Raw genomic sequence first — 144,179 nt, 5'->3', positions numbered from 1 at the left:
AAACACTTGTTTACAGTAAACATCATAAGAAGCCTATCTAGGACCAGTAGTAGTAAACTAAAACAGTAAAAGTAGAGTAGGGGAGGTGATTACCATATGTACAGGTACATTGATCTCTCGGGACATACACAGTACAACAGACCACACCACACGATGTAGACAGTACATTACAAACATAATAAATAATAACAGGAACAATAAATATGTTGTGGGACAATAAACATGCAGTAGTGAGCAAATGAATTATGGCAGACGTGCACTGAGTCCGAGGCCCTGCAGGGAGCTGTTGACGATGTGCACTGCAGTGGGTAGAAGCTGTTCTTGAGTCCAGTGGTCTGTGCTTAAACAGTGCGGGTCAGAGTGCAGGGGGCAGACAAGTCTGTGGCCGAGACAGCTGGGATCCTGGATAGTGAATTCTTCTTTTGTCATTTTATTATCTTACATTTTTATTGGAAGGCTGAGAAAAGCAATTCATGTCCCATCGTCATGAAAATCATGATTTTTTATACTTGTTTAATCACTTTCAAATTTGTATCCAAGATAGTGGACATTTTAGAGAAGACCTGAAAAATAAATTTAATAATAACTCACTTTTCCAGTGACTGGATTAGATTTTAGCTTCACTTAGTTACCAAACAAACAAGATGGGGAGAATACCCTTCTTTCATGTGCGTTACTTCTAATGTTTTATTAAGAGAACCAGATTTAAACATCAATGTAACACAATGCTTTCGCAGTGTGAGATTTACTCTGCAGGAACTGTGGGACTTGACATGCGCACTGCTTTATACTGTAATTAAAATTTATAATCACCCGACTCCACCTGCTGACCTTGACACTCATCTTTTATCAGGACTTACAAAAAAATCTGTTTTCCATAAGACAAACTCACCTTATTCCAATTGTTCCAAAAGGTTTTGTTAACTGTAATTTTATGCAGGAGATGGCAAAGAAACTGCAGGTGAGAAGAGGAATTACCCTTCTTAAACACCCTGGGGTTGATAAATAATGCAGAGCTGCCCTCTGAGACGTGCCAGTCCCATTAGAAAACTGTCAGTAGCTCCAGTCAAGGCCAAGATCCACTGTACCATTAGGCTAGATGCCAATGTTAAAGGCATTACAAATACTCCTTTTCTCCTTTCGAAAGACTCATTTTTTTGCTCATCTTTAATAACACCCTTTGGGACAAACATCTCCTTAAAAACTTTTATTTAAGCAGGAGGTGTTTTACTAAAGCTCCATTGAAGAGGAAGGATTTTTGAAAAAAATGTACTGTGTCTGACTTATTACAACTTTGCTTAGAACTCACTACATCAAAATGCCCAAATTAAATTAATCATGACAGAAAGACCACTTTAAAATACAGAAGCTGTATTCTCCAGCCCCCCACCACACACACACACAACTCCAAACTAATGTGTTTTGAAAGTGAAATTAGTAATTGAAAACAGTAGTCCTCTCAGAACCACAATGGACACGATACTTCAATACAGGTTTATTTTATACCTAAACATAGTACAATAATAAAAAAAATCATTATATCACCTATTTGTATACCAGTGATTAAATGTCAATTCTAAAAGATGCTTTCAGTTTTGTCTTGGCAGAACTGACACTTGATACACAGCTACTGTTAGCTGGAAGTTCCTGGCAAGGGAATGAGGAGACATGGAATATTGATTTAGTTTCTTATAACATCCAAGACACAAGGGCAGCCCTAGAGCAGCAGCTGGCGACTGTGCAATTGCCACCCCTCACATCACATTAACAAGTGATCACATTACTCCAGTCCTGGAGTCCTTGGACTGGCTTCCTATCAGGTTTCAACTTTAAAATCCTCATGCTCACCTATAAAAGCTCTACATCATCATCATCATCATTATTATTATGATGAAAAAGTTTATTAAGGTATAAGGTTCTCATCCAGGAAATACAGTACATAACTTAAGGTAACACAACTGAATGAATACTAATAATTAGGGTACAATTGCATACTGTGTAGCATAGGAAACTATAGTCTGTGTATCTTTCATTGAAGAACAGTAGTATTCCTCTTGCCTTCAATGCCAATTTTCCATCACAGTTACACAAAAAACACATACTTTGTATTGAATACATCACAGACACACCAGGTTTTACCTGAGTAACACATTGAATGACAACAAAACCACTTCTGGACGAATGGGTTTACACAGCACATGCAAATTCCATTAGACTGGTAAATTGGGACCTTTCAGTGAGAGGTTTGTGTCTGAGAATTCACAAACAATCAGGGGGAGATGTACTGTAGCCTTTGATGAGCTGCAGCAGCTGTGCTCACTCCTATTACAAAGGCTGAGATGCATTATTCAAAATCAGTCGGTGAGCACTCCGCCCCTTCAGCATCTCCCAGTCTTGGGGCAAAAGGGCGTCAGCATTCAGCTACCCCAGGGAGCTCATTATATTGGATTTTTAGGGAGTTAGTAAAACACCTGTTGTAACCTTTTTTTCCTTTGAAACATCAGAGGACCAAAGAAATCTTTGTACATTTGGCTATTGAACCTAATTCTATAATTCTATGAATCATCTGAAATGCAGAGTGGGCAACAGAAATGAAACAAATAAGATATTCCAGGCACACACTCTATTTATCCCCAGCTTGGTCACCAGTCCCGAGGCCTTGAGGAAAAGGAACAGCAGGTTTTTGAGGTCTCTTTATATAACACAATTTTATAACTGAAGCACAGGGTTTGAATTTTATCTAAATGGCCCCAGAACATTTGAAATCTGAGACAGATTGGATTTTTCCCTTTGGCTCCAAGGTGTTGAAAAAAACACACATGTTGTGCACTGATGGTTTTTTAAATATAAAGTATATGTTATACAGTATTTATCATAAGGTGATTAAAATAGCCCTGAATGAAATCCCATTATGTAATTAATCCATTATCATCTTTTGCCTTTGATATTTTTTTTATTGTTATGATTTTGTAGTTGTGAATATTAGGAATTTGCATTTGGCTTCTATTTCTCTAATTCTCACAGACATTCTGTAAGAAGTAATGCTGATTAGCTGTTTTGAAGTTTTTGTATCCAATAAACAAATTAACCACATGAGTTAAACCCACTCATCAAGGCATTTCAGTTTAGAGGCAACATACCTGTACAAGTCCAGGTCTGTCGCAAGCTGGCAATGTTAGCTGAATCGATTCAGGATCTTTTAAAATTGTATAAATAGCCTGGACATCCCACGTTCTCTACAGCAGTGGTACTCTCTCTTATACTGGAAAGGAGCTATGTGGACACATTATTCATTTTGTCAGAGTTTATTGCTGTCTTAATGCAAATTACCTCTCTTTTCACACGGAGGTAGCTGTGCAGGAGTGAGATCAGGACTGAAGCACTGCTTTGGAAAGATAAGAACAAATTGAGCAACACAGTTTCACAGCTACTCAATTCATAAAATCTGAGCCTGAATAAGATACAAACAACGCCTGTTAAACATTTCACATGCTGGCCTGGGGAAGCTGAGACACAGTATTAATACCTTATGGGTCATTATTAACCATGCCAGTAGTCAAACACTCTCTATTCCCCAGGTGAAAGATCACACAAACTTTCTACTAAATCCAAAGGGGACTATGAGAGCACTGCTCCAGAGAGACAAAATCATTTTTTTCTATTCAATTTTCTATACAATTGTGCGAAACAAATTATAACACATTCTTTTTATGTTTGATACTTTTTTAAGTTTGCACTGTAAACTTACTGTTTTTTAAAATGTGGAAAATTCAACAAAATATGTAATAATTGTCTATTCTCCTTTCCTTAGTACGATTATACAGAATGATTTATAAATACGGTTTTTACTATATAAGGAGGGAAGATATTTTATTCTGAAAGTCTAAATACACCATATCATAGGTTCTTGTGTATTATGCAATATTAATATGCAATTTTAACTTGGACATTGATTTAAAGTCTGTGCTTTCAACTACACGTCCTAACACTGTTCAGCTTTTTTGTTTATCTATACTGTCCATAGGAGAAAAATGGTGAACATAATATGATTAGGAACATAATAAATGCCGACAGTTTTACTTTGTCTTCATCTCAAAATTACATTTCTTCTTCTACGAACTCCCTCCAACCCTCATTTGTGCTTATACATCTATATAGACCTCAGTCATTGGTAGCTAATTAGTTGTTTTACTTATCAAACTGACGAAGGCATTTGTTTTCTCCACTGCAGATGAGTTTTCTTACAATATAGGAGCTGAGCATCACTGAGAACATTAAAGAGATTTTTCTTTACAACACATTGCAGAAATGGCTGGTTGCTAATGACATAATTAATGTATAGATCTAGAGAAATGTATTTGGCCCCTGCTGTCATGTTGCGCTGCATGTAAGACACTGCAATAAACAAGAAATGTATCAAGTCCATTAAGTTGTTGATTGTGCACTAATGATTTTTATGCACAATTGTTACACGCGCAAGCCTTTTTGTGAGATGCTTGTACACAACACATTTGTGAAAGCATATTTTTCCTGAGTTCCTTCAGAGAACTTTTTTCTTGTCAAACTAAAGTTAAGATGAATGAAATAATCTTCCCTTTTTAGTGTCTGCACTGTTTTCCAGATACAGTGATGAAACAGACGCTGTTGGTAAATGTCCAATATGATTGAATGCTTTATGTAGTTGCTTTTGTAGTGAAAGCACTATTGTTGGAGGTAGTATGCAATAATAGTAACTGCTTCAAATGCATTACCAGATGGTTTAAGTTCAAGTCTACAAAGCAGACATGTCTGTGATCTTTCAGCACGGTAGTGTATTAGGAACTGCTGTTCACTCAGGTTCCCAAATCTACATGTTCTTCCTCAAGCACAGTAATGACACAGGAGACCACGCCAGATTAATTCCCCTCTCAGCCATAATTTACTAAAGTGGTCTAATGAATCAATCAACTGGGAAACTATTAATACCTTATTTTGGTCTGAAATTTGTTTGAAAACATTGACTTTAATAGACCTTGAAAAAGATATTGAATGTTTCCAGTTGAGACACAAATTATTCCAGGTAGGTTGAGAGTTTACTCCTTATAGGGAGTGTGATTTTCAAAGCTGGTGCAGAATGGAACTGGAAGGTTTAGGGGAAAACACAGAACAGCAGAGCCTGCACTTACTGAAGCTTGTCTACAAAAGTGAAAGGAAAAGAGGTAAGACCGAGCATCATTAGGCAAAGGGAAGGCAGTGCAGCAAGCCCAAAATAAAACACACTGCAGTGAGAGGGGGTTGGCCTTCTGGAGAAGCTGATCACAGCTACAATGTAACAGCAGAAGCCTTCAGTCTAAAAACTAAAAGGTTTTTCCCAGAGTTAATAAAATTAATTAATAAAACTAACAGAAACATATGACGTGTATGCACATGATCCAAAAAACTGTTTAACCTCTTATGGTACCATGCAAACAAAATATGTTTGTGAACACATCTTGCAATATCAGGTTGAATTGCAATTAGGACACATGATGGAACAGTGTGAGAGTTTCAGGTATTACCATTTCTGTAGCTATATTCATCATTTTCAAAGAATTGAGTAGATTGATTTAGAAAGAAAATTATACTGTTGTTTAATAATGTATGAGCAACAAAAAAAGATTAATCTTACACTTATCTGAAATTTGGCGGATTCTCAAGGCATCTGAAGACTCTTTTCTGTGTTCTGCTCCCAATGTCTGTACAGCTTCCTTTCATGAATTACTTACATGTTCAAGCCTGAACTCTGTGGTCTCCAGCAAAATCAGGTAAACAGATATCAATCACCCATTAGGCACTGCTGCCACATTGATCTGATCTAGCTCCTGCAGCATGCTGTAAATGGTCACAGAGGTGCACAGCACCTCCCTGTCAACTGGCCTTCACTGCAGGCTGCACAAGTCATCTGTAGTACAGTATGTCATCCCTCCTCATTAATGTACTCACTGCTCTTGTCTGCTTGAGTTTCATAGTAGTCCTCTAATCTAGCTCTCTAATAGGGCTGGAGCAGTGGCACTGTGGCTAAGGATCTGCACCTGTGGCTGAAAGGTTGCCGGTTCAAATCCCATGGCTGGCAGAGGAATCCCCTGAGCAAAGCCCTTAACCCCAGGTGCTCCAGGGGTGCTGTACAATGGCTGACCCTGGGCTCTGACCCCAAGCTTCTCTCTCCCTGTCTGTGTACTGGTGTGTCTCACAGAGAGCAAGCTGGGGTATGTGAAAAGATGAATTCCTAATGCAAGAAATTGTATATGGCTAATAAAGTGATCTGATCTTATCTAATCCTATGCAACATTTAATGGAGTTTATAATGACATTTCAGGAGGGATGACAACAGACTAGTTCAATCAACCTCAGGTTTCAGTAATTTGCAATTGCTCCTGAGCTAAGACTCAGCTCATCTATAAACACTATATGTAATCCCCTTCTCTGCCTTGCATGTGTGTGTGTATCCACCTCCACCCCACCTCCCCCTCGGCCACTCCTCGCTCTGCACGGACATCCCAGCTTTCTCATTCCCTGGCCAGGGTCTTGGCCCTCAGCCAAGCAGGTTAAGCCACATTTTGTTACATTTTGTTACTATTCCTACTGAATAGATTTGTTCATATACTGTCATGGTGTGTGACCCTACAGAGTCCTGGTGAAAAAATCTTCCCCAAATTCATCAGCAGTAAATGGAAGCACCTATAAATAAGTTCAGCTACTGAGCTGAATTATTCAGGAATTAGAAAGGCAAATTAAATCCTGAAGTAGCCCTGAAAATCTCTTGTTTTGCCTTGAAATTCCTTTGCAGGATTTACACTTTGCTATTGACCACAACAGAAAAATCCCAGACAGCAGTTTGCATGTTAATGATCACCATTCTGGAGCAAAGCAGCTGTTGCTAGCTTCAGAGTCTAAATGCCCAACAAATGACAGTAACACTGGCAGTCAGTGTTTATCAGTGACTTCTCCACTTACAAATGTGTTAAATGTTTTCACATCTAACAACAAAAATTCATTCATAACCTTATTTTATGTCCTTGTTTCCAAGTGTTTTTTTTTCTAATTTTAAAATGGTTTAGAAATATCACAACACCTGCGTTTCTGTCCATAGTGACAGAGTTCTGAATGGCAGACTTCCAGTCCGTCTTCTAACTTTATATAAACTGCACAAAGAGCTCTAGACAGGCAGGTTCTTTCATAAACACTTACAGTACATAAGAGCTAGATGAGCCGAGTGGCTGCTTCTCATTAATAACATTTCTTACGCTTGTATACATCATTGGAGTTATAAGAACACTGCTCAGTACATATTGGGATACCTTCGTAAAACTGGAGATTGTATTGTTGCACCATAATCACAAAATTCAAATATACCATTAAATACAAAGACTTACAAAAACCAGAACATTGCATGCCCATTGTCCTGTCCTTCATAATCAACACATTTCACTGTTACACAATGGAAAGATATTCACATTCTATTTATATATATGTTCTAAATATTATATCACTAAAGGGTATACAGTATATACTGTACACATTTTTATATTTTTATGAGGATGGTCTTTGCTCATTCCAGGATTTCAATCACAGTACAAGCTCACGGCTCTTCTTCTTCGACTTACATCGCCATTCAGCAAAGTGTGTCTGTGGTGTCCCTGGGGACAAAGCTGTTCATACAGCCAATGCATAATTGTTTTACATCAGGGACAAAACAAAGGGAATTGCTTCCCCTTTTATGTCTTTCTGTTGCAGGCTTCACAAAATCCTTATCAGCAGTTCCTTTCAGGAACAAGTATTTGAGTAACAAAGATTCTTGGGACAATATTTGGGATAATATACATTTTGGCATCAAAAATACTGATTATTAAAAAATACACTTGGGTTTTCTAGTGTATGTGACTGCTCATGTGAAGGACAATATCATGTGAGGCTAGTTCCTTGCCCCCCTTCAAGCACTTTTTACACAAGGTTTGTTTCCAGAGGTGGTTAAGGAAACATCTTCTTTGTCCATTATTGTCAATAAAATTTACTCCCTGCTCTCAGGTGCTACTCTTTTAACATGATGAATCTAAGAAGATGAGCTTCTCTCAGTAGCTAAAAAGTTACAGGTGCTGCATTGGGATTCTCCACTGCTCCCTGACCTGTGCTGATATTTTTATATAGAACTCCTGACTGCTTCGATGCTTGGCTGCTGGTAGAGGATTACAGTGCAGCTGCTGCCACAGTCTTGATCTAGTTGCATGGTGTTCCTGTTATGGTTGTCCAACTTTGTTTAAAGTGTCCATAAAGGAACTTCAATGAATTGAACTAGGGTACCACTGACAGTGAGTGGTGTATACTACATTGTGTGTTTCATGTTATGCAATGTAGATACTTTAAAAACAGCTCAGAATGAGAAAGCAGTGCCTTCTAATTTTGTTTTTGTAACTTTATACTTATTTAGGATTTTGTCATAAAAATAATGAAGGAAAAAGACAATGCAATTCACAATGATGACAAACAGACCTCTCCTCCTATCCCTCCCTGGTACTGACCACAAATGTTCTGGTTTAGAAAGATACCATACTGTCTGCATAGATAGAGTTAGAGCACTCTTGCTTTCCACACTAGACTCTGTGAACTGAGAGATGAGTATCTCTCGACTCAGTAGCTAAAGCAAAAAGGAGAGGTGAGAATGGATAGCCCTGCCTGGTTCCCCTCAACAGTGAAAACTGAGGTGCAATATTTGTACTAACTTGAGCCTCAGGATTATAATCACTGCTCAGATCAATTCACTTTGGCTCTGTGTTCATTCTCCTCAGAGCTTCAAAAAGATCATCCAATAAAGATGTTGAATATTTTTTTGGTCCCTATCAACTAATCTTGAAAGAATGTTTTCAGTTCTTATGGCTGTCAGTGTAGTGAGAATCTTATAGTCTTAATTAAAGAGAGACATTGGCCTGTATAAGTCTAGTGTGTAGACTCTCCCTGGCTTTGGCAAAGATGTGATACCTGCTTTCTCTAAACTTTCCAGTTGTTGAACTGTTTTATAACATGGCTGAATATGTTACAAAAAGGGTCAGGTCATTAATGAAGGAAAGCCTTATAAAATTCAATAGGACAGTCACCACTGCCTCATGAATTCCCCCAGCAAAGCTCATGAACGCAAACTAAGTTTCCTCTTTTGCAATGACCTCATCTAATTTATCTCTCCACTCTTCCGATAAAATTGTATGCCTGATTCCTCTAAAAGCTTTGCATTATTTCTGGTAAATCTCTCTCTGATTGATTAAGGGTTTCACGGAAATCCTTAAAAGTCAGGTTTATACCTTCAGGCCACTCTATACAAGAATCTCATTTGGTAGCCTAATAGCATTTATGGCTCTGCTAGCTTCCTCCTTTCTTATTTGCCAAACCTTAAAGTCTTCCTACTTTTTCTCCTTAATCATAATATTTCTACTTGATCCTTATAAATGCATTCTGCACTCTGTGAGTTGTTAAAGTATTGTATTCAAGTTGCTTACAGTGCAATTTCTGAGAGGTAGACCTGTGAAAAGTTATGCTATGCTCATTTTCAAGGTCCCTCATTTGCCCTCTTATATATGCTTTCAAAGTGTTCCACAGTATTCCTGGAGATCCTGAATTTTCATTGACTGTCAGAAAGACAACAACATATGTATTTACATAATTCACCAAACTGTAGGATGGTTAGTAAGACAGAGAGGGGTGATCTGAAATAGAGCTGGCAAAATATTTGCACACAGAAATTAAATGTAGCTTGTTTGTAGACAGAAGAAAGAGGATTTTTGATTTACTATTACAGGTGCGTGAATAAATATAGTGGTGAGTGTTCAGTTACTAGGTGTTTGTGATGTCTTCATACTGTATATTTATGAGCCCAAATGTTTTCATTTCCATTTGTAATGATTTTGCTGCCTGGTTTAAATGAGCCGGTGTCGAAGGTGGTGTATCGAACTTCAAGTCTAGTACCATCTTAAAATCACCTCCAACAATAATCAAATCAAATGTCAAAATGCAGGCTCATTATGGTTGATCACATACATACTATAGTAATTGGTGCAGAGTAAAATCTACTTTATAACAAATCTTCTCCTATTGATATTGATAAGTGAGATTAATTTAAAAGTCTTTACTTATTATAAAATACATTTTATAATTTTATTTTTTATTAATCATTTTATTAATAAATTGATAAAGGAGGAGTAAAATACCTGACCAACCCATTTCTGCTTAATGTGCTCAGAGTCTTTTAAACGGGTGTTGTCACAATTTGTTCTAGCACAGAAGTCCTGCAGTAGTACACCTACACAACTCCCTCCCCACATGAGGGGGTAGAACAACCCAACCTAACATCCCTTGAAGAATTAAGTGTTAGAACAAATCCACTCAGTTACCTACTTGGTCTCTTCCTAAACACATCAGTGTCGCAAACGAGCAGGAGGAATGTCATCCTCCTCTTGTGCAGCATCGGAGACAGATCCAGAACAATCAGGATTCTAGGTTCCCATACCAAAGGCTCTATTTTTGCACAGGAGGCAGAGAGGATCCAGGCTGCATCTTGGAACCAGAGCAGCTCGACCATGAAGGTCCTCAGCCTAGGTGTGTGGTGGGCTCTCTCAATTTCCAGATGGCCTGTGGATGGTGGTAAGTCAAGAAATATAGTTAGCCTTTCTTGCAGAAAAGCAATAGAATCCTTACCCTCCAGACCTTCTGGGAAGGCCATAAGCCTGAGATTTTTTAACCATTAGCATCATTCAGTTCCTTGTTTTTCTTCTAATTTAGCAATGGCAGTAGCATGTCATCTCTCCTCTAGTCTAGTTCCTAGTGAAGGGTGATTGTTGCTGCTTTGTGCTTAGAATGACCAGCTGGGTCACTCTCTGCATCATGATTTGTTGCTCTTGCAGTAGTTTCTCTATTAGATTGTCAGCTTTGTTCAGTTGTATAGAGATAGTATCTAGGATCCTAAAAATGCTCCAGTTCTGTCAGTCAATGTGGGTGGAGCTTCTGCCAAAATGTGCACTGAGGGGTTTGAATCTGAGTCATTTCTTTTCTTTTCTGGAGCTTTTTTGGGACCCATAATTGAATGTTGAAAGTGTCCACTCAGGTTTGTTGATTAAATGTAATTAGTAAAAAGTGACAGAGAGTTCGTAAGTAGAAAATACTTCTACTGGCCAATGTACAGTATTGCCTTACTTTGACCAGTAAAATAGGGTTAATAAGGAGGTTATTAAAGACTTCAGATTTAAAGTGTTCAAGAATAAGCAGAAAGTGATATGTCATATACTGTATGTTTATTAACTATAACACTTTCAAATGAAAAAAAAAACATTCTTTGTATTGTTGTGAAGCAGTCATGGACAGATAATGTTTTACTACAACAGAAGAATTGAAGAGGTGTAAACAGATTTGTCTCTTGCTCAGTACCTTCACATTCGGACATGATGGTTTACAACATGCACAGAGCAGGGCTGAAGGAAATGGGCCAGATGGATCTTTTTAACTCAAAGAGATCATACGGCTGGTAACAGCTCACGCATTTCATATCTAGAGATGATGGGAAGCTATAATAAAAAATACATATATATGAGAAAATAAAGTACATCTATGAATGCCACATCCATTTTTTTCACTTCTGAAATGCAGCTCATGTTTTTCTTTCAGGTTTCAATGCATTTTAAACAGATGCGACTGTGCCTGAATTAATGCCACATGATGACACAGATGCTCCACAAAATCAAAGTGCTTCTGCTTGCAAAACAATTTATAATTACTAATAATCTGGATGCTCAATACCAGCCACAAAACCTTCAGAATTGTGACTTTTGTCAGCTTTGATTTTTTCTCAGAGTTGGGCTTCCAAATACCTAGTAATAAAATGTATAATAGAATGTACAGATGACAAATAAACCAAACTGACATAGAGTGAATTGTTACCCTTTAAAGTGCTAGATATTCTCTTCCAATTCGTACCTTTACATTCTTTTCATGAACATATCTGGCATTGTATATCAAAAGCTCTGTCCTTTTACCTACTGTAGGACAAAGTCATTAATTTAATAATAATAATAAGGAGAAGAAGAAGAAGAATAACAGCATCATTTAAGTTGCTTCCTCTTAAAAAAACTAAATTGCTAAAGAAAGGATACAAATGGAGACCATTCCGCCGCATTTTGTTCTAGTAGTGAAGTGATTCAAGGATCTAATCCAACCCTTTCTTGAAAGCAGCTAGAGCTGGGTAACTTGTTCCAGACTCCCACGACCCTTTTTCAGTTTGTCATACTAACAACTTTATACCAAGTCTGAGGCTAACTCATGTCTCACACATGAGACTCAAAAGAAAGAGAAAACAGTGAGTAATGTTTCTCCTGAGAGACATCCATCTGTGCTGTGCTCCAGAGAAGACAGTTGTGTGACAAACTCTTTTACTGAATTCAGAGAAAAAACAGTGCTTAACTACCTTAACAGCTCTCAGGCTTGTGTTCAGGCTCACCCTGTCTGAATGAGTGCTCTCGAATCCGTGAATGGCAGCTGGTATGATTAAAAAGATTTGGCTGGCAGGCCTAAACGGAGGGTAGACAAGGTTGTCGAAGATGATAAGCAAACTCTGTGTTTAGAAAACATTTTCCTGGCCTGCAAGGCCTAAAAACGCCTGTCTCCTCTGCCCAGGACGACAAACTGGTGTCAATACTAATTAACCACTCAGCAAAATGTGACGCCGGTCACGAGGAAGAAAACAAATATACCCTAGGACACAATGAATATTTCATTGGATTTTATGTTTTTCTTTCCTTTGGAGTTATCTGACTGCTGAAATTTTACTGGACCTCAGCAGTGGGTTTATGGGGTTCAGGAAATCTGTCAATCACTAGTTATGTTGTAAAACAGGGTCAATCATTTCTCACTTTAATCAATCTCATTTCCCTGTATTAAATGCTTGTATCAAGCAATAGTATTTTGCAATGGTAGAACTCTATTATTTAATGGCAAAGGTTAGTTTAGCAGAGATCTGAAAAGACAGAAAAGAGATCCATGGTTTATGTTAGTTTAAAGATGTAGTTACAAAAACATGTATCGATGTCTTGACAGCAGAAAGCCTGTTTAGCACTGTGGTGCTTAGTATTCAAAACAGTTAAATCTGTTATTCAGCAGGCATCCATCAGCTGAAGAAGGTCTCATTCTATCAGCTCATTAAAACATCAGCGGGGGAGAAGGGGGAATCGTTAATCTTGATTTGTGATGATTATAATGAGTGTTGTAAGAGGTCTAACTCTAACAAATCGAGGGTCTTACTTTCCTGTTGCTCTCCCTCTCTCTCTGTGTCTGTAGTCATTAACACTTGATGACGCTGGAGATCAACCAAGCCTTGATGGGATGACCCCTGGCCAGCAGCATGACTCTGAAAAAACAGTTAAGACTCAGAGGACAGAATTTAAATACATTCAGAGAAAAACAACATGAGAACATAAACCTTTCATACTAAACCACAAACAGCACTCTGGACTGTACAATGACTGAGAGGCTGAGGTTTCAAAATGTTTCAGTAGGACATATTTGACATCCCCCCTCTTATGAACACCTTCACTTCCAGAGGGATGCCATGATTTGGAAGGCAGATACTACTGCTGTCATGCTCTTTAATCTTCTCCCCAGATCATCCGTTTTCAATACCTGCAACACACTTTATATTCTATAAATGCCCGAGCTAGGGTTAGGGTTAGGGCTTCAATAACACCTAGACATTTCTTGATGGCTTTGTTGTGCTTTAGGATGCATCTGAAATGCAGTTAAAGTGTTATTTTGTTGTTTCCTCAAAAAAGAAATTTTGCCTCCTTTTTCAGTTTTTGCTCACCTGTGCGCATACCAATCAAAAATGGTCAAAAATCAAAAGTTTGAAAATGGACATTCTACATGCTAAACTCCATTATTTTGAGCATTTATAAGCCAAACTAAATGACGCATTTAGCGAAACCTTAGTGGTAATAGTAATCCTAACTCTGAGACCACACAAAACAACCTTATTATATACAGTATTTTAGCAGCAGATAACAAACAAAAAACAAAATACTGGAAATGTGAAACAGATTCTCAACAGATAAATTTAAAATACCTTTAAACTGCTACATTAAAATGTTTCTGTTGGATTTGCATTAACGGTTAACTTTTTGAAGTTTTATTAAGCAGAGTTTTGATCTAATGTACAATACAGTATAGTCAGGTGGTACAATTTCATCAGTCCTTTTGGTTTTATTCTGAAGTCTTTTAAATTGGGAACATTATATTCTGTGTACTGCCATGAAGTACTTATTACTTTCAACTTAAAATTATAATGCACTATATTTTATAAAATATTTATTAACTATTCAATAACTGTTATCAGACTCAATGCACCTCTCATCCTCTATATATTATTCATTATACAGTACAGATCTGTGTGGTTGTATCCATTTTCTGTAAGGTGTCAATTAACTGATTAAGTAAAAATCTATTAAAAACTTTTACTTTGTAAATAAAACTGTTATGCCCCAGGTCATTTGTTCACTAGGTTTTACCTAGATTCTGAATAAGCTTGTTCTTTCAAACTAAAAAGTCACACAATTGTAATAGAAGCAGAGCTTGATCACAATCTGAAATCATTTAGTTCTATCATTCCTGTTTACAGTAACACAAAGCAGTTACATTGTTTCCTAAAATGTGAAATTCACTTCTTCTACTACAGGATCGTCAGGTTAGCTTGAGCTCTTCGCACTGGACTTCACACAGTGTAAAGTACACTTTTATCTGTGTCTGTATGATGAAGGATTTAGCTACAGGTTCATCCCCTCCATGCACAGACAGATGACTTGTATTCACCCTATTTTCTGCTTTCATTAGAAAGTGTTAATTAGTCATCCTTGAGGTCCAGGGATGTAGTTGAAAACTTGCTCCTGAATTTGTGTTAAACGCTTTGAAACAGTTTTACACAGGGAGCCCGAGTCCTGGTTGTCACAGACATGAGGCCTCCAGGTTTCGGGGTCTGGTTCCATCACCAGCAGCACAAGACTTGCAGAGATGGATTACACTGGTTGAATGAAGCCTTTATCAGAGCAATTCAACCTGCTGGTAATTTGCAGGGATTTAGGACCCCCTGCCCTCAAAGATATTGCTTTTATTGTTGATGAAAACAACATGTTCTACAAAAGGCCACTACTGTGTAACACACTGCATTTAATTGTTTGCCAACACTGATGTATAAATTGTGCTGTCAATTTTGAAAATAAAAGAGCAAACTGCTGTTTGTTCTTGCTTTTAAACGTGAGTGATATTAAAATTCACTCTATCTTGTATCACAGGAGTAAGTACAACAGCTCTGTCCCTCTTCCCTGCAGCCTTATTACAGAAGAACATTATTCATCCCCGGGTGTCATTATCGTCTGCTCGGCAGATAAAGCCCCAACATGGGGCAGAGAGATAAGACGGCAACATAACCAAAGACCAAGGTGACGCCGTCCTTCCTGCAGAGATGGAGCACGTCCTGCGGCATGGGCCTTGAGCGCAGGTGTTACTCTGTTTTCTTTTGCCAACAGGGTGTTGACGTTGCGGGGGAGCAGTTGTTAGGCCTCTGGACTCTGGAATGGGAAGGTTGTGGGTTTAAATTGCAGGGATTAAACCCACAACAGTTGTACCCTTGAGCAAAATACTTATCTGGAATTGTTAAAAAAAATACCCAGCTCTATAAATAGTTGCAAATATAAATTGCTTTGAATCAAGTGTCAACCAGAAAAACTGCTTTTTGTATTGTTTTAGTTCTTACTAGTTCATTTTGCTTGCATAGCTTTGCTCCTAAGTGCCTTAGTGTTTTATTACCTTACTGTACATGCAGGTTTGTTCCTTGTACTCAGTTAACCTAATCTCATCACAAATACGGTGTTGTGACAGATAAGTATCCTTGTCCATCAAGAGAGACTTACTTCAGAGAGCAGAAAGTGATTCACACATAAAGTGAATCACTTTGTGAATGGAAATGTGTCTCTCTGGAATTGAGTGTTTTTTGTTGTAGATATTATGTTTTCAACAACCTATTCATGTTGATATGCAAATTGTGATTAATTCCACTTGTCAATATTCTGCAGGATATTCTTTTGTAACTTTATGGGCTTTTTAAATGTTTTGGCAGCAGAAGTGATAGTAATGGTTGGCAGCTTTTTGTAGACAGATGTGTAGGGAGAGGATGGCAGAGGAAACATGGCCTCAGATCAGGATGACAGCAGGCTGCACAATATAATCCCAAAGGGACATGGAAATAAGGCTTTAATTATGCAGGCACACCACTGTAACAAGAAATCAGCGAAGACTTTGATGCACATAAAAACAAGAGAAGCTGAAACAATGACACCTGCATTAATAATCCTTGGTAGCAAAGTCTCCTCTGCTTAGATATCTGTGGGTGGATTTTACACAGAAACCTCTCTTAAAGCACGAGGAGTGCCATGTCCTGCCCCCCCAGCAGGCCGCTATCCAAGCTGCAGTTGTGCAGAGGGAGAAGAAGCCCGCCAGAGACCTGGAATTTACCTCCCTGTCCCAGGACCTGAAACTGGCCAAGTGGCAAGAAGGGGCATCTGAAGTTGCTGTCTGATTTGAGCAACTTTTAATCTCCGCAACTCAATGTTTAAAACACCGAGGTGGATCAGCTTGCCACCGCCTCTGAAGAGCTGCAGAGTGCATGGCAGCCCGTCCTGCCGGGGATCGCCATCTGCCCCAGCCACAGGGGAAACTCCACCCAGGCCACACAAACAAGCAGGTTATCATTTTAATAAACGTACTTACCTCTTCATTCCATGGACGAGTCTGCTAGGATTTCTTGAGCTGTTGGCACTTCAAGGAACACAGAACTGGGTACAGCTAATTGTGTACATGCAGGTTTTATTTTCTTTGTTCTTTTTTTATTTACCTGCATGTAAACCTTCCTCTCTCTGGCGCTTTCATCTCTCTGGTACCTGGAAAAGAAAAGCCAGGAAGCTGCAGGGGAGTCAGGACAGAAACAGAAGGAGCAGAACGTGCGGCAGGAAGGCAGGAGGGGGAGCGAATAACGTGGCCCCTCTGGGATCTCACAGGACTGTCACCCCGTCGGGTAATGAGAGAAAATGCTTGAAGGATGACTACTCTGGTGAAATGCAGAACGGCAGAGCTGGGCTTGATTTCAGAGATAGGAAGCGAGTGTAGAGAGATAAGAGGCTGCAGTAAACACTTGACAGGCAGGAAAATTAAAGTCGCTGACGGTTAAGATGTCACGGGAGAAGTGTTACCTGGGAATGCTCTTGCATGTTCACAGCTGCAGCCAGAGAATCATTGTTAATTCAAACCTTTTTTACTATTTCATTAACCCTCGTTCTCTCACAGGGAGTTTTTTTTTACCCAAAAACTACACATATAGTGATGAATGAATATTGCTTTTGAATCTCCTTAGTCTAGGAAATAATGAGAATGACTTTTGAAAAGAATGACTTTTGCAATTCTGAACAAATTGTTTGAACTTAGTGCTGGGCTACATTAAAATGAAAATGATCTGATATTCTTATTTCCTGATTCTGTATGTAAGTGGTTGTTATTAGAAGTGTAAAGATTCTGGCTAAAATGTTCTAGTTTTTTTATTTGTAGTAAAAGAGTATGAGTAACTTTTGGACTAAAGCAAAATAGGCATAAAAAGGAAAGGTTTGGCTGACTTGATGTTTTGTCGAGTTACAAACAAAATGAAATAAGTTACAACTCTGAATCTGATTCTAGGTCTTAGTTTAACAGGTGTGTGGATTTCATAATACAAATATCTTGAGGAAATTAAATTATATGAATCCTGTGAGGATTGAATGTACTGTACACAGGTGGTGACAAGAGAGGAATACGTGTCCCCAGTACAACTGGTATTCTAAGAGGAAAGGTACTCTTGTAGCTAAAACTCATATACAGCATTCTTCATCCAAACAAGAGCTTTTCAAAGGGAGTATAGTGAGCGGACTACTGTGACTTTACAGTTATTTCATGCCCCTCACCTGTTTTGTAGGATCCCTTATTAAGAAAACTCCCTCAAATGTAAACGAAAGATGTCAATGTGCTGGAAGAAAAACAATGACATTTGAAATCAGGGCTGATTCAGCAAAATACAGAAATAGATTTTTTTTTTACAAATAACAGAGCAGTCTCTCGCTCTGCAGAAACTATTAAAGCATCAGATCCCTCAATTCTACTGTCGACATCATTAAAGTAACCCAGCTAAATTTCTCAAGAATCTTTTCAGCTCAAAGTGTATTTTCTCCTGGAATGCTCACGTCGTAGGGCATTGGGGAATAGTCTTTTTATTTCCACAAGAGCAATCTCTCAAATGCGGACCTCCTCACTTCGATTTCACCCTGTTTCTTTCATTATGACCATGTCTAGACATTGTTAGAGTCCTGTACATTTGCAAAGCCTCACACAATGCTGAGGGCCGCTCTGTGAAATCGTTGGTTAATATTTCTGTTCCCGTGCAAAAGAAGGCTGCCTTGCTCAGACTGGTGTGTGCAGTGCAGGACTGGGACAGTACAGAGTGTCAGAAGTGTTTTAACAGGGACAACCTCTTTACTAGCAGGAGGTTTCTAGCAGTTGAATAGGTGATATTACGGAACGTTGTATGTTGTTACTACACATTGTAGTATTCATGCTTTGACACTTACTTGTGACCAGCATAATAGTAATTCATCACTGATATAAGAAGATCTGAACAGGAAACCAGGGGAGATGTGTCAAGACAGGAGTTCATCATTAAAATGATCTGACCTTGAAATCACAGAAGCATTCCTAAATTTTTGTCATATGATAAACTATCATAATAGTTTTGATTTCTGCAAAGTTCCTTAAATAAAGAAGAAATATCTCAAGAAGCGTCTAAAACATATTGCTTAGAGAACAGATCTTGATGACAAATAATACTTAGTTCTCTGATTTTATACTTCCAGTTAACAGCAAAACCAGTTAACAATTGTGTTATTAAAATTGCTGAAATTGTGAAAAGGCGAAAACCGAATCAAATCAAGAATAGGCCTCTGTAGAAAAGACTGAGGTGTTTTCCTCAATATAAAAAAATCTAAAACCTACTGGAGAGAGAACTGAAGCCAGAGCAATACATACATTTGACAACCCAACTTGTTTTTCAAGATTACTAATCAAAATAGAATGGTCAATTGTATTAAATGGTGCGATTAGATGTAATAATAAACAGGAGATGCCTATTACAAGCCGCCCTGCTGTACTCCCTTTCTTTCTAATGTCGTTAATGTATTAAGGAACTTCATATACCACCAATTCACTGCACTTCCGTCTCTTTTCAAGACACCAAAAGCCAGCAAGGTAGGTGGTTCATGGATTAGTTCGTTCTGTAAATGAAAAAAATATATAGTACACAGCAAAATTTAACATTAAAACATTCTTCTTCCTGAAGACAATGCTGTTAGATTTAGATTATGAATCATTATACCCTAGTATAATGATTAACATAATATAACATAATCAAGTTGAGTTCTTACACCATGCACTGTGTTGCTGATCCAACTAGTAGATCAAGCTGCAATCATGCTAAATTTAAATGCATGAAGGGTGTGTGGGGAAATCTACCCTGAAGCAGGGAATGACTTTCTTGGTTTTGACAAGACCACAATATATGTACAATAAATGCTTTTAGGTGAATTGCTTTTTATGGATAACCATATGGATATACAGATATTTATTTATAGATTTAGAACCATAGGATCTAACCCACTTTTTAAGCAGTGACATGATAACAATAACCACTGGTAGTGATGGAAATATTTCCAGATGACCTTGAAACATAGACAATACTTAAAGTAAATCTATTAGTTTTTGAGAACTACAGCCTTGAACAGTTGGAATACGGTTTAGAATACATATAGTACATTGAATCTTCATATTTCTGAAAATGATGCTTCTAAGCTAAGTGTGTTTTGGTATTTTGCCATGTACCCTCTGATGTGCAACAGAGATGTTTAAGACTGCAATTGGTAGTCAATGCATCGAGTCTTTCAGAAGTCATTTTACTAATTACCAACTGCAGTACACTTAGAGTGGCACTGTAATTATCAAACCGTTATTCAACTGAGCCTGAAAGTAAGACAGAGTAAGCTGTTTCTCGGGTCATTTTTCTAGTTGATGAACTATAAGACCATGTCTTATTGTAACAAGCTGGTGCTTAATGGGGCTAGGCAACAATCACTCAGAAAGAACTTTGTAATGATCAGACAAGGTAAGATGACCAGTAAAATAATCTGAATATCTAAAGAATGGGGAATTACTAAATCATGGTAATATACATTCTGTACAGTATATAAGTCCCCATCTAGTAAAATTCTATCCTGTATAACTAATAATTAACACCTGTTATAAGATTGCTATTTTCATATTAAAAAGAGCTTTAGTGATACAACATTAAAACAGGATCCCTGCCCCAGACACTCCTGCTCAACACCTCCTCCTCGGTCTGTTGGATGGGCCCATCTCACAGAGGGCAGGACAAGCACCTGTCAGAGGAGTGCTCAAGTTCTGTCAGTGTTAGAGATATGTTCTTTGTTATCGCCATTTCAATCACCAAACATATAATTTAACTTTTTTTGGCTATTACCCTTCGTTAGCATTAATATCTGTTTGTATTCAAAATAAGACAATGTTGTAACAATCCTCCCTAGTAACTATTGCCCAGGTTGGCTTTCGAAAAATGTTCTCTAGACTGTAGAAGCTGGTTAACAGATAGGCAGGTGTTTCATTAAGTGACCAAGAGACTTATGTACTATTTGACAATATTGGATTCTAACTTCTCCACAAAATAATTGTTCTCACTCTCACACTTACCAGAAAATGATTAGTCCCTAAACAAATTCAGAAGAGCAAGTGTTTCTTCTCTTCTTATGCTTGTAAAAAAGAAAAATAATAATTAAAGAAAGTAATACAGGAGAATAAAAATGTCATTCTTATTCTTCCTGGGCACAAAGGAGTCTTAGATCCTCTGAAACAGGCTTTCCAAATAAGTTAATAGAACCATGACCTCCTTTGTGTTCAATGTCTTGTATCCCAGTGAGTATTTCAAACATATACATCCAAAATTCAGTATTCAGTATTCAGGGAGTAAAAGGTTCCCTCAGTGTAGACATACTTTTCTACCAAAACAGGACTCTTAAAAAAAATCTTTATTGGAAGATGGAAAGAACTGACCTGTCTCAGTTGGTTCCTTCTCTCCAGGATCCAGCCTTTTGTTTAAAGAAACAGGCTGTTACCTGGGCTCAGTTATCACTAATACAAATCAGGTGCAAACAGGGTGACCAAATTACCTTTTTAATTAACTGAAATTTCTTAGTGATATGTGCCCTGGCATTATTATAGGATAATTAAATCCATCAATAAGACACAATTTTTTAATGTTGAAATATTTTTTATTTAGTGGCTGCTGTCATGAACCATGAAAAGTCAGAATCAACCCAAGATCAGTTTGTTGTGATAAAACTATGACACACACAGTGCAATAAATACATTCAGCATCGGCAAGCTGTCCGCCTTGCCAGGCTAGCTATTCCCCATTCTGTCCGGGAATCTTCGGGCCTGTGGAGACAGACTCCCTCTAACGTCCCAGGGCAGCATGCCCCTCCGTTTCCATTCGGAGTCCCGTCTGCTTTCTGATGTCTGCATCTGGGCTGAATTCTCCTTCCAGAATGTGGGAGCTGGCAGAGTGATCAGTCGAAACGCACGTGCAACTTTCATGACCAAGTTGAAAAATTGATAGAACCTCTAACCTCTGTCTGTGGAAGAGGCAATATTTAACCTTAAAATAATGTATGTCCGAGGTAAGAACTACAGTAAATTAAAATGGGGTACAAATGTCTTACAATTAGATCGCAAAGTAAAATCATTGATTATAACAGCTTTATTTGCTAAAGACCTTACATCCCCTGAAGGGAAATGATTGTCTACACTCACAAGACATCAGCTCAGTGATGGTGAAGGTCAAGCTTTGCTTGGCGCATTGACTTATCGTATTTATAATGTTAAAGTTATGTGGTGAATGTGTTAAAAGGTGGCGATTAAATTAAATCACTCTACAACGCATGTAAAAACACAAAAAACAGAGCCTTTTGAGATTTTGGATTAAAATAAACCTAGCATCAGAGAGTTTTATCAAAAGCTTTATCTGTATTTACATTAATCAAAAGTAATAATAATGGAAAGGAATAATAATGCTTCTCGTACAAAGTGTTCATTTTACCGAAGCTGTATGCAGAAGTCTGAATTAGAGCCTTCCGCAGCCTCACAAATACCATCCTACTTCTTTTGCTCCTACTAAAGCAGCCAAGTCTGAAACCTCCAGCAAACTGGACAGAATATTTGTCTTGGTATCAGCTGTTACAGCCCTTTGATCTAAGACACACAGAGCACAAAACCTCAGCCTGATGAAAGGCTTACGCTCTTCATTTCTGTCTCACTCGACACCCATATCTCACCAAACGCCATGGCCATCAGCTTTTGTTTGTTAGAACTTCAATGCCATTGAAGCTGCACATATTTGTACGCCCTGGCAGTGAAAGAGAAGAAGGATCCAGATAAAAGTCAGTGGTTTCAATTATCAGTGACAGCTTAGAACCATTCTGAACTGAGAAACTCTCCTATAGGTCCTCCCTGCTGCCCAGATACAGTAGCTCTGACTGGAAACCCCCTGGAGGAGATCCTTGCACTATAGAACACAGGGGTTCTGTAAGGCTTTACGACAGACCCAGCCTAATTATTCCTAGAAGTGAACATGAAATTCAGAGCCTTCCTTTTCTTTTTTGAATGTCCATGTGACAGGCAGTCAGCATGTGTCACTGCCTAAGAGGAGCCAGCCATTGATCATTCCACTCCCTGACTCCTTCCTTATTCAATGTGCTGCATTTCCTTACCGTGTGTGTGAGGTAGCTGGTGGGAGGCACAGTACTGTGAACACCAGGAGCTCTGAGGGACAGTGCTGAACACCAGGAGCTCTGAGGGACAGTGCTGCACACCAGGAGCTCTGAGGGACAGTACTGTGAACGCCAGGAGCTCTGAGGGACAGTACTGTGAACGCCAGGAGCTCTGAGGGACAGTGCTGAACACCAGGAGCTCTGAGGGACAGTGCTGCACACCAGGAGCTCTGAGGGACAGTACTGTGAACACCAGGAGCTCTGAGGAACAGTACTGTGAACACCAGGAGCTCTGAGGGACAGTACTGAACACCAGGAGCTCTGAGGGACCGTACTGAACACCACGAGCTCTGAGGGACAGTGCTGCACACCAGGAGCTCTGAGGGACAGTGCTGCACACCAGGAGCTCTGAGGGACAGTGCTGCACACCTGGAGCTCTGAGGGACTGTGCTGAACACCAGGAGCTCTGAGGGACTGTGCTGAACACCAGGAGCTCTGAGGGACAGTGCTGAAAACCAGGAGCTCTGAGGGACAGTACTGCACATCAGGAGCTCTGAGGGACAGTACTGAACACCAGGAGCTCTGAGAGACAGTACTGCACACCAGGAGCCCTGCAGAAAGGCTCCAGAGAGCACCAGGATTCCTGAACCTGCTAGAGGTCCAAGCCACTGCGTCAGAATTGCGGGGCTCAGTTATGAGGAGCAGCTGTATGAGTGATCAGACAACTGGCCAAATGGGCTGATAAGAAACAAACCGGGAAGTTTCTGAGGTGCAGAAGAATTAACTCATTTTCTACTATTTAAACATTTTTCCTCTGAACTATTTTGTTTAAAGAATAAAGGGTGCTACAGTAATCTCTTATTGCTCAGCTTGCAACAACCCACAAGCAAAAAAAACAACTTTTTCAAAGGTTTATGTATCCGAAAAAAAAGACTTTGGTACAAAACCAAAATTACAGTCGTGCCAAAAGACTAGTAGAATTGACAACAGTATGCCTGCTTTTATCCAGCCATATCATAAAAATAGGAAAATTCTGAAAGTCGCATTGATGCCACTTTATATTATTTTTCAAAATGACTGATTGTATATTCACAGTGAGGCTAAATAATTGTTTTTTGTCATTGTTTATGATTTATTTCAGCTAAGCCTACGGCATCTCCGAAGTTTAATAAATAGAGGGCTTGGGTTTTCTGCTGAGTTTTCATTAACTCCCAACAAAGCACACTACAGGACTGCAGGATAACAGGCATCCCCAGGTCTAAATGTACATCAGCACCTCATTTAGGCAGATACTATCACTGATGTTTCTTCACTGCCTCATAACACATAAAACAGACAATAAACCATTTTACAACACTTTATTCTCAATAATTAATTTTGGACAATTATACATATTTTCACATAGTGTGGGAAAAAAGGATAAAAATAAAATTGAAAATTGTTTTTGAGAGTTCTCCCCAGATGATCCACTACGTGAAAGGTCCAAGATCACAACCTTGTTTTTGCTTATCCATCCACAAATGCACTAGGTCTGATAATGATGAAAAATGTTTGTAATGTAATGCTATGAGTTGTACAGAAATATCACAACAGCTCACAAAATGTGCATCTTCTACAGTAGAATACAATTGTTGTTAGAAGATGTACAGAAGTACTGGATTCAACTACTGAATATTATCAACTACACTGAGACTGAAAGAAGAACAAAAGCAGTCTCTTACCTCTCTTCACAACCAATTTCACTGGACTACAGGACAAGAAAAGAACTCTTTAATTGCTATACGGTTTAGAAGACTCCTAGCCCAGAGCTGGCTTGAGCTGCTGTATGTGCACCGTGCTGGGGTCCAGGCAGCCTCTCCAGGTCTCACCAGTTCCTCAGCTGAGTGGCTTCACCAAGTAAGGGTCCAAGGCCTGGCAGCTGTAAAGAGCTACACTGTCCAGCACCCACTCTCTTGTCACGACTCTGGCACTGTACTTCCTCTGAAGAGCTGTGGAGAGTCAAAAAACCAGGGGTCTGATTTTCCACTGTGAGAAACTACAGAGCTGCGTGTGTAAAGAGATGCCCACTCTACAACTTCTAAAATCAAGTTAAGCCACTTTTATGTCAATATTTTTGTTTCAACTTAGGAATCAATCATTTCTACCAATATGGTACCACCAAGCTGCCAATCTAGTCACCTCATTGCAAGTGACTCTCATACCAGCACAGGAGGAGTGAGGACAGATCACTGCCATTAAGCCACCTGCCATTTTTTACACTGTGAACCTCACAGCCACACTTCAGATTGAGCACCGATCACGGGAAGCATGCATTTCTTATAGACAGCACTTTACAATCTTTAGAGTGAGCACTGGGTGAAGAGGTGATGCAGCTCCAATAAGCAACACTCCAGGGTCAACATGTGCTGAGAAAGCTGCTCACTCTTGTGGAACGTCAAGGTTACGCTCTACCCCCCAATTACACTGGGCTTGAGAACCCCCATCAGTACCAGCTGCTGACAGAAGCTACACTTGAATGAGTGGTGTCTGCATTGTAGGGTTCAATCTAAGTTCTAGTGCCATTACAGACTGAGCCACTTCAAAGCCACTAAATATACTTGATGCCTCCATAAACAAGAGATTCTTCTTTAGGCAGTTTCCTGTTAAAGCCAGCCCCAGCACTCTTAAGTTATGCATTGGGAAGTGTCCCTTGTATTCAAAGCTCACTGTTGAAAAGTGTGCCAATCTGACCTCTTATCACCTGAGCAGAAGAAAAGGTGACTTGAGATCAGCAAAAATGGAAAGCACAAGCTACCCAATCTATTTCTACAGAGCGTAATCATAGAAGTATAACCCATGAATATGGAACAAAAGACATTGAGGATTGCAGTGCAGAGCTACTAGTTCATTACATATTTATCATGCTACAGGTTAGTGCTCTGGTTTGACAATGAAAATATAAATTATACAGCAGGATAATGCAGAGTGCTCTGACAAAATAAGAGTGAGAGCAAACAAGGTATAAATGTCAATACCCAAAGGGTAGGTGAAATTATGTAAGTGGCATTTGCCCACATGAAGAAAATCTGTGTGTTTTCGTAAATTCATGGAAAGAAATGCACGGCGTAAAAATGTCACCTGCTGTAGACAGACAACAGCACATTCCCCATGGCTGATCCCAGAGGTGAAGTGAATGTGGGCAGAAACTGAAGATTAGTGCCAGGGATACATTCTGCACCTCCCAGCATTGTACTTGTGTTTAAAATGAGATAATTTCCCTTTGTGTCTTTTTCCCAGCTTGTTCTTTGGCCTTTTGGACAAGAGAAGAGACTGAATCCATGTCCATGCAGCCCCTCTGTCATCAAGCCCCGCTGAGTAAGACAGTAAGACAGTGATGCCTGCAGGCCGCCCCCTTGGCTGGGCTGCTGGCTCTGCTGGGGCTTGCTGTGAATGTGCTTGGGGATTCTGGATAGAAAGGTATGCCTTGACACAAGCTGTGTACAAAAGAAAGGATGAAGTTGAATGGTGACTTGTTTTTAATAGACTAGCTGCCCTGAAATGTGTTTTTTGGACATACTAGATGTGTAGCATTGTGTTACTTACTTTTATATGCTAGTAGGCCCTCTTTTGTTGTCAACGTAGTAGCAACATAAATCATAGCAGTCTGTTACCTCTGATGTCACTGTGGTGGATTTTACCAGCTACACCACACAGCAGACTGACACAAATTGATGTTAATCTTATTTTGAGAAGTATGTCATGTAAAATTATAGATGCTCCAGAGGAATAGCAATGGCCTTTTTCTACTTTGTCTCTTTTTGTCAACAAGTCTTAATGGCCAGGTTTCACAGAAACACAAATGAATATAATCTGACTCACTTCTAAATAAGAAATCTTTCAATTGGTTGTTAAGCTTTGAAAAAAGAAGCAGTGCTTCTGAATCCTGTTTGGGAAGCTGTGTTTTTTATAGTCTTATTTTCAACCATTTATTCATCAAACAGCAAAAAGAGTCATGAGACGCATATCAGTGAGCTGACTGGATACTGCTGGGAACAGAATGCAGTGAGCCCTGACAGATCGCACTGCGAGAAAGCTTACATAAGTCAATGGGTCACAAGGAATGCAAGAACCAGCAGATAGCTTTGTACAACAAGGGCCTTAACTTTAGATCAGACCACAAGCAGTCAATTCATTTAACAGTGGTTTGCTGTAATTGCTAAAAAGCTGAGCAATTCCACATGTTGTTTTTGGAATACTTAAACCTGTTAGCTGTGAATATAGTACATGGAAAAACAGAGTACTATCTGTTAGTCTTTGAAGGTCCTATTAAAATTTGTGACATACTGTAAGCTGCACAATTTGCCAACCCTTTGGGAGCAGAATGCTGAAACTAGGAAGAAGGGTGCATGAACTTACTCCTCACCTTTGTAATCTGTCTGTGATTCCTCTGCTTCGGGCTGCACCACAACCACCTGGATGAGCTCCTGGAGTGGACATGGTGAAAAAGGTAAATACACACAAGCCACATGTCAGACCCCCAAGAAAACATAACCAGCTGCAAAGCACACAGTCTCATTGCACACCAAAACCTGTATGGTATACTAAAAGGTTACTGTCCCTTTAACGTAACATTAACAGGTGTACTGTTGTGTCCTATTCTGGGACAGAGTTCAATTTCATTCCAAACGTATGCGGGACTGAGGGAGCCACTGACAGACCCTATCAGGAGTGAAATAACCAGCTGAGTCAGTATCCAATGGCTAAGACCTTCTTCACCTGCAGGCGGCAAGGAGCATTCACTACAGCTCCCTCTTTGCTCGGGGACCCCAACCCTGATGATAACTCAAATAAACTAGTTCAAACATCTCTCCACGTTCAGCCTTTTAAAACTAAAAGTTAACTTTACTTATGACCTCTAGCACAAAACTCAAGACAAAATGACTTAAAATAATGTGTAGTAATTAAATATGACATGCAAGAGGTCACATCAAGAACCCTGTTTACTGCATATGTAACCTCTCTTCCTCCCAATCTAAGAAATGCTGCATGAAAAGCACCATTAGATTTTTTTCTGGTTTTATTTATTTTTTCTTCCCTAAAACAAGTTTAAAAAATCCCTTTTAAGTATCCCTTAAATCCATTTAAATCAATTTCGCCCTAAACTGCAAGCTGTCTTGGATAAAAATGTTTTGGTGTTGCTTTTACTTAGTTATTGCAGTATTTGTAACATAAAACAAATGTATTTACTCATGAATAAGCTGTGCAGCTCAATACATTCAGATTTTTAAAATATTTTAATTTTAAATACAGAAATGTTCTAAACTTATAATTTTGTTCAGCAAACCTTTAGAATATTAACAAAGGTTATTAGCAGTTTTATTAACTTAAGATGATTAAATAGCCAGCTTCTATCCCAGCACATCATTTTGAAAGTGCAGAGAATGGTCCCTTTCTGTGTCATTTAATGTTGTCTTACGCATGATCAGTCCACTGACAAGAGACCTTCTGTAAAGATTCTTATAAAAAATGTTTGCAAAGCAAATGAACAATCCCTAATGTTCTGAATCATTAGAACTAAAACCTGCTCCTTGATTTACAGACCCTACAGTACCTAGCTATTCTCACCTAGTCTCAAAGTATACATAAGGAGCTCATTTCAGTGGAACATCTATCATGGACTAACTAGACACAAACAAGAAGGGGTATTCACAGCAAAGGAGAAATACATATTATATTCTAAATATAATATTTAAGATTTTTTTAAATAAAAAAGCTGTACAATATCTAATAATTATCCCCAGAACATCTAGATGTCCAAACAGAAATGTGTTTTTAAGAGTAAAAGTTAGAGATTTCATATAACTCTATAATAACTCCTTTTAGAATTCCAACTTTCCCCACTCACTTAAATCTATGACTATAATCCCTAATACGTATCCTAACAGAAGTACCAGAAATTGCTATTGAAATAAACAAACAGGAGCTCAGTTCTCCCGGTGACTGGCAGACAGATTTCTTTATAAAGCTGGGCCCCAGCTAAAGGAGGGCTCTGTAGCTGGGAAGGGTCCCTGCTGTGTGGGCTTACCGGTTTATAGGTGAAGAGGAAGGGTTCTTTAGCCACAGTTGCTCCACAGAGCTCCACCATCCACTCCAGCTGCCCTGAAACACACAGAAGCACATGGCTGTGACAAACAAAGGATCGTAAGCAGCTTAGCAAGCAAACAGGAATTCCAAGAGGTAAGCCAGAGGGTCTGTCAACAGGTTTCCAGTTAATGTGCTGGCTCTGCCACTGGTTCAGTGTCACCATAAGTGAGGTACTGGACCCTGCTGTACCACATTCTTCAGCTGAGATCCAGAACAAAGCTCCTGTTTAAAGTGACTTTACTGCAGCACTTGCTACTGAATAGAATATTTCATGCTTTATCATCTGGAAACTCCCTAGGGTTAAAGCACTTGCAAAAAAACAAGTATTATTAATACCAGACAAAAGTCTGACTGGAATACAGAAACTGAGCCCCACAGCCTGGAGAGTTTTAATCAAGACTGTGCGTCCTTTCACCAGTTGGGAGATCCTGTGGGTGCTGACTGGCCGCGTCAAGACAAGAATGTCTCGTGACCAACATTAACTCCTGGCTCCTCCAAAAGAGTAGAATGAGGAACATGTCTATTAACTCGCTAATATAATTGGAGCACATGATGCTGCATAACAGTGTATACTGTAAGTAATTCTGAGCTTCTGAAGTGTCTTCTTCACCCATCTGGAGATTCTCATTAGGTATCGGAATTTCTGGCTGCACCAAGCTAGTGTGTTTTATTGCAGTCTATAGAAAAAAACACTTTCAGTTCAAAACAGCATCAACAAGCATGGAGTTAAGATGCTACTCAAATATATGTGAATGTGAAGTATCAGTATATTGAATTCAAGATACAGAAATGTTCAATTTATTTTTATATAGCACCTTTCACAACAAGGTTGCCCCCAAGGCACTTAACAAAGCTAATATCTCCATCTACTGTGAAGCTGGACTCCCACTTTTACACCTGTTTAGACTACTGAAACTCTGCCGGCCTCTGGTGTGCCCTTTGCCCACTATGAGTGTAAAAGTACAGCTACAGGGAACCCGAAACTATGGCCAGGGGCATCCCCAAAACATTCACCTCTCCCTATTAATAGTTTGTGGGAATAAATAAAGGAACAGAGGAGCTAGTAATGGGCAGTGCTGAAGAAACAAAGCATCAGCATGCTTGAGAGAAGAATTCCATTTATTTTTTAAATATATGAGACTTAACTTTCTATTCCATGGCTATCAGTCAAAATAGTGCCCCTGGGACTTCAATAATCTACAAAACATATAATTAGTTTCAGCTCTTCTTTTCCTTAAGACCAGTGAACAAGAGAATTTTGAAGAAAGCTCATTATACATAAGGATTATTGATCACTGAAAGAGAAATCCATTGGGGGAATTAAAAATTGTATGGCAGTACAGACATGCTCAGCAATTAAAGCTAACAATGCAATTTGTCTCCCCAGATCTACAATCTGTTTGCAGATTCTCTCTGCATTGGCAGCGACACACTCTGACACCTCTGGCAGGAACTGGGGAAGAGCGAATCTTTTATAGATTATTAGCTACATTTATCTCTGTTATAGCTGCTCTATCTGAAAATAAAAAAAAACAATGTCTGTTAAAATCATGTGCCAAGACATTTTCCTTTTCTGGGTACCTATATAGATAGAATCTCAGAGATGTTTTAAGTTCATATTAAAACATGATTTAATTTTAAGTCAGCTTGCATTTCTACTAAAAGCACTTGGGGTAAAAACACTGAAGACTAATAGAAATCTAAATGTTCAAATCCAGTCTTGTAGCAATGCTGAAAGGGAAAGTTATCTAACAATTATCCTAATGATAAAGATCACATGTTCTCTTCCCAGGGGGCCATCTAGACTTGCATCTGCAGATATAGAGCTCCAAATGAGCAGTGTATACTGATCTAAATGTTTTATAAGAGACCAAAAAGCATTCTAACACAATCCTCAGAGAGTGATCAGCAAAGATGGACATCACTGTAAGAAGATATGGAAAACTTATCTGTATCTCTGCATTACATTTGCCACACTGAACAATTAAAGACTACGTCAAGTTGGGTTTAAGGGCAGAGCAGAAAAATAAAACAAGTCATGACTGACTGTGGACAATGTAAAGGCACCAAAAGGCAACCGAATTCTGAAAAAGGTTCTTACGCAAGAATGGTTACAGACATGATGAGGCTCATCTGACGCATTTGGTATCTGGTAGTTAATCGAGCCAAGGACGTCATCGAGCTGTATTTTTAAAGGAGCCAGAGCATCAGCTTCAACAACATCATACTTGATCCATACTCCCACAACTGTTTGTATAAAGAAATATTTCCAATTCCAGTTTAAACCTGTGTTGTCTGGTTTGTGTTTCATTGTTTATTCTGATTAAGGTCCCTGGTCTAGCTTTTGTTTTTAAGACAAAAGCTTCTTAAGAGTTTTTACAGTTTGCTGTGCCGATCCTTTCTATTGATCAGGTTTAATTTTTGTTGCCATGACTGATTGGCCCACAGCTTGGTATTGGATTCTAAAAAACCACCAGAAGGGAAACTTGCCCACATACTTAAAATTAAAAAAAGCCCATGTGACCTGTTTTTCAAAATTGTAAAAAAATTATATAATGAAATTATATAATGAAACATGAATTAATCTTCCCATTTGCACTGCTATGAAGAAAGGAATAAAAACAAAAACTGCACTCAACTGAAATAAGCACTTGAAAAGCTTAGTCTTAGTTCTAGACTGCAGATTCTGGAAGAAAGGAACTGTGCATCTTACTGGTTGAACAATGAACAACAATAAATTCCACTTTTAACTGAATTCTCAGTGGCATTTAAAAACAACAGCTATTTTAGTCCAAACTGGTGTACAGGTATGCTCAGATGAGATCAAAAGCAACATTGAGCTTCTACTGAAAGCAAGTACTTGACAAAGTCATTCCATGTGATGCGCTCTCAACAAAGTTCAGGCTTTCAAGCGATTATGAATAAATGGATAAAGAACTCCAATCGAAGGCCAACATACATTACTAGATAGTTCAGGTGGGGAGCTGCGTCAGCATACGTAGGCTGCAAAGGAACAAGTAATAGGTTTATTCCATGATGAAAAGAGAAGAAAGAAAACACAACATTTTGGCTGTGGAGCCTTCTTCACAGCTGAAACGTTGTTTTCTTTTTTCTATTTTCAGCATGGAATAAACCTATTACTTGTTCCTTTACATTATTAAATGCTATGTGTGCTTGAGAATGTATTAGCTTTCTGCTATAGTGCATAATTTCAAGGACCTTTAAGCTTTTGAAAAAAGTACAACCAATCTGTAATGCAGACACTAAGATGTAGCATTAGATTCCCTAACATTTTCCTTCCAACAAAATCCACTGTCCATTTTAAAAGGCATGCAGCTGCACTTTTCATTCACTTCCCAGCCCCGTGTCCCAGCTGAATTCGCACAGAAAATCAATTTCAAAGGCCTGCAGGATCCTGTCTGGTGGAGACGGGATTAATTTTTGAATAAAATGTTCAATCCACCTGCAAGATGGCTTTTCATAAATTAATGTACCTTGCTTGACATTTTCAATCTGTGCAAACAAATGCATTATCTCTTTACAGCCAGCACATTCCTTGCATTCATTAAAGTGGTGTTAACAGCTTATACTCAACTCTGGACTATTTTCCATGCAAATAACAGGGAAATTAATCCGCAAAAAAGAAATCAGAATGAAAAAAATAAGGAGCCCATTCCAAAAGCAAAACAGATTTCTTTGAAAAGTAACTCCTGCCATGTCTGAAACAGTAGAAAATCCAAGTATGGTTGTCAATGGAGACAGACATGCTGTGAGTCTCTCATGTGCAAAGTGTCTTCCAGTTCCAGATTTTCTTTTTTCTCTGAAGTCTGTCTTGTTTTGCCCTCCTTCAAAATTGCCCCTTACTGCACAGCAAAAAACACAAACCCTGCAGAAAGAGGACACTTTAAAATACATGCAGAGAGGCTACAACCTAATTTGGTTTAGTCTGCATTACCCCCAGTCAAAGAACAAATGAACTTCCATTTGATTTCTTCAGTAATCCCCAGTTGTTGGGAAATAAAATATCAAAGCAATCAAAACCTTGCTGATCTGAGCTCTGAGCTGCAAAGGGGAACAACAGCGGTCAGCAGTGATTTTGCTGTCATGACCATAGGGAATTCTGTAATTCACTGACCTTTCAAAATCATGAGACTTGGACAAAGATAATCCAATAGGCCAGGGGTGGCCAGCCCCTATGAATACATGATAAACGATAAACATTATCTACCAAAGATTCCTACAATTACAAGTACAGTTAGTTTCACTGCAGCAAACACACCTGAATGAAGGAGCTCTAAAACAGAAAATGGTACAGGGTGGATGTCAATTACCAACCATTCAACATTTTTAAGAGATTAAAGCAAATCTAAAAATCCTTATCAAACACAACAGGAAAATTAGTCTGCACTTTAGAACTCAGCTGAAACAATAATCAGAGGAGACAGCCTGTTGACAGACTATTGCAGTAGCCACATTGAAGTCACGATGACCTGAGGACAAAAATGAAAATCAAGGGAATATTAATTCAGGACACAGAACAGGAAGCACTTCTTTATACAAAGCTGCCCAGTCATGTTGTTCAAAACAAGACACTGACATCCCATGAGAATTGTCTGGATGGGATTATTAGTTCAATAATGTTTTGGCCTTCTGCTCATACCTGAAGAAAACTCAACCAAAACATTGTCTTTTCCTTTCTATTTACTTTTCAATGTGACTGGAAAAGCAGGACTTTAAAGGTATGTGAACATACGAACATCCTGTGGGATAACATAAATGTCAAAACTAATTACATAAATGCACAATACTTAAAATATTTTAACTTGTTGAAAATAAATCCTAATGTTTTTATTTAACCTAATGTTTTTATTTAACCAGTACTTTCACAAAGCCTCAGAAAGTAAAACCTTCTGGTAGTCTCTTACATTGTTACTGTGTATTAATATCAGTACCATGTCATCATGGAGAAAATCAGATATTGTCCACAGATCTAAGGTACAGGACTACCGATCTCAACTACTGTAGTGATCCATAAAATCCATAAAAAGGTATGGTTAAAGTGTGGTGAACGACCCACTGGGAAAAGGAAGAAAGAACATCCTACCCAAGAAATGCGGTCTGCAAAGTGGCTTTGGAGGCTAACTCACATGAGGGCCACAGCTGTGACTCTTCCAAGACTCAGACATCACCGGGATACAATCGGCCAAGACAGCTATTTTGAGGCCGAGCTCATGAATCTAGTGAGAGAACACGTGCATTTGCCAGACTGCAACTGATTGACTCCTGCTCCAAACTGAGCTATTGACTGGAACACGGATTGAGTTTTTGGACATGTGGTGTGGTTAGCATAGGAAGGTGAAGCGAATGTTGGCGAGTACAGAGTGTTCTATTTGGGTGCTATTCTGCAACCTCTGGCCACGGGTCCTTGACAGAATTGAGCAATGCGTGGGTTATCAATGTATATCCTAATATCTTATACAAAAGTCTGGTTTAATACTGGTTGCAATGGGACTTTCCAGCAGGCTACAAATCTGTAGGACTAATCCAAATGGTTTCACAATACCCAGACTTGAGAAGTGTATGAACCTATTAAAAGACTGGAGCAAGCACCTCTCATCCTCTCAACAAAGACACATAGATTCAAAGAAATATTGATTTCTGGGGTGTGAATAATGCTGATTTTACATTAATAAAACATCTACAATTATGCTGTTCAGGTTTGCTTTTGTGACATCCAATATAGAGAGTCTTTCAATTTGTCATGTTTCATTTATTAATGCAACACATACTTTTCATTTTTCTTTTGCCAAAACAACTTACAGTTTCATTGCCAAGAGTATAAATGAATTTGGAAGCTACTATACTATGCAATCAATAAGTTCAGACTAGATGAGAGGACAAATACCATTAAGAAACCAGTGAAATTATACAGGCATAATTTGTATCAGCTGCTCCAACAAGACTACCATATTTCAGTCTCCTAGGCAATGTGTTCAATATTTATTGTGTGCATCCGAAAAGAAATGTTTTATACAGTAAGATTTGTGCGTCATTATTAGTCCAGTTCCGGGGACAATACATCAATGAATGCTTTCAGGCCAGTCATAAAAAACATTGCTATGTCTAGTTTAAAAGTTACCGTTTGCGTATTTTAACCACATCCATTCATTTTATTCTACGACTCCCCAGGCCTCGTGATCAATACTGTAGCTCTACCATAAGACACAGTGAAGACAATCTGAGAAAACACACAGGCATGGAGAAGCACTGGCTGAGTGTGTTTGACAGCAGAATTGGGAAGGCCTTCACCCAGGAGTGCAACCCTCTGCTGAAGGTGGAATTAATTTGTCCTCCAGGAACGGGAGTTTTTCACAAAGCCTTCAAACACCACAGCTTTTAGGATCACAAATCAAAAATAAAAAAGCATTGTTATCCCAAACTGAAAGGTTGCTGTGGAATGCAAAAACCTTACATAAAAAAAATCTCTGAATCTTATCACATGACCAGTCTTGCTCTAATTTTTTAAAATCTATTTGGCAGAAAGGCTTGAATTATGAAGTTGATGGTGAACGTTGGAGTAGAACAGATGAGAAAGATAACACCCTCATCTGTAATAAACTTGTTACAAATTAACAGAAACTAACTACATGTTCAAATACAGAACATAACTGATGGCCAATTCTCTCTACAGAATATTCCCTCATAGTTTCTCTTGTGAAATCATTTTTTTTCCCGAAACCTATACACTCAATTACACAATATATTCACATGTTCTCTGTAGCCCCTAGTTCTGTCACTAGTGTTCTATTATCCTGTAAATCCATCCACCCTGATGACCAAGTGGACATGTGAGTGAACTTGTGGGCCCCTGGCCCTGAAGAGCCTCCAGCTGCTCACTGTGAGCCACTGCATGATGAAGCATCTTCAGCCCTTTGTGCAAAACTGCTGATGACTTTTGCACAATCTGCTGGTGATTCTGATGAATCAGTTTATGTCTGCATTCAACCAAGATAATTAAAAACCCAGGTGGAGTTAAAGTCAGAATATCAGGCAGCAATGGAGACTGTGTTCTGCACCCCTTTCCTAATTAATTTAAAGACTCTTGCCACATGGGGTCCAATTCAGGCACTGTGCTGCTCATCTGGGCCCAGTTCTTTCCCTGTATTACTTTCCTCATGGGTAATTCCCAAACTCAAGGTTTTCACATTGAAATAACTTCTGTAAAATTAACAAGAAAATTAACTGTGGCTCCTTTAAAACTCTCAGAGGCTTAGAGTCAGGTATAAAACAATAGTGAGAACTGACTGCAAAGTGTCTGGCTTTGACAGGGCAGGTAACATCCCATCTGTCTTTAAAACTTCACAGTGCACTTTCCCTCCAGTAGCTCTTACCTGTGGTCATATCTGTAAATGATCCATGGCAGCAGATCTCATAGTTGCTCAGAAGAAGCTAAAAACACAAAAAGAGAGAGAGGAGAGAGAACACTACATTAAAACTTTATTTGGAGTGGAAATAAAAGTGGGCAATAAACTAAAATGAGATTTAGACTGTTCCTGATCCATCTGTTCAATAACTCTCCAAAAAGCACTCACTGCTCTGGCTGTATTTCCATTGCAGATAAATTATAGTCTCGTACGTGCCCGTTAAATTGAGCCCAGATCAAGAGTAAAAAGAAACTGAAGCTCATTTGCTTTCTACTGATATTGAGTATCACATATTCTGGGATGCTGTATGGCACTAAAGGAGCTTAAAACTACTCAAATCATCTTGAGGTTTCCCGATCACGTCCCTCGGGATGTGCAGTTTAAAACTTTTCAGGTATTTTTTACTGTGTTCATAAGTCAGATAGCAGCCTCCTAGACGCATATCAATAGGAATGCACGCTGACAAACAGAACAGTAGGTATTTTAACTCATGGTCTGCAAGTTACATAAAGTTCGTCAGGATAGGAAGTCCCTTTCAAACTTCAACTGTGTAACTACTCTCCATGAATCTCCACATAAGAAAATAGATAAAAGAAATACCTCACTTGGCAAATTCTAAGTTACATAGGTGGACAAAATGCAAGAGCAGCTCAGAGATGAGCTTTACTCTGCCTACAGCTTCAGCAGAAAATGGGCAGAGTGCTGGGGACCTCTGTTGTAGAAAAAAAAGTGATTTTTAAAAGAAAATAACTGTAACCTACAGCCAGGGAGTAATTATTTAAGGTGTGTCGGCGGAGGAAGTTAAACAGTCAGGAGCTGTGTGAAAACAATTTAAAGGTCAGAGGGAAAAGACATCTGGTCTCGTTTTGCTTCCAAGTGCTCCTGAACAGACATCTGACTTGGTGACCGGGTGCCCCGATAGAGCAGGGAGGGAGGATAGAGAATAAAGTGCAACAGTCATAAGTGAAGCCTGATCTCAAAGCCACTGAAAGCTCACCATCCTGGATACAGAGATGTGCAGCCCTGGGCACAGCTCGTCACAAATGGTGGCAGAGAGATATCGCCCTCTAGTGGTTTGCATAAGAATAAAAAAGCCACTGATGCTCTGAACTAAAGCAGTGGTTCCCAGTCCTGGTCCTGGAAACCCACACACAAGCTGGTTTTTAGTCCAACTGAGCTCTGAGTTACACAATCATACCGTTCATAGACTTAATAAGAGTCAGGATTAATTACAACTGCTTATTCTCAGCTCTTAAACATCTTCGGAGCTTTAACTGCTGCATTTTATAAGTGAAATTAAACCTCAAACTTGCGACTGGAAACAAAAATATTATAATAAAACATGTACATATTCAATTGAAGCAACTTCCTAGACCAAGCAAGGCTTTAGGTATCTACTGAAGGTGGGCTAGAATGAAAACCAGCAGGTGTGGGGCACCAGGACTGGGAAGCACTGCTCTAAAGCCCACAGAGTGCAACAAGTGCTGCAGCACAATCCATGTAAACACATGAAGAACAGGGAAACTCAAACAACCACCTCAAACTGCAATCGAACCTGAGATACAGGTTTTCCAGCTGGGCAAAGTGGAGGTAAGAGAAGAGCACAGATTTGCTGTACACAGGCACACGGCACGTGCAGAAAGAAACCAAAGCAACGCCAAATGGCATCAGATAACTATTAATGTGCAGACAGTATGAGGAAGCTTAACCTTAAAGTCAGACTTTTAACAGAGTTTGTGCAAATACAGGAGCATGTTTCTGTGTATTGAAAGTCTAACAGTGACAAAATAACAAACCAAAAAAAAACAATTTTTTATTTATTTCATCAGCAGTGTTTAGCTTCATATGCCAGTCACAGACCCAAAATATTGTTTTTTGCTGTAGATTACTTCAAAAAATATTTGAAACACTTTTGAGCAGAGTCATTGCAAAAAGGCATTTGTTTGGGTCTAGTCCATGTACATCACTAATTCCCAAAAATGGGATGTTTTTTTAAACACAGCACACAGCCCAACACAGCTCAGACAAGCTTTTGTGGCATAACAGTGGATTTATAACTGATTCTAAATGTTTCTCCAAAAACAGGCAAAAGTAATAGAATTGAGATTTGTAATTACCAGGACAGAAGATGTTTATATCTTTCGCTGCTTGTGTGCAATATTGGACGGAACAGTCGATTCCCAGGAAAATGGAACTTTTTCCAGCCTGCAACTCCCACGTCCTCCACTAGTGCCTCGTCAGCTCTTGGCAGCTGTTTAATGGCAGGATACCCCCCAGTAACAAACTCAAAGTGCTGGACTTACAGCCCAAGAAATTTTAACTGACTTTGATGTGGGACTTAACCGACTGCTTAGTCTTCGTCTTGGCACACGAGCTTCTCTGCTCCACCCAAGAGTCGCACGCTAACCGTGAAATAAATACAATATTTCTGCCTTCTCTTTCCAGCCCCTTCGCCTGCACTCAACAGAAGACACTAGAGACTCGCCACTCATGCAACGCAGGATCAGTCTGCAAACGCACACAATCCAATCTGTCTTGTTCTGCACGTTGGGTTTTTAATCATCTCCTTCATAGATAGGAGGACCAATTCCAATTTCTAAATTCATTAGCTTTTAGGTATCAAACACAAAAATACCAAATACCAAAATAGTTTTTCATATCAGAATGCCTGATTTAGGCAAGGTACTTAAATAAAGTAAATGCCATTTGTCTTGCCTTTACAGTAACTATAAGAAAAAAAGGCTTTTATCTTAACCTAAGAGCAAACATTGTATTTAAGATCATGGAACTGGCTTGTCAACATAAAAGAACCTTTTATGAGCTGAAAACCCAACTGATATTTTGATTTGTTTTAAAATATGTAATTATTTAATCAAGAAAACCTCAAAGCATCCAATCACATTTCAAAGAAAAAATAATACAGCTATACCTGTTTTTAAAGGTTTAATTCTAAATATAGAGCAACTGCTCTCTTTCACCTCACCCGCTAAAATCAAAAATGTTTTTAATTCTGCATTTTCCTTTGCTTTTATCTGTAATTTCTTCTAAACTATTGTGTCCATATGAAGATTAAGAATTCTGTTTGAAATATGTAGGAAGAAGAACAGACAGCTGGCATCAAATACTTTAACTTCTGTATCAGTGTGACTAAAAGGAAGACGGCAGATTAAGATCAGCTACATATCTCTTATATTTGATTTACTGATTATTGTGTCATTTTGAGAACATAGACTTTGTGATGATTTAAGTTTACACAGCTTTTCTGTCCAATTAATTTCTGCTACAGAATTAGCTAAAAGATCCAAAAGTGTCTCTATGGTGATTCTTGAAATAGATGTATTTAGATATTTTTATATTTACAGCTAGATCCCACAACGCGATACTCTGAGGTTCTTACTTCTTCCCTTGTGGCTGTCCGAGCTGTTCTGGGTCCCTGGTGATTTCTGCCATTGATCACGTCTCCTTTCACCTCGAAAGCAGCCTGCATCACAGAGAGAGCAAAGGATTTCACTTTGCAAGGAAAGCTAGATGTCAGCTTACAAGCACATTCTTCTTGTCTCACAAGAAGGCCCTGATGTGGGCGGCCTCCATTCTGCACCAGAGCACCAAACTCTAGCCAGCACATAGAGGGAAAAGGGAGAAAATTACTGCAGCATTTCTAAATATTAGTCTACTGCATTCTTAAAATGTCACCTGAAAAGCATCACCTCTTGTTGAGGCAGTGTTTTTTTTCAACAGTATAGTCTGTGGTGATGGTCCCTCTAGGTACTAGCTAGGTCTTTTCTTCCCACTTCAGGCTCAAAGCTGGCTTTGGCTCACATGAAGCAAAGAAATGCTGGTGATATGTAAGCATCTTGCTATAATCCAAAGACTGTTTTCGTTTTGAGAAACACAGCATAGTGCAGAAAGCAGGTTCTCAGCAGGCCCAGTTATCTCTCTATTTCAACCTGAAACTGCCCTCAGGCCATTGTCAAAAGAACTACACAGTCTTTATGTCCAAGCTCTCCAGATGCAACATGACTGAAGTGACATTTTCCGTACTGATGGCACTGTGGAGCTCGAAGATACACAGCTCTCTGAGTTGAGAGCCTGACTGTGTCCTTGCCACCTAAAGTAACAGGAAAACAGGTGTATTTGTACAGCCCAGTGACTTGTTCTACAAACCACTATCCAAATAAATTGTGAGGGGGGGTATTTACTGGTTAGTTCAAATAAAAATTACCTATATTAGCAAAAAAGCTAAAAAAAATAGATGTCCTAGATATCTAAATTAGATGTAGCACGGGGATTCATACTAGAGGCACACAGCTTTTACTGTGTAACTGTTCATTGTATTAACCTTCAGCAACTCTATGTAATTGTTTCGCCTAATAGTGCTTTCACTGTGTTCTCTTTTTGTTTCACTACTGACATTTTGAAAAAGTCCAATGGGTTGGCAATATCTCTGAAGATTTTAAATACACCTAGTGATCAGGAAGGTTATGGTTTTGTAGCCTGTAAGTACAGGACATTCCTTTAAGCTCTCAAATACAACTGGTTACTCTTCTTTTGATTAATTCCAAACCAGAAGTAAAATTATTCTGAATGAGAAGATTTTACTAGTGCACTGCATTAAACCAACCTTTTAATTCAATTCAACACCTTTGACTATATAGTCTAACATTGTTTGCCTCTTCACATTGTCTAGAAGATGAAAATTATGTGGCAACCTAAACACCTATGATTATTAACAAATGCCTTCTTTCATGAATAACTTCAAGCTCAGCCTTTCCCATCTTTTAAAGCTCATATTTCTGTTACTAGTATATAACACTGCACTACATTAAATGTCAGCTGGCAGATATTTATGCAGTCTTGAATTTTCCCTAAACCTCTTCAAATTTCCTGCCTTTACACTGTTTGCTGATCTTTCTATTTTGTTATGTGTGAACCTGAGTAGTATACTAACAGAATCTACATCACTGATGTAAATTAGAAAGAGCTGTGGTCCTTTACAAATCCTTGTGATTCTCTACTAATCACCTTATTTCAGCATTTTTATGTATACTCTGCTTATTATCCATTGAACATTTTTAATCTAAACAGATGCATTACATTAGAAGTCTAACATTTTCACTTGAAGAAATAATCTTTTACGCAAATCAAACCCTTTTGTAAAATCGAAATATGCCATATCACATGCTCTGTGTGCATCTGTTTGTGATATTGATTGTAAAAAGAACTCGAAATCATTGGCTGTAGAGCCACTATTGTCCAGGCAAACATACACCTGTGTAAGAAACAAGCTGATGGTCAGAGCATATAAAAATATTTTACCTTTGCTTTTTTGAATTTGTAATATGAGGCAAATTGCTTTCATTTGTTTGTAACTGTTCTAACTGTACTTCTGTTAGAACAGCTACAAGAAACAAAACAGATCAAGGTCAACTGAAGGTGTGTTTGAGCTTCAGAATGCAATGACACGCACACAGAAAGGTTAATCACGATTCGCTCACTGCTAGCTGTTGCCTGAATCAAAGCACAAGCCAAGCCAGATGGAAGGTATACAAATGAAAACACTAAGAGACACTTCTGAAAAGAATTGCTGTGATTGGGTTTGCTGTACACACCTCTTCACCTCCCCTCCCACATACTGTCAGTTCTGTTTTCTATTTCAGGATCTATAATCAACAAGTATTCACCTTTTCTATGCTCCTCCAAATATACAGTTTAGAAGTTCACCATTAACACCTCTCAGAGTCACAATCCTTGTACCAGCACAGAAGAAAGAGGCAAAGTACATTCCTCTCTGAACAGGTACACTACCTGGCCCTCTGCTGCTGCGCCACACTGTGAGAGCAGGACAGCTAAACACGTGCCGCAGTTGGACACCGGCTGTGTCATTTGAGAGGCCCCGACAGACCGTTCTAACACACGCTGTAGTGCAAAGGCTCTCTGGATCAGGACTGTTGACTACATATTAGAGGATCAGGACTTTTTTCTTCACACAAATGGTAGTAAATTAAAATGATCAATGGGAATTAGTGGGGGGATCTCTAGTTCTGCATCCCAAATACTTAAGTACAGACTAAAACCAATACTCCCCGCTGTGAAGAGTTTGACTGATTGATTAACTAGACATCAACACAGTGCAAGTCTTGGAATGGCAGCTTTGGTCTCTGAAGGTCTGGCATGGGTGCTCCTAATGTAAAGAGAGTTTTGCAATTGAAAACATCACTACTCTGGAAAGCAGTCACCCACCTCATCCAGCAGCTGTCCTTGCCTGAAGCACTCCCTGATCCCTGAGAGGCAGAACACAAGCAAAGAGTGAGCAGGACAAAACCAGCGACATCCTGCACTACCAGGCAGCACGACAGCAGGCACCTTACACAGAGGAATTAAGGGCTCTTGCCAAATGCATAATGGAGACAGTTTAAAGACAGGAGTGGTCTCAGTTAAAAATGCAACATGCTCTGCAGTGTCATCAATATTCACTGAGCTAAGACCAAGGTACATACTGTTTTAATCAGGCCAGACCCTGCCAGGTTATCATCCCTATAATTTACACCCCTAAATTATTTGATTATTTGATTGAAGAAGTTTTTTTACTTTTTTATTTTTATCAAATGTTATATATTTTAGACTCACACTTTTTATAAAGGGGAGGCATATTTAGCTAGCACAAAATGACTTCGCTCGAATCTCATGCATACTTCATGCTTTTTTGAAGACATTCTCAAGCACAGCTCACTGTTTCAACATACTGTGTTAACAAACTCATAGCCTCAATTGTTAAACTGCTTCCTGGGGATTAAAATATTAAACTGCGCTTTCATGTGACATTATCATCATGTTCCAAAGCTTTGGACAGGCACCGTGTGTTTTGGAAAGTTGTGAGTAAGTGATGGGGCACAGGTCTGGCACAGACCCGGCCTGAGCCGAGGAGCTGGGGAGGCGGGAGGGAAGAGAGAGGAGCTCTGCTGGGAAGACGGGTCTGTCCTTTCACTCTCACACAGTTTATTGATCCGCCATTTCATTTTGTGATGAATTTGCAGCCAAGCTGCAGAAGAATGGAAAGTGAGGAGGAAAGATTGCAGCTGGCCTCCTGGGTGGATATAGAGCAGGACACTAGAACAGCGTGGATAGGGAGCATCCTGGGAGACAGTGAATATCTGCTGGCAGGACAAAGGGACGCAGAAAGCGATTTTTACTCACACAGGAAGCTGACCACCCACATCCGCCCAGCGATTCCCAGGAAGTACTTCAGTGTCCTCTCGCAGACCAGCTCCGGATCTAGGAAGACCAATCAGCGGCTCTGGTTAGCAAGGCCAGTAGCCCACAGCAATGACAACTGACAACAGTCACTTCTCTATTCATACCCTATTGTATTTTTCACACATATTTACTTTTTAGTGCTCAGGGGAGGCCAGAGCAGAAATTATGACTATAAGATCAGTAATGTATCACAGCACAGCATTCTTAAAAATTGTACCCCAACACACAACATACCAAAAAAATAAGAATAAGATAAAGAAGGAAACAAGATCTGGCACAGATTAAAAAACAAACTCTCCCTGTGGTTCTGAGAGGTCAGACATTAGCGCCCCCCTGTCTCAGGAAAAACAGGACGTATAGTCTACATCCCTGTTAAAAATGTTCACATTTTGGTGCCTTATAGCTTGGAATTAAAATTAAACATTTTTCATGTATCTACACATTCCACCCCATAACCTCAAGTGAACAACTGGAAAAAAATAATTAAAAATAAAAACTGAAAGTTTTGTTGTATAAGAGTCCACCTCCCTTGTAATAGTCTTTCTAATTAAGCTTTTGTATAAGCAATTGCTTTTGAAATCACAGACTAAGTTAACTGGTCTTCATTTATGTTAAACTGCAGTGAGCAACATCTCTTCAGGATACATTCAGCAGTTCCTGTAGGTCCCCTGTGCTGGGAAGTGTATTTCAAAGATTGCAAAGACGCAACCATGAGCCCCAAAGAGCTTTCAAAAGACCTCTGGGACAAAGATGTGGAAAGGCACAGATCAGGGGACAGATGGAAAAAATTTCAAGGGCCACGAATATCTCCTGAAGCACGGTCATAACGATTATTAAGGTATATGGCATCGCCAAGACCCAGTCCAGATCAGTTCATCCCTCCAAACTGAATAACTGAGCAAAGAGTCTACCGAGAGTCCAGTTTTCACAGGCACCTTTGAAAGAGTTATGGGTTTGTATGGTCAAGTCTGTCAGACTAGTCAAACTCAAAGTGCATCCCAAGCACTGTATAAATCTGTCCTGTATGACAGGATGGCAGGAAGGAAGCTGTTACTGAAATACACAACAACAATGCATTTAAGTGATACTGCCAGATTAGTTTAACCTGTAGGCCCAAATGTGGACTCTACTCTTTTTACTTTGGTAACACATAGTCACTAGCAAAAATGGCAATTTTGAAACCTGCTGTTAAATACTTGTGGGCAAAAGAAAGAGATTCCTCTTTCCAGTGTTTCCCCAATCAAGAGCGAGAAAATACACTTGCCTGTTGCCACAGAAACAGTTCCGCAAAAAGTGCATAGAACTTAATGCCGTCTGAACAAATGTGTCTCTGTAGAAAACAGCATTAAAAACCCCAGACAAATTAGTATGGAAGTCAGCACTGTAACAGAAGAGGGAGGAGGTTCATCAGGCTTTAGGCACAGGACTCACTGAGCTAAAGCACTGGACAGAAGAGTAATGCAGCTGTCCATGATAAACTAGGCTGTGCTGGAATCTCTTAATCAACAACATCCACAAACGCTAATGAGTTTATTATTATTAGGGTGAAGATGTTTGTCACAGAAAATGTGGAAGAAAATCACAAAACAGTTACAGCAGATTTGCTGAAAATCACTGAAGATTCTAGTGGGAGAATAAAGTAAGGGGAAAAAACTTTTTTCAATAAAGCACAGGGCCTAGAATATGCAGATTCCACTTTTTAAGAATGAGATTTCTTTGGGGTCTTTTTTATTTGACACTGTGATTGAAACTTCTGACCTACACACAGTGCTGAGAAGTTTGTAAATCATATTCTTGTACATTTTGAACCTAAAACATAATTAGATCTTCATGAGAGTTTTAATAACAGAAGGTGATAACCTGATTATACATTATAACATATAAAAGGCATAAAATATAGCTTTTTTTAATTTTATAAATCTGTTACAGCACTGCTTCTGTCTGTGTCACATCTGTGACATTTGAGGGCATCCTTGCTTGAACATCTTGCTTCAGGTCCTGCCATGATACTTAGGCAGGGGTTGGTCCAGACTTGGCCAAGCCAAAATGAAAAAAGTCTTCTTTTTCAGCGATCCTGTTGTAGATCTTTGTTACAGGAACAGTGAAAGAAATTGTAGTTTTATTCATTCAAAAATAAATCTTCCCACGTTCACACTATGAACTGACAGACAAACTCTTCATCTGCCTGCAGCTGTCTGGGCTGCTCTCAGCGTCTCACTGAAGATCTGTCTCGAACTCCAGCTCCTGCGGTCGGCACCTCAGGTATCAGGCACAGCGACTCGGACCGTCAGTCTGTTCGTCCACTTTCTGGCCAGCCCCTTTTCAGTCAGAGGCATTTCCTTCCAGGCTCATTGCCCTTTTCACTTGTTCGGTCTCAGCTCCTCTTTAGTGACTATCTCTCCCACCAAGGCCTGTCAGCGGCCGACTTGCGTGCGTTCTAACAGGGAGAGCATGTTTAAACAGAGAGGAGCGCTGCTGTCAGGCACCGGGAAGGACCTGATCCCTCAGACGGTGACCAGGCTGACTGGCTGTCTCAATCTGCTCCAATGTTTAGGATTGCTGTTTTGAGAAGTTACCCACTTTTGGCTCAGCTTCAGGTGACCTCAAATTCCCCTCCAGAGTTTGCTGATGCAGCTCTGAATTCACGGTTGCGAAGAGGCCAGGTGTCATGACTCTGCCATCAGTGTGCTGGTGTACTCACAGCTATGGGCTCCTGTGTCTTATTATTTATGTTGTGCTACACTGCCATCCTCAAACAATGGAATGTCCTGAAACACTTAAACATCCACGTTTAGGTTTTTTGCTCCAAGTGGATCAAATACTCGACAGTCTTTCAGAAAAACAGAGGCAGTTGATAAAACTGATTGAGCTGTACAGGGCTGAACTGCACGTTTAGATGCTTTCAGCACTGTCACGAAGTGCTGCTTTTCCAGTTGGGTGACCACATTCATTGGCACTCCTCTCAGAAGGTCTCTCATGTCATTTGTGACAACATGTTAACAAATTAGACTCTGTGTTTGGACAAGCCTGTGTGATGTGAGGTGTACACTGCTGCAGGATGCTCTGTTGCTCATAAACTCCAGGTGACTGCAAAGAAAAACTGGTTTCACTGTGCATGAACTGTGGGACTGATAATATTCTTTAAAGATTGAGAGGCCATCCTCTGCATGGCATGTGTGTGAAACAAGGCTGCCTTGAAGCAGATGTTCAATTTCTGGAAGTGGTGGAATTTTATTTTTTCTGCAGGTGCATAAGGTACTGAGGTTGCATGCAGGACAGGCTTTAAAAACTTGTTTCACATCTACAGCCAGGTAGTTCGCTATCATTTTTTATACCACAGGTGACCAACCATGTGCAACAGATCAAGGTGCCAAGAAAACAAGGGTGTCAAACCCCATTCCAGAGTCTTTCCTCATGAACGTAAGGTGCATTGTCTGGGAAAACAGCAGTGATTCAGTGGAAGGAAGTCTTTTATTTAGTTAATGTTTCCTGTATGGCATGGCTAACAGTCTTAAGGTTCACCAGCTTCTGGAACAGAAGCACATCCGATTTCAGTTCTTACTCACACTCCAGTTCACTCAGAACTGCTGGTATGTTGAAAACCTAGGTGTCTTCTGCACAATTCTCATCCCATCGCAGGCTTTACGTTTTTCCTTTAATTCCATTATATGCGTTTCAGAAACCTTCAGTAAATGTAATTTTTGCAGCTGAGAAGCAGTTGGCACAATTCAGCAGTTTTTTAGATTACATTTAAAACACTCTTTTAAGAGCCAGCTGTCAGCAGTGTACAGGGGAATGTTTCCTGCACAGAAAGTTTCAGTAAGTTTTTAAATGTCTGTTCTCAAGTTATTCATCAATTTTGGTCTAAAACATCTCTGACACTGTTTTCTGCAGTTTTCATTCACTCCGCTTGCAGATTAAAGCACCCCTGATTCATACTTATGGGACTATGCTTCTAGGCGTTTGTCACAGCTTGCTTTACATGTGTCATCAACTGGTGCATGAAGAGAACAGCAGAAAACCTCTCCTTTCATGGAAGGTATCTGGGGAATGTTGTGCAGATCATGCTTGTGTGCAGATATTTGCTGTTTTACCCATTTAGCAGGTGTCAATGTCAGACTGCCATTAGCTCAACAACAACAGTAAGTCTGCTGGGCTAGTTCAAAATACGTAGGCATAACTGCTGGATTGCAAAACACGCTTCTCTTGAAAGCCATGGGGATGAAACTGAAACTCATGGACACGAGCAAAAATCATGGTTTTCACAAACTCTGTGACCTCCAAGCCAATATCCCAGCCTTCACCGTTATTAATATTCAGCAAATCTAATTTTGGGTATCTCTCATGTTCTCAACAACCAAAAATCTATGCACACTACACACTAGGACTTACCAGTTTTCATGATGACGTGTGTGGTCCCAGGGGTCACCTGTGCTGCGAGGGTTCCATCCATTTTCTTTGCAAATTTCTGCACCATGATCTGCAGTGTGCACAGAAATAACACTCATGTACATATACACTGATGTTTTTTCCGCTTAACACATTTCTATGGTAGAAAACCCCCAGCCTGCTGTAACTCCTAGCTGCACAGGCCTTTGCGTGCAGAGCGGATCCCTGTCCGCTGAGCTGGGAACAGCAGGGGGATAACGACATTAGTGATAAAGTCTCATCATCGACACATCAAAGCTAACGATGACAAACTACTTCACAGCATGCAGGAATATAGATATAAAATGTATAGAGCTGGCTTTTTAAAGAAGTGACAGTGACTAACTGTATAGATAAATACTGCGTGTTATTTGAGACAGAAGAGCGTCATACAGGGTCAGTGATGTTGATACAACTGTGACTCCTCAGACCCACATATAGTCCTGCTCATCAGTTGCACTAAGAGGTTGGTTTTAATAAAAAAACAGGACATATCCTGAGTACATTTTACATTTATAAAACGGGGTGGAACCTTTAGTAAATGAAAGAACAAAAGAGGTTTACAGTAAAACATACATAAATGTACATTTTTACACTTTACCATTTCACTGATTTATAACAGTAACCATTACAGTAATAGTGCTGTAACAACAATCTGTTCAGCTGGCATTAAAGTTTAATTTTAATAAAGACCTACTAGATACTTTTTACTTGATTTCCTCAACATGTTTATTTAAAGACTCAAGTTTCCCACTGTATTTTTGTGCAAACTGATTAAACAGTTAGAACCATCACAAGCCTCAAAACTGCAAAAGCTGCATTTGCAATGAAAAAGTAGATTATTTGAATTAAATGCTGTTCTTCATTTTTGTAAGCTCAGATACCTGCACATCAGCTCTGGTCACAACCTTTGGAAAATAAAGTTAAATAGTAGCATCAATTCATTTTGAACACCTAGGTCAAAGCAAAGAAGATTCTACTTTTATGTTTAATTAAAACCTGGCTTTTAATTTGGAAAAATTACACTAATTTACTAACCAGGTTCCTCTCCTTGGTTGCCTTGTTTAAACACTACACGTGTCAGGTTGAGGAAGTGGGTAGGGAAATCTACATTGACTTAACTCTGCAGTCGACATTGACTGAAACCTTTACCTGTGTCAGGTTTTATATCATTTGAACGCAGAGCATTGCTTCTAACCTGCCTCTAGCAATTGTGCTCGTATAAAGGCCACCGAAGCAGAATTCTGTGTTATTAAGAGTTTTTGGCTCTGTAGTCATATTTGGTGCATGATTTTATGAGGATTATAATTTTAGGTGAATTTAATACTAATCTGGACTCTCAGTACTGTTCTCTGGCAGAAGTTGAAGTTGAACTTGAACTTTATTGCCATATGTAACCGGTACATGTACTGGTACAAAGGAATTCTTACTAACAGAAAGTCTTTTGTTTTGTTAAAACAAGTGTAAAAACACAAAGTGCAGACAGTCCATCAAGACAATATACAAACAAACAGTAGACAAGTTTGTTCCTCGATTCCGATTTGTGTTACAGCTAAACTGTAGGTGACTATGGAAGTGTCTCTAAGAATCTAGATACAATGGTTCATTTAAGACTTGCAACTTACACGCTCTCAATTTATGCGGTTGGCTCTGGAAAATAAACAATATTGAAAAAAGCTTTATTCTCTGAAAAAATTTGTCAAGAACACCTATGAGAGCTAGTTTGTGAGCCTATACAGTCGTCTTATTTACTGTTTTGATACTGATATATTACATCTTATCAAAGGTCATCAGAGGTCAGAAGGCTTTTTTTTTAAAAATGTTAATAGGGTAATATTTTAGTATCTGCAATATGGCAGCTCATTCCAGGACCTCTGTGGGAATCCATCTCCGTAGACTTAATCACCGGCCGTCCCCAGTCTTGAAACCATTCTGTGATTCTCGATGTTGTTCTCTAAAGCCCCACACTTCATTCCCAGATTTCCCTCAGGCCCTCGAACGGTAGACACATTCACCAAAGAAGTGTCCTGACTTCACGGGTTCACGTCCAACATCTTCTCTGACCGTGAACCCCAGTGTTTCCAAATTCCATGAAATCAATCAATACTAAACAAGCATTGAGTTTAAAAGTAATTGTTTTTCCTTGGGATTTCAATTCTCTGGTGGAAGTGCACTCATAGAGCACCCCCATATTCACGTGCAACTTTATATGAAATTAGTTCTTACAAGATTTTGATTTATAGACATCTTGCAGGAACAGAGCTCCTGTGTAAACTGAGCACTGCCTTACTGATTCACAGCGTGAAGGAAGAGCTCAGGGCAGGAGACTCACCAGCTCACTCCTGTCCAGCCCGGAGCCCACAAGCACCATCCTGCCCCTGGCGGTGCCCATGTCCGCAGAGACCCCGTGGGCAGCCCGCCGGCCATGTGCCTCACCAGCCCCGGGACTGGTCCTGCTTGACAAGACTCCCGCGGCAGGGAGCGGCAGTGATCCAGGTCCTTCCCCGGGGTTCGGAATTGGGCCCGAGGCATCACAAGCTCCACTGCTTCCAGACTGCTTGGTGGTCCCGATTCCCAATTTCGCCACACTCAACAGCCCTTCAAAGCAGGAAGAAAGAATAAAAACTGAGAAACCAGAACAGCTCAGGACTCAGGAAAGCTTTCCGCCATAAAGGGATGTTATTCCTATTGTGACAAACATCCTAACTTGAGCAGACCACATGAGTAAAAACTGGAGCCCTTAGGTCCTTTATAGAGTATATCTCCTTTCAGACCTGTGAAGAATTAACCTCACAGAGCCTGGCACTGGAAAACTACATCACTTTAAACTTTTGTGAGGATTCTCGGAAACAGGAACAGAAACATGTCTTCAAATGAACTGAAGTCTGAGCTCGTTTAGATTTTTCCAGCAGCTATGGAAGGAAAGTCTTATCTCCACTGCTGCAGCAAATCTCTCAAATTATTCTGTGCTCAATTATCTTTGAACAGTTTGAGAAGATGTCAAAGACCCCATAGAAAAATGTGCCAACATTAAGAGGCTGCTATTAAAAAGTCTGTATGTTTTACTTTGTCAGCAATAGTTGCTTTCACTTGAACGGTACTGGAAAATATATTCTTATGAGAAGAAAGTACAAATTTGTTAATAACACTGGGCAACTAATGAACATTTTGTTAGTGCTATTAATTTCTCACAGATTCCTCACTAAAATATGTGCTTCCCTGGTTTAATGTTTGTGTTCTCATTGGCATGTTAACAGACAACCACTGTGCATACATTAAAAGGAAAAGCAAATATAGAATATAATGCTTTATAAATATAGTACTTTAATCCAAATGTAATCCCTGTACTGCATAAGTTATAATGACAGATCAAAGAAGCAAGAAATCTTGACAGGACATGCAAATCAACAAAATTTGAGCTATTTGGATACACACAATATGAGAATTAATGTAAAAAAAATTTTATTAGTGAGTACTCATAGTGCAGTTAAAAAAGGTTACAAAATGACAGGAGGCCATTATAACTAAGAATTAAAATAGCACAGTGCGAACTATTATTTCCTATTCCATTTACTTTAACTAGTTATCTTCTCATAACAAAAAATTTTGATCCCAATATAACCCTTTGGAAATCTATTTACATCCATTTCCATTCAACGACCCTGGGTTCGTCCTTTGAATGGGGCGAAGTGTAGTCAGCACACACAGCTGTGTAAGTGGGGATCTGCATTGCTGGGGTCAAATGACTCGTTTAACGGTACTGGGAATTTCTATAACCAAAAGAGTGATGATTTTTCAAATCTGGGGCAACAGCTAAATAATCTTCTTTTAGGCTTCATGGATTCTGAGCTTGCACACTTAATAAGGATACAGTTATCACATCATGAAATCTTTATTTCTGTTTTTGTATGTTATCTGTACTGTATGTCTAATATATTAATGTATAATTATAAACATGCTTACTGGAAATATATTTAAACTCACTCCCTTAAAATATCAGTACTCAAATACAGAAATGATTATATAAACTTTTTTAAAAATACACTGTAATGTGATAATGTAATAATAATGTATACACTTCTAAGCTTAGCAAGCTTTTATAAATACTTTACAGTCAAGTTTAAAACCATTAGTAAGCAACAAGGAGGAAAAGGTATTGTATTAGGTATCAGGTATTGAAGTACTAAAACAGAAAATTAAAAATGCTTTTAAATTATCTAAAATGACTTTTTTGGGATGAAGTTTTAATGCTCTGGTGAAGACAATTCTTGCATTTGTTTTTAGAAATTATAAACAGAGCATGCAACCAGCTTATTTCAATTGCCTCTATGTAATTATCTAAAAATAATTTTAAAAATCACGTTTACTGAAAAGCGTGGCACAATGGTTAACATTGCTACCTCGCAGTCTAGGGTCTTGAGCTGAATGCCAGGCTGTCTGTGAGGAGTTTGTATGTTCTCCCCATGTTCATGAGGATTCCTTCCACAGTCCAAAGACACACTAGCAGGTTAATTGGCTTCTGTGAAAATTGGCCCTGGTGTGAGTGTATGTACTGTATGTGTGTCCTGTGATGGACTAGCATCACATCCAGAGTGTATCCTGCCTTGCACTCGCTGCTTGCCAGAAGACTTAGGATTCCCCGCAACTTGAATTGAATAAAGTTCCTTGAACTGAATAAAGTGGTAAGAAAACTGATGGATATTAGCAAAAATCATTAAAGATGATATTATTTGACCCAGACACCTTCCAACAGTGTATTACTTCCTTCATCCAAAAATGTATGTGCAAAAGAAAGGCTTCACTAATAGAGAGCGGGAGCCATCGTGCAGCTTGTGTTGATCAGTCTTGAAATCATCAGGCTCTGCCAGCGCTCGACGGCGTGCTCTCCTTTCGCTCCGGGGGCGTGCGCATCAGGGAATTGTGTGTTTTCACACAGGATCAGCAGAAGGCACTGCGGACTCTTGCCAGTGCTGAATAAATAAACTGTCAGCTCCCATTACAGGTAATAGGAGATGAGAGCCTGTGTGATAATGACTCTCATTGCCTCTGCAAAGACAAAGGAATACTGAGCTTTGCTGCTCATTCTCAGATCAGAGGACCTCCAGGGAATCTGTTACTGGCACAGCCTGATTACTCACACCTTTAAGCCCCCTACCCTCTTTAATATTTTAAGAGAAGCTAGACGTACTCTTGTCTCTCAGTCAAAACGACAAATTTAGGAATAATAAAAAGTAGTTAGAATACAACTACTGCGCTTCAATACAATGCAGCTTTCAATGCAGACTGCAATTTACAAGCAATCTGAAAAAATTCCAGATGAAAACAACTAGCAAAATCACATTACAAAGGGAAGAACAATCAATCAGATTTACTAGCACACTGAGAATCACAGCCCTTGACACAGGCCATTGCATGAGCAACTGTTTGAAGCTAGTATAGCATTTCTGAATTTTAAAGGAAATTTCAAATTTGTTTAGAATAGGCATTTGTTAAACATGCAAGATCTTAAACATGTTCATCATTCCAGGTTTCATATGGCCTACATCAGCCTTTTCAAACATACTTAAATCTAGGTTTTGGCCAAACCTTTACAATCACTTCTAATCCATGGACAGACTGATTGGTCTAGGCCAGTTAAAGAAGAAGACTAATTGGTCTTCCATCATCTTCATTCACAAAAGGGTGAATATTACCCTGTAATGATGCACCAGAACAGACGTTCTTCACAGAGATGATCATTTCTTCAACAACACAGCAGTAGAGCCACAGTCAAAGATATGCTGGTCCCACACAAATTGAAAATTGCACACTCCAAATAAACTACTCTTTTTTACAAAACCTTTAATTGGAAAAATACCAGCTCTATCAAAGTGATAGCCTCTTGCATGCTTTGAGCTTTTTCAACCTAAACTCTCAACAAAAGCTTTAATAGGAAACTGATGCAACTACCTTTTCAAGGGGTTTAATCAAGTTCCGTTTCACACTTTTATTGAGCTGCACATGGCATGGCAGTGCAGAATTAAATTGAATTAAGATAAGCCATCAGCTCAGTAGTCTGAGAAATTACTTTGGCTTCCTGATGAAGAGATACACTGCTACACTTATTTTAACACCGCAGCCCAAATAATTTCTTTTAACAACCTTCAAAACGTAGTGTCAGCGTGCTGGCACTGCGCTCATGTAGCGAGTCTCTCTGGCAGTTGGGTTTGCTGCTTTTCATCAGTCAGCACAGAAGTCATTTGACAAGTGATGTGGGGATAAGAATCTAAACCCCTTTAATGTAAAACCAACAGGCATAGCAAAGCCTGAAAAAGGGTTACCTCTGAACTAATGTGAGACAGGTTGTGTTTCTGTGCTTTGCCGAGCCATAACTGTCTGAAGGGAACTCTATAATTAATCAGCCATTTGCGAACAACCTATCAACAGCTGGATTACTGCTAAAGGGAAGCTTCCTCATCTTGGTAAGCTTTTGTATTCATAATGAACCTTTTACTTACATGATCAGAAACAGTGACAAGACCCTTCTGTCGCTACAAAGCAAGGTTGTTAAATACTTATCAGCACCAAACTGAAGCAATCCATTAGGCTCACATAGTGAATGCTTGTCAAGTTTTAAATACTACCATCAAGCCACCTTGAACTCCTCTGATTAAGACTAAAGAGATTCTTTTTCTTTATCTCTTTGCCTGTCTTGCCCACTAAAATCATTGAAACTGCACGCAGTCTCTAAAATCAACTTTACCAATGCAGTGCATAGTTTTAACATTTCTTTCCTCATTCTAAATTCTACACTTTTTAAAACTGCAAAACCTCTTCATTAACTGCTTCCTCACCGAGTGTAGATAAGGACCATACTGGCCCGGGATCAGCGCCAGAGTCCTACAGCATGTAGGCTAGAAGCACAGCAGGATAATGCTGTATTCTCAACTGTTCCAGATAGACGATTAAGGGTTTAGTCCAATTTAATTAAGTGCTGGTTATGTGAAGTAACGGTAATTCATCTTTTTAAATATATATTTTAATGGATTCCTTAGGTTTCCTTAACCAGTGAGTGCTGGCAGATTGTCTTTCCCACAGATGCCAGGAGGGCTGAGTTGAACAGAGATGCTGCTCTCCGAGAGGCTAGTGCACGTGTGTCACAGGTGGATGACCAAATGCTGGCTGTCTGGTCAGGTGTGTCCACTGCAGGAAAGGCTCTGCTGCAGCAGGACAGTCAACTGTCACAGTGCAGGAAGGACAGCAGTTTTAGCAACAGGAAGGTTAATTCCTGGCCTTCATGGAATGTCTCACACAGTCAGATTAAAAACGGTGAATCTCTTTAGTCTTGAAAAGATGGGGCTTAATAAAGTATTTAAGATACTGAGAAGTAGTGATAATACTGACGCAGAGTTGAGAATATGTTTTTATGGCAGTGGGGTTACAGACTAGAGGGTCATGGGTTCAAATCCCAGCTGCCATGCTGCTGTACCCCTGAGCAAGGTACTTTCCTCTATTTGCACCAGTAAATGCACTGGTGTAAAAAAAGGTCTACAAATCATCATGGTATGATTTCAATTTGAGATCTTGTTCTCAATTTACTGGTGAAACAAAGGATTAAAACAAATGTCCAAGCAATGACTGGCTATGCAAAATTAGTTCCAATAAAAGGAAAATATTTGTTGATGAATACCAACCTAAAATATACGTATTCCTTAAAGGCAGGGGAGCTTTGTAAAGATAAATGTCAAAATTCTGCTTTAAGATTCATAAATCACACAATCTTTGTGCTTGGCATGATTCATCAGTGTTTAATGCGATACACCACTCTGCCAATGCAGAGCCATTTATAATCTTCTATTCACAAACCTTTCAGTGATGCAGTTCCCAAGCAGATTTAATAACAGATGAGATATGGCGACAATCACTGGGATTTCAGAGGAAAATCAAACAGCTAGAGCTAATTCTATCTAAACATCAAGAAACAGCAGGAACTGCTGAGTCAGGCTATGCTGCCAGATGCCAAATGGGCAGTTTATTAAAGAAGGTGAACAACAAAACAGTAGTTTTGTTCAAAAAATGATACAGAAGTGCAAAAGACTGCAGGTCTAAGTCTTATTCTGAGTGTGCATTTCCATCTGTACCTACTCCAAATTTTGTCTGCCCCAAATATTAGAAAACTGGAAAGAGGAGGTGAATTACCGGAGATGTACATAATAATTTTGCCAAGCTACAGTATTTAGTGTGGCATTAAGCATTGACAGACTTAACTGTAAAGTCTGAGTTTCAGACATTTAGTTGACATTATCAAATCAGACCCTTGTTCCCAGACTGCAAAACTGAAATATTTTTATCTGTAAAATAAACTTTTCTAATAGAAGTCATTTTGATGTATCAATGATAACTAGAGGAATAGTTAAAAAGAAGGATCTCAAGACTCACATAGCAAAACTGTTAAAGCTCCATTTGTCTCCTGTCCTTTTCTGTTATTTCTTAACATTCTGTTAGCCCTAGAGATCAAAATGGGGTGGAATCATTACTCGATTAAAAATAAATTCACAGAATTCAATTCTGCTGAGCTAGCTAAAATAGCCAAGCTGAGTATGCAGTTAATGGAGAAGCAGGCAACACAAGTTAAACCTGAGACAGGGGTAGTGAACTTAGGGTTGGCAGCAGTGGACATATATAAGACTCAGTTATTCAGCAATTGATCTTTGGGTAATCAGGCTCATAAAAGAGGTGTGACTATTGTCAGCCCATCTCACAACGTAAGTGTTGGCAATCTGTAGTTAAAAGTCAAAATGAAAATCAAATAACTTTTCTGTTAAAGAAAATCAGTCTGGTTTAAAATCAAAAGCAAACAAACCTCAATCAGAAACATAACACAAGAATGATAGCAATAGCAAAACCAACAAATTGGAATATATCGAAGGAGAATTAAACCACAGGTATAATTATCAATCAACTAAGAAAAACAAGTTTCCCTGCTCATATGAAAGACACTGAATGGTCAAATCATGCATTACTTACATATTTTCTTGGAAAAATTTAATCCAGATCTGAAAGGGTAAACTAGATCGAATGACTCAGGCCATCTTACTCTGACAAAGACAAGAGTATCTAGACTTCATGTGAGTATCAATGTCAGAGAAACTCATTGCCCAAATCCATTCCTGTGCTACTTTTGGCACTTTTCATTAATTTGGTTGTAATCCTGGTTTTGCTAAATCAATTTCCTTTCCTTTCTTTCTTTTTTTGCTCCCATGTACAGTATTAGATGTGCTAATGTACAACAGCTTTGTATATTAGCTAGTGCTTTGAAGGTTGATCACAAACAAAACTGTATTATGCTTGTGTAAACGTTGGGCCGTTTTTATTGCCACTCGCCACTTGTTGACATCACCTTTCTGCAAAAAGTCGTAATCCCTTCTCCCTCTGCCCTGGATGGGGCAACAGGGGGGCAATGTCTGAAGCGCAGGCTGAGGCTGAGGTCCTGAGCCCCAGCAGCGTCACAGGCAGACCTGCATTCCCCAGGGGACACGTGGTCCCTGCTGTACGTCAGAAGTGAAAACTAGAAAGCCACAGTGTATAGCCAAATAGCGTATAAAGGGGAAATGTGTGAAGGCCTGCAGGCTTGTAGTGACACCAGCGAGAGATGCGCTCTGCCTCCTGTTGGTGCAGTGGAGATTGCTACACACCATGCAAGGCTCCGGAGGAGGATATGTTACCAGAGAGGTGAGCCTCTCAGTAATTGGGGAACCTAAATTTACAGAAAAAAGGCATAATGAAAGGGCTTGAGGGAAAAAAAACTCGCAGACATGCTGGTTTAAGAAATTGAAAGAATAGCTGAAATGTAGCATAATATCTGATCTCATTTTTTCATAAATGGGGAAAAAGAAATCCTACAGGCAAGATTCCTCTGCCATGAAAAATGAAGTAATTGTATTTAAATGTCTCTGGAAAATGTGGGGTTGGTGAAGTTAAAGATGCGTGAATTGATGGAGGGGAACTAATGATGAAATGGATGGTAGAACACTGACATTTTATCACGCCGGCGGCTGAAGTAGAGATGATACAGCTGGTTTTATTTCATGTTTCTCAAGCTATGCAAAAACATATTTAAAGAGGAAAGTGCAAGTGACAGTACATATTTCAAATAAATTTGTACACAATTCTACTGACACACAAAACAGATCTCCTGTTCGAATCAGAGGCATCCACGTATTATTTTGTATGTACGTTTGAGATTTGAAGTGATACTGTGATAACCTTGCGATTAATCTCATATACTGTATAATCCACAATACTTATTTCGACACTGAGAACACACACTATCAGATTCATCATATATGATCCCTATTTTTAAGATAAAGTAATACCATAATTCTGCCTTAAACTTTTTGTATTGTGGGTCTTGTTCTTTCCCTTAAGTTCTTTCCCTGTTTCCCTTATTTTATTTATATATAACAAAAAATATTGTCTGAATAATGAATCCCTCCATCTAGCTGTAGTATTTACAATTATCATCACATTTTTATCCTTGGAATTTCCAGTGGCTCCTGGCTAAGATGCACAATAAAGATACTTTCATGCTCAATGCCACCTTTCTTAAAAAAAAAAAATCACTTTAGGGCATTTTCTCCAGCTTGACCTCACTAAGCAAGTCTCAGAGAACAGTGAAATGCAGGTAATGACACTCCATTCATGAAGGCCAAAGATGGCCAGGAAGTAAGTTTTCACCTTGCACGCCACAACTGTAGATGCTGGGATTAGTCCTCGGGGGAAATGTCTCGGCTTTCTGGACGCTCAGCTCTACGTGTCCAGGGACTTTCTTGCGGCTTGCTTCGAGGATGTTTTTGCCAAAGTGTGTTAACCAAAGTGAAAACCGTCCGCCCCTCTCAGTGAAACATCCAGTCTCACATCTAGCAGCTGGAGGAAAGGACCATAGGTAACCTATCCCTCATGGACAAAGAAAATGAGAAGATGCCTAGCATCTAGGCCACACAGAACCATGACTGTATTATGTAATCAAAGAATGAAAGCAACTACTTAACTAGCTGGTCAAACTGAAGGACAGAAACCACCAATCTAACCTGTTGCCTGCTGGATTGCTCAGAGGAACATGATCCTATGAACTCTTTATGCAAATTTCAGCCAAAACAGCTAACCTCACTGATCACCATGAGGCAAAGAATGCATTAAGAGGGCACAAAGGTCTTGTGATGGCCTTTGACTTTCACTATACTGATTAATGGCTCATCCTTCATGTAGCCAGAAAAGTGTATATATAACTTGGTGTGACAGAGTTTCATAGCTATTTTTTTAGATTTTACTACTCTCAACGTACAGTGCAGTAAAGTGTTTCAGAGCGATGCCAGTTACAGCAAGCAACAGACCTTTGCCAACTGGTGCTATGGAGATCAATGTGTTGGGAGAGATGAAAGCAATCCAGTAATGAAAGAAATCCAACTGAAACGGGAAAGTGATGAGTCAACCTGAAGATTAAGATCATCCCCAAAACTGAAATCGTAATACCGTAATATTAAAAATCTAAGAGGAAGGAAAACTAACCAAAAATATGAATCTGTTGAGGTGAGCGATATTACAATGCTACTGCTAGTGGCTGAGAACAGATCAAATACACAGACTTTCAAATAGCTAGAAAGCAGTGATGGGAAGTGGTTTTCAAGCATCACAAATGGGATATTCACCCTCCAAATCAGCACTCTCAAATATGTGCGACTTCCAGAACCCCACTCCCAGCGGACAGGAAGCAATTTATTGAGTTATCTTTTTGCAGATGCTGTTGTAAAATTAGCAACAACATAAATAATTGTTCTGAAATAATTTTGTTAAGTCAGAGAGCCATATTGGTCATGGGCAGCTGTTAAAAAGGGCCAACTGGATTAATTTCGAAGCAGTGTGCCAGTGAAGATTTTGGAAGACTAAATAATAATGTCTGCCCTGGTATACCTCTACAATATGGCATGAAGCCGTCCAGATGCTATTGACATTATTGTTTGCACCGGTATTTAATGCAATGATCTGGCCAGAGCATCCATGTTTCTTTTTAAAATACTGTACTTAAGGCAAAAGCTGGGCAATACAGACAAAATTTCAAAATTATTGAGAAGGATATTTAAGCAACTCTTGGATGCAGCACCTTACAGACATTACTGCACCCAAACTAATAACCTACATGGGAGAGAATAAATAGTTAGATTATGACAAGCAAAGACAGCAACATCTCCTTGAAGCCAACAGGTAGAATTGGAGATTCTTAGTGCCAACAAAAGCAGATTCCTTGCATTAATAACAATTTTTTAAAAAATAACTCAAACAACAGCAAAACATCACTGACTCATCTGAAAAATCTCCAGATTATTATGGCAGCTGTAAAGCAGATTCAAGATAATATACAGCATGGGCCCAGTCAACACAGAGCTAATCACAAGTACAGTAGTTAAGGGGCTGAGATACACCAATTAATAATACCTTCACGTAGTTCTCAGAATCCCCGAACAATGTGATCTAAAGGGCAATTATAAATGATTTACAAATGTAAACATGTTATTTCTTAGTAAAAAGACCAAATGCAACATAGTATGTGATTCCTTAGAACACAGCCAAGGAACGATTAACAATTGGGAAAGGACTATTCCTCTCGCTCTAAATATTGATCATGTCAGATAATCCATATTAGACTTGCTTACAGAATGCATGCAGCACTACGCTGGTGGTTCCAGATGAACACTGCTCAGAAACCTCTTCAACAAAGATGTGCTCACAATGGACTCACTATCTACTTACACTTTTTGAGTGCCCTGGGAAAGCTTTTGTTGTATGTGACTGTTCGGTGAGCCCTACACTATTCCTGCTAGGTGACAAATATCAAGATGCCATCCGTCTTCATAAGTAATTTTGATAGTGACCAGAAACTGCAGCCAGAAAACAATTTGATACCCTTGAAACACACTTGGTTGTATTCACTTGTCCCAGTGGCTCTTGTGGAAAAAAGAATCCACTGTGCTGATGCAAGACCTGTGGCTACATAGTCAAAACTTTTGACTGTGACGTAATGCCATAAATCAGTATAACTGGGACTGCATGGGTCAGCACAGCAGCACGCAACCAGGCAAAAACATAGCCTCCTTGGCACACCCAAAGGGTGTTATTATCCAAATCCAGGTTCAATGGACATATATTTGAAAGCAGTGGCATATTTTAAAAAGCCCTACCCATTCCTGCACACCCTCAAAAGTAAGGCCTGTAGACAACCACTCAAAATGCTCCGACGTTTTTCAACACCCAGCCCACTTCAACAGCACCTCCTTCAAATTCCTCCACCCCAGTCAATCAGAGAGGCTGCAACAATGCCAAGAGCTCTCGTGCCTTTAGTCACACTATCTGTGCGCAACTTGTAATATGTCTTCCTTCCATGTGGATCAACTGCAGAGACACATTAGGCAGGATCCTGCTAGAAAGATGCTGCAATTGAAGAGAAGCCATTTATCACTGTATAGTACTTGCTCAGCAACCTTGCCAAGGTGCTAAAGGCACCAGCACAAAGCAGCCGATGGAGTCTTTTCCTGTGTCAAACCGTTTGCATGAATAACAGTGTTTGAAGGGGACTTCATAAGTTGTGTGGAAGTGCTATTAGAAATAATAAACATGAAAGTGAGGATATTAAGATGAATTAATTTATTACTTCACGTCAAAATGCAAATATGTGCTTTCTGTCAAGTTTTATTAATAAAGCCTGAGATACTGGTGCAGCAGGTCATTGTGGGAAATAGCTGCTAGAAAAACACAAGGAGATCAAGGAGAGCTCGACTGGCTTAAAAGGTGGCCAGACGTTTAGCGTGTGAGTCACACTCATGGGAGATTCCCACACTGACGGGCTCGGTTGATAATGGGGAACATGCCTTTCAGCGGTGAGAAGCGAGCTAGAAGTCTCGCAAAGGTCAGTTGCTGCAGTGGAAGGCAGACTAGTCACGACACAACACATCGGGTATGTCAACAGTCAAACATACAGACCTAGTGAGGTTTTTAAAGGTGGTATCCTAGAACTTAAGCAGCTATAGTAGATCCATGAAATGGCATTATTTGGATTTAGCCCAGCTAATTAACTCTGCTAAGAGAACTTCCCGTTACAAAAAAACTAAAGCATTAGCTACATTCAGCAAGGCTGTAGCCCAGAATTACAATAGCAGCTTTGCTATCAGTGCTGTCCCCAAAGCATGTGTTACATGACTATTTTGTGTGTAATCCAGGCCCCACTGCACGGTAAGAGTAAAGGCCGTCTGCGGGACTGGCTGGGCCGCTGGGCCGCTGCGTCTTGCTGAATGACACTGCATGAGCCGCGACAGCGCCAGCCTACCTGGCTCTCCTTCAGCACCCTGCCCCAGCTGACAGGCCAGCCTCCTGGAAGATGAGCCGGCCTCTGGACTCCCCTGACCCTTCAGCGCTGCCTCCAGCACAGCCATCTCCTCTTCTATCCTCCTCAGGTCCTTCTGTATGGTGTCTTTTTGCTGAGAACGACACACATAAGGCATCACTGTTTGCGGCTTGTCCGGCTCTCTGGGCGACTTGCTCCTCCTACGACTTCTCACACATGTTGCACTTCCCGCACTGCTGAGATCCCCTACCCATGTTAATCAATACAGCCACTGCAACATGGGCTTTGCCAAGTCATCCTTTCGTTTAGCCCATTGATGGATTTATGAGATAGAGAAAACTGGCTACGTCAGCAGGTCACAGCCTGGGGTGGGGGCCGGCTGACTGGTCATGCAGGTGGAAGGGATTTCCCTTTACCTGTAAAACACTTTTCCAGAAAAGAGCTATACAAGTGTAAGAAATAGTTATAATAAACAACTATTATTTGCTTTTTGGTTTGAACCAAGAGTCCTTCTCAGGACTAAATACTGGGTCTCCCCAGTAAACCCTGCTCCCCCTTGCTTTCTCTGACCAAAGGCCACGGTCTGCATACAGCCCCACTCGAGGAAGAACAGAAACACTGCTGTCCGATCACTAAGAAGGTGATACTTAGCATTTTAGATTTCATGAAAGAGCTACAAGGCATGGGTTTTTTCCCCCAAAATCAATTATAGTATACCAGTAGTCAAAGTGCATAGACAGTGGTCAATCTAATTCCAAAAGTGGAAGAAAAACCACTGAGACAACATGTTTATCATCATTAAAAGCTGAAATCACATGTGTGAGTTAAATGACCACATTTCACACCTCTATCCAGCAATTAAAAAACAAGAACCACCTAAAAGGAATCGGTGTAATCCTTTTATATAAGTACAAAACTCAGCGGAAATGTAACTGAAAACAGAAAACCAAGTCTGTAATACCAGTAATGTCTGCTAGCTACTGCTTCTTAATGTTAAAACTACTGACAAAAAAAGGCACTGCAGTCAGAAGCACACCTACACGGGGAAACAGGCTACTAAAGGGGAATCTGAACTGGGCTCAGCTAACAAGCTCTGACAGCGCAGTAGGTCTGACTCATTAAGTCTGTTTACGACGTGGTTTCTATTGACTGACCACAGTACATGTGACAGGCTCCACGCAGCAGTGAGAAAACGCATATCCTTAAAAAAAGAAAAATAAACTGTTAATGCCAAGAATGAAGTATTTACAGCTGTTAGATTAATTTCAGAATTCTTGAGCAGGGCTCCCTGTAGCAATTCCACCATCCATCCGTCATCCAGAGTCCCTTCGTCCTACAGAACAGCGGTTCCCAACCCTTGTCCGGAAGGAACATTATGTTCTGGGTTTTGCATCCGCTGAGCTCTTAATCACAGGTTAATTGATCTGAATTTTCTATTTGAGGCTTATTGTAAATTTGCTTTTAGCTCTAAAAGTCAAATGGGATTTGTAACAGGTACCAATTGGCGAGTTTCATAACTGCCCCTCATTCAGGTGTGTTGCTTGGAATGAAACCAACAGGTCCTCAGCAGACGGAAAAAAAAATCACCGCAGGCATGTCTGATACAGCGTCATTCCCATCTGTATCTGTTCATCACCAGTTGATCAACCAACTAAGAGCTGTTCCAGTGATATAGGAGAGTGCTATTTTATAGATGTTAATGACAAGAAATTTGAGGAGAGACTGTGGACTGAAGATGTAAGGTAGTTTTGACACTCAGGACTGACTGAGGGAACAAGCTTAATAAAGGCCTAAATGAGAAAGCACACTGGTCAGTTATCAAGTGGCACTGCAGATGTACAGTACAGCTCAGCTGGGACAAAAACCAGCAGACAAGGTGATCCTCTGGGACAGTGGCAGGGAGCCACTGCTACAGAGGCTCATTCACTGTGGATGGGATGCCAGTTCATCGCAGGGCATGAGCATGCACACCCAGGGAATACAAAACACCATTTAATCCAGCCAGGATGGCTTTTGATTTTGCAGACCAGGAGGAGAAAACCCACAGAAAATGCAGGGAGAGCGTGCAAACACCACACAGTAGGTGTCTCAGCTCAGAACTGAACCCACGACCCAATGCTGAGGCAGCAGTGCAAATAGCCACACCACTGTCCCAGCCTGCAATTCTACCAGTAAAGCAGAATTTGATATCTAACGCACAATATCACAGTAACACGAGAGGCATCCAGGTCCTGGAAATGGGTTATAATCAAGACCGGGTTGCTTGTAAACCATGAGATGGCCACCACCATGGCACGATGAAGTCTTACTTCTACTGTTGTGAAGATCATGCTTTATAATTTAGGTATTTAAAAACGATTAAGTGCATTTATTGGAAACCCCACATAAGTCAAACCCTCTACCTCTCCTAACTCTCTTTTAACGGTTCATTTATTTTCTCTAAAAGAACAAAAATGAATGAAGATAAATTGCTGAGAGAATGCAAATTATCTACCTGGCTAGTTTTCATCTCACAAAATATCACCCATAATGAATTGCAATTTAAAAGATGCTGATAACTACATTTTTAACTGTATTAAGCATTTGTCACCACACATGGGACAGCGCCTGAGGTTAGTGAGTGACACCTGCCATCTGGTGGCCATGGTGCAACACTGCACTGCCTTCTAAAGACTGCAGAGACAAGAGAAACACTAGCTTTCTGCCTCCTGTACGGACCAGCATTGCTTATGGTCCAACTTGACTCCTACTCCTGTCACATCAGAAGCATGCACATCAATAACCTGACAGGGCATGTTTAAATCTACTGTGAGGAATAACAGAGAAAACAATGCAATCTCATCTATTGACAAATATCATGCTGTCTCAGAAGTGTACAGTATGCATCAATTTACAGATATGCAACAGTCAGCTCGTTAAGAAAAGTGAACTACCACTGCTAGGATTATTATTCAATAAACCTGGAAATATCATGACAAATAGCTACAGCTTAACAAACTGCCATTATCAGACATTCAAAAATGCTGGCAATTGATATATGTCTGCTACTATTTGTCATTTTGCGTTCACCGTGTGCTTAGAATTACTTGTATACTAAGAGGATTTAATATTATAAAAGTAATTAGGTCCAGTACTCTTATGCTGGGTTCTTAATGCCTCTCTCTCTCTATATATATATAAGCAAAATTCTTGTTAATGTTTAAATCTGTCAAGTGAGGTAAAGTAATATTATGAATTTATCTAGAATGTTATGTCCAGTTCAACTTGGAGTTTTCACTTACCCCTTGTCTTTCACTGCTGATTGAGAGTCACTGCAATATTAACAACAATATTCAATATACTTAATACTTTTAATTGCCAAAAAATAATCTCAAAGCACTTACAGGAAGGGACACACTTCCTCCGCCACCTGATATGCACCAGTCAAACAGTCATGCTGCACCAGCAGCTCCAGCACAGGTTCATGATGTGGAGAAGTCTGAGACTGCTTTACCAGTTCAGCTGAGGAGGTTTCCGAGCCCAGATCATGCAAAACCAAGGCAGAATCTATCTGTAACACCAGGGTCCTGCCTCCTGCCCCCTTCAGCAGCCAATGGATCTTCAAAGACCCTACTAAAGTACCAGAGATCGACACCTCCTACAGCTCACTGCCCCTGGTCACTGCAGTCAGGCACTGTTGATAGGAAATTCATTCTGCTCTTGGTGGAAGAGCACAACTGGTCCCCCAAAGCCACTTACAAAAAGCAACCAGGTTTTCCTTGGAGGTTTCCCATTCCAGTACTGACCAGGCACTGCTCTGTTTAGTTTCTGGGATCTGACAAGATCAGGGGACATAATAATAATAATCCACCCTTTCACAATGTGTCACAATGCATTGTGTTCCACAGTGAAGCATTACATACCTGGGTGGTGAGGATTTCACTCTGAGAAGACTGTGGCAACTCTCCAGTGTGGCTGCCTCCATGCAAGCAACCCAGGGGCTCACCTGTTCATTCAGAACAACAAAAACAGTGCGACAGCGTCAATAAAACACAAGAGTCAGTCAGCCGCTAAGAGATTCATTCAACTGTTTCTAAAAGAAGAATCCTCATTACCTGTCTTCATCTCTAAATCGCCTTCGTCTTCCACACTGCTCTGCTTGCCACACTCTTCCACGGGGTTCCTATCAGGCAGCTCCGTCTGGCCCTGGCTGCTGTGACTAGGAGCCTCGGTTTCCACCAGGTCTATCTGCTCCATGCGATGGCTGGGACTGTCAGACTGAGTTGAAAATAGATCTACAGACCCCTGACTTGCAGGAACGCTCTGCTGAACAGGTAAAACCACAGATGGCTCAACAGTACTAGAAGGAGAGGCTTCGAGGTCATGATTCTGAAGGTGATTCCATTGGTTAGAGTCTTCTTGAGGGGTAGTAGCTGGCTGCTTTGGCCCAAGTAGCTCTGCAAGGGATGGAAGATCTTCCTCAGTATTTGAGTCTGAGTCTGATGACTCCAGCATTCGGGCCCTCATTCTCTTCCTTGGGTTGGAATTCAGTGACCACTGACTCAGCTGCTCTTTGCCTTCACCTGGTAGACACTGCTCTTCATTGTCTGCTCTGTCACTAGCAACAGCTCGTAAGGGCAAAAGGCCATCAGGGGTCATGGATGACTCCTGCGAGATGTTTGGCCCAGTGGAAGGTTCCTTCCTTGCCAGTGGAAAACTTTGCACAAAGTCACTTTGTTCTACGTTGCCCACAAAGCTTTCTTTCATTGCCCTCTTTACTTTACAGTTTTCCACTAATGACTCATTTTCCTGGGGGACACTGTCAATGGGAATTTGCCTGTTCAGAGGTGAAGCACAGAAGAGCCGCTCCGTGTTAGGTGGGACCTGTGAAAAATGTGTCGAACTAAAATTCAAATTTTTCTTCCTTCCTCTCACACTACCCAGAGTAGACTCATCCATCTTTGTCTTCTTCCGCCTGCCATTCCTGTCTCTGGCTCTCTGACTGTCCATGCAAATCGACGAGAAGGTGGAAGTGGAGCCGTCACTGATCTTGTCAGCTTCAGAAACATCAGCAGAAAGGGTCTGACCAGATTTTATGTCACCATTTCTGCAACTGTCAAAAGACACTGGCTTGGGGGAGGCAGGTTTTGTTGGTGGAATTATATCAGTACAGCCAGAGTTCTCAGTTTCAACATGTCTGGATGCAGAGTATTGCTCATTCCTTAAAGTCTCAGGTTCTTCTGGCTGTTCCAAGTTTGTCCCAGGTGTCTCTGCTGGCTCTTTCACACAAGATGAATCCAGTTCTTTCTCAGACTGCACAGTGGTCCTCTCAACTGCTATATTTACTTGTCCTTTTTCTTCTTCTGGATTTTCATTTTTTTCTGATGCTTTATTGTCACAAAACTTGCTTTCCTGGGATGGGTACTCAGGACTTGGCAGCAAGTTAAAGGACCTTCTTTTTGATGTCTTGAATGTTTTCAGAATCTGTTCAGTCTCCAGTTCACTGTCATTTTTTCCTTCCGTCAATTCCCCTGGAAGTAACTCGTCCATCACAGCCACATCAGATCCTGTGTCGGATGCTTTTGAGATATCAAGAGCGGATGGAACTAATTGGTCACCTTTGAATGCTTTATTGGAGTTGCAAGGAGATTCTGCATTGCGGATGATGGAAACCAGAGAACTCTCATCCACAATATGCCCGCTTTGTTGCTGAATGTCCTCATAACCTTCTGATACTTTCAAAACTTCTGCTGTCTCATTCTCTTTTTCACTGCTTTCATGCAGCTCTTCAACTCCCTTACAAGTCAGCATTCCAGCTTGATCTGATGTGAGCAAATGCTGACCGTTTTCAGACTGATCAGGAGCTCCGGCATCCCTTTCCAACTCAGAGTCTTCGGTTCTGAGCCTTCTGCCGGTACACCGAACCTCTTCTGTTAAAAGCTGGAGCCTTCTGCTTCTTCGTGTAGCATGGGGCTCTACAGCTCTACCTGCAGGTTCCTCACTGCTTGGGTAGCTCTCAATCTGGGCTTCCGTCTCATTAATGGTAGGTTTCCATGGGCCAGCACTGTCTGCATCTTGACCAGTATTGTTTTGCTGGCAGCTGACTAGGTCTAGGGGTTTTGCTGCCTTGATGGACTTCTTTCTAGTCAGTGCATTCCTCTTCCTACTATCCTTCGTATTGGGTTTGCTTTTCTTTCCTTTCCTCTCCTCACGGTCTGGCTGCAAATCCTCTTCCTCATCCTTCCAGAATCCTCCTGCCTGTGTTGTTTCAGCCCTGGCAATTCTCTGAGAGGGTGAGGGTCTTTGTTCTGTCTCTAGCTGATTTCCATCTGAGACAAGCACATGGGGACTCTCACTTCGGACACGGCCCCCTGCATCGCGTTTTGCAGGCTGGGATGTGGCATCCCTCGTTTCAGCCACAGGGGAAGGCCTCTTTATGAAGTCAGCTGGTGTCAGCTCATTGGACTTTCTCTTACACACTTTCTTGTTGGCCTGATGCTCTTTGCTTGAGCTTGAAGAAAACACTTCTCCACCTTTCCTGTCAGACGAAAAGCTCTTGTTCAGCTGAGCTGTGGTTCTCCGCTCTCTCCTGTAGACAACCCCAAAGACCTGATCTTCCAGGGTGCTCCTGCGATCAGTCTTTTTAAGACTCTCAACACACTCCTGGATCAGCTCATCACATTTCTCAGTAGCTGAGGAATCCCCATCAGACTCATTATTCTTTATCTCTTCTAAAAGAGAATCTGCATCAGAGGGCGTCTCAGCAGGTCTGTTCTCCTCTTCTGGAAAACAAGCCTTTTCATCGATCCTTGAGAGCCAATCCATGACCTTCTGGACACTGGTCTTCCGTCTCTTTTCCAAGATCTTATTGGAAGAGACCTGGGCAAAATCGGACGCTTTTAAATTCTCTGCACTTTGTAGACTGTTGTCTTTGTTGTTAGTGTTACTTTTTTCACTCACGTCAAAGGTTTTATTTTCACCTGAAGGGTCCTGGTCATTAGGAGACAGATAATTCTTCTTTCTGCTGCCTAGGTGTTCACTATCCTTCACATCTTTGCTGGCAGAAACGAAACTATGCTCTTCCTCTTCCCGTGAGGAGGTGAGGTCCCGGTTATTACCCATGTGCAGACGGACCGGGATCACTGGGTCAGTCATGTCTGCAGCACTCCTCTCCCGGTCTTGAGTTGTGGGCTCGGAGGAGCCAGCTACTGCCGTCCCAGAGTTCGCAAAGTAAGAAGAATCATCCAGATCCATAAGTTTTGCAAAACCCTCTTGAGTTGGAAAACAGAATAAAACACGGTCTTGTTTGAAAACATATTTTGAAACTTTGAAATAAAAAATGTTGAAAAAAAATTGGTCATTTTAAGAAGTCTCATTTTTTAAACAATTAAAAACTGTTACTGGTTTTCACCATTCCAGAAAGAGTTCAGGAAAAGTCATACTTTAATCAAAGAAAATACTAAATACACCTTTTTAGCATTTCAAAACATCTTATTTTTCTTGCAACATAAAAGAGAAAACCTTTCTAATTTATGCACACAGTATCATCTCCTAAATTTTTAATTATCATAAGCATTCTCTTTCATTGTTGCATTTGCCCACTGGTCATTTTTCCTTCATCTGCTCAGCTATCTCATTCCTGTTTCATACAGTATGTTCCAGCTTCACAGTGAGCCCCTTCCGCTAGACTGCCTACCCGCAGCAGCAGAGGAAATCGCCGCCTCAAGCTCCTGCTGGGACTCGCTGTCGGTGATTCTACCACCCAGCCTCTCGCAGGCTGAAGACTCGGCCCGAGTCTTGGTCCCGGTGGCCTGTGCTTCCGTGAGCCCGGGGTCCGGAGCGCTGGCGCACGGAGGAAAGAGAAAGCAGCAGTCGGCACTGTGGCTTAGCCTTCAGTCAAAGAAGCTACAAGTGATGAATAAAATCCCCCTGCATAGCTGTTTGATTAACTGCATGTTAAGCTTGTTTTAGCCTCTTGTAAAAGAAAGTGCTGGATATTCCAAGAGCATTAGCTCATTTTGCTTCTTCTTCATGCAGAGTTAGAATCTGGTTCAGGCCTACAGCAGGCGTTCTGCCTTATAGGTAGAATTTGTATAACAGCCAGCAGCATGTAAGCTCAAACATTTAATTTAAAAAAGCACTTCTAAGCCCCACCCTCCAATTTACTTGTAGCTCATCCTATCTTACAAGTACAATAAAACAAGAGCTGAAGAGCTCAAGCAACTTTCTGATTGGTTAGCCATCTCTAAATAAATACTGATAGCTGTAAGTAGAGCTGGTGTTGTGGCCGCCAAAAGTTTAATTCTAAAATCATATTTTCTTAAATTATGTTATGCTTTCAATTGATTCCGATGTGCCACTGTGAAGTAAGCTTATGCAGGCACCAAAATTTGGAAAACAGTTGCAGCCTAAGAAAGATCTCAAAGAACAACCAACCAACACCTGGCCTCTGGGTGTTGCAAGGAGACGGGTATAAATACAGACAGGTTAAAGGCACTAAGTGTCTTCAGTTCAGAAATAAGGAGAGTGAAAGGACAATTGATCCAATCCAAGTCTATAAATTCCAGCAGTACATGAACAGGGTCCACCCAGGGGACTATTTCAGACTCAGCTGTGACACAAGGACAGCACAAGGAGAGAGCAGGTGGTCTGTCAATATGTCTTAAGCAGCAGCACCTGAAAAGCTGTGAAGATGCTCAAATGATCCAAAAAAATCAATATCTAGTCGATGCACCAGCCCCCAGGATCAGGACCAGGACTAGGCTGCCTGCATTCAGCAGCCTCCTGTCCCTGTGCCTTCGTTACCAAGCTCAACCAGCGAACCTGGTCTTCGGGAAACTCGTGAGGAGCTGCCGTGGGCTCTGTCACAGCTGTGAGGGCTCAGGTGATGAGCTCTATTGTGGGAAACTGGTACCAGCCCAAGGACCCATGTGACAAACATGTATAAGTTAGCTATGCCAGGTATGCAGGTGGGACTCTGCATTTCACAGCATCATGCAGTTGTTCATGGTACAGAAACTACGCGTTTCTGTTAAACCACTGGCCCTATTTATCATTTGTTACACTGTGGCTGTGTTGTCTGTGTTAAGCTGCTGTTACACTGCAATTTCCCTCACGGGATCAATAAAGTATCTATCTGTCTAATCCAGTGGAATGGAGGCACCTTGGTTTTGGTCCTGCACTCATGATTTTGTGAACCTTGTGCACTTTAACATTTTCTCTCTGAACCTACTGGTACAACTTTGTAAAGATGCAGAAATACATTAAAACAGACTGAAATGCAGTTATTTAATACTGCAGTGAAGGAAATGATGACTTGTGAAGCAAAATCAAAATGAAAAATTTGGCTGAAGACTGTAGCAATCATAAAATATCCAGCAGCTAAGCAAAGTCATTTTTTTATTAATACCCAAAAGTAATAGGATTAAACAATCTTTCTTACCCCATTCCATTTTTCTGCTCCAAGAGCACTTCTGAGAAGTCTAAACAGAAAGAAAAGGTACTCAGATAGTATAGTTTGTGAATAAAAAAACAAAGTTTTACCCAGCTAAATAAGACAACTGAAAATAGCACAGATCCATCGCCAATTCTGTACTACAAAGCTCAGTGAGAATATCTGATCTATTTTAATTTAACAACTTGAACCCCAGTAAATACAACAGGGTTCAAATTCACCAAGCAACCTCCACTTTTCTCTTTAAAAAATTTTATCAACATTGCTATTTCTCAAGAGTTGCTTAAAATGGAAGCAATCTTACTAAGCCTTGTAATTGCATAATAGTATCTACTACAACATTTTTAGTTTCTATTCGTACTTCATAATGTTTTCCAATGAGAACTGTCAAACTCCATAAACTGTCAGAATAAATGCTTTTTTATCACGTGTTCCCTTATCCATAACTGTCCATGACAGAACACACTCAAGGTAAATTTAAAATGGTCAATGACAACACTTAGCCTGTCTTTATGAGATGAGAGAAAATCGGAACACAGGGAAAGAACCCAAGCAGACGAGAGAGGAACATGCAAACTCCACACAGAAGATGCCAGAACTGAGTCCAGGAACCCAGAGCTGCAGGGTAGAAACACTAACCACTACTTTTTAATGCTAACTTTCAACTTTAGATTTTGCCAATGTTTTTATTTAATTCCACAGACTATTGTTTTTGCTCCAAGGCTTACAATACTACACACAATGATAAAAGAAGTAAAGGAAGAGAGAATGATGGAAAGTATGGTCCTGAAAAAGAATATCTGCCTACCGAGCTGCAATGGCAAGAGACTCCCCTGTGCCTGCTTTTTATTTGTCACAGAAACCTCCTGACCACGGCTATCGGCAGAATGTCCTTCCTGAAGGGAGAACACAAGACTGTCAGCTGAAGGTCCAGTTCCAAGCTTGACGTTCTTCTGACTGAAGTTTCTCCAAATTGGAGCAGTAAAAAATGACAGGATGGGAAGTGTGAGAAATAGAAGGTAAAAGATTGTAGAAACCTGGCCTGACGTGGGGTCATTCTTTCTCTGCCTTGTGTGCATTTTAAACAGACACTGACACTGCTTTATGTGACAACATTTCAGAAATATGTGAAAGGCAAGGTTATCAGAAATAGTCATTGGGTCATGTGTAGAAGTATTGTGTATAGTTCTACTGTTCATGTAACGGACACTTCTAAACACTGAGCTGTATTCAGACTATAAAACCTTCTGCAACACAGCTTGGATTCGGCGCACCATGAGGGAGACGCCCCGCGTGTCTCTTCTTTGGTGCTCCCCGGAAAAGGCCTTTTTCACCACAAATTAAAAATCATTTCAAACATTCGCTGAACTACGCTGTGACTTTTTGCATCTCTAGAGGATTTAGAAATGGGAAAAGGCAAGAGCATACCCCCTCTGGTCTTTTAGAAGCTTTACTTGCAGTGGCTCTCTTTGCCCTGTTCCTGCCGACCGGGCTCTGCGGAGTGCCCTTCTCTTCCCACAATTCTTCACAACGTTTTGTTTCAGGAGCAGAAATCAATATCCTGGGGCTGGTGAAAACTAAGACAGGAAAAAAACAAGTTGGGCCAACATCACCGCCTTGTTTTTGTGATTTTTCAGTTGACGACAAAGTAAGTTCTACAACAACCTTGTTGAGCTGTGGTTTACTTATCACAGCGGCTTATTGAAAAGCAATAATTTGAGCAGAAACAACACTTGATTGCTACAGCTTCATGAAGACCAGCAAACACCGTGCCCTGTGGACACAGGACCACACAATGTTACTGTGCCCCAGACAGTGATATTCCACTACACTTTCTAGGAAAGACAGCCCCACTCACACTTCGTCCCAGTGTCCTGCTCAAAAGCACGGATAGTTCTCTGCAGGGCCTCCACAAGCTGTTTAAAACGAGAGCTGTCCTGTAAGCTTCTGCAGAAAACAGAAAAACAAAAGCAAGTAAGCGTCTCAATGGTGGTAGCTTCTCTCCAATTCACGGCAACCAACGTGGCTTGGAAGTTAATTGTTTAATCTTCAAATATGGGTTCATTTATACAATGGAAATACCATGGAATGTGATAAGATCAGCTTCAAAGAAATTAAGGGAAATAATAAAGAATAAAACTGGAGATCCTTTAGTAATGCATCAAAGCCAGAGATGTAAGCAAGGTGTAGTGTTTAAGTGTGTAAATGGGCATGTCCAGGTAAGGTAAAAATTAAAATTGTAGACAGCAGAAAAAACGAAAAACAATCTTAAATGATAACGGGCATCTAGCATGGCAAAAATTTGTAGAACTGCACAGAAAAAAAAGAAATTATTAGGAGTCAAATCATATGTAAAAACTGTTATTTTAATAAAACTGTTGTAAGAACTAAGTAAACAGCACAACTCGCCTTTTAGTGACTTCAGCCTTGCAGAGAGGGCACTGTGCCCCAGCCCTCTTGCTTCCACTCAGGTGTTTCAGCATGCACATCCTGCACAAAACAACCAGATAAACTCAGAACCAGAGTGACTCTGCTGCACACTGCCATAGCCACTCAAATCACATCCGCCGTGGGATTCGGTAGATTGATGTTATATACTTATGCTGGATGGGACAACAATACTTTAAGTACTGGACTAGTTTACCACTGAAGTCTGAACCTCTCAGGAAAACTGAGAAAGAAATCTGCGTTCTACCCAGTTGTTCAATGACATTAACAACTGAAGCAGGTCTGCCACATAATAAGTAAAAAATAGGAAGACTAGTTCTGGCAAATGCATACTGTTAATTGACTGAAAAAGTTCAAAAGTTATAATTCAAGATTATAAAAAGCGGCAATATTTTATTTAAACAAATGCTACAAATGCTGTTGCTCCTCACCTGCAAAACTGGTGGTCACATCTTGTAGAAACCGGGTCTCTCAATAAGTCCAGGCTGAAAACAGAAAGAAGGGGGTTATATTTCCAGATTATCCCCAGAACAGTGAACTGTGGCCATTTTTCTAGCTTAACGTTAGTAATTTCTTTTCAGAATGTTAGAGCACTTTTCTCTCATTTGGAGGTTGTATTTTATAAATAAAAGTATAAGAAATTCTGAATTAATGTGTCTTGATTTACAAAATGTGTTACCTATGAAAGGGCGTGTATATGACACTGCTATGAGAAAGACACCGGCATTAACACCCAGAACTGCTACAAACAGTCTAAGGAAATTTAAGGGAGGTCTGGTAGATGAATTTCTTGTTTGAAACCAAACAGGAAAAAAATCTACATCTAATAAATGCTATTTACACATTTATTTACTAGAGATGTTTAAGGTATACTAGAGACATTTCATCTACAAAAATATAAAAATTATATTTAAAATATGGAGATGTTTTATTTCTTTTCTGTGTTTTGCTCTGTAATTTGTACATGCCTCGGGAAAAACTGGCACGTCTACAAGCATACAATTATTTTAAAAGCAGCAAGGTGACAATGTAAGATGCATTCAATTAGAACTCACTTTTAATGCTAACCCTATTAAATGGGAAAGTACAAAAGATGGGTCAACCTCCAGAACATAAGAAAGGATATAAACAAGAAGACACCATTCAGCCCATCTTGTTTTGCAGTTAGCAGATAATTGATCTAAGGATCTTATCCAGGCATTTCTTGGAAAGAAACCAGGCTAATGTCCATTTCCAAATTGCACAGTCAAAGCTCACAAATGAAAGTGGACAGGAAGTGCAGCAATGACTTTGTATAGCAGCAATTTCATAGATTTCAGCAATTTCATAGCACAGGAGAGGACAGGGAATTAAAATCAATAGAAGCCTGCATCAGGTTGGTATTTCCATTAATCTCATTTAGAAAGTCAGACACAGAGAGTGTATCAGTTACCACTCTGGTATTCAGGGATAGCAGCCCTGAATCGATATGCACTACATCATCTTCACTTGGTGTTCACAAAAAATACAGAAGACACAAATAAGAAAAATAAGAGGGACTGCGTTTTAAAGTGAGAACATGAAACACTTTACACAATGGGTGGAAGGTGTATGGAACTAGCCAGCTGTGTTGTGGAAACTGACAGCCTGGCTCGAGAAATGTCTGGATGCGAGAACATGGGGTTTGGCACAGCCCAGTGTCCAGCAGTGGGATCCTGTGAGTCAGCCTTCAGTAAAGAGCAGATATGTATGGATATGCAGCTTATCCAACTACAACCTCCACACAGCCTGTTCACCTTATTGGTCAAGGAATGTTAATATGGTTCTGTATCTACCAGCAGGATGCCTCCTGCTCCTGCCTGTTCATCATTCCTCTAGTTTTCTGAGCCATGAAATGCATATTGTGGTGGTTTATTCCAGTTCTCCAGCAGGGCTTGTTAACATTTTTTTAAATAAACTTTGCAAATCTACCTTGTCACTACAGAAGTGACCTCGAGAGGAGAAAAAACACACTGGGCAACACATTTGCTTTGAATATGGAGTGCTGAGTTTTTAGGTCAAAGGTGGGCAACTCAAGCACTTGAGTGCAGCATGATTTTCTAGCTTACATTCTGGCTCAGATTTTAGCAACTCAATTGAACTATGTGGACAGAAAGTCAAACGGCTGTGCTGATTTACCACACATACCTCAAGGAGCCCAGCTCTCCAGGAATGGTGGTGCCCTGCCCTGAGTGACCACTCTAATGACCCTGATCTCACAGGAGGGCCCAGTCCCACTCACCAAATAGGGCACTCCAGGTTCCTGCGTATCATTGACAGCACTTGCTTGACATCTTCAACTTTGCATGTCGGAGCCGCCATTGACTACTTCTGCAACAACCTGGAGGAAAGTGTTCATACAGAGCAATGGGGTTATTCTGTCTCCAAAGCAACGCTGTAAAAAACAAACATGTCACTCCGGGCCATTTTCAGTCCTGCACATACAGTTGCAGCACGGAACGGGTTAATGAAAGCAGGATCGTAATTGGTTCTCACAACCAAAATGTTTTTCTCAAGTGCCTAAAAGCTGCTCAGCCATTAAAACGAAACGTGTATTGTTTTACTGGCGGGCCGTGCTCTTCCGTCTTCTACTCCAGCAAATTCCTGTTTCTTTTTAACTTGCGCTAAGCTTCTCCGGAACTAATATTTGTATCATATTTATGAACATAAGACTGACACCCAGCTAGCTAAGTCGACATCAAGCATAGCAGAATTATAACAGAGAGCACGTTTTAATAGCAAATATATAACGAGAATGAACTCTACAGCGAAAGGAAACTGTTTTGAATGAGGTCTGATCGCATTTTCGCCCTGTGTCCCACCGGGCGCGTAAATAACTCACCAGTGTCATTTCTTTTCACCCTTATACCGACGGAAACAACACAATTGGGCAAATAACGTTCCTAAATAAGAATGATATGTAAACAATCAGACCCCATGCAAACATCAACACTACCTGCAGCTGCAAGTCGCGCGCCTCTCTCTCCTTCCGATTTTCCCGCATCCGGGGCCACGTGACCCGGCTCGCGCGAGGACTCCGGGCTGGCGCACCGCCCCGCGCGCCGCGGCTCGGGCTCGCTCTGCTGCCTCTTGCCAGTGGCCGTGGGTCTGCAGCGCTGTGTGCACCCCCAGCGTTTCATCCCGTTTGCACATTCAGGCGCCTTGCCCCGGTGCGCGGGATCCCCGTTCATTATTAAATAATAATAAACAACTTTATTCATATAGCGCATTTAAAGGTAGCTTCTCACAGCGCTTTACAGAACGACAAAAACAATAAAATAAAAAAAAACATAATACATAGTGAGAGGAGATGGGGTTAATAATAATAATAATCCTTTACACTTATATGGTGCTTTTCTGGACACTCCACTCAAAGCGCTTTACAGGTCATGGGGATCCCCTCCACCCTCACCAGTGTGCAGCCCCGCCTGGATGATGCGCCAGTGCGCTCAGCACACAGCAGCTCTCAGTGGGGAGGAGAGCAGAGCGATGAAGCCAGTTCAGAGATGGGGATTGTTAGGAGGCCGTGATTAGTAAAGACCAGGGGGGACATTTGGCCAGGACACCGGGGTAACAGCCCTACTCTTCTTGAGAAACAGTTTTTAATTTTTAATGACCACAGAGAGTCAGGACCTTGGTTTTACGTCTCATCCAAAGGATGGCGCCTTTTTACAGTTTACTGTCCCCGTCGCTATACTGGGGAATTAGCACCCACACAGTCCGCAGGGTGAGCGCCCCCTGCTGGCCCCACTCACACCTCTTCCAGCAGCAGCCTCAGCCTCCCCAGGAGTCTCCCACCCAGGTACTGGCCAGGCTCACACTGCTGGGCTCCAGTGGGCTGCCAGCTGGGAGGCGCAGGGTGAATACAGCAGGAGCAGAGGGGTAAAGAACAGATCCAGTTCAGTAAAAGCTCTTCTTAAGAAGGTTTTGAGTCTGGATTTGCAGGAGCTTAGAGAAGGAGACTCTCTGATGTCCTTGGGGAGAGAGCTCCAGAGCTTTAGGGCACAATTATTTCTGTATCCTCTAACAGGCATCATCATTGTCCATCAAGAGCGTTTCGCATTCGACGGGCGTCGCTTGTCTTGTGTATTTTGTGGAATTAATCGCCACTTGTTCTTTTGCAGCCAAAGCACGCTGACGAGCAGTTTAAATACGTAGGGTACTTTTGTTTTAGAAATGCATATAAGTAATGTTTTATATAGGTACATTTTATATATATAGCCTATATACTTTATAGCTACATTTCCAGCAGCATCCTCGCTACATTCCGTACGAATATCCGAAGAACTATCGTGTATAAGAGTTGAATGTAATAGGAATGACCGAGGTTTTCTACTATGGGGGTAATGTTCAGAATATTTTACGCCTGTTTTTATTTACGTGTACATTGTATGAGGTTTTAATTTTTATTCTCCACCGCAGAGACGGACAGCGCTCACCTCAAACCCCCCTCCTCACGTCCAGTGGTTCAACATTCGCACGTGCCCGGAACCGTGTCGTCATTTCCTGGGAAACACGGAGAAGACGGAAGTCCGGGGCTGCAGAAAAGGGAAAGCGGACGGTTGTCTGTTGTCAAACTGTTAGCGATTCATTTATTTTTGTAATTATAAAACATTTGTGGGTTTTCATATGTTGTCATAACGGACGTGCCATTATTGGATCTACATGACATTGATCCCCTGCCACTATAAGAAGGGTATGGTTGTGCTGGGTGTGATTGTTGTTGTTCAGTGCAGGAAGTGAGTTTTGAAGCCGCGGCAGTGCTTTTCACAGCCACAGAGGCGATTAATCTGCAATCTGTGCGCTAAGTACAGCGACGGCAGTGAGTACTTCAGTATAATTCACGCCGTAAGAGTTGTGAATACTATGAAAATACAGGCAAAATATCCGAAAGCATTTGCTGAATTAATGCATGGCCACAGCACGTACTGTAAGCCCCCTGATCTGTTGTGATTCTCCAGGTGTAATTTGTTTAAAATCTAGTTCTCTAAGCTTTAAGTATTATTCGTTTTATTGAGTAAACGGCATATGGCATATAAGCAAGAAATGTTTGTTACATAGTGAGAATATTCGACAACAGAATACTGTTGTTCTTTTGTTTCACTGTTGCAGTATTGTCAGTGGTCTTTTTTTCTATACATGAAATGGTTTTATAATAGCATGAAGCTGTGCTCGAGTACCTTTCCACATTCTGATTAATCTCTGTTAAAAGTGTTCTAGTACTACGACAAAAGTGTCTTTTAGCAGGTTTCCAGTACTACATATCCATGGTTGTGATTTATAAAAGGGTTCAATGATATTGTAAAAGTGTAAATTGTATCACGTAGAATGTTTTTTTTCCCGCTATCCAGATCTACTACGTTTGCAATGTACGCGGCTACAATATTTGTACATATAACATACAGGTAGTGGGGAAAAAATAGAAAAACCTGGGTAAATGACGAATACCAAGTATATTGAAATCAAGGTCTTCCAAACCGATGTGGCTGATGCATTAAGCAAATAAGATTCTAGCCAAGCCCAGAAGTGCAAGGATGCGTTTCGTTGGATAGCCAACCAATGCTAAAAATTCTTATTCTTATTATTCCTGCAGCACAGCAATGGAGGCCTCCAAGTCTTCCAGCTCTACGATGCAGGTGAGCTTTGTGTGTCAGAGGTGCAGCCAGCCTCTGAAACTGGACACTTCCTTCAACGTGCTGGACAAAGTCACCATCCAGGAGCTCATAGGTAACCTTACTGTTGGTCAGAGGCTGTTTGTACTAAATGATTTATGACATAAAAAGAAGTGTCTATGATATTCCCATCTTTAAAGGATTATTTTCTTTGAAAATGTTAATTTTCATTGATTTCTTGTCTTATTCTGCAACTCATGTTGGAGGAGACAAACACAATAATCCAGGTGTTTATTGATATTTAGCAGCAAATGCTTTTATCCAAGCTAACATGAACTGGAGGTGAATGATACTACGCGCTGCTGAGTCACAACCATTACAAAACAACCTGCGCTTCACTTCTCATTGAAAGGAGAGAGCACAAAGAGGTTGCTAGCCTCTTAGATACTAGAAAGTGGTTTAGAAAAGACTAACTATAACAACTTCAGCTCTGTGCTCTGTGCAGAAGTAAAATGCGCAGTGTTTGTTCAGAAATTAAGCTGATGTTTTGCTTGTTTCCAGCTCCATTAGTCACTGTAACCCATATAAAACCTGATGAAAGCAACGGGGATGACAATGTACCAAAGGTGGGTTTAGCGTTGTTTAAAAGATATAAGAATGAAAGCAAACGAGAAGTGGCTGGTCAAACTGTTGGGAGTGATTTGTAGTTAAGTAGCCGAGAAGCTACTGTTTGTGCTGCTTTTTTTTAAGAAACCCATTGAATATTTGGAGAACAGGTTTGGCATTAATATTTCTAGCCATGGATGTAAAAAATGAATATTAGCTGAATGGGTGCTGTGCCATACCTGCATGGAAGAATGTATGCATGTGTTCTGTAGGTCCCTGCAACAGTTTACAGTGTGTCATAGTTTCAAAAGGTTCTGTGATTGAATGTGATTTTAAGCAAATTTCTTCAAGGACTCTCCTTGGCTGAGTCTCAGAGCAAACAGCCACTTTTGCTCTTATGTACTCTTTCCCAGTCTATTAAAATCTGTGACATTCACCTGTTAGGCCCTTAGAATTTGTGTTTTGTGTTTGTCAGCGAAGTTTGTTAATTTGTTAATTAACTAGTTAATTTTTTATATATATCACCCCAATCCCAGTCTTCTCTCCAGCCTGTCTTTCGGAAACAATGTGTTGCCATTAATTTGATATTCATCCTTCCTTAGCTGTGTTTTGACTATTCCAATGATGTCATAGTTCCTTGTTAATGCAGTAGCCTTGGGTTTAATTCTTCTTCTCCAAACATTGAACTTAAGTAGTATTGTATTACTGGTTTTGTTGTTACTGCTCTGCTGGCTTTTCCTGATCCCACCAGGGTTGGCCTGTTGCCCTCTGTTCCTCATGTAAATACTCCTCCACTGCGCTTCCTGGTGCTTTGCTGCCTCTCTGCCTGTCTGGAGGCTCCTCTTGTCCCAGCAGATCCCCTGAGTCCAATAGTCCCGAACCCGTTTTCTGCACCAACCTTTCAGCCCCCAGTCATTTTTTGCATAACTAGTTAGATCTGGTGTTCAGTTTTTAACATGATATATATACACCGTTTACTTAATGGTTCTCTTTGAAAAGTGTTTTGTCTTTTCACTTTGTAATTCACAATGAATATGCAGCAGACTCTGTGCTTGTTTTCAGGAGACATTTGTGGAAAACAAGCAAGATGGAGTATCCAGGAAGTACATCCCTCCTGCTCGGTGAGCTGGCCCACCTTTATACTGCGCGTGCCTTTATTCTGCTGTCAGCTGCACACTAGACCATCTTTCCATTTAGATTAATGATGTTGGATGTTCACTGCAAAGGAAAAGGCTCAAAGTTTTTCAAATCCTACTAAAAATGATCTTTTTGCTGTGGTGAATGTGTGACTGTCTTTCCTGTGGTCCAGAATGCTGTCTACAGAGAGTGCCAACAGCTTCACTCTGATTGGGGAGGCTTCTGATGGTGGCACCATGGAGAACCTGAGCCGGCGATTGAAGGTAACAGTTCGGACCATAAGAAAGGTCAAAGGTGAGAGGAGAGAAAGTTGCTCAGCCCAGTTGTTTATTCTTACGCATTAGATCCTGGAATCTGTTCTGGCTCTTTCTTGACAGTTCTCAAAACTGTCCATTTAACAGAATGGCTAGTTTATTTCATATACCAACTCTAGGCTCCATTCCTCCCACAATTCAAGAACTTGGATTTCTTTGTGTAAGTCAGTTTTCCATTAACTTTGAGTCAGTAGACATAAAAAGTTTCCCTGTGCTGTCAGTAAACACTGGAGTGTGCTGTTACAGTTAAATTTATATAAAATATTTTTACTTCTCTCTGATCACAAGTAGAAAAAAAATTGGCTAAATTATGTAAAAGTTTAATCCTCCGTTTGTATAAATGTGTTTTTAGCAAGATATATGTCTGTGGTGGGATCTTAGTCCTCAGTTCAGAAGCATCACTCTGCACCTGTCTGCAGAGGGGTATGTAAGCTATGCTTGTTCTCTGCTTCTTTCCCTGCTGCTCTCAGGTGACCAGTGATCTGTTCGACATCATGTCTGGCCAGACGGATGTGGACCACCCCTTGTGTGAGGAGTGCACTGACACACTGCTGGACCACCTGGACTCCCAGCTCAACATCACTGAGAACGAGTGCCAGAATTACAAGTGAGTGCTCTGTTCCTGATGCAGAGCCAGTGGGGATCTGGTATGTTTTTGGCTTAATCTTCGGAGCTGGCCTAGCAAAAGAAGACCCAGAGTAAAGTAAAACGATCACTCTCATGCAAATCACTACTCACAAATCCAGATTTCTTTGTAAGAAGAAAGATAGAAGAAGCTTGTTAACAGCTCATGAAAAGAAATCTCCCAACCCTGAGGTATTTTTTCCAGTTTAATTTAAGGAAACTGCAAATGCTGTTTAGAGGTAGTTAGCAAAGCTATTCATACTCAACACAGTGGAAATACCCATCGACTGGCAAATTCTGAAAGTTTGTTCATAAAACGGGCAAACCTGAACCCATTAATAATAAATATGGATAAGTGTATTTAGCTAAGAACATGAAACATTTCTTTACACAGAAGGTTGTGGGAGTCTACAACAAGCCATGTTGTTGAAGCCTGGCTTTTAATAGATAACGTTGAAATTTAAATTCATTGGATCAGTTAGCTATTAAAAACCAAATGAACGAGATGAGCCAAATGATCTTCTTTCCTTTGTAACCTCTTCTTATTTCATGCAAAAGATTTTTGCACTGGTACTTTACTCCAGATGAACTCCTGCCAATTTTTAACACTATGTTTGCCTGAAAAAATTCTAAACAAAAGAAGGGGAACCCCTTTGCTCTGAGGGAGGAGTCCTTCCACCCCAAAGTGCATTTGTTTTTTAAGATGGTTGTGTATTCTCAGCTGAAGCCTGTGTCCCATCAGGAACTGCCTGGAGCTGCTGTCTCAGATGAGGGAGGAGGAGGAGGGCTCCCTGTTGGCAGAGCTGAGGAAGCTGAGCGCCGAGGAGGAGCAGCTGATCCAGGAGCTGGAGGCTATTGAGGGCCAGCGCAAGACTGTGGCAGAAGAGCTTGCCCGGGGACGAGCCCACACAGAGGAGCTGGAGCGAGAGGAGCAGCAGTGAGTAAGCAGCCTGATGCACACAGGGGCACCAGAAACTGCTGTAGCTGCTTCTGCTCAAAACACATGCTGTTCAGGGCTGGCCGGGGTCTTATTACTGCTTTGCCTTTTTTAGATGATATGTGCTGAAGTTCCCCAAAACCTTTATGCTTTAACAATGCATAGGGAACAATTTCCTGGTCAATTTTTAAATTACTATTTGTTTCAGAGTGCCCTTAAATTTGTTGCCAGTATGAAGCTTGATTGTCATCATCATTTTCTAAAGCTGCTTACTCCTGGTGAGGGTCACAGTGGTAACAGGCTGAGCAGAGCAGACCAGACTTCCCTTCCCCGGCAGCAGTCTCCAGCTGCTTCTGGAGAAAGGGGTATAATCCCTCCAGCATGTCCTAGGTCTGCCCTGGGGTCTTTTCCCAGTGGGTTGAACAAATATTATTTTGAATAAGCATGATTAAGATACTGTACTGCTGCACTGACATGAGCCTGCATAAGCACATATCTGATCATACAGAACATGCATGGTAGGATACTGACAAGCCTGATGTCCCAGGCCTGTCCCTTTCCCTGCCACTGCTGCCCCTGCAGATACCAGAAGGAGTACAGCGAGTTCAAGAGGCAGCAGCTGGAGTTGGATGACGAGCTGAAGAGTGTGGACAACCAGATGCGCTACGCCCAGATCCAGCTGGACAAGCTTAAGAAAACCAACGTCTTCAATGCCACCTTCCACATCTGGTAAGACTGCGCTTCCTGTTCTGTTGATCTGAGACTGGGAACTGGATCTTCCCATCCCATATCAGATCTTGCTATTCAGCACTGTCAAATCCCATCTTAAAACTCACCTTTGTGCTTCAGCTTTTAATTGTTTAATTTACTGTTTTAATTTCTGTATACCTATATCTTTCATTTTATTCTACAGTAATTTACATATAGTCTAAAATGAAAGTTGCTATATACAGTTGATTCCTATAATAATATCAGTCTTTACTTAAACATGAAATGGTTATTGGGCTGGCACCTCTTCAAGAACGCTGAATTCCTTTGTTTTCCTGAAACTCAGATTGGAGTGCCAACACCATTTTAATTGAATAGACTCTGTCACCTATATAAGAGGCCCCAGCTCTGTGCTGTAATTTGGCACACAGTAGTGTTATTTTCCCTCATCATTGTCTCTCCCTTCTTGCCTGCAGGCACAGTGGCCAGTTCGGGACAATCAATAACTTCCGTCTGGGTCGGCTGCCCAGCGTTCCCGTCGAGTGGAACGAGATCAATGCAGCCTGGGGACAGACCGTGCTGCTGCTTCACGCCCTGGCCAACAAGATGGGCCTGCGCTTCCAGAGGTGCAGTCACTTGCGGGGTGCTGTGTGAAATCAGGAGCCTGTCATGAAAAACTGTTTTACTTCATTTTTATTTCTAATTCAGATATGGTCCATCTTCCTATATGTATTAAAAGAAATTCAGTTTACTGAAGGTAGTAGTACAGTTGTCCTGAAAGGATGCATACCTTAAGAAATATTTGAAATCTCTCTTTTAACTCCGTGGCAAGTTATAAGTACAATTTCTTTCCACAGATATCGTCTGGTCCCGTATGGCAATCACTCATATTTGGAGTCACTCTCAGATAAGTCTAAGGTAATGGACCTGTCTTGTGTTTAAGATATAATTATAAAATAAATTTGTACCAGAATTTTTCCATCAGTGTGATTTTTTTAAATTGATATCTGTAGATGCAATTAATTGTATTTGTACATCTCTGTGTATATTTGAACACTTCTTGTTAATTTCTTGTACAGTTTTCAAAGTACAGCCTTTGATTGACTTCAGGATCCAGTATATGGTCTTGCCCTTGTTGAAAAGTGGTCAAGTGTTTTACAAAAATAAAAAAGAAGCTTTCCCAGTGGTCAAAAAAGAAGCAAACAGCAGATTCTGTTTTACATTATTACAAAGACCTTTATTACTTCATTAGTTTGCCTGGATGAGTTTGCAGAGACCAACTGCCAATCTGTGAGTTTTGCCATCCTTGATCTGAATGAACAGTCATGCCTACATGACTCACAGAAATGTTACCATCAGAGTTTGTAACTACAAAGAGTTTGAGAATAACCTCTTCATGTTATTGTTGAAAAAACAGCTGTATTTATTCTGATGTTTGACCTGAAGCCGGTGCTGTGTCTTTAGTGACTTGTGGCCTTTCAGCAGCACCTGAATGAGTCTTTCCTATCCCTGGGCCTGCAGGAACTGCCACTCTACTGCTCTGGAGGCCTGCGCTTTTTCTGGGACAACAAGTTTGACCACGCCATGGTGGCCTTCCTGGACTGCGTGCAGCAGTTTAAAGAGGAAGTGGAGAAAGGGGACACAGGCTTCTGTCTGCCCTACAGGCAAGTAGCCTAGTTGATTAAGGAGAAGGCCTGTTCTGTTAGCCCCTAAGAACTGCAGTTCATGTCATTTTGTGACAAATTCTGATTGAAGGCAGTTTTTTTTATCCAGATACATGACAAAATAATGGCTGCAACTTCATGATAAATTCTGATTCAATACCTTGTGCAGTTCCACATGTTAGGGTTATGATAAGATTGAGGATTAGAGCAAAAATAAGGATTATGGTTAATGTAAGAAGGATATCTTCTAGATCTTTGGACTTGACACGTAAAACTGTCTTCTTCCTGCCACAGGATGGATGTGGAAAAAGGAAAAATTGAAGATACCGGAGGGAGTGGAGGCTCCTATTCCATCAAAACCCAGTTCAACTCAGAGGAGCAGTGGACAAAAGCCCTCAAGTTCATGCTTACCAACCTGAAGTGGGGACTTGCCTGGGTGTCCTCTCAGTTCTATAACAAGTGACCCATTACTCCATCCTTGGACTCACATGCCACATTGCTGCCAATATTGCTGCAAAAGGATTTTGTATATTGACAACTACATACAGTTAATGGAACTTGTTTACTCCTTATCCAGAAGTTTGAACTTTTACTTTTACTCAGTTATAAAATCTGCCATAAAACACGTTTTCAGAGCTGCTAGCAATCCGTAAGAGATGCACTATCTGTACAACAGCCTGCTGCTGCCCGGAGTGAGCTCTAACCTGCATTGACTAGAGCAGGGAAACCCATCCACAGCAGGAAATGAACAGGAATGAATTTCATTCAATCTAATACGTTTCAAGTTCTGAGATATCGATTGACATATCTTACCCATTGTAGAAAAGACATTCTAATGGAATTTATTCTCTACAAATCTGGTCTGTATATGAGACTGGATAGGAGTTACACTGTATAGGGGTTGTATTAGTGAAATATGACCCTATCCCTTCAGGAAACTACTGAGAATTTAAAAAGGTATGGGGAGCGATCATTTACATCTGTATTCATTCAGCTGAAATGGTTTTAATAAATTAAAGATTGATCCATCCCTTCACGTAATAAAAAAAACAGAAAAGAAAACCATTAATACTTCAACCTTAATAAATTATATTTCATGGACTGGAAGGCTATTGGGATTTTACTTGTGTTACTGAATAGGAGGAGACTTTAAATTTCCCTGCAGGTATTTTCAGTGGCAGTGATGCCCATGAAGCCTGTGACTGCCATTCCCGGACAGACCTCTGTGAATAGCACCAGGAACCATTTTTGTGCAAACACCATCACGCTAAAGGTTTTGCTCTTCTGTTATTCATCAGCTCTACTTCTCTGAACTACAGATTTACTCCACCTGAGTGTAAATAATGTTTTAGCCTGATTTTGCTCCAATACTAGAATACATGCCGTGGCATGGATGACCAGGGTACTCTGATGTTGATGCAATAATGGAATCACTGAGTGAGTTGGGAAATAATAATGACTTATCATTTTGTCACTTATGTTCTAAGAATTTCACTTTTCCTTTTCAATTACTGTTCTAACTGTGCCTTAAGTAATACAGTACCTTTTTATGGAAACTACAGAGTAAAAGGGTAAGTACAATGAATTTTTGAAAGCTTTGAAACAAGGTGGTGTTCTTGCAATATTTTTAGCAAACCTTGCACTTGTAGAGAAGTATCTTGGTCAAAAACACCACTTGGAAACCACTTGGCTTCTTGTGTTATAAGAAAGTTAAAAAAACAGGCTTACAAATTCTCCTTTCCTCAAAATGATATAGGTTGTATGGGATGTGAGTGAACCTCACTTAACCCTGACCTAAAAAAACAATTCGGGCATGGAGGTAAATTCTTCAGAATTATGATTTTCAAAGGCCAGTTTTTGGATTATAGTAAGCAGTGACAATTTCATTGTAAAAAAAGGGGTTAGGATCACAAAAGTCTTCACATTGATGATAACTGGGTGGCAGTCAGGACAGAAACCCCTAGCAATAGTTTTAATATGCTGTTTTTTGCAAAGATAAACAGCTGTTTTAGAGTGAAAGGGATTTGAAAACCCAGGCAACAGACCTTGTCATCTCTACCAAGATTGGCTTACAAGCTGCTCCTTTGGTTTGTTTAAACATGCTACAGAATAGGAAAAAATATCAACCAGCTTAGTGCTACATGTGTCTTGGTGTATGCATGTGTTTTCCTGTAATGCACTCTCAATATTTGCCATTTGCCAGGGATACTTGGATTTCCAGAGAAGTCTGAAACTTTAAACAGTACTTAGATTAATTGCCAAAAGGTCCACCTTGAAGCTTAACGAAACATAAAAAAAGCATTTGTAAACACTGCTGATCCCATGTCCAGAGAAACAAAAATGAGTGCAAATATTTTTAATAAAGCGAATATATTTTAATCATTTATTTAAAAAAAGGTAATTGTTTATCAGTAAATTGACTTTACAGAGACACAAAATGTACAAAAAAGCACCCTGCATTACAGTCCCAGACTGAAGTGCAGGGATGAGCTGGAAACAGGCTTGTACTGCCCCTGAACGAGTAACCTTGGAGTAATGCAGAGTACCAGTCAGGGCTGTACAGCACTGTTCTTGAGCAGAAAAGAAAACTGCAATCTTCACTGCAAATTTCTTTCAGTCCAGTTCTTATTCTAAAGAGTTAGATGTTCCTAGGGAATAGATGCTGCGCAGTAAAGTTAAAAGTCTTCCAACAATCACAACCTCACAAACCACTGAACACATCCACAAGAGCAATCACAGAAATTACATCTTCCCTTCCAGAGAAACAGTTACCAGATATTCTCGTCCCACCTTGACCGAGTCTAATTTTTCTTTTATCGTGAGATGTGCCCTTAAACTTGTAGCATATTACATATTTGTATAACATTACTGTAATCATTCTGAGCAACGGAAATATTTTAACAAAATAAATCAAGACAACGGCCACATTCTTTGCTGTGGGCCCTTTTCCAGTTTCTTTAATATAACAAAAAAAAAAAGCCAGTATCAAAAACGTTTTTGGCCTCCATTTAAAAGTCTAAACAGAAAAATCAGAGGAACAAGTGATTAAAGAGAAGAATCTCACGCAAATCCCTTTGGTCCAGGTTCAGTTACTAACGAGCTGGACACATTCAAACTATTTCTCACACCAGAGCAGGGTCCACTTCAGCGTTTCAAGCATTAGTTATCTGAACGTAGTGTCTTTATTCCCAACTGCCAGTACTCCAGCAGTAAGTTAATTTCTTTTTGGGGAACTATAGCTGTCACTGCTTCAACAAAGTCCATCTTTCACACTCCCAAAAATGTTTAAAGGAAAGGAATCCTGAAAAGCTCTACACTGTATTTTCAGATGCAATACAACCACACAGCAACACCAAAGCCCTGTAGAGACTCTGTGTTTGTCTGACATTTAAAAGGGCTCTTAAAACCTTCCAAACTTTCAGAAAATGGGCATTTTGATTCATACCACTGTCTTTTAATAAATTGCATTTATAGTCAATTTTAAAATGATAATTCTTTCCCAGGAGCCCAGAGGAACTGCAGGGGCCATGTGACCAATGTCCAGTGTTGAACCACTGTGACTCTGCCACATCACACTCCTAAGCTTCTCTTTTAATGCTTCAAAAGTGCTGCCCCAAAAAACAATCCATTACATTGCAGATTAAAGACTGGCATTTTAAATTAGGCTTCTTCTGTGTGAGTGAGTGTACCGGCCACAGAATTTCAGCCTAGGCATGTTTCCAGGGGATGTTTTACATGGAGATGTTTCTAGAGTTACTCTTGATTACAAATTAAACGGCAAATTTATCATTCAAAAAGCAAGCATTGTGATATGCCGGTAATTTTTCTAATGGGATTAATAAGTATAGTGAGTAAACATTTAGCTGGGTAATAAGAGAAATGTCACATTGAACTACAATTACGAGAAGGTTCTGCTATGTGTCAGCATGCGTTGAGTGCAAAGGAAAAAGTAAAGAGCTGAAACATTGCATTTCATCTTCCTCCTTTAAATTGTGAACTTGACCTTTACTTGTACCAAGTTCAGCTGTTGCATAGAAAAGTGGAAATTCTGATTCTAATCAGAACATCCTTTCTAAAATACTCTCAAAAACTCATTTTAATAATGTTACCAATAAACCAATAGTATCAGTGGTCATCCCTTCCACTGAAAGCACAACACATTGCTCACTGCATACCCTCAAAACAGCTGCTGCAAGAAACTCCGAAGCTTTGGGAGATTAATCCGTTTAATCAGTAATACAATCCCTCCCAGAAAGCTTAAATGATTTCATTTAGCACAATAAAACAAGAACATCTAGTCCTCTCAAGGCTTAACAATATTCAAACAAAATACTATTTCAAGTATGTCTCACTTTTTTGTTGCATTTTGGAAACTGACCCAGTTGACAAGATGATCAAGAATGTACTACTGTACTGCTCAGATATATACCGATTGCCAGTAAGAATCCTTCATGCCATCTACACTGTCAATAGGAAATATACCACTAAAATTGTTTTAAAAAAGCAATGCATAATGAAAAATCCTTGCAAAAATCCTGTGCATATAAAATGTATAATACTTGGCATGCAGAGGCAAAATCATAGCTCAGATCTGGGTTCTTGTGTTTCATATTTAAATGATTTATTTGTTAGAAATGTGTACCCTTTTACATACTCCAAGAAATCATTTATTCAGAAGTCCAGACCAGGAAAAAAGCACTCAAGTTATTTCCAATTCACTTTTCCTTTCTGCACTATTGTTATTCATGAGATTAATCCAGAGATATCCTTTCAAGCTTGAAAGAGCTAACCAGCCCTGGACTACTGAGTCAAATGGACCTTGAATCTGGAAGAATTTCCACAAGACACCCAACACATCAGGAAATCCAGGCAAATCAAGACGTTTGATTTTAAAGGAAGTAATTCTTCATCAGGAGTAGCTGCTTTAGCTAATAGCCGCTTCATGAAAACTTTATACCTATTCATAACGTCAGACTAGACCCTGAAGTATTCCAACAGGTTCTCCATCACAGGGAACAAGCACCAAGCCCAGCTATTGTTTTCAACTGTACTAAACTTTTCCTCAAGGTACACTGGAAGCCAGCTTCTGTGTGTGCTGAATAAATTCAGTGTTTTACATCTGTCTGGTAATTTTATGCTCCTGATTTTTTTCATTACATATCAGAGTTTGCCTGGGTTTCATTTAATTATTTTCACAGTACTGTAAAGCCAATTAAAATTCAAATCCATAACATAGCCCTCTACTTGTAGCACTGCCAGTTCCCCAACCTTTAATTTATATTGAATTTGTTGCGAGTATGATCAAATGCAGTGTGTTAATGTCTTGATCTGATTATTTGTAAGAACAAGCAAAACTAAAATAGCTGGTCTTTTTTACAGATCCAACACTTCTATGACAAATATGGAATATAATTCTTATGTTTCCCCCCTCAGGATCAAAGGAGAGTGACAGATATCTGAAATTATATGCTTATCTCACAAATGGATTGCTGTGAAAAAAGTTATTAATTATCTGAGTGAGAAGCTGCAAAGGTATATCGTGAAAATGTAGAATACAAGCTCAAGTCTTTTTAGCCTTGACCCTAAAGATAACATGACGGGACTTGATGTATCAGATAGCATTCTGACAAGCATAGTATTATTTATCCCAATAACACCCGCAATCCCTACAACACCTTGTACTAGCACAAACTGCCCCCAGAGCACAAAAAATACAAGAGGGTCAATGTCACACGGTACAAGACAAAGCCATCCTGCTCAGTAGCTACTGATAGCACTCCACAGGCTTGGTGGTCCTCTGGAATCACAGAACAACCTTTCCATCAAAGGCCTGCATGAATGCTGGGCTTGTACCTCAGCCTCTGAGCAGTTTTACCTCCAGCAGGTGCTGTACACCCAAGAGCCCACACTTCCTTTCCAGTCACAGAGGCAATGGGTGCACAGCACATACTACACAATAAAACTGAGCAATAAAGTGTGGGCTATTTATGTAACCAGTCAATCCAGATTAGGAACAGGCAACAGTATAGAAAATCACCAAAGCCATAACAAAGCTGCTTCTAAAAAGGAAAGCAAAGCACAATAACAGAAAAAATACCCTCTAATGTAGAATGCATGTTTAAAGATAACAAATTAGAATTTTTTAAAAAAGTTATAAGCAAGTATAACAATATATACATCACGCGTTATACCTGCTATCAAACTTTAAAAAACACTTCAGTACGCAACCTGAAATAACACATTATGTTTAGAGCAGAAAGCGAAAGAATTCTGGAGCTGCTCTTGCCCGTGCTGGGGGAGTGTCTGAAAGGGCCGTTTCCCCCTGCTCAGCGCAGGGGCTGGTTCTCGTCCATGTGCCGGCTGTGGGTGAGTTTGTGAAGTTGCTGTGCTCAACACAGCCCTTTAGGCAACTTTAGAAGCCTGTCACACTGGCTGGGTCCCAGCTGCTACCTTACTCTGGCTGCTCGTTCATCTCCATGTCGGACACAAGGATGTTCTTCTCGGCCGCCTCGGCAGGGGCGGAGTTGGTGCGGCTGTAGCGCGCCCCCTCGAAGGCTCCCCGGCCCGCCCCACTCCTGCGCCTGTACAGGTAGATGGCCGCCACGATGAAGAGGCACAGGGCCACGGCCGTCACGATGACGATGACGAAGGTGGGCATGTGGTCCTGCTCTGCTGCAGAGGAAAATATTGCAGTGATTAATTTAATTAATTCGGCAAATCTCTTTGTCCCACATACTTCACGGCAATTGAATAAGCACTCTGTGGTATGTTTAACTTGAACAACAGTACTTTGAACATGATCCTTTATAGTATGAAGAAAGGGGTTCCCCGAGAGGTGATTTTGCTCTCTAATGCTACCTGAGGGCCCTCTGGCATGTACCGTATGCCATATGTTACTGCTCCTTGTGCCCCCTGTATATTTCTGGTATTTTACATTTTTTAACTCCCTAACCCAAAAATGATAAGCTTGTGATGTTCAGAATCCCATATACTGTACTGACATCTTAATTGTGCTGACGTTCAAGGTTGTTAGAGCTGTGCTATACTTGAATGCAAAGTCCATCACCAAAGTGTGGGGAAATGGAGCAAATAATCCGCATACTTACCAAATACATGGCTTGATTCAGCATCTGTAGAAAGAAAAGGGAGAGGAAATCATTTTTTTATTCAATTTCCAGAGCACAAAAGCTAGGATTGATACTCCATTTAGCTTGAGCATAATTTTGACAGAGGTCCTTGGGGCTCATAGATCACAGGAAAAGTGTGGGAAGAGCATGACCCAATTTCCCTAGAATTTACTGACTTAGTAAATAGACCTGTAATATATGTATAACTTTCAAACCTTAATGGGATAAAGAGATTAGCAAAGCTACTGCATCCAATGATAGACTTTTGAATCTTTCAAAATGAGATATGAGACACTTTTGTTACTTTCATTAAAAATGTTTTTTTCTGAACCTCAACATTGCAAACAATCAGAGCTTTTAACCCGATGCCTCCCCCCTATTGGTCACACGTTACCTTTTCCTGAACACAGGGTCTTGCTTACAGAGCTTTCCAAGTCAGCTGTTAATAGGCCTCCCACTGCTGGTCAAAGACCTCTACAGTGCACAAACTGCAGGATTATAGCTCTCAAGAACCTGAAAACTCTGTGAAGTCGCCCCCTTATAAACGCCCATGCAATGCCTCCTGGTCATGTTTGTGGAGTTAAAATAGGTGTATGACTCAAAACCCAAAGCAACATAAGCAGTTACATTTTTTTCAGAGAACGACATCACTCAGACCCTCAGCAATGTCACAGGAGAACCAAACTGGTCTCCTCTGTTTGTGCTGCATTTGTACTGCTTTGGATTCTGAGATACTTGGGATTATTTTTTCTGGCAAGTGACATTACTCAGCCAGTAATGTTGTCCCTCCCCCACCCCAGCTCCAGCACGGTGACTCCAGCAGGATCAAATGCACTTGGAATCTGTTTGTACCATTTGTAAGGAGGCCAACTTCACAGTGCCAAGACAGAAAAACCCCTGACCCAGACACTCCTCCTCCATTAAAGCCTACTGGCTTTTGCCAGACCCTTCAGGGAGAAGCAGAAATATTGTCCATCATGCTTTGCCTTCTGTAGAACCTATTTGGTTGGAGAAGCAATCCCTAATGCTCAGGCTCCCTTTCTAATCGACTCTTCAGCACAGGTTTTGTTTCCAGCCCTCACCCCGAGGCCTCTTGCACACGACGCCGTGGCTCTTGTTCTTGCAGGAGCCCAGCTTCCAGACACCGGTGTTGCTCTGGATCCAGAAGCAGGTGTTGGGGCTCAGCATGCTGAGGTTCGCGTCCTGCACCTCCCAGTTGGTGAACTCCACTGCAGAGCTCTCTGGCCAGACCAGGCTGCCCCCTGGGACACACACAGACCCACCAGTACAGCTCTGAACAGCCATCCTCAAATAACTCACCCCCAAAATAAGTCGCCCAGTTTTCAAAATTTCCAGTTGAACTTATTGAATTCACTAATGGAGTCTTATTCCAAAGTTTTACAAGAGGCTTGTTTTTAGATAGATAGATAATACTTTATTAATCTCGTAGGGAAATTGATGAAATTTCTGTCTTTAGAGCACCATCCAAAACTGTCCAACTTAGGTTCATCTTACACCATCTATACAGTTCCGAAATGCAGCTCTGTAAACTTCCATTTTTCTTTAGTGCTCTAACAGTCTTTAATCATACTGCAGGATAATATTCCTGCAAGTTTTATTACTTTGTATCTTGCAAAAACAATTCCAGAACAGAGGAGATCATGTTCATAAAAATTCCAATGTACATATGGCAATAACTACTCTACTTCATGTGCAAACTGGAGCTCCAGAGTAAGTCAGGAACACCGAGCCCATAGCCAACAGCATCAGGGCAGCTACGGGGACATACAGGACATATAGCATAGACATTTAGCTATGACTATGGGGAGCTCATCTCCCATGGATAAGAGCCAGCCTGACCTTAAGCGACCTCTGACCCGACTATAATAGAATAAGAATGCAGGGCACACAGTGCACCATCTGTTTCCGTCCCATCATATTGGCAGGGTTGTGACCTCTGACCTTTTTGGCTAAAGGTGATACCAAGCCATGCCCCATTGGCCTGGTCCTCGTAGGCCTGAATGTGTTCCCACACAAAGCTGTTCTCCGTCTGGTCCATGATGGACAGCATCTGCGCTCCCACTGGGCCGCCACACGGTTGAGCACAGAAGGATGCAACATGGCAGAGACAGGAAAGAAAAAAAAAGGTGAAAAGTGATCAATATAAAGGCAAATGAAACTCGGGCTCCTTATAGCCCCCAGTCATTAATGAAACCACATTTTGATTAAATAAATTTATTACAATTCTCTTGTATACTTTCTTTCTAATTTTTCATCTACGTCCTTCTGCATTCAAACCCCCAACCCCTGCCACCAAGAGTGGTACCCCTCTCTGAGGTTCAATAGCAAAGCAGCACTAAAATTACGTCCGGCAGCTGCTTGGAAGAACTACGCAACTACGAACTACGCAAGCAGCAGCAATCCAAGCCTCCACAGTCCCCCCCCTCCAACACAGCAGCAGTGAGACCAGCCAGCCAGATGCATTTCTGTAGCCAGTGTTGGAGTCTAGATTACTGGGGGAGATCAACTGGTTTCCGTGTACAAGCTTTGATTTTGGACGCTCCTTTGCCACCGTTCTGAACAAAATGTGCCCATTGTGTCCTCTGTAGAGAACATTCACAAGGAATTGGGGCTGTGCTTCATATGGCAACGAGAGAAGTCAAGTGCTCTTGAAAGAGCTCAAAGGAAGCACTTGAGGATTTTTTGAAGCTGTGTACATATTGTCCTAAATGGTGTTCCAGGAAATGTGTTCATCAGAGCATTCAAATATCTGCAACAGTTAAACAATGGCCTATATGAAGCCTGCAATAAGAACACAAATGGAGGAAGCTCATCTCTTTTTTGGCCACCGAAATCCAGCAGATATGCACTGGATGTTTAGACAACCTTACCCCCCAGGGGGCACTCTTATGGTCTAATGGAGAGCAAGGCTAAGGTTACAAACTCCATTGCCTAGCATGTGAAAGTGTTAGCTGGCTGCCAGTCCTACCTTTGCGGCATTTCTGGGCAGCATCTCTATGTGGAAACAGCTTTTCCAGGTGGAAAGAGTAGCAGTGATTCCGGAATGGGATCCAGGAGGAGTCATCCAGAGAATGCGGACAGTGTCCAGAGTAACTCCACTGGTGTTCCTGTGCTGGCTCTGTAGGAAGAGAGCACAACATGCCTAAGAAACAAGCACAGTAACATGCAGACCAGCCCAATACACAGCATAGAAATGTTACTGTGATGCTTTAGCCAGATTGTTACATTGATTGCACAGCTTTTTAAGGACAAGATGTGGAAAAGACACAGTGAAGTCTGTTTGGTCTTTGTGTAAAGAAAATAGGGTATTTAAAGGTTTCTTTTTTCCTTGAAGTGAGAACTGATATCCACTGAATTCCCTTTTATAAAAAAAATCTTGTTTACTTTTGAATTTGAAAGGCAGTCATGTTAATCACACCTAATGAGAATCGATTTTCTAATTAAAACATTTCTTTTGTTTTTACCATATTTAATGAACTGTGTTAACAGTCCATGGTGCAGTACCTGTATTTATCTGGCAGATGGCAGCCTTGAGTTGTGCTTCACAACTGTTCACAGTCCATTTACCCTGTGCGCCCATGGACACACAGCCAATGGTCTTCTTGGGCTCCCCTTCGCCCCAGTCAGTGTAAGTCACCTGATCCACACCCAACCACTGGTAGCTTCGCCCCTGAAGAAGATTTAAGGAAAATCTGGTACAGCAATATCTGCCAGAAGTTGATTCTTTATCCACTGATTCACAATCACAATTTTGTTGTACATGATTCAGTATTTGTTTCTGATGCTTCACAAAAGCTTCACACCAACGATCAAGTCATAAGGTAGCATGTGGCACAGAGAAAAACAATGGAACTACTTTATATTGCATTGTAAACAGATTTTTACACTACACTATGTACATTACTGTACTATATAAATCAATATGCAAGTTACGTTACATAAGCATACTGTATGTGGAAGCTGTAGTGCAATGCCTTTAATAATCTTGCAGGAAGCAACAGGTGTGTGTATTTACAACTGTGTAGACTGTCAGAGTCAGAAAAATCCATCGTTTTTCTTCAAAGGTTTAAGGATTTGTTATCCGTTGATTCCTAAACTGTGTGGATTTTTTAAGAACACATCAGCAGTGTATTCCTTAAACCTGAACCGTTTCTACATACAATGGGTTTCACAAAACCTACAAACGTCATGTCCTGTAAGACTACAGTTAACACTATAGTGTGCTTCTGTTCACGTCAGCAGCGGACAACCTAACACCTGGTTCACACAACAAAGCACCTCCTACACAATAACTAACAATTCTTGCTCACATTGGCTGGCGTGGTTTATATCTAATCCACATCTGTATCTTATATCTGCCGACCTGCTCAACTGAGACGTTACACAAAAGAATAAAAACATGCTTTCTAATGCCTTCTAGCGGTGAGTGTCCACACCAGAACCATCCCAAATGGGCGATTTTTAAAGTCATATGTGTAACCGTTTTGCTTTTCAGGCTGAAATGCACTGACAACTTAAGAAAAGGCCTGCTAGTTTGGTATCACATGTACCACAGTATCACATGCACAGGGACAGTAGAGCAATGTGCACAGTCAAAACACTGTGGAATCATCTAGTTCTGGTAAAAGTACTTCCAACACTCACGTATAAAAACAAACCTTCCATGTCCAGCCCTGCACAGAGCACAAAGCAAAGACTACTTTTCTTGTGTTACTTCTAGGTTATCTGTATTAAAGCGTCATGTATAAAGTGCAAAACATGTAGTTATAAACTAAATAATCCAAATATGCTTTACACATAACGGATGAAGAAGAAAGGAAATCAAGCAAGATTATGTTAGGTTCCAGTCATCAGGCTCGGTGTGTATGGCAGACTGCGGCACAGATGCTTCCTGATCTCTTCTGCGATCTTACCCCAGTATTGTAGAGTCCAATCCAAGCGGGCTGATTAAGATCACTCAGCACCTGGGTGAGGTAGGCCTGCTGATAGGGGTCTTGCACAGAGGCGAGGGTGGCGTTCATGGCGTCACACAGGTGCACTGCGCCCTCCCAGTCCAGCGGCTTCTTCGGGATGCGGTAGGAGATGTTCAGGAACTCATGGGCTCCAGAGAAAGCGGAAGGAAAGGTATCCACACTTGGGAGCAAAGGATCTAGAGATGCAACATTACAGCGACATTAATTAAATCTCTGTTTAATTTACTACTCAATTAACTATTAAAAAGGCCTTAACAGAATCTGTAACTCAATGGTCTTTACAATAATAAGCAGATTAATGACATTTTGGAAGCTTATTTACCATTTTTTTGGGCTTTAAGTGCTTTCCCCCTGACTTTGAAGGGAATTATAAGAGAAAAATAAGTTAATATTCTTAATGTCTTGACATCATACAAACATTTGCACAGAAGGAAAAATAACCCTGTTCAGAAGGAGAACTTCACACATCTCCATGTTTTTAACAAGTCTTCCGCACCTTTTCTCTTCTGGCACAGGAATCCATGTCTTTCCTCTTCGCAACGCTTTGCTGCCCAGTATCCCGTGTTCCTCTCTGGGACGCCATGCAAAACCAGCACACAGTTCACCTGGACATGAGCACAGGAGCCAGTGAACAAACGCGCCCTATTCGGCACATTCATCGCCCCTGCCGCCCTCCGGCCTGCACACGGCAGCCCGGCAGCCCCTGCTGCGTGACAGCACGCTGCCCAGTGGGGACAGGAAGAGCGATGGTAGCGAACAGCTTAAAGGTTATTGGCTGCTACAAATGAGCAAGTTTAGGAAGGGGGAAAAATAACTGCAAGTCCAGACTAAGACCTCATCCAGAGTCCAGAATATGCCATACCGGAGTCTTAGCCTGGAGGGAGTCCCGGTGCTTCACAGGCTGTCCCGGGGCCCAGTTGACGTACGTCAGCGGTTTCTTCTCCACCCACCCGAACCTCTTTGTGAGATCCGACAGGCCGATCCATAGGCCAAAGCTCAGATTAGGAAGGAGGGTGGTGATGAAAGCTGTGGAAAATGTAATACATTTCAAGCACGGCTTGATGCAGTGTTTTTAAAAATGCATTGGCATTCAAGTGCCCTTCGTTCAGGACTGTTGGTAGACAAGGACAAGAGTAACATTCTTCCACCACTAGAAGTACAGTATAACACTCAGTAGGTACCTATCGCAGGGAGAGACCACTGGAGAGCACTACCTTATCAGCGCTCTGCATCTTTCATTTCTGAATGGCTGAAGTTACAAATGGGCTTATTATGCTGGTAAAAACACTTAAGAGAATTGTTACAGCTATAGGAGACTGAAGTACCTCTAAGAATCTAGATACAATGGGTAACACCTGGCTGGTGGGTGGTTGGCCAAGATGTAAGGTGTCCAGATTCAGGTAATTAAATTCCAGGTAAATGATTAAGTGTCAATCAACAGTCCAGAAAGACACCACAGAAGAGGATGGTGAAGCAGAGAGAAAAGAGAAAATGTGGGAACACCTTCTTCCAGATCACCAGGGAAGACCAGACTGGAACAAAGTATCTGAACCTGGTTAAGAGAGCTTGCTATCCTGTTGTTTTTAGGGAACGCCAACTTCCTGTGTAAAAATGGCTCTCCTAGTCAGTGAGTGCATTTTTAGGCTAGGGAGACAAGTTCTCATTCATTTGGTGGCATCTGCATTTACCAAGAGAGAGAGGGTGGTTAGAACATAGGTCTCTGGGACACCTTATTTGTAAACTTGTAGTTTAGTGTGTGTATTGTTACTGGTTAAACATACAGTATATTTATTAACAAATGTGCCTGAATTATTATTTTCACCAAAGCTGTGTTGGAGTACAAAGAATTCATGAGTCTTTAATTTTGCCAACTGCTTGTTTATATTTTATACACTTTTTCCTTTTACCTCCCCCCACTCTGTTTCACCATCCTCTTGATCGTTTTCTGATCTTCTCCCTTTCTGTAACCCCATTTGTACCGGAATTAATGTCCCACATTTACAGTCCATAAACCTACATGTCTTTATTATCTCATTTTTGTGCTATGAACTGCAGCTGAAGGACCGGCACGCTGGAGCAGTGGGCCTGTGTGGAGTTGGTACCTTGCTCAAAGTAATTGGACACAGTGGCCAGACTGGCACCCTGGGTCTCACAGACAGTTTTCGCTGCTCCCCAAGTGATCCTCTTCGACTCCTGGTGCCCGTACACCTTGAAGCACTGTTGGAACATGAGGGAAGATTCCTCAAAACTTCCATCATATATCAAAATGCATGTCTCCATGTGAAATATTTTTATCATTAGTAATTTTGTACTTCATTTCATCCGGCAGCTGCGGTAGGAGAACTCTAGACCCAGAAGACAGGCAATGCCATCAGAGTCATAATTCACCAATAGTCTGTGATGAATGACCCACCAACAGGATCGTGTGGGAGCCTATGCCATCCTACTTTTACCTGATCAATTTATCTAAATCATTTGGTCAGGTTACTACATAAAACCTAGAAGCAATGGCTTTCTTATCTGGAAAGAGGAAATGAAATTGCAGAGACAGCAGAAAAACCAGAGTAAGGCAAGGGGCCTGTGTGACTCCTATGAGTCACTAGGTAATAGGGGAGTGAGATGAGATCCCATTTTGTGCTTGTAAGCAGCTCAGCTTCAAAGAACTGTATTTAAACAGAGATCCAAAGATCAGTTAAGACTCAAGAGCTTTGTAAATTGTTTGTAAAATCCCTCTACATGCTAACAAAGAGGCACTGCTTTCACCTTCAGAACCCCACTACAGGTGGCCTTAACTAGGCAGCTAATGAAATGTTATTTAAAGACTATGCTCATTATTAACAGTATTTAAATGCTGTGCTCATTGTTAATAGTATAACACACCCTTAAAGAGTCCGATAGTTTATAATACCCACCAGATGAAGAAAAAAACAAACAAACAAACTACTGTTGAGGAAATCACATAGCCATATACGGTATGATATGCTGTCATTTTATTCTACATTTCAATCTCATTTAGTGGCTGCACACTGCTTGTAAGAAACCTTATCTCCAAAGTTACAAATCTGTATCTTCAGTTCAGGGCTGCGTTTCAGAATATACATAAAAATATACATTCTGAAATGCAACCATTTCAAAGAAAGTATGAATAAATTATCAGGGAAGTATCAGTTTAAAAATGTACAGGGATGCAGAAAGACAGAGTCCCTTTAGCTGATTCGTCTTTCAGGGATCAGGGAGCAACTCACCTTGCTGAGGAAGGGGATCCATCCCTCATTACAGCCTCCAGGGGAGGGAGCAGGTTTTGAGGGCGTGGGGAGGGTGCTATTGGCCTTCTTACACACATAGGGCAAGTCAGTGGAGCACTTCTGGTCACTCCATTCGTCTGTAGGAGGACACACAGACTCATCTGTGGGATCATAGCAGCTCTCTACACCAACAAGCCTATTCAGGGGTCTTTAAGGGTCAACATAACGGAGCACAGTTTAAAAAGATCCTGCAACTGTAAGCTAAAACCACATTGTTTGAAGCCTGAATAAGGGAGGTTTATGAACTAGAAATTTACATCAATAATACAAAAAGAGAACAAAAGCATTCCCAAGAGCAAAGCTTGACATTTCAATTCTATTCAACTATTACCAGAAGCCACATATTCCTACAACCTAAAGCCTAAATAATTTGATTTATTTTTTGCTTAAAATTGGGAAACAGTTGAAGGCACTAAATGCAATACTGCATATACCATATTAATTTTACCAGTTTTTTCTTCGTTTTTGGGATTAAACTTGGGCCTGAGGTTAGATGCAGAGTGCAGGTGTAAGGAGTTAACCATTTCTTTTTCCAAGTTCTTGGAAACCATCAATCTTGCTTTCCACACTAGTTCAGGACCCTTCAGCGAAATGCCTCCTCATCTCCACAGTCCTTACCTGTGCTGGCTTTCATGGACACACACTTCTTCTCACGGCTGATTGGACGGGGGCTCTCTGGACCCCAGGCCACGTAGTCGAGCACGGACCTGTCAGACCATCTGCAACACACATGCGCTGCTAAAGTTCAGGTAAAACACAAGCTTTGGACACAGAAAGGACACTCAGAAGAGCCGAAACTGACAATTAATATCCCCTACGCATAGATTGAGATTTAGATCACTTTATTAGCCATATTCAATTTCTTGTATTAGGACTTTGTCTTTTCACAGACCCCAGCTTGCTCTCCATGAGACACACAGACAGGGAGAGAAGCTGGGGGTCAGAGCGCAGGGTCTGCCATTCATACAGCACCCCTGGAGCAGTTGGGGTTAAGGGCCTTGCTCAGGGGCCCAACAGAGTAGGACTCCTCTGCCGGCTGCGGGATACAAACCGGCAACCTTCCAGCCACAGAGCCACCGCAATACACCATTTAAAGACTCAGAAAGTAGAGGTTGTCCACTCGGGTTTTGGGACAGACCCCCTCCAGTCTTGGACAACATGGACTTGGGTTGGGTAGTTTTAGTTACATCAAGGTTAGTCGTGCAGCTGCCAAATTCACACAAAAAGGCTTTTTTATGAGCAGTTCCCTCAAGCTACACTGCCATCTGAGGATCTAACGCAGGCAAGAAGTGTGAACCTTTATGAAAGCATGCTGTAATATTTTATTTTCTTTGTTTTTATTGCAAGGATAATATGAATGATAGCAAGTAAAAAAAAACATTTTCATCCTGCAATTATAGACTGACATGTTTAAGCTTAATTTGCTTTTGCATACAGTGTCTGCTGTGGCCTCACCTTTAAAAATGGACTTCAGATCACTTTGAACCACTTGGGCCACAACTCTGAAAACTGAACTCATTATTTTCTAAATAACCTAACAGTTTTGCCTACCTTGAATTCAAGACTGCACGTTCATCACTAGGATTGAGAAATTTCTACAGGCTTTTCCAACACTTGAAAGAAAGTTTGTCTGGGTCTCACCATAAAGGAGACGCCTACCTGAAACGTCCATCGTTGACATTCGTATGCAGCCCAATCCACCACTGCTGATTTTCCACTTTGGACACCTGCATCCAAACAAGACAATTATCCAAGTGTGTGAATACATGTGAACGTCTGCACCCTTTAACAATTTCTGATCGTGTCTCATTGAGCTTCCGTTCATTCTTCTGGGGTGTGAATCAACAAGACGAGCTTTATCGCAGCTATTCCTGTCTCGAGGGTGCTCGTGTCTAAAAAGCAGGTGAAATATAAGGATTAAACAATCTTACAAATTGGAAAGTAATGTTAAATCCATAGCAACAAAGAAACATCAGAAATCTCATGACACAAAAGTGAAAGTAGGACGACGCAGCTGTGGACTGGCCCAGGGCACTGGAGTAAATGAATTGGAAGGGTGTGTTAGCATGACGGGAGATGGAGTTAGAGAATTAGGGGTTCAGAGAGATAGAGACTTAAACATTTACCAGTTTATAAAGGCAGGTAGGAATTTAGGAGCAGCCCCTACCTTGCCCAGCTGCCGGTAGAGGAAGTCCTGCTCCTCGGGGCTGTGGATGGACACCAGTGAGGACTCAAACCAACTGCAGATGCGCTCCGCCTGCTCCCAGGTGGACTGATGGTCATAGAATTTGTACTCTGCACCATTGAAGGACACCCACTCCTTACTGCTGGAGTCTGAGGAGGCAGAGAATGAGGAAAGAGACCCCATTGCAGGTTAGTGGAATTACACTTCAGGATCTAGGAGTAAAGACTTGTACCACTTCTGGAGATAATGGGCGAAAAATACCTTCAATTCTCCAAGTAGGATAAACCAGAGAGCAGCTCTTCATGCTTATCTTTATGCAAAGCTAACAGAGATTTTAGAACACCCCCAAAGCTGTCCATTGAAACTGTTACAATAGCCAGTGGACTGTGAGAGCAAATAAGCAAATTACAACCTGGCTAAAGAAAAAAACTGAGCATTAATTTCACATCTGTGAAAGGTGTGGAAACAGAATGGACTTAACTGCTGTTAAATGAGCATTATTACTTGAAACTCCTTGTCAATTAAGTAAACCAATAAGTGAACAGTGGACACTTGCTTAGGAGATCAATTTACAGAAAAGCAAGCCTGAAGAGAATTAAGTGAACATACCCTCCTTTTCCTCTGGCTGTTTAACATCTGTGCCTGCAGAAAGAACAAAATGCTTTGTGTTAATATTTCAGCTTGATGTTATGCCTTCAAAAAGATAGAATCACAGCATAGTTTAACAGCTTTGAAAATGACTCAAATCATTTCAAAGCTTTAGATTAAAGGTGTCAGCTGCAACACCTAAATTCATTCTGCAGAGTGCTCAAGAATCCATGTCATGTAATGCAGAAACCTGCTACACAAACATCATATCAATGTTTCAATGAAAACACTAATGTAGTGATGCACATGTACTGCCCAACAGGACTGCAGGAATCAAACATTTCCAGCTGTTTTGTCAAATATAGCGAAAACTAATAAAAACCAAATGGTCAGTCCTGTCAAAGTTAATAGCAATATGCTACCTATAGTCCACATATTAAAGAGCCTTGGTTACCTTTCCTTGTTTTTATTTTTTTCTTTACTTTTATTCTTTTTTATTTATATCATTACAAAAATGAAATGCCAAAAAGTTTCTCAATTGGACAGAATAATTATAATGGAAAAATGTATTTTTAATCAATTATTTTAGGAAAGACATTAAATCTGAATTTAGGCCCCATGGCTGATTTGTTTCCTACACATGGCTGAGTATTCAAGTGATTTAGGTGTCTGGTCACTTATCCTCAGGGATAACATGGATCAATCACAGTATAAACGCGACAAGGCACGTTTACTTTTCAAATTTTATTTCAAGATGTTGGAAGTGGCAGAAGGACCAAAGAGCACCTGGGACAGGAATACCTTTGGGAATTTTGCATATCCAGTCCAGCTCCGACTCACACTGCATGGCCAGCCACTGCATGGTCCCCAGATCTGCAACAGCACACTGCCGGATGTCATACTCGTAGTAATACCGCCCAAAGTTGTGATAGGAGTACTGCATGTTGGAGATGTGGGAAAATAACACATCAGAGCAGTTTACTGTACCAACTTCACAAAAGCAGGAGAACCTAAAAACAACCTGTCACTCTCCTTCACAAATCTAAGTTCTTCAATACACCCATACAGACCACAAAGCAAAGGACCTAACACACAAGAAAAGCTCCTTCAGTAGTCCAAGGCCTGCTGAGAGCACTCTACTGGAATTGACGTCATCCTGGAATTCAGGAAAATCCATGAGAAAAAGCGGAGCTGAGGAGAACAGTACTTGCAGGTATTCAGGCAGAACGAGCTGCCAGCCACTTACCGCTTTGCCAACAAGAATACTTCAGCCTCCAACTGAGCATGGAACTGAGAGCCCTTGCTAAATGACAGTGCCATCGCTTTCTTTGCTATTGATGCTGCTCAACTCAAAGACGGGGGAGAGAAGGGGGTAGAGGCATGCAGACTGAAGGACAGGCTCACCCCCAGACCGTCACTCCATTTCCAGCTGCCCTTGTCTGCAGGGTTCCTGCGATTCAGGCCGATCCAGAACCAGTGCTGTTCATGGTCCTCCGACTCCCTGCAAACAGGAATGAATGGAGAGGAGACCCGAGTGATCTGACAGGAAACTGGACTCCATGTTCATTCAGGTAGTGTCATTTAACTGCTTGCACAGGCCAAGTGATGTGCAAAACTCTATTAGCATCTCCCTAATAATTAATTTACTATTTACAATTTAATAGATAGGTGTGTGTGCACATGGTGGCTGCAGAGCGATCTGTTGCAGCCCTCACTCGTAAGTGCACTCTCTGAATAGGTTAATAGAGTCTCTCGCGTTAGATCTCTTCGTTAGAAACGGTTGCTTGGGTGATCAGGAAGGCAAGGAGTACTAAATGTCAGGAGCTCACCTGTCAACGTAGCCAATTAAAATCAGTCTCTCTGTGGGTTATCAGAGAAGGGTAAACTGAGTCGAGAGACGCATGATTAGGTCTTCCATTTAATGTTCCACCTGTTCCTAAAGTATTTTTCCAGAGGTTGGAAGGGATGGCGTACAGACACCAGGACTTGAGGGGAGATATGCGGTCAGCCCTGCCTGTGAAGTCTAGCCACCCCCTGGGGAGCACTCTCAAAAGAGTCAGGCAACTCCATTGTACAGTAGGAAAACAGAGAGCCGTGCTCCTCCCCATCCAAAGCCAAAGTCAACTCTCTTGCCAAATCAACCCATAGAGATGTAAGGAATTTTTGGTGCTCTCTCCTAGATATACTTCACTGTTTTGCATGTTTATCAAACCTGCACAAGTTACAGTACCTACTATATTTATATCACAGCAATTACAAAAACATCCATTTACCTCAAATCAACCTTTAAGAACCTGTGCGAGCTTAACAAAATTGATTAGCAAAGAAATCTCTGAATCTCCTTCATTGTTCATCACTATAGAGGGAACTGCAGTTCTTAGTGTTCAGAATATATTACAGCCTTTTCTGAAATAAATATGTTCTCACTTTATGAATAGTAGAAGAAAAAAAATATTTAAAAATTAAACACCAGGACATAAGCAACTTGTTTTTTACACTTGTCAAAATGTAAAGTGATCCAATTGTTTTAAAGGCATTTTAAAAAAAATGGGACGTCTTAGGAAAGTTTTTATAGTTGCTATAGCCTCCTCCTACAAGCCAGTACTAATCTGTACACCCCATACACACACACTTCTGAAACAAATGATCAGATGTCCAAAATGCAGACACTTTGAAGTTCATTTCCAAGCTTAAGTTTCTGATTTTGGACATCTCATCATATTTGTTTCAGAAGTGTGTGTGTATGGGGTGTGTGTAAAGACATTTGTTGTCCTGTCTTTATTTAGGATGGGCTGTGGCTCCTTTTCCTCTCTCTGTGAGATGGCCACAAATATTTACAGTAGATGCTGGTAGCTTTGTGATCTAGGTAAATCACAAAAGCCTTATTAAAATAAATAAATTTCTTGTGCAGGTCCTCATCAACCTGCATCACACTGTTAAAGCCTTTCCTACACAAAGCATCGGAAAACCTCATACTTCACAAGAAAAGCCAGAAATTCAACATCCTTTGTCAAAGTTTAGTGCCTTTATAAAAATGACTAAATACTAAATTACTAAATAATAGGATTTTAAAAACAGTTTAAAGCTACCATGTACCCTCACAGCCCTGAATTCACTGTGGTAGTGTGGCACAGAGAAAGGGTCCAGAGGAAGAGTAATGGGGTCTCACCCAAATGTCTCATGGAGGATCTGGGCCACAAACTGCTCTTCATCAAAGCTGCCAATACTGAGGAGCTGAGCCCCATGTTTACGGCAGAACAGGTGGGCCTGCACCCAGCTCAGGCGCTGATGCAGCTGAGGGAAGTGGAACACCTGGGGGAGCAGAGAGGGGACACAAGGCTGTGAGAACTGGGAGTTACAGGAGGGGAGGACTGAAGGAACCTTAATACTTAATACTTCATCCCAGTGGAACCAGTAAGACCTGAGTCGACATTTATTTCCTCCTTTGGCACAACTCATACCTTTACTACCTACAACACACATTTCTTTTACTTACACTCTAGGCTGCTGTTCTGGCCAGTACTGGATACTCCACACTCCACAGACCGCAGGCCGGGGATGGGTGTTTTGATAGCACAGCCCAAGAACAAGTCTCTGTTTACTCAAGTGGGAGCTAATCTTGTGGGAGTGAGGCCATGAGTGCTCACCAGCCGCCTCGGACTTGATTAGAAACATGTGCTAGAACTGGGTGCTTTTCTCTTGGAAGAAACGCCAGCAGAATTGCAGTGTCTCTATGGTCCCTTAGGAAGCTCTGGGCTCAAAGCATCACTTTGCTGCTTGCTGGCAGCTACAGGGTCAAAGCTGTTACTGATTACTTTCGCAAATACAGAAATTCCTTTTAATATGACGAAATTTGCAAAGCTACCACAGTTTAGAAGGCCAATGCAATATTTTTTTGTCAGGCCAGCCCAAGAACAAATCACTGTTTACCTCAGAAGACCTTTTAGTGTTGCAAAGATACTACAGCATATTGCTGGTGATTCTTGCCATATAACATTTCACACTGTTAACAAGGAGAACAATCGGGCAGTTCAACCCTGTTTGGGGCAAACAGAGAAGTCCTTAAACCCTTGTCACAATCACGTCTTAAAGCTCAAATGAGACAAAGCATGTTGTAGATTTGCAATACTGGATAATATACATAAGAGCACAGAGCCTTACAAAAAGTTAGAAATACCATGTGCTCTTTGCAGCAGTGTCAGAGTAGTAGAGGAGTTTGTTACCATATATACAGTACATGTATATTGGGATTCAGAAATGTCAATGAGTATGGAACGGAAACCTGACACTGCAGCAACAGGAGAATCAGAGCTGAATGAAGAAAATATTGTACATCCACAAACAGCAGGGTTTAATGTATTTCCAGAGCTACAGAGAAAATTAATCTCAATTTTTTTACCTCTCAGGTTAAGGTCAAATGCATGGTTGAAATATCAAAAGAACTGTAATTGTGGTATGTTTGAAGTGGGGCATGTATATATCTCATTTATCCAGCATCACAGTATCACCACTTACACACATTGTGAGAGGTGTTGATGGGGTCTGTTAATTTAGCCTTAAAGAAAAGTTCCACTAAGATGTCTTTAGCAGCCCCAGTGGCTTAACACTACATAATAAAAGGCAGGAACAACACCCACAAACAGGATAAAGCAGACCAATGTCTGCTGCATATCAAATAACAGAATCTAGAGGGACAAGGAGTAATTACATATCAAAGAACAGGACAAGTACTCAGATTGTGAAACAAACTTTCTTCTGACTGTATATAAGAGCTGGGAAACCCTTGCAGTTTGTCTGTTCTGAGGGGCAGACTCAGCGCGCGTAGTTGAACTTATCGAGCTCAATAAAACTGAAACTGCACAAGACTGTGTCCTGCTCCTCTGATGAAGAATTTCCCACAACATGATATTTTGAGAACACCTATATAACAACAGGCAGTTGTTGTATGGACATACAGCAGGCTGTTCCATAAACATTTTAAAGCCAGTAGCAGTAATTACATTGTAATTTATATTGTGGCAGCTAAGTATAATGTTGGCAAGGCCAACAGGAGGAATTAAGACACACACCATGCTCTTAAGTGTCCACTGAGCCATCTGCCTTTGAACACTGTGAGTCCTTAATGCAACAGTTTGACGCTAAGCACTGAAGGCAGATTAGTGATGTTTGGCAAGTCAAGGACAACATGGCTGAGTAGAAACCCACCCTCCCTGTCGTACCCTGGTGCTTGGCGGTTCATGTGCCACTGCTTGGAGAATCCCAAGCCCTGCCAGCCAGTGATACATGCCAACATAAACTGCTAATGGCTGGCATACAGGGCTCAGCCTGTGCTCTAGATCAATGCACAGTGAACCACTCAGGGGCTCCCCGACAACTTTTTTCCCTCCACACAAAAAAAATCAAATGGAAAATTGCCATTTTTCTCACACATTCCATAAAAGTGCTCAAGTTTTTAAAGAAAGAATAAGGATAAATTTAGTTTAAGGGACAAATGAAAGATTTTAGCATTATGAAGAAGGAGAGAACAAAAGTTGCATTATTAGTAAAAACAAACCACCATTTGTTTCAGTACTACAACTGGAAAAAACTAATAAAGCAGGAGTAAACAGATTTTGATATAATAAGGAATTAATTCTTGAAGATAACAGAAATAGTAAAATATTCATTCTGTATGTTGACAACAGAAAATACCAAAAACATCACCCAATATTGATGGAGCTCGTTCTTTGACATTACCGATACGCTCTACAGGGGCAATTCAACAAAATCACCAGGTCCCAACATTTACCTAGTCAGACCCAAGGAAAAGAGGGATGTTATCCTAGCTTAGACATCTTTATTAACATTAATTATTATATATGCTTAACTGCAAGCACAATTTACCAACTGGAGAACTGCTAAAGTAACAACAAATTATAAAAAATAAAGCATAATATACATCATACGATTTTTGGAAGCCTAATAAAGTCCCTTCTAATAGGCTGATCCTCAAATTAAAAGCCACAAGAATCTGAGGTAATGTATGTGTATTGACTGAGAGCTGGTAACAGGAAATACTGCATCATCTTAAGGAGCACAACATCTATCTGGGCAGATGTAAGCGGTGGTTTGCTGCAGAGATTTTTTAGCCTGATTTAGATCAATGATGCGTATTCCTGTAGTGTTGGCAAACACAGGAATGACAGTGACAGACAGAACCATGGGGCTACACTAAAGGAGTAGAGGACATTACCTTATACCAAAAGCATCTGTACCAAGTGACTCACTTTTATAATGGTAAAAAATGAAGTCTGCTCTGTGTCAGATAGAAAAAAAACAGTATGTACTTAAACAGCTGTAGCAGTTTTGGGATCATGTTTCACACTACGCACAATTCTCCAGACTCCTGCCCTGTGCCTTTGTCTTTCCCACAGAGCTGCAGGACTACCTTGTAGCAGTGGTGCAGAGAGCTGCTGGTCTTCCAGCCCTGTGGGCAGGACCCAGTGAGGCTGGGCGTGGGGGCGGGCTGGGGCAGCTCGGGGCTCAGAGCGGTGTCCAGATTCTGCCGACAGATGTACTTGGCCTTTGCAGAACTGCAGTCCTTCACCTCCCACAACCCCGTGGCACCGCCTGTCGCCATGACCACACAGCCACCCTTGCTGAATCCTGAACACAATGCAGAAGACAGCATGGTAAAGGAACAAAAAAGCCTGTACGGGCCAGAGATTGGAGCATTAAAACAGGAATGGGGAAGGAGAGAAGACAGGAACGTTAAATTCTGCACTTTCAGTTATACATCGTGGATCAAGCGATGTTAGAATTGCACAATGCTCTCACGGGTTTGGCCAGTGGAAACTATGTGGTGATACAATTCAAGTGTCAATCAACCAAAAGGACAGAAGTAAAACCTACAGGGAAGGGCGTGTAAAACAGAACAGGAGGAATGTCTCTACCTGAAGGCTGTGGGAATATGGAACAAGCTACCCAGCCATGTAGCTGAAGATAATCCTGCCATTTCTTGAAAGCAGCCACAGAATGAGATGTTCTGATCCATTGGCTACTAACTGCCAAGATGTCCAAAATGACCTCGTTTAGAGTCTCTCATGTACCAACCAGATTTTGGTGTGGAAGGGATCTACAGCAGTGAGCCCAAGCTCAGGACGGTGGTATCAAGAACCCAGCTGTAGGTCTCGGTTAACACTGCATGAATGCCTTCAAACAGGTGAGGGCTTCCATCACCAAGGTCACTGCCCTTTACCTGAACAGGTATGCTTTTGTGAAGAGGATGTTAAAGATCGCGTCCGCCAGCTCCCACTCTGACTACTGAAACCCATAATAACAAAGGGGTGGTTTCCCCACTCACCCGGCTGGTCACGGTTCCAGTTGGTGTAGGTGACCTCATCACCACTAAGCCAGTGAAAGGCGCCTGTCCCGTTCTGGTCCTGGAGAGCAGTCCAGAAGTAATCCCCTGACCGACCATAAACCAGGCTGCTCACAAACGCCTGCTCAAACCTGACAGACAAGGAAGACACCAGTATAAAGGGGTCAGTAAAACTTGGACACATACAGCCTGATATTCAAAATTAATAGTTTGAATTATTTTAACTGTATTGTATTTCTATTATTAGTGTTCAAAGAATGCAGTTTACTTACTCTCATTGTATAAAAACTTGTGCACGAATGGGGATGCATTTCAAGGTGGAAAAGCTTAAGTTATTTAAAATAAATACATGGACTAAAGACACCCAATTGCCCTTCATCAGTAAGATCAACAATAAAGGAGTTATCCTCTGCTTTCACTGAGGCTCCTGCGTTCGCAGCACCTGTTCATGATGGTGACCAGGGTGGCCTCGCTGCTTATACAGGTCTTCCGGGCTTCATCAAAAGTCATGGACTCCTCTCCCAGTAAATAGCAGGAAGGACTGTGCCACTTCCAGCCCTAGAAGAACAGAAGGAGACCAAGAAGCTCCTAAGAAAATTTACTGTAATAATGAATCTTCCTAAACTTCTTTAAAAATCTGGCTGGTGTTTTCTTAAAATAGCTCACAGATGTGTAATGAATTCCTGCCAAAATGCTGAGTGGGCGAATTTATCCACGGGGAGATTTGCAGGGGAAGGTTTTGGCATTTTAGAAATCATGCCGCTTTTACCATAAACAAGTTTTCAATCCGAGCCGAATACATCTCATTACATAGTCTTTTGACCTTCAGATCTGACCTAAAGCTCGGTAAAGATAATGAGGCTTAGAAAGATCTGAATCTTCCAGAAGCTCATCTTTACCCCATCTGTAAAACATTTCACACTCTCTGTAAGTAATCCCACGATTCTTTATTACCTTATCATTCATATCCACGAAATATTTTCTAAAAACTTTACAGCAGTTTTCTACAAAGAAAAATGTTACATTGACTTCAAATGCTACAACAGAAAAATGGGGAAAAGGTGTTCCACAGAGCATGTACAGGGAAATCCAGAGATCCCAGTTACATATCTAACACATCTGTGGAAGGTGGAAGGAAACTGGAACACCTACATAGACCTGGAGAGTCCAAACCCCACATAGAAGACTCTCCAGTGTGAAATACCATTGAGCCATGTGGCCCTTCTTCCAGCTTTGGACATGGTCATTATGGAGTAAGGACCAGGGTAATGCAAGCTGCAACACCTGTACCACACAAACTGCAGATCTGTAAGCAAGGTAGAAGTAAACAACCATCTAAATAATAACTACACAATGAGCTTTATAAAACTGGGCAACTGATAAAACAACAAAATAACTAATTTTCAGAACACGTTACAGCAGGTTTTTTGTGCTTTAGTTACATTCCTGTGCATTCAGTCTTTTCACTAACATGAAAACACCACAAAACTCATGACTGCCATTTCTCCTTGAATAATTTCTTTCGTCATGTTACTACTATGCCCTCAAGACAATTTGAATTAAGAAACTGCATGAGTGGGGAAAAAAACCCAGCATCAACACTGAAGAGTTTCACATACACATCCTGCCAGTTCAATTCCCTAAACTCAATTTTGCCACCTATTTCACAACTGAAATGGTGTGTAATTCAGTTTATTATTTCCCATCAATTTATGACTCAATGTAGGTGAAATGTAGAATCACTATCTCCAGGTTTTCTGTATTATGAAACACTGAAGCAATGGCCTTCACAGCACTGGGAAATTCAATCCCTGGTGGCGCAGATTGGAATTAGATTACATCTTCTCCGGCCAGCTGAACTGTTTCAAAAAACATGGCAAGTATCAGTATACAACTGTAAAGAATATCAATTTTAAGGACGGAAGAATACATTTCACAATGCATAATTTAGGAAAGAAAGCAACCTTTCAGAAAATTTAAAAAGTTATTCCTTCCTCTAAAGTTATTCTAGAAGCTGAAGGCGTGATCAGGAAACCCTGGTTTCTCAACGCAAGCTCTTACACAATCTCAGCCCCTGTGGATCTTTGCACTTTCAGTACTGCTTTTTATTATTTTAATTGGCAACTTAGTTCAGCATGGTGGCAAAACAATTGAGAGTCAATTTCCAAAAAAAACATTTTATAAACCCCAGCTACAGCATGATGGGGATTTCTCCATGGTAATTATCTTCTACACACTGCAGGAAGAAGCTGATGGTTTTGAAAGCAAAAGAGAAGAAGGGACAAAAAAAAGATAACCCTAACTGTAAAAGCTGTAAAAGATAGCAAAGATTTTTCCAGATGACAGCGGCACTTGCCTGCACTGAAGAGCGGACAGTCTGGCTGACCTCCAAAGACCGGCAGCAGTGATTAATAAGACAGCGAGAGGTTTCAAATATTTACAATGTACATTCAAATAACCACTGACTGTAAACAGCTGGAGGACAGGCCTCAGTATCAAGTCTGTCTCCACATAATTGGGCAGGACAGTGAATGGGCTTTTTGTATAGGCCATGTGCCAGACTGCAGATTCCAAGTGCAAGATCAAGGTCACTTTCTTTGTACTCTGGAACAGTGCAGCTCATCAGCGACAAAAGTAAGCAACAAATCATGCGACAAGGCTAACACACTAAACACTGAGCAGCAAACCCCGTTTATTTGGAATCCTTCCAAAACTAGCTACACACCGATTTGTGATTTTAAGGCCACCCCTCCATTTGTACTTAAAGGCCTTTCTACAAACATTTACACATTTTAGTCCACCTTTAGGAGAAAAGGCAAGTAAAAAAATAGATGAAAATGTGCATACTCCAAGTTTAAGAATGATAAAAAAGCTTTATATTATATTTGAAATTTTGGATTACCACCCAAAACAAACACTTAACAGCACAGGAAGCCTGTTTTAAAGAAATTAAATGTGGCTTGCAGGCTCTACTTTTCTACATCATCTCAGAACTCAGTGCAGTGTTCAGAACAAGCTCCAGGTTTGAAGAAACTTATAATATTTACTTAATCTTTGGATTAATTAATAAATTCAATTTGTTTTACATAATAGGAGGTATTTCAGCCCTTCTCATGTTCTAATTCTAGCCAGCAGCCATATCACCCTGCAACTCACAACTGGCAACCCACTGAAGCTAAGCAAGTGTGAGCCTGGTCAGTACCTGGATGGGAGACTTCCTGGGAAAAAAACTAAGGTTGCTGCTGGAAGAGGTGTTAGTGGGGCCAGCAGGGGGCGCTCACCCTGCGGCCCATGTGGGTCCTAATGCCCCAGCATAGTGACGGGGACACTATACTGTAAACAGGCACTGTCCTTCGGATGAGATGTAAAACCGAGGTCCTGACTCTCTGTGGTCATTAAAAATCCCAGGGTGTTTCTTGAAAAGCGTAGGGGTGTAACCCCGGCGTCCTGGCCAAATTTCCCAATTGGCCCTTACCAATCATGGCATCCTAATAATCCCCATCTATGAATTGGCTACATTACTCTGCTCTCCTCCCCACTGATAGCTGATGTGTGGTGAGTGTTTTGGTGCACTATGGCTGCCATCGCATCATCCAGGTGGGGCTGCACATTGGTGGTGGTGGAGGGGATCCCCATTACCTGTAAAGCGCTTTGAGTGGAGTGTCCAGAAAAGCGCTATATAAGTGTAAGCAATTATTATTATTATTAATTGATGATCAACAAATAAAAACACAACAAAAAAATTCAAATACTTTTTTAAAAACAAGTAAAGGTGAGAAGTACAGTAAAAAACATTTTAAAATGTAGGCCTAAACATTTGCTGCAAAACCCTATCCAGATAAACCAACTTTGAATAACACTGTTCCCAAGAGTTCAGCCATCTTACCTCTTTCATATTTACATTTTTATTTTCTGATTATATGCGTAAAGATACTAAAAGATACTATGCATACAGATACTAAAAATATAGAAAGCATTTCTTTTAAGAAAGCAATTGGGACCGCCCAAGCCTTTGGTCACTCATAGCCAAGCTACACAAGAAGCATGGAAGAACATGATGAACATGTGACATGTGGATTAGCCTATTTCTTAGAGTGTAAGTGCTTGATGGCAGTTTCAGCTGCAAACAGTTTTCTTCACTTTACTTTGATTTTATCCCAGTTGGTCACAAAAATCCGCTTTTGCAAAAGCGGCCTATGGAAAACTACATCAAAGCGTTGACTGTCCTGATCAGCAAATTGCGGACTGATCAACCAAGCAGACTGGAACACACCAACTTCATACGTGATTTCACACATTTATTCCAGCACAACACATACAACCTCATAGCATACAGCTGTTGCTTGGAAGGGAGGGAAACTTGGACCCCAAGAGATTTATCTTCTTATGGAGTTTGTTCTTCCGCGTTTGGTTTCACTGTTATTCTATGACGCACTGCACATTACATTCATTCACAAACTTATACAAGCTTCTTATGACTTATTAATGAGAGATGAGACTTTATTGATCCCGAAGGGAAACTGAGGACAATTGCATTGTATTGTACAACTCTTTCTGTACAGTCTTTATAAATAACTGTGAAGGCACTCTTTGACAACTTGTGAAGAGGACTACACAAAAAAAGTTGTTTGGAAACACCTCTTATTTTTCTCAACACAAGCAACCCAGAAGTCCAAGACTGCCTACGGCTGGACAAGCAACCCAAACATGAGAGCCAGGCCACATCGCGCAGACACTCAGAGACAGGAAAAGGGTGATCAATGAGGAACAGTGCAATTTCAGAGTGCATTTAAAAAAAAATCTAAATCAAAACTTTGCTCCTAGAGAATCAAAACACATCCATGCGGAGCAGATTTATGTGTTGCCCTTCCTGTAGCAGGAATTCACAGAATATGATCATACGAATGTACAATTATTTCAGCATGGCCCAGATTTTCCTTCAAGTTGGCAGCACATTGTGTGGTGAGTGCTTTCCGTCCTAAACTACAAGGCCCCCCCACTGTATTTGGAGCAACAGCTTTAATGTGCAGCAACACTGTGCTATGTATCCCGGTCAGCGATTTTGCAACATCTGTGCAAATTCCAACACATTTTGACCAAGAAAAATCTTGAATTGCATTTCTACCAATATAAATTTATACCAAAGCATGGTGCCCAGCAAGCACAGTATACTGCTTGAGGCTTTCCTGACCCTGGTCTGATGCTCAAAGAGCTTTAGTGCCACCATTGGAGTACAATATTTTCTTGCTTACCGAACGCTACAATTATGCCTGTTTTGTGGTTTGTCTGTTTTATTTCCAAGTATCTATGTAAAAGTCGTTTTAAGCGATGGTTCAAAAGCACATTCAAAGTTCTTCACTATAAACCAATTACAACTGAAGCAATCTGTTGGACATCAGACTGTAACAACGTTTGGATGTAAATGGTGCAAATGTTTTCTGTGCATGAAGTGTTCTCATTGTTAAGTTCAGCGAGTTGGAATTTGTCTTGCGGTAAAAGCAGCTAACAATATTTAAGGGAATTTTTTTTTAAAAAGTGCCCCCCGGAGCCAGTTAATGTACTGTACCCCTAGGCACATGTGTACTTCAGTAAAGGACAACCAATATAGCTTAAAGTCAAGAGTATTTTAGGCTATACAGTATATCAAAAGTACAGTATGGAATTTAAATTAAAGGATGTTATGCTAAAGTTGTTCAATGCACAGTAAGAGTTAAATTAGAATACAGTGTACAATTTTGGTCACCATGCTATAAAAATGATTGATGCAATGGAATCAGTCCAAAGAAGATCAACCAGATGCATTCCTGGGGTTTAAGAAATGTCCTACACTTACAGGCTAAAGGAACTGAGCCTTTCAGCCTTGAATAGTGAAGACTATGATGGAACCTGATCTAAAAATTTAAATTCAAAGGCATTGACGTCAACCCAGTGGGCTTCTTCTGAATGAATCTGAAACAAACCAGAGAACAGAATGAAAACTATGTGGAAGTGAATTTAAAACCAAGAGGAGGAGGTGAGTTTCTATCTCTATCTAGGGTTGAAGGAGTATGGAAAAAGCTTCCCTTCCAGCAAGGAACTAATCCCACAAACAGTGGTGTTAACTACTAGATGTCAAGTGCATCAGATGGGCTGAACGGTTGCACTCTGGTGTTCTTATAAGTGAGCGAGATCTGGTGTGACTGGCAGTCAGCTAGTCAGTCGGACGGGGTCTGGGCTCATACCGGTTTGCAGCCATGGTCCAGTATCTTCCCATCAGTCTTCGTCCCCAGCCTCTTGCAGATAGAAGGCAGGGACTTGTTGCAGGGGTTGTCATTCCAGCGACCCTCCTGGAAACAGACCCACGAAAAAGTCACGATGGGAAAAAAGTACAAGCAGGAGTCCAGACGTGCTTATTGAGGCATGTTAGAAAAGTCAATCACAGCAGGCATATAACAATTTGCTTTAAAAAGGGAATGTTTATCACACATGGACTTTTGATACAGCATTAAAACTACATGGATTTAAATGTAATATTTAAAATCAATAACAAATCTGAAAAGTGTATTTAATGTCCTGCAATGGACTGTTACCCCACCTTGCGCCCAGTGCTTTCCAAGATGGGCTCTGGGCCACTGTGACCCTGAATTGAATGAGTGATTATTGAATTACATTGAAAGTCTTCATCCGTCTTTACGTTAATGTGGCCGTTGTTCCCATTTGTAAATATGCCCACAGGTAACACCTGATTTAGCTCAATGTCATGAAGCCAATCACTATTCTCATCACATTATTATAACTAATTTGAAGAGGTAAATGACTAGGAGAAGTGATACAACAGGAAAATTAATAACAATAAAAGAGAATCCTTGAAATGTGGTCACACACAGGGCCCCAGAGGTTGACACAGTCCTCCTGCGTGTTGTTAAAGTTGTTAGGTTCAGATGGGTGCCAGTAGGTGAAGATGACTGGGGTGCGATCAGACCACTCAAAGTTCATCTGCATCTTGGTGTCGTGGAGACCGATCCACAGTTCGTTCACATCTGAAAACAGAAGGGCAGTTACAGGAAACCCACAGACCAAGCCAGGTCAAAACCAGACAAAATCTGCCCCCCACAAACTACAATCATCCAGAGCCTCACCAAAAGACTTTCTACTGCAACTCAGAAGCCTGGGAATGGATTTAATTAAGAGTAATTAAAATGAATGCAAAGGGAAATGTTGACTACCAGCTGTTTTAAATCTGTGCTCTGAAGACTGTTGAGACACTTTAAAAGCCTGAACTAGCCTAGTCACAAAAGCAAAAAAAAATCAAATAATGTTTCATTAGGCCACTACTAGTAACAATATGTAAGAGAACTGGAATTTGACCCAACTCATGGATGATGTGAGGAGGGTGGTGCCGAAATCATACAGATTAAAATTACCCTGTATTACTGTGACTGGATAAACCCACAGAGGAATCAAGAGGTCTATCTTTCACAAAAATAAGTTCAATACTTTATTGCCATAATAACTAGCTGCAAGGAATTTGGTTCGGTGAGTTCAAATTCAATTCGATTCGATTCAAATACAAACATAAAACCAACAACAGAATGCATCAACAAAACATTCAAAAACCTCCATAAACACACGCCAGTAATAAAATAACAGTGGGATAACATGGAATAACAATGAGCCGTGCAAAATATCAAAAGTTAAAGTGCAGTTCATGCACATCAGGCTTCGGGTACCAATAGGAGTATATCCCTCCCTGCAAGCCAGGGACTTCTTACCTCGCTTCACCGACTTAATGATGAACTCCAGCTCTGGCAGTGTGTGGATGCTCACGAGGTTGGCCTCCATCTTCTGGCAGGCCTTCTGTGCGTCCTCCCACTCCATCTTCTCTGCATTGAAACGGTAACAGCTGGCCTGGAACTGCTGCCACCCAGCGTCGCACTCCCTCTTCTCCTCCGCCCAGGAGTCTGCTCAAACACAAGCATTCTGCCTCAAATCATTCCCCCCTGAGAAAGCTCTACCATGTACTGGGATATTAGCACAGCACAAGGTAGTGAAACACAGTAAGTTGTGGTAAAAGGCATGTTTAACCACAAAACACTGAGGAATGGGGAAAAGCAAAATAAACACTATGATGTAAGTAAAGGAATACAGTTGGAAAAATGAATGCAAGTTACTATGTTAAATTTACAATGGAAACATGGAAATGGATGACAGATCAAAATCAAGAAGACACTATAGCTCTCACAACTCTGGGAACAATTGTTTTCCGTCCAAAACCTGAAGTGTGGGATTACCGATAAACGAACCAATCCTCCACTCTGCATCAGCTGCTTAGTCCCCGAGAACATTGAAACTCCAAGCAGACAGGTTCCCAAGGTCAGGATGAAACCCAGCACATTCGCTTGAAAGCTACAACACTAATATCATGCTGCTATACTGCCTCACATATTCTGGAACCACATCAAATGGTGGAAAGTCTGACGTACTGTCAGATTGGAAAAGTGCATCTGCAAAGACTACTTCACTTAAAATCTGTACTAGTTCCTAGTACATTACAAAACGTACCCCAAAATATCAAACAAAATTAGCAGAGCAAATGTTAAAGGATGCTAAGGATTTCCTCATGAGCTCGATCTGACCGACATACAAACAGCAAGTGAAAAACCCCAGGACAGAGCCCATGGGTTTGCCAGAAATGTTTTTCTTTTACTCAGTGGAAAGGGGTCACCAGCTACTGACCAGATCTGTAATTTGAAAACAGCGGTTGGGTTGAAGCTTCACTTTAATTTTGGTCATAGTCTGATGTTTTTCCTTTGTTAAATATTTCTGAATTATTGTTACCATCTGTAACAGCACAATTTGTAACATTGTGCGATGTAACAGCTAAAATATAACCAATTCATTATGAAAAATAGTGCACACTACCACATACCACACCTCCATGCAGTTTTGTTAAAGCTAAGGAGAAGAGATTCGCTTACAATGACTGGTGGAGTAAACAGTACCTGTGCTGAAAGGGTCCATGGTGGCATTGGGCCTCTTCTTACACACATACGGGAGAGCCATAGCACAGTCCTTGTTCTGCCAGCGCCCAGAGGACTCTGTCCGGATCACCCCACAGTTCTCCTCATCCACGTGGTCTGGTTGGTCTGGAGTGAAGGCAGAGTTTCTTAGGGATAGAAGCAGCCCTCATGTAGGGCTCTGCTGTATCGAAACTGGCAACCTCTGACACTGCGGCACAGCCGTGAGCAATGGAGCAGAGAGGCACATCACTGGACAGCTTGGCTGCATGTTCATGCTGTAGGGCCAGACAGCACTGCAGCTGTTTCAGACTGTTTCAGCGGGGACAGTTCTGCCACTCTCGCAGAACTCTGCAGCCCCTGCATTCTCATTGTCTATCCCTACTGCTGTTGTCCCTACACTCTGGTTTCCTTTACCCCTGCCAGCCTTCACTTGAGTAGAGCGAGGAGTTTCAAATGAAAAGCGCTTTGGAAACTGGAGATGCACTTTGGCAGGATCATATCTGTCTACAAGTTACTTTTCATAAGTTTTAAATCATTCCAAAAGCTATTTTACTCACAAAATCAGTACAGATACACAAAAAATAAGGAGCTTATAGTGATAATTCATACATTTCCTTACCCAAAATATAATGAAAAACATAATTAAGGCCAAGTTGACAGTTTCAGCTTTACTCAAGCACTCTGTCAATGTTTTGGAGTACTTTCCAAACATAGACATGATTACATTTTCTTGACACATCAGGTATTGGGAAATGTCACTTATGTACACATACAACTTTTGAAAAGAGTTAGACAGCAGAAATGGCATTTCATAAATGCCTCAAGCGTCACACTATTGTTACAGGATTTGCAAAAGCCACAGAATTATCCTCTACAATATGATCAAAAGGAACAAAGATATGGGGGATATGCAGTATAAATGAAAAAGGAAAATAACATTTAAATAATTGTTACAAATAGTTACGTGCACATCTTAAAATCTACTGAAGCTCCCTAGGTAGGTTTTAGGTATTCTATTTTTAAATGGACAACTGCTGACAGGACAGGGGTGGACTAGTCTCTCACCTGCCTCCCAGTTGAGGTATTTGAGAGGAGAGCTGTCTGACCACTGCCAGCCTCCATTGATGTCCAGATCATTGAGGCCAATCCACAGGGAGGAACTGTAACCAGTCAACAGACCTAGGGAGAAAAAAGGAAAACTATTAACAGTTGTATAGGACAGTTACAGAACCTAAGGACAGCCATAGTTCTGTGACAAAGCTTTTTTCTTCAGTACATGACAGTTACTTTTTTTGCTGCAAATCATGGTTAGAAGAAAACCAAGCAGTACAAGTGCTGGTTGGACTCACCGTTGATGTAGGTCTGTTCATGCACCTCCGTGATGCTCAGCAGGTCTGCCCCTTGCTGCTGACAGCTGACACGTGCCTCACTCCAGGACAACGTGGACTGAAAATTGAACTGGTAACAGCTGCCAGTCACAGGGTCCATATCCCAAAAGGTCTCGCAGCCAGGACCTGGGTGCCAGTAGGTAAAATCAAGACGCTTAATGTTAAGTCCATATATTTTCTCTACATTTTACACTGATAATTACTAGATGTGCAGTGCTTAAAATATCATTTTTCTGAGGACTATTATTTCAGCAGGTGAATCACAATGTCAGCACAGAGGCACTTTTACAGCATGGCATTCGCTGGAGCAGAGAAAAATACCTTACTCAAGGATACCACAACAGCATCACACCCAGGATTTGAACCCCTAACCCTGTTTCATAGGGTGGAGCACCAAGCACTAAGCCACAGAGTTACCTTACCATGGTTTTCGAGATTGTACAAGAAATAAAAAAAAATGAAAAACTAAAACGAAAGCTTTCTTTTGCAAATCTTGGCATAAGCACTTTGCATTGGGAAAGCACACTGACATGTAATCTATTGGTAGTTAGTAGCCAATAGATCCGAAGATCCCATCCAGTCATTTCCTGTAAGAAGACAGGGTTGACTTCAATAACATGGCTGGGCAGCTTGTTCCCTACTTCCACAACATTTTGGATAAAGATGTGCACAGTTTCAACTTGTCTGCTGGTTCATGTGCATTCTGAGGACGTCCACAAGGCTGACTAGGTCAGCGTCCGTGAGGATTTTTAATACTTGTATTTAAGATTAAAGAGGTCAGGTTCCTTCAGTTTGTTGGTCCCAGACATTCCCTTAAATCCAGGTTTCTACAGTATTTGGTTCCTGTTTTCTGCACTAATTAAAAAGCAGCTATACAGTATACATAGTATATGTATAGCTGCTATACAGTAAACATAGAAAATAGGATATTTTCTATAACACGTACACCAAAATCGTATACAATATTCTAAGTGAGGCCTTACTACTGCATTATCCACATAATGTTCAGCAGTGTTTGTTTTCCCAGCAGTGAAACTACTTTCTAAAAAATAATCAGATTAATGAGAGCACTGACTACAATAATAAATACACATACAGCACAACGTGAGTTTTTAGCAGCAAAAACAAAACACAGCAGCAGCAGAAATGTTATATAGTAAGAAACAACCTCAGCTTCAAAACTGTTTATGTCAAACCCAGATACAGGAACACAATCTTTTTTAAAGCTTCATTTATCGGGAGACAGTTGAGAGATATTCCATCTAGAAAACCAAACTACACTAACTATTCCGCAGTAAGCTCAGTCATCTCCTAAAGATCTTCTTTTTCCACACAAGAAGCCCCTTCTGTTGTATTTAATGGGTATTATAACAGACAGACTCACAACACCCTAGGCTTCTCAGTTCTCCATCCCATCCTTTGGGCACTTTCACCTTATTCAAATTATTCTAATTGCCACAAATCGCATCAAATCAATTCCTATTCACTTAGAGTAGTGCAGTCTTATATTTCATTAAAAAAATGAAGGGCATCATTCTAGCTTGTGAAATTTCTCTAACCAATTTCAAGTTGGCTCACATCACATTTTACGTTACCTTAATAATGTAAATGAAAGTTCACAGCACTTCATGAATTGCACCCTATCTGTTCAGGATCAGACCATGATATGAGGGAAGGTGGTGTTACACTGCTGAGCTGCTTTAATCACAGGAATGGGCCCAATGTGACCAAGGTATCACAAAGAAAAGAATTACCAGCAAGATCTGAGGTCGAAGTTAAAAACTAGCCAAGGTCAAGAAGCCAACAAGGAGACGAAAAATATCCAAGACGAGATACAAAAATCAGAGTCAAAAGGGTTAGTAGTAAATCCAAAAACCAAGAAGCAGTCCAAAGGGAATTATGTCAGTGGAGAAGTGTAGCTCTTGAGGTCTGAACCAATACTGAGCACAGCTGGTTTAGTTAGGCTGGAAGGGAGGCGTGGTGATGAGTTTACAAGGTCTGATTATCATTACGATGAGGTACGTACTGTGGATTCGAGTGCCCTCTGGTGCTGGGGTGCTGGTACTGTAACAGGTGGTGGTACCTTCTGCATGTGGAATTATGGTGACTGTGCCCTGTGGTACCGGTTGGCTGTAACCTCCTCAGCCACTCTACCGCTCAAGAGGTCCAGCAGGTACCCCCTTCAGCTTTCCAATCAGCCACCCTCACAGCAAATAAAGGCCCTTTCCCTGGTATGATTGCAAGCACATTGGCTGTGAATTTCCAATTTAAAGGAAACTTTATTTTGATCTCCTACTCCTCCAAAACATCCTCTCAGGAACATTTCAATGCTCAAGCTTTCCAATCTTGCCAAAGGTCCTCCGATGTCAGTTTTGCTTCTTTTGATATCCTTCCTATTCAACCCGTTCAGGAAATAACTTTAACCATGTCTATAGTAAAGGTCAGAAGAGCAAAATTAAGTTTTCAAATTCTACAGTCTATAAAACTGTCTTCACTGGATTCCCTCCCTTTTCCCCCTGCTCATCTAAAGATGCTTGTTATCGATGCTCTAAACTTTCTGCCTCAAGAACAGCAAAGAAGACCCGTTTATCTCAGGCAGTTATAGATACACTATTTCAAGCTACTGCCTTACAACAGGCCTCACAAGAGCCACTTACCACATCTGCCAAGAAACATTGTCCTCAAACACCCTCTTTCTCAAAGAAACTAACAGCAAAATCAACTAGACCTTTTTCTCTTTCACCTCTATGAAATTCTGCAGAATAGTTCTCTTGGCATTATTTTCAAATAAGTACAGCCTCTACAGTAGACTGACAAGGCATTCCTGATTACCTATACAAGTTCAGATGCTGGTCTTCAGAAGACTACTCACATTAAAATCAACAGGTATCCAAAAATCATGAATTCTTCCAAATTTGTTTAATTGCAACTTAACCCTTTTGTCTCCAGAGGTTTACATTCTCGCCATTTAGCTTCCTTGTTCTACAGCTAGGTAGTCAATCCTCTAGGAAAGTCTTCATGAACTGACACTGCTTATCAACTCTGAACCTGTGCAAGATTCTCAAAATACATAAAAAATGGTATAAATCAACAAGAAGGGAAATTCATTAAAAAAATTAAAACCTGATTTATGTGTTCAATCCACTAGGTATTAAACTAAGATGGAAAACAAAAAGCTTCCTTTTTAAAAGAACAATACATACAGAAGTGAGCTCATCTTTAGAGGTTCATGTCATTATATGTAATTTTGGTACAGTTTGAAATTTAGTAGAAATAGCCATTAATTTTTTAGCTGTAACAATTTAAGCATTATCTTCGGTTCATATTTATTGATTTTTTTTAATGGTTTCATGCATTGAACTGATTATTCAGTATACACTTCATTACTTTAACTGGGGAAATCTCATTAGATCTTAGGCTCACATAGTATGTTTCTAGTATGCGTCATAGGATGTCTCTTTTTAGGCAAGGATCTGCCTAAAATCTCAGAGACAAGTCTGCATGTCCTGACAAAGGCTTTCATAACGATAAGGGGTAAGTATGCAGTAACTGTTTTTAAACATTCCTTATCAGCATTTGTTACACATCCTCAATAACACTGAGGGTTTTTTCCTCTTGCCATAAGTTTAATTTGAAGTATTCTTGTTGTTCAGCTGTCAGTTCTGTAAGTTTAAAAGAAACAGAACTAAGAAACGCTCCATATTATATACAACAAAAAAAGGACTTGTTTAAATTTATTAGGATAATCATGGTCATCAAAATCCCAAAAAAGATATTGCTCTGGAATCAGTAAACAGAAAAGCAACCAGATACATTCCCAGGCTTTACCACAGCAGGCTAAAAGAATAACTGCCATCTTGAACACAGGCAACCTGATTCAAGTACTAAAAATCTCCCCCAGAGCTGACAACAAACCCAATGGACTTCTTCAGAATCACTAAGGGAATTGTAAATAGAGGTTTGGGTATGTATTTGGCCGCTCTTCTCTGGACTGGTTCCAGAACAACAATATTTTTTGCAATGCGGTGACCAAAATTACACTCATTCTAAATAACCTCTTACTAGCACATTATCTAAATTTAACATCTCATTATTCAAATGTCACACTCTCCCAGTTTAGAATAGCCAAATATGGGTCTTACAAGGTCTCACCTCACAGCTCCAGACCTCATGACTGCACACAGGTGAGAAAGACTGTAGGCAGACTCTTTCAACCCTTCCTACCTTCAAGTCATCTGTCTCTTTAAACATCACAGTTACCACAGCCCTGTACTGGAGCTTCAGCTCCAACCAGAGGAGAGACACGGCACTCAACAGCACCACAAGCACCTTAATGACCACCAGGGTCATCATGTAGCCAAGGGAGGCCAGCCAGCCAATCCCACTGCCAGAATTCTTCCTTCCAGCTGGGGCTCTCTGGATTTCAAAGGCTTAGTTCCTGAAATTGTAAACCTTTGTTTTGAAACAACTCATACTGTTTCAAAGGATACACTATTTCTATCACAGTCCCCTAATTATTCTCTCACCCCTGGTATCTAACTTGGCCATGATTTAAAAACACTAGATCAATAACGGCATTTCCCGACAAATGGAGTGCGGCAGCAGTTGTTGGAAAGGCCTGCTATTCCAATGCTCATCATTCAGAATTGGGCAGATATTCACACAGCCAGTCCGGGAAAGGACAGCAGGACTTGGCCAGAGAATTGCAGTCAGAATGTGGGTGGAAGGGAAGAGGACTGAAATCCATATCTGTTCAATTAAAACCACTTGCTTATTTTGTGAAAACAAGGATATCAATCTCAATTTTACATATGCACCAGTATTTTCTGACGTAGTACTCATGAAAGTGAGAAACGTTTCCTTTTACCATACAGCTAGCACTTCAGTGATCTCATCTAAAGGAAAAATGAAGCTTTCAAATTCATGGTAAAAACATCTGGGTTTTAATCATTGATCTGTACTCCAGGGGGCCTGCATTCCTGGTCTAACCTCCATCACCCCCTCCTTATCCTGCCCACTGTTTGGCTTGGAACAGGATTACTTCTGGAGCCCCTGAAATAGGATCGCAGAGGTTTCAGACAAAGATACACTCCCACAGTGGAGCTGTCTTTTGAGTTATGAAAACAAAAGATTCTGAACTTAAAGGGAAAATTTTATTTTGCCTTTAATTTTTAAGAGAAATATTTTTCAACTATTAATTATATTGGATATAAGGCCCCTAACACAGTTAACCCACATCAAGTTCGGGCTAAAATCCCTATTTAAATATTTCAAGCAATTATTATTCCAGTAAATAACAAAGCTCAGTTGCAATGTGAAATGGAAGAAACAAAACTTCTCCCAGCATAGAGGCCCCAGTCAGCACTGCTATCCCACAAAAACCAGCAGTCGTCCCAGGACACGGGGGATAGCAGATTGACTGACTGCAGCACCTCCTAATGGAAAGCACCAAGCTGGACTCACTCTTTACTGGACAGAAGCCCCATCGCTCATCCTTGCCGTAGTCGGTGGTGGTGGCACACCAGAGGTGCCCGTCCTCTCGGCCAGTGCTGGTACACTCGTGGAACCACTGGTTGTCATACATGAAGGGGATGGTGCAGGGACGGCCGTGGGAGTTCCCCTGGATGGTATAGATCTCTAGAAGGGCAGGGAAGATAGGCAGCAGGGTTAGAGGATTTTCCTGTGAACGCTGGATTCCCCAGAAAGATTGCACTACAGAAAAATCTGACAATGTGTAGCATGGTTCTGATAATTGTTTTTTCTACTTTTGGAATTATACCCAGGCATACCCTTCTTTACAATACATAACACTATAGTGTCATACATAATGGATACACGTTTATACATAGTGGAGTTAAGAACTTCATCTCCTTGAGCTTTGTGCACCTATGTTTTATCCAACAAATGGCTCTTAAGATTACTATAAATATTGCTCTTCTACACCCTACTGTGACATGACAGTCACGATCTCGATCTAGGTGCGAAGCCTACATAGTTCCATAATAAGGCAGTTAACGCTGATCCTGGTTTCCTTAAGGTTTCGGAAGCATTCCCCGGTCAGCACCTCAGGAAGACCTTTACAGCTCATTTGACTTATTCACTTACTTGGTTCAACTGAGTCATGAGTGTCCAATGTGGAAAGAGCACCATTAACATGTAGCACTGGAGCACTAGTGTAGCCTATACCAGCTCCATAAGATGACCACTGGATTGACTGACTGGTATAGCATTTAGGATGAGGTCATTTCTAGTTTCTGTACTATGTGGATAAATAAAACTGGTTAAGAAAGAAAAGTCTGTGCTCATGTTAGTTCTAGGTTTGTGCTCTCCTCAAAGGGCGGTTTACCTTTAAAGAAATGAGGACAACTACCCAGTTCATCGTCTCATGTCCCATCCTCCTGAAAACTAAGTTGTATACTATTTCCATAAAATCATACTTACGATTGTTTGTAAATACTCTTTTGTTCAATACCAGTTTCTCCAAAAGTTAAACTTTTTTTCTATGTTATCAGAAGCAAAAAAGTATATTCTAATATGAAGGATGTTTTTCAAATAAATATCCTGATTATTACATAAGATCACTTAATACTATACCATAATTTTCTTGATTTGTATTAATTGATATTGTAAAATTGTTAATACACCTGACTCACCAAATTAAAGTAAAGATTTTCATTTGTGTCTGGGTGTCATGTACTGTACTTACCTACATGGCAGGCAGTGGTGAAACTCAAGAGCTCTAATATTCAGGTTACTATTACTAATTACTTGCTTAGCGGTTGCCTCTTTCCTAGACAACATACAGTTCAAATTTTTTTCATAGTGGTATGAAAACTCAAGTCAAACTCCCTGCAACTGAATAAAAAAGTTAAACTCCAAATCAGACAGTACACTTCTTAATTAATTACGAGTTCTATGAATCCCCTATATATATATATATCTGCTTCTGAATAAAACAAACATGCTATTCTCTTCCGGTTCTAGACTAGACAGACATTTTACACATCCAGATTACACAGCCATTTATGTGGCAAAGGGGATCCCGTCAAATGTAAGAGCAAAAGCTGCTCACATTCTTCACGTCTCATTGTGCAAGAAAGCAGGCACAGTGTGGAGCCTTGCTTGCTCAAGCCTCTACTATTTTTCCTCTTTATTGGCTTCATTTCACATTTGCTTTTAAAGTTTTAAACATTTCACGTTGCTCAGATTGTTAAAAAAGAAGCAGATTTCTTTCTGCCATAAGAGACTAATTTGCTAAAGTTTCTCAACAGGGAGTTCAGGCTCTAATTCAGTGCAACTGAACTGGAAGCCCTTCATTTACCCTCTGCGGGTTTTAATGTATACACAATAAAACCAGACTACAGTTTAGCAGAATGAATGCTAAAACATGCTCAAGTCAGGATTAAGGGGAGATCTTCAACAAAACTTGAGAGAAGCTACTGTTGCCATCTCTGAAATATCCAGACTGACACACAGCCAATATATGTTTCAATTTACATAGGTTTGCATTTTCACCATATAAATTAGAAAACAATTTTCCATAATTAAAACTGCTAGCAATGTCAGTGATGACTGCCATAAAAATAATTATTCTTAAACCCTTTTAGCATAATGCTCTATACTGAGGCTCTTTCATACCCTGACAATAACAGGGGAAAGTATGTGAACTCATCTGGAACACTGTGGGGAAATTAACTCCAGGTGCTTTTTAGAGTGAGAATTTTATGTACACATTTTAATAATTTGGTTACTGTTCCAACCTACTGAGCCACATGGGCCCATATCATTTGTCACAAATTTTTCATACACTACATTTAAATTACATTCCCAAAAGGCAAGTCCTTTAAAACAATAACCTTACAAGAGTTAAAGGTTTTTTTAAATACACATTTCAATAAATTTTATTCTTATAGAGCACCTTTTAATAAAGCGCATTCTCAAGGTACTTTACTTTAATTATAGACTACACAAGCTGAAAATAACAGAAAAAAGATAAAGCATGAAATTAAAAAGCTGAAGAATTGAAAGGCATTGAAAATGTTGAGATGAGATTAAAAACAAGTAGCGGAGATTGTGTTTTTAATGTGATCAGGAATATTCCAAAGACGAGGGACTACTGACGAATGGCTCGGTCCACAAACATGCAATGTGAAGTCCCGGGATAGTAAGGACCCTAGAGCCAGCGGAATGGAGCGAGGAAACTGGGACGTGTGGGATAGTAACTCTTGAAGGTACACAGGAGACAGACCACGCAGTGCCGAGGAGGTCAACAAGACAATTTTAAAATTAATTCTAGAAAAAACTGTTAGCCAGTTCATGTTTTTCAGCACAGGACAAATGTTTAGATTTTCTTAAGACTTGGTCAGCACTGGAGCAGCACAGTGCTTTAGATTATGAAGTAATTTCTTAGATGACTCAGCCTGAGAAGATGAATTAATTTCTCAGCATCGGTAAGAGAACGAATTGGTCTTAAACGGGATACGTTTTGTAAATGAATGCTACAGACATTTGGAATTAAGTGCTCCAGAAGAAATTATAAAGCCTGAGTGTAAAGTGTAAAGCAAAGTGATTTTGTGGATTTATGTTCATATAGGACAAATCTTTAAAGGTGACGGGGGACCTGTAGAGTAGCAAGAGAGTAGCCCACCATCCAGATGCCTTACCGCGGTATGATTTGGAGCAGAGGTCCTGATCCGTGCTGTATAGTCTCCACTTGTTGCTGTCTGACTGGGAGGGGTCCCTGGATGGCACCTGGGTGTAGTTGGCTCCTAGAGACAATGGGAGGTAGCGATCCAGGGTATCTAGGACTTGCTTGCAGTAAAAACTCCAGCGTATCCTCCCTGGCTCACGGTCACAAGAGTACATGTCCAGGACAGAGTCACTGGTGTTGCCAGCAGAGAGGCCCAGACACCGGGAGGATCCCAGGTTATACAGGCGGTTGCGAGACACCCACTTCCACTGATGCGAAGTGGCATTGCAGTCGGGCGAAAGGTAAAGACTGGAGGACTTGACTCCCAGGCAGGACTTGAGCTTAGCATTGTAGAAAGCAAAGACATCATTATCTGGAAAAGGACAGAGGACACCAGCAGAAATGAGTTGAATGAGTACACAACCACCTACTTTGTAATTGCCAATTGTGCCTTTATTTAGACTTATAAACCCCAGTGTACACAACAGGATAATGAGAATGGGCAAAAAGGCTCCTCCAAATCAGCCCATCTTAAGACACACTGACCACTACAAACCTGTTAGGACCCACGAGGTTGCACAGGTTGCTAAAGGACGGGGAGCTGAAAGCACTCAGGCTGACTAACCCTAACCCTCTTTTGGCAGTATTGTGGAACTAGAGGCTCCTGATCACAGCTGGGTAGTTTGACCCAGGCTCAAACCCACAAATCCTCCGCTTCAATAATTTTCATAAATGGACAAGATTTTGACAGCCACTGGGCAGCACAAGGAGTAGAATAAAGTTTACAAGACACAGAAAATAGCTCATAGCACTTGACCACCAGGAAAACAATCCGATATACACTGGACATCAAAAAAAGCTGATCACCATCTTGGCATAGCTTTGATCCATTGATCATTCACAGTCAGGCAAAAACAGTCCAATCGCCTGTTTAGAGAGTGGACTGGTACAGATACAGACAGATGTGATTTAGCCTGTTGAAAACCAAGTAGAATCACAGAAAGAAAACACCCTCCGCTGATCAATACTTATTCTTGTCATCCGTATGTTGGAGGCTGAACTACGTTTTGAGCATTCAAAATATCTAGTCTGGTAAGATGTTGTACCCAAACAGTCAGCGGCATGTCGCTTTCTTGCCAAGAAGATCCAAATCTTCAGAAATGCATTAGCAATTCAAATGTCAGGAGGCAGCTAAACAGTCAGTTTACAGGCCAGACAACCAAAGAGGTTTTATGTCGAACATTGGTGGTCACTGGGCAACACCTAGAGCGGATTTACGTCCTCTAGCAATGAAGCAGGATTTTTGGCAGACAGCCCTAATGGACATCAGTGAATGTGGCACGAAGTACTGTGTATAGCACACCAGTTAAGGGGGTGGAGAAGGTAAAATCAACTTGGTTATGAAGACCATTATACCTTGGACAATCTACATCCCAGACTTCAGTCCCACTGTATGTGGAATAATCTGGACCATCTTGTGGCCTATAGACCAGTCACATGTTTCTCCAACTCTATAAACTAACATCTGCAACCAGGTACAACACCTGTATCACGGATGTAAATGTTGTATTAATTCCAAAATTCCAGGCATGCTACTAATCTACGACCCCCTGTTACTGACAAATGTTAATCAGCAATATGAACGTACACATCATATTTGTCCAGTATAATTGGAGTAAACTGGACAAACACCTGGCACTTTAACGTAGAAAATTACAGACTGGGACTGAACTGTATATATTTTTTACATTAAATGTTAAGTGCTAGGTAAAATTATATATCACAATAATATATTTTACTTCTAATGTGCTTAATTTTGACTAGTGTACCAGCTTGGACACCATGTTGAAAAAAAAAAAATATTGTCTAACCAGGGTTCCAATATGGTAGTCTGACACCAAAGGTCCTACCCCTGGTGTTTCTCATCTAGCCCCTGTTTCTCAGCAGGCTGGACGTATCCCACACTTCCTCACCAAGAAAGAAACATGGTTTGACTCTTCAGTATGGCTGATCTGCTGCAGCGGTCTGTGGACCACTAAGTGACAGTTTAGATGGCAGCGGTAACCTCACATCAACTTCTGCAGATTCAAACAATATGTGTCCACAGCTGCATAGTTCTGAACTACAAGATGGGATGTTTTGGACAATTTTTAATTAAACTGGAGACGTTTCTTGATTTTAAGTGTAGTTGGTCAACAACCCCCTACATTCTACAGAATACAAATGATAAAATATATTCTGACTGTTCTAGCCTCATTTGTAAAAATCTGTTTATCAAATACCTTAATGGGAAATAAAGTTAGCTTTTCTAGGTCATGTTCAACTAATTTAGGGGCAGATGCTGTACAAATTTCCACATTTCACACATGTTAATGTAGCTGACAGTACAAACATTCAACTTGATGAAGGGAAAACAAGTTGTTCCAATGTCTCCTTTTTTTCCCCATTAATTATTTTAACAATTAAAATAATTAACAATGGCAAAAAAAGAAGTTGTTTCACAGCAGACCTGCATCAGTGTCAACAGCAAAAGAACATCAATTTCTCAATAAAAACAATAAAATGCATGCAAAATGTTTTGTGCATCTCTGAAATTTTTCTCTTTCCAGTGTAGAATTTATATCTATGAATGCATGTAAGTACATGTAAAAGGACCTGGTTTAAGTTTGCATTATCGCCTGTAACCTGTAGTTGGGAAAAGCCAGGTTACTTCCAGCTGGGCCACTGAAATTGAAATTGACTTCCCATGACATTATGGCAAACCACTCTAATAGATGATTTTTAAGTGTAACTGAGGGAGATGACAATAAGCAGCATACAGTATACACTTTTTAGGAAGCATCTTTATTCCCTGTGCTCAAAGGCACTCTCCACACCTGAGATACTGTATGTTTGTATACACCTCTCCAGTGTTAAGGAGATAGCAAGGGATGGACCCTCTGCAGATCCAGGGAACTCAGGAGTTAGAAATACAGAATTAAACAAGGGAATCTAAACAAGCAGTAGGTCAAAAGCCAAAAGGTCTTAGAGCAAAAAATACCTGAGTGAGAATCCAAAAGCTGTGGTCAAAAGCAAGGCAAAATTCCAGAGGCCAAAAGGGAAGCAAAGACTGTCTCAAAGTGAACAGGACATTGTTGCTCTCACAGTAAAAACCTAATAGTGAGCAGGGAAGGGTCAGAGCTGGGCTTAAGTAGGCTGGGAAGGGGAGGTGTGGCGGTGAAAAAGTGCTAGGATTGGTTGACGAGGTCTAAATCTTCTGAGTCTTCCCTGAGTAGCTGAGGTAGGTGCCTGTAGGTTTGGAGCCCCCTGGTGGCTGGATGATGGTACTGTAACATCCAGATAGCAGAGGCAATTCCTCTCAATGCCATTATCCTGCATTTGATTCTAGGTTGGGACTCCATTAGGGTTATTAACACACAGTTTAGAGCAAGACGAATATGGTGATAAATGTGAAAAATTATCACACAATCTAGTAGGGTAGTTCTAAAATTAAATGTAATATTTAATATCCACTTCAGTCATTGCTGTGTGAAATATGTTGCAGGAGACCTTCATTAAAGCATACTGTAATAACTCAGTCCAGTTCCAGCTTTTCATACTGTTCAGGATTGTAGAAGAGAGCAATGCTGGGTCAAGATTTCTACAAATTACATGATTCAGTCATGCTCCAAAGCAATACTGCTACCCCTGTTTCATTCCAACAAGAAATCTCTAGCCAAAAACAACCTCCACTAAAGCCACAAACATTTCTCCCCAGCCCCCTCCCAGGATAAGCCTCAGTTACATTTGGCTGTTTGTTTAGAGAGCTTCCACATGGCAAATATGCTCAGCCAATGATCTACCATAAATCTTTATCCAGGAAAATAAACCAAGGGCCTAAAAAGATAGAGGCTGCTGGTGGTAGTGTGGGAAGAGAAGCCAGCTAAAACAAGCAAGTTCGTAGAAGGCCCTTTATTTGTACAGATGTTTTCACTGGAGTCAAGATCAGATTGCTATATTGTAAAGAGCTATACGTAACACCTTTTGCTTTGCTTTTGTTTGCTCTACAGGATGCAGTCTTGTACAGTACATCTTTAGTACAGTACATCTCATCAATTTCCCTTCGGGATCAATAAAGTCTTATCTATCTTTAGAAAACAGAAGAAATCTGAGCTTATGATTTTTTTAAAGATCTTTCTTGAACTGAACAGCCACCCCAGCTTAAATCACTACTATAGCTGATTCTGAATAGGAAGCCTTATGTTTCCAATCCACATTTCAGCTCTGATCAGGGATAGGGTCCGCAGAGCCAGCATGGGCAACAAACTGAACTAGTTGTCAGCCTAGTTCACCGACTGGCTGGCTGTATGATGGGGAGGTCTCAGGCTGCTGATCTGTCAGTGGGCGGGCCAGCAGGGTTAGGGCTTTTTCTTGCTTCGGATCTGACAAGCCGATATAATCACACACATCATTCTAAGGGTATGCAGGGGCACATAGGCTAGAACAAAATGTGAAAATGCTACATGGCCCATTAATAGTTTATGCCATGCTAACAACCACCAAAATAAAAGTTGTGTTACAAACAATTGCAAATCGTTTAAAATTTACAAAAAACATTAAGCAGTTGCAGGCAGCAGTGTAGAGCAGTTGTTAGGGTTTTGGACTCTTGAGGGTCATGGGGTCAAATTTCAAGTGGTTAAAGCTGTATGCTAGAGCAATTTCAAGTCCTGATATCCCAGCCATTAGCAGCAATAGAAAAGTATTGGGGATGCAAGAAAATAAAGAATCAGCTCTTCTAAAGATTCATCCCTTTTCACTTCAAACACAAACTACAGCATCAAAACCTTTGCAGTCAAGGATGAAGAGCAACAACTTTGCAGACAATTTCTAAGAAAAGCACACACATTGTATGACCATTTAATAGAACGTAACATACAGTAGGCTGGCTAGACTAATTTATTAAGAAAAAATTGTAATACTAATGCCACTAAGTGCAATGTCGAAATAAAGCGCAGACATGCTTCTGCCAACGAAGACTGTTAAGGTAAAGTAGTAAACTATCCCTCATGGTCTGGGGGAAATTAATCTACTGTGCATGCTTACAGCAAATCCACAAAGTTGATTAATCTGCAAATGGATTAAAAACTGGAGGGGTTTCAACAAAAGCTGTGGCTGCCTGGTATAGTTTAGAAAAAGGCTACAGTAGATGCAATCATAGTAACAGGGCCACATGACCTCTCACTGGGCCTCCCCTGTGCTTGCCTGTTGTTCCATCTGTGAGAGTTCACTGCTGTGACTGTACCTCCACCGCGGGACTAGGCAGCTCACTCCATAAATGAATAGCTTTGTGTGAAGAATGACTTCTGTTTCAAGTGCCAAAATTAGTTTTCCTTACCTTCCACTTATGCCCTCTGATCCTGGGTTTTTAGTGTAAATTAAATATCTAGTTTGCTCCTCAGTCTTGTTTAAAGTTTTGAAAGCCTCAGTTGGATCTTGGGTAAGTGCTCACTGCTGTAGGCTAAAACGTCTCATCTGATGCAGGTTATGTTGCAGATCAGTGACTTTCTAGATGCCTTTCTGTGCACTTTTACTATATCCTGTCCTTAGATGTGGTGACTAGAAGTAAATAATACTCAGTGGAGCTCTTTTCATCTCCCCTGGCTCCTTAGGCAAAGACAGGCCTCCACAGTTCTTCTCATTATTCTAACCTGCTTTCTGAAATTCACCATATCTTAGACTAGATTTGGCTCTCCCTTGCTTTACTCCTCTAGTTTTGTGCTGCATTGTTGATAGGATTTATTCATTTACACAGGTTAAAAAAGCAGCAGAAAAGCATATTTCTCTTTATTGATTTTTTAAAAATGGACACAATTAAAGAGAAGTACAAGCACAATTGAAGATAGACAAAAGAGACCAAAATATTGTAATATAAACAAAAAAGAGTCCATTCCAAAACAGTGCAGAATGAATATACAGAATATTACGTACAATCTTAGTCAACACATTACAAAACACATATTTACTTCTTTTTGCCTGTTTGCATTTCATTCTTCAAGCCTAGACATCTATCTGGCTGCTCATCTCTGGACAAAGTCCAGGATAACTATTTTTTACTTAAGCAGAGAAAACTAAGTTAACTGAAATATTTAGGGGCAACCCAATGTACTTTTTGAATCAGTGAAACACAAACCAGAAGACATAAGAAGAAACAAGGGAAAAAGGCCTTTTTAAAATTAAGAACAGGAGACACTTTACACAAAGGTTTGTGGGAATCAGTCAGATATCACCCAGCCATGCAACCTTTCTCAAAGAAATCACAGGACTAGATACACGTAGGAAGAGGCCACATATCCTTCCTCAGTCTTTTAATGTGCTATAATTGTGTACATAAATGCCACTCCAAATGCAACAGTACACTTGAGCAAATACCTAGATCGTGATTGTGTCGTTGAATGCATTGTGCATGAACATGGTCCATCATATTCTTATATGCTGGTGGCCAGCGTCTTAAAATCCATAAAATAACACTTCTAGTTAGATCTAGGAAGTGACTTTAAACCTTTACTTCATACTTTCCAATATTATCACTGCTGCTCGTAGTAGACCCCCAACACAGAAAACGCTTTTTTCTCTGTAAGAGGGAGTCTTAAAGCAGACTTAACTGTCTCAGAAGCTTCTATTGGTATATAGTTTAGAATACATAAATTAAGGCTTTTTGAAAAAGTCTCCGTTTAATACTCGGTTTTCACTTTTCCTCAAGAAAATTTAGTTAAGTGTTACAGGATACAATACCGTGTGAAAAGGAAAATATCGAAAATTGGAAAGGAGAAATTACGTAACAGGGTTATACTAAATGTCACATCTGGGTGCCATATAATTCCTTGCAAAAAATTTAAACTCGTTTTAAAAAAAAAAGTTGTGAAAAAAATCAAAGACAGTTTAAACCGTATTTATTATCCTGCGACGCAACTCTTTTTAGGGAGAAAATCCTTTCAACATGAAAGCACGTCCCTTCCCCCCTTCGAATACTTCGCTCTCTCGGCACATCTGTTTTTACTCAGTTTCTGGACTTTCGTGGCATTCCTCTGCATCAGCTACTCCACAGCAAAACTATACTTGCCACGATTCCCCGATACCAAATCCGCATAAAACATTTATGTGTTTAACATTTTAAAACGAACACGGCGCACTGTTTAACAGGCACGCTAACTTTTAAAAAGCAATAAGATGAAAGAGCTATTCTTACCTGAGATGGCAGACCTTAGTTCCAGACTAAGAATAAATAAATATAAAGTGCATGTGTAAAAGCAGCGGCAGCGAGTCCATGGAGAAAGCTTGTGAGGGTCGCTACGTTGCATGCCCAGAGTTACGGAGAGGTGAGATGTCGGTGCCTGTGCCGGGATGCAGTGATGAGCGGAGAGGCGCTGGAGCCGGGCGTGCGGTCGTTGGGTGAGGAGTCTGCTCTTCTGTGAGCGCGGCCGGACTGGAGGAGCCGCAGACGCTGCGTCACCAAGCGCCCCTCGCAGTTCCTGCTGGAGGAGGCAGAGCTCGCCACCACCAGGGCTTGCTGAACGGCTAGACCCCCTCACCTGAAATAACTAGTACACAGTGCAAGATTAATGCTAGACCACCTGCCAGCGTTTACTCGGCTTGGAAGGACTGGCCTCCAACTCCTCAATTAGCACGATTGCTGGACCTACATTAACAGGTCGTGATTAGTTCTCGTCAAATCTATTATTGCCACTGGAGAGGCGGGTTCGGCGTCTTGGGTCTGGCTCTCTATTTCCATAAACTCATTTACCGTGTAATTTACAATCTAGATATTTTGAACCACGTATGTTACAACACTTTTTAAAAATAATTTTACCAACTAAACTATTTCATTATTTCACCTAATAGACGTTTTGTTATCCCCTCTTCTTCCACGTGAAGACACAAAATAAATATGTGAACTGCCAGCACTTAGTTTGTAAAATCCGTAGCACTGTCCTAGTAATGGGCCCTAGTAATGTATAGTAGTAGTTGTAGTAGTAGTAGTAGTAGTAGTAGTAATAATAATAATAGACTTTGAGGTATATGGCACCTTTCATGCTACATCATGGTGCCATCATCTCAAAGTGCTGTACCATAAAACAAAAGACATGTATAATCACATTTAAATAGTAAATTAAACAAGAAAATATTAGAGCATAAATGTGAATTTAAGAGAATTTGGCAGTGTTGACTGATATGTAGGACGTGATACAAGATGGGACATCATTCCACAGTCTTGGAGAAGAGCTGAACAGGGATGTCTATCTCCTGGTGTTTCCCAGGAACCTCATAATAGGCTCAGAAAGAAGGGAGCAAACCGGTCACTGGTGTAGTCAAGAATTAAACTATTCAAACCTTTAAAGGAGAACAGTAGAAATGATCAGTTTTGTTCTGAAAAGCACACTTAGCCAGTTCAAGGACACTAACACAGATGATATGTCCTAATGCATTTTAGTTTTAGTTAAAATCAACTCAATAGTTCAATAGTTTTGAATATATTGCAATTATGGTAATATGAACTGCATTACAATAATTAAGTCTGGAAAAGACAAAAAATGAAACAGGGGGAGATGTCTACTGATTCAGGTGGGTAGCTGCGTCAGCATGCGTAGGCTGCAAAGGAACAAGTAATAGGTTTATGACATGCTGAAAAAAAGAAGAAAGAGAACACAACGTTTCGGCCGTGGAGCCTTCTTCAGGCGTGAGAGAGACAGGGCAGTAGGCAAAGGTAAAGTAGCGGGAGAACAAAGGCTGGGAGGGAGGAGGAGTGAGAGGCGGGAGCAGGGGACAGAAAGAGAGGCCAATCAAGAGGTGTGAAGTCAGAATGGGTGCAGAAAGGTGTGAAATGAAACTTCCAATGAATGGAGAAAATTTAAAAGAACAGTAGTCTGTCGTTAAGAGAAGGGAGAATGTGTGATCCTAGCTGCAGAATAATTTTGGTTTCGGTGGTAGTCTACTGATGCCATGTTACAGAAATGATCAAAGATACCTTAACTACAATGTGAACATGAGCTTCATATTCAAGGCACTGGTCAAAATAACCCCAGGATTCCTTACCTAAGTACTTGTACTGATTCCATGATCATCAATACAGTAGATATACTAAAACCTGTTTGTGGAGTTGATATAAAGAGCCAAGAATGTAACTTTGGTCTTGTGCAAGTTCACATGTGAAACATTGTATAAGCATTTGTAAGAAGAAAGATATCATTTGGTTAGATTTTGTATAAATTAGTGTAACCTCAGTGTGGAAATGAAGGCTGATACCATACCTATGAAGAATTTGACCTAAAGGTTTTGAAAGATTTTGTCCTAAATATAGATATTAGAAATAACTATGGAGTTACTGCTAGATGTGCCAAATGGCCTCTTCTGTTTGTACCTTTTCTAATTGTCATTCAGATTAATTTAAAACACAAATATAAAGTATCTGGCAGAAACTCTGATTAAAATAGCAGCCTCTTTCAGAGATTTGAATGGATTTTGTTTTTTCTTAATAAAATTCTTAAAATAAAGCAATTGGCACAGATGAATATTATTGGCTGCCAGTGAAAAACAAATAAAACTAACTGGTATCCAGTGCAAAGTCAATGCTAATTAAAGAGTGGTGAATTAGCCTGGGCCTTTCACATTTCTTTGCCTCACTGGCAAATCAGTGCAGAGAATCTTGAATCTCCGTAGTGGAACCCTGTGGCTCAGCCTGTGGTTTTGACTTTTCTTTAATTAGTCAGTATTGGCAGTGGTTCAGATGTTGAGCTTACTGGGAGGAAAGTTTTACTGCCTGCCTACGCCTCTCCTGTGCCAAAGAAGTGAGCCTAGTAACTTCACTCTCACTTCCTGTGCGGCCTACCCTGCCAAAAACCTCCCATTATTGATCAAGAAAGCAGAAAGAAATCTACTTTTGTCAGCCCTAAAACACCACACTACGTATTTGTACACTGTTCTGTTTGGGAAATGTAATTTTTGTAACAGGGTGTTTTCTACTGTGCTGAACATTTACAAATTTTAGAATCAATTTGACAAAAGTTTACAGACAATCGTCTTTTTTATTTGAAGGAAGACAGAATCTTAAGATCAGGAGAGCATGATTCCACTGACTGACTTAATTACTGCTATAATTGCAGTTGGGTGAGAGGTTAGTAATAAACCAGAAGAAGCTAATATTTTAGTTGATCTGTTGTTTGAAAAACTGTTTTCTTTTTATTTATGCTTCTAGGGAGAATCTTGAAAGATAGTACCAAGATCAGAAGACCTTTATTCAGTAAGATGGGATGAAATATGTTGACAGTGGGCCTCCGCTCTCTTTGCAACCTTTCTTGCTGACACTCAACTAGCAGCTCCTCTTTGCAGTCTTCCTGCAGGGTCCTTACAAGAGCAGTATTTTTTGCAATGGTACTGGAAATTGTATGGATTATGTACTGAGTGAGTACCTGAAGTATGCCCTTAGGGTCAAGTTAGTAAATTCTTGTCTTTATCAAAACAGTTAAGCTATACATAAAACCGTTAACTTTTTATTGACTCTTTATAGCTATTTTCATGTGAATCGATTTATAATTCTACAACTGGAAAGGGCGTAACACACTGCTCACAAAACATCAATCTGTCTCTTTTTCTGCTGTGATCACACACATCCAGTCATGCAGACATGCTTATTGTCTGTAGTCCAATCTAATACAGGTCCAGACTGGATTGTACTAAAACATCTTCTACAGTGGAAGAGTTGTACTTTTTAACCATAACCTAGTTACTGGCTATATGTCTGAATGTTTATGGAGGGTTGATTCCATATGACCTTTATCACACAAATTACTTTGTTGTGGAAAAATGGCAATAGTGGACCATCAGGATTTATTTTTATTTAATATTTATATTTCCAAATTTATTTAACTTTTATATTAACTTTAATCATTTAACATTAAAAAACTAAATTATTTAATATTTTTATTTTATCAACATATCATATAATTACAATCTTGGTTAAGAAGGACTACCTGATTCCTGTTTATTGCGTTCATGTTCATCTTTATGAGCAAGTAAAAAAAAGTTTCTGAGAAACAAAGTTGATTCTTTTCTGAAAATAAGACACTTTCTTGTTCAGAAGGATGCAATTTAAAGCTATTAAAATCTGTGAAAATTATCTATGTTATTAGCAGCTTTTCAGCAATCACATGAAACAGAGGTCAAACTGGCAAGGCAAGCAATGTCTTTATTTCATTTATAAGAAATGTTGTCAATGTTATTGTTGCATCGAACAAGTACAGCATATCAAGCAAGAGCCTAGCTCTTCAAAGGTGCCGCCCTCGATTCAGATCGTCCTCTTGGGAGGACACATTGCAGAGAGTTTGGCAGCAAACACAGAGGATTCAAGGCCTTCAGGTGTGAGAAAAAAGAACAATTGGGAAACCACATTGTTATCCCCCATAACACAGGTTTTAAACACTACTTTAGCTTGACTGTGCTTGTCCAGTTGGCATTTACATTCTACTCTGCTTGTGTATTTACACTTCTTTCAAACTTTGTATGCATTGTTAGATAACCTGGATAAAGGTATAAGCTAACAACAATATAACAACAATAATAATATGTGATTTATATATGTATACATATTTTACATGGCTACACAGGACTAACTGTTAAACAAATAACACTAAACAATCCATTTCCTTATTAGTATAAATGGTCTGTGTAGTTGATTTGCTTTATCATTCTGAAGCATTTTATAGTAATTATGAAACAGAAAAGTGTCCAAAGCCTGACAGAAAGCATCTGAGAAATACTAAGCATCATGGTCCTTATCCATGAGTGACATCACTATTAGGACACTATGGCTAGCCCCTTTATTCTCTCAGAGAATGCCTGGTCTTTGTTTCTTCAAGCTATAGATATATATAAGATCACTTTATTGGCCCTATACAATTTCTTGTATTAGGCATTTGTCTTTTCGCATACCCCAGCTTGCTCTCCATGAGACACACAGACGGGGAGAGAAGCTGGGGGTCAGAGCGCAGGGTCTGCCATTCATACAGCACCCCTGGAGCAGTTGGGGTTAAGGGCCTTGCTCAGGGGCCCAACAGAGTAGGATTCCTCTGCCGGCCGTATCCTCTGGATACAAACCAGCAACCTTCCAGCCACAGGCACAGATCCTGAGCCACCGCACCGCCCAGCTAATAGCATGCAAATATGAAATCAGAAGAAAATGTTGGGATCCATTGAAACAGCAATGGCCAAGGACCCTCACTGAGAGCTCATGGACGCCTCACAAAAGCATGAACAACAGAATGCCTCCTGTTCTGTCATTACATCTTCCCTCATCAGTGGAAATCCTTGAATGATTTATTGGTTGCCCTAAGGTACTGCTTATATGTTTTATGAATATTCAACAAGTCTGCATTTGTCTGTTAATCATCCTTGACCAGCTATTAATCCATATTTTCGGGAATTTCTTCAATTGCAAGAACTGTATAGGTGGCATTCCTCTGAATTTTCAATTTAAGATTTTAATTTTTAGAATGCACAAGGAGTTGCAAGGGGAATATACACAGTACCGATTTAGTAAAAGTCTTTGAGAAGAAGAAGGTTTGGAGTCTGGGTTGGAAAGGGCTCAGGGAAGGTGACCCTATGATCATCTTGGAGACAGAGCTCCAGAGCTCTGGGGTGTAGCAAGAGAAGACCCTGTAAGTCAGTCGACACGAAATCAGATAGGAAGCGAATGCAAGGACATAGTAGTAACGTGATCACTTGGTCGAGATGTTACAGTCTTGGGATACTGTGATTTGTAATCTCTAACTAACACCCAGAGCCCTCCCACTCTTATTGAAATGCATTACTTATAGCAATGTGAATCCAAAAATATTATTTTAACATCAAAGCTTTATTAATGACTGATCCAGAAGAATACCTAGCCATTTATGGCAATTACTGAAGAGGTCAATAAAAGATACAAGATAGGTGTATGGGCCCCGTAGGCAGACCTTTGGACTGCTCTGCATTTAAAAAATGTTTTAAAAAAACTTCATCTGTGACTTTTCATGCTCAATGTGTTTATACTCATTTAAGAGAAACTTTCCATAGCTGGGAAATAATCCTGAAGATACCACAGCTGTCAGACCTTGTTTGGTCATAAGAAAGTGTTTTTTAGGAGCTGAATATTACATTTCTATGCTGTACTTTGGGAGCAGGTTTTGAATGAGGAACTGCAATTTAAACAACAATAGAAAGATTTTTGTTGATTTATGTTCACTTGATCTTAAAATTACAATTTTGGCTTGTAAGGCTCCAATTATTGGCAATCTTTGTTTCTCCTCCTCATGCCTTAATTTGTCAGGAAACATACATATTTTACAGTATCACTGGCTGCAACAAAAACCTTTCAGCATCTACATGCTTGTCATCTTAGAACATAAAAAATAAGTGTTTAAAAACAAGAGGATGACATTCTGTCCATCTAGCCTGATTGGTGGTTAGTCATTAATTGATACAAGGATC

At 40.5% G+C, this 144,179-nt stretch overlaps 3 protein-coding genes across 6 annotated transcripts; 1 reads left to right on the top strand and 2 right to left on the bottom strand.

The window, feature by feature from the left end:
• Positions 1 to 24,289: 24,289 nt before the first annotated feature.
• LOC148814535 (breast cancer type 1 susceptibility protein homolog) lies at positions 24,290 to 77,634 on the bottom strand. Its single transcript, XM_088906369.1, has 21 exons — positions 77,402 to 77,634; positions 76,688 to 76,786; positions 74,859 to 74,912; positions 74,389 to 74,469; positions 73,838 to 73,926; positions 73,408 to 73,556; positions 72,788 to 72,875; positions 71,968 to 72,007; positions 70,222 to 70,367; positions 66,641 to 69,796; positions 66,449 to 66,531; positions 62,529 to 62,679; positions 50,505 to 50,770; positions 48,137 to 48,224; positions 43,685 to 43,762; positions 42,731 to 42,771; positions 39,888 to 39,971; positions 36,458 to 36,515; positions 29,008 to 29,081; positions 27,346 to 27,406; positions 24,290 to 24,931 (listed from the first exon to the last, which is right to left on the bottom strand). Exons 2-21 carry the CDS (start codon positions 76,765 to 76,767, stop codon positions 24,819 to 24,821), a joined length of 4,980 nt encoding a protein of 1,659 aa, XP_088762495.1. The 5' UTR covers positions 76,768 to 76,786; positions 77,402 to 77,634; the 3' UTR covers positions 24,290 to 24,818.
• Positions 77,635 to 78,949: 1,315 nt separating this feature from the next.
• Positions 78,950 to 87,148, top strand: becn1 (beclin 1, autophagy related). Of its 3 annotated transcripts, none has more exons than XM_088906080.1 (12): positions 78,950 to 79,024; positions 80,039 to 80,172; positions 80,619 to 80,683; positions 81,726 to 81,784; positions 81,973 to 82,063; positions 82,585 to 82,721; positions 83,481 to 83,675; positions 84,258 to 84,404; positions 84,860 to 85,009; positions 85,241 to 85,301; positions 85,905 to 86,047; positions 86,342 to 87,148. In XM_088906080.1, the coding sequence occupies exons 2-12, from the start codon at positions 80,046 to 80,048 to the stop codon at positions 86,508 to 86,510; spliced, it is 1,344 nt and encodes a 447-aa protein (XP_088762206.1). In that variant the 5' UTR covers positions 78,950 to 79,024; positions 80,039 to 80,045; the 3' UTR covers positions 86,511 to 87,148. The 3 variants fall into 3 exon arrangements, with proteins under 3 accessions (XP_088762206.1, XP_088762205.1, XP_088762207.1); XM_088906079.1 differs by having other exon boundaries at positions 78,953 to 79,141; XM_088906081.1 differs by having other exon boundaries at positions 78,982 to 79,045.
• A 1,252-nt stretch (positions 87,149 to 88,400) lies between these two features.
• mrc2 (mannose receptor, C-type 2) lies at positions 88,401 to 138,130 on the bottom strand. Of its 2 annotated transcripts, none has more exons than XM_088906077.1 (30): positions 137,908 to 138,130; positions 130,657 to 131,055; positions 127,457 to 127,630; positions 121,955 to 122,119; positions 121,671 to 121,784; positions 120,588 to 120,731; positions 119,358 to 119,546; positions 118,471 to 118,625; positions 117,828 to 117,932; positions 112,049 to 112,164; positions 111,589 to 111,737; positions 110,674 to 110,891; positions 107,416 to 107,558; positions 105,651 to 105,747; positions 105,048 to 105,183; positions 104,268 to 104,300; positions 103,641 to 103,807; positions 103,133 to 103,200; positions 102,092 to 102,192; positions 101,414 to 101,550; positions 100,271 to 100,385; positions 99,031 to 99,194; positions 98,665 to 98,773; positions 98,109 to 98,344; positions 96,700 to 96,865; positions 96,164 to 96,313; positions 95,137 to 95,256; positions 94,257 to 94,436; positions 93,154 to 93,177; positions 88,401 to 92,719 (listed from the first exon to the last, which is right to left on the bottom strand). In XM_088906077.1, the coding sequence occupies exons 1-30, from the start codon at positions 138,017 to 138,019 to the stop codon at positions 92,499 to 92,501; spliced, it is 4,407 nt and encodes a 1,468-aa protein (XP_088762203.1). In that variant the 5' UTR covers positions 138,020 to 138,130; the 3' UTR covers positions 88,401 to 92,498. The 2 variants fall into 2 exon arrangements, with proteins under 2 accessions (XP_088762203.1, XP_088762204.1); XM_088906078.1 differs by having other exon boundaries at positions 88,401 to 92,716.
• Between the last annotated feature and the right edge of the window lie 6,049 nt (positions 138,131 to 144,179).

This window comes from Atractosteus spatula, chromosome 26, assembly GCF_055471065.1.
Source record: "Atractosteus spatula isolate fAtrSpa1 chromosome 26, fAtrSpa1.hap1, whole genome shotgun sequence".
In the NCBI taxonomy this organism is placed as follows: Eukaryota; Metazoa; Chordata; class Actinopteri; order Semionotiformes; family Lepisosteidae; genus Atractosteus; species Atractosteus spatula.
This window is presented reverse-complemented; position numbering and strand designations above follow the sequence as displayed.

Coding starts and splice junctions, on each gene's coding strand:
- mrc2 (XM_088906077.1), bottom strand. CDS start 138,019: ATGCAACGTAGCGACCCTCACAAGCTTTCTCCATGGACTCGCTGCCGC. Junction 112,165..117,827: donor TGGACCATGGCTGCAAACCG/GTATGAGCCCAG, acceptor CTGTTCTTCTAG/GGCTGGAAGTGGCACAGTCC. Junction 94,437..95,136: donor TATCACCTTTAGCCAAAAAG/GTCAGAGGTCAC, acceptor TGTGTGTCCCAG/GGGGCAGCCTGGTCTGGCCA.
- becn1 (XM_088906080.1), top strand. CDS start 80,046: ATGGAGGCCTCCAAGTCTTCCAGCTCTACGATGCAGGTGAGCTTTGTG. Junction 81,785..81,972: donor AAGTACATCCCTCCTGCTCG/GTGAGCTGGCCC, acceptor CCTGTGGTCCAG/AATGCTGTCTACAGAGAGTG. Junction 83,676..84,257: donor CTGGAGCGAGAGGAGCAGCA/GTGAGTAAGCAG, acceptor CTGCCCCTGCAG/ATACCAGAAGGAGTACAGCG.
- LOC148814535 (XM_088906369.1), bottom strand. CDS start 76,767: ATGGCGGCTCCGACATGCAAAGTTGAAGATGTCAAGCAAGTGCTGTCA. Junction 36,516..39,887: donor GGACAGCCACAAGGGAAGAA/GTAAGAACCTCA, acceptor TTGTGTTTTTAG/CTTCTTCTGAGCAACTATGA. Junction 29,082..36,457: donor ATTTACAGATATGACCACAG/GTAAGAGCTACT, acceptor TGTGTGTTTCAG/GGCAGCTGGAGTGGATGGTG.